Source organism: Falco punctatus (genome assembly GCF_963210335.1).
Source record: "Falco punctatus genome assembly, chromosome: Z".
In the NCBI taxonomy this organism is placed as follows: domain Eukaryota; kingdom Metazoa; phylum Chordata; class Aves; order Falconiformes; family Falconidae; genus Falco; species Falco punctatus.
In genome coordinates, this window is record NC_137586.1 from 6511858 (window position 1) to 6656036 (window position 144179).

The following is a 144179-nucleotide window of genomic DNA, read 5'->3' on the forward strand; positions in this document are numbered from 1 at the left end:
TTGAAGGTCCAGTACAAAAAGAAAGTGCCATCATAGCCTCTACAGAGCTTTTTTGTTTTTTAAAACAAACCATTGTTCAGAGAAATAAACAACTCCTCCCCCTGCCTTTTGTATTATTATTTTTTTTAACCACCTTGTTTGAGGAAGATAGAGACCCATACAAGAGCTGGCACATAGAGGTCTGAAACACATCAGTAGCTTTTTCTAGGGCATTACACAATAGTTATTACTTGATTACTTTAGGGCTTACTCTCCACCTTTAAGACATGACTAGGATTCAACATGTGTTTTTATCAGTTTGCCTGAAAAAAGCTAAACACCGGAGAGGTGGCTTGACAAACTATCAGTCTTTATCTCACAGCCTACAGTTTTGAAAGTCAGTAATACTGACAGATGGTGGCAAAACAAGCCAAATTCCATGGGAAACTCAGAACTGACACCAATTTCTCATCATTGTTATGTTACATCAATAAGAAAAAGCAGTAAAATAGTTTAATATGCACAAAGCGAACATCCAGCCTGAAAACAGCTGAAAATGACAGTGGGTAACCCTGTGGACTGCAAACTAATTTTCCAGGCAGATGTTACAACATCCTACAGCACTGGTAACCTGATGCAGAAAAACTTTCTGGTTGCCAAACTTACCTGCTAAGAAACAGATATTGCCCCTTGGTCAGGATGTGTCTCACCTTCAGCTGGCAGGTCTAACGCTGCGACGCCTTACCTATGCTAGGGGTTTGGTTTCCCTTTGCAATCGAGGGGAAGAGAGCCGCAGGCTGCCACTCCACATGCCCTCAGGCTGGAGGTGGGAAGAGCCCAGCCCTTGGTGTGCCCAGCTCTCCACATCCTTCATGGACAACAGGTCTGTCCTCCAGCAGCACCTCAGAGCAGCCCTCAAGCCGGCTGGTACATGGAGAAGAGTAACCTCCAAACGGGGCGTGAGGAATGCTTTAGAAACATGCCTCCATCAGGAAGGCAGGACTGTTACTGCTGTCTTCTCAAGAATAATTCCAGCTGGAGGTGATGGGGACTGTAGGGCCTCCCCAGCCCTTCCCTCCCCTCCCAGACTGCATGCCCAGGCTCTTCTGGAAGGAAGTCACTTGCAAACACGGCCACTGAGCACCTGCCAGAGCACCACCAAAATCGGGAATCAAACCCCTTAACCCCACTGTAGCACTAAGAAGCAGGCACTGCTGTGTTGCAGCCCTGGGTGCCCGGTGGCATCGCCACAAGTCAAGCACACCTATGCAGATTTCATCGTTACATTTATACACAAAAATTACAAGGTCGTACACTCACAGTTACAATGACTGGTAATTTGTAATTTGTGTCTAATTATAATATCTGCTCTGTCATCCTCTTCTGTTACTACGGTTGCGCAGGGGGAAAGGTCTTCACCTGGACAAGGGTCTTCTTGACCTGTGGGTGTGTTTTTTAGTATTATAATGAAGGTAGTTCACTTTGGGACACCTTAAAAGTAAGTTTTGTTGACAAGTTGGGTGGCTGGATATTGGCCTTACCTTGCCAAGCTGTCCAATAACCCATCCTATACACAGAACATAGGTGCTCTGGTTATGGTCTAGAGAGTAAGGACTAGGGTTATTATGGTCTATAGGATAGTGACTTCAAGTTACACGGTCTTGGATAGCAAGCAGCACAGCAACCCATACATCGTTGGTTAATAAGTGCTAACATAATGCTAACATGGAGGTTAACTCCTTAAAATCAAGGTGTTTCTATAGCTGTTTCACAAACACAAAATACAGAAAGGTTCAGTAAAACTTTAATACAATCTGCAACAAGAGCAGCACCAACGGCATCGGGGAGCCTCAGTGAGTTGCCGCCCTTCCTGCATATCCTGGTGGGGTGTCCATCACCTCCTGCTGACAGCCCCGAAGCGCTGCACTGAGCCACGTGCTGTGCATTTTGTTCAGTGCTATTCCCCCTCCATGCTGCACCAAACTCCTTAATTTAATTATTCCTTTCTTTCATTTTTCTTCCTCCCCAGGCCTCCTGCCTCCCCTGTCAAAGCCTCATCTCGCCTTCACTCCCTGATCTAATTAGCTCCCACAGAACACCTGGGTTCTGCGTGCCGGACTGACATATTCTGCGATGCACCAATCTTTTGCTCGATTGCCTCAATTATTTTCCATTGTACACCTGGGTACGGCATTAATGTGACATCTGTACAGTTCGGGAAATGTCTGCTCCATTATGGAGCTTTTCCATCACTTCTCAGAGAGAAAGAGATTATTGTGCCCTTAACTGTACCTGCCTCAGCCGGAGGGATCATTCTCTGCCTCCTCGTCTTGCCTACAATGCCTCAACCTCTCTGCAGATGACAGAACCATAGAATCTTTTAGGTTAGAAAAGACTTTTACGATCATCACGTCCAACTGTTAACCCAGCGCTGCCAAGCCCATCACTGAACCATGTCCCTAAGCACCACATCCACATGCCTTTTAAATCCCTTCAGAGATGGTGAAGCTTGGAAAAAATGGGTCCTCTGTGAGAGAAGTGAAATCACAAACCATCAAGGCTTTGGAAACAGTAATTTATCACAGAAGCAGGAAATCATTTCAATTGGAAAAGACCTTTGAGATCATCAGATCCAATCGTTAACCCAGCACTGCCAAGCCCACCACTAAGCCGTGTCCCTAAGTCCAACATCTACATGTATTTTAAATACCTCCAGGGATGGTGACTCAACCACCATTATGGGCAGCCTGTTCCAGTGCTTGACCACCCTTTCGTTGAAGAATCTTTTCCTAATTTCCAATCTAAATTACCTGTGGTGCAACTTGAAGCCGTTTTGTCTTGTCCTATCCCTTGTCACTTGGGAGAAGAGACCGACCCCACCTGCCTACAAGCTCCTTTCAGGGAGCTGTAGAGAGCAATAAGGTTCCCCCGTGACCTTCTCCTCTCCAGACTAAACATCCCAGGTTCCCTCAGCTGCTCCTCATAAGACTTGTTCTCTAGACCCTTCACCAGCTTCATTGCCCTGTTTATTGGAACAATTGGAGCCAGAATTGCAAAGCTGGGTGGAGGTTTTCTAACTGTTGCACCTTGATTGAACTCTGTGTAAACCCAGCAATGCGTAGCTCTTTGCCCTGTTTGGACTGGTTATACGTTTGACGGGCTCCTTCAAGCTGCATAGCAGGATTTTTAAATCTTCATTACTCTCGACTGCTCAAGTTGTTTGCAATAAATTGCAGATAAGGATGTTCAGGGGATAGGTCAAGACTGTATCACAGATATTTTAAATTTGTATCCATGGAACCACTGCACAAATTTGCCCCATGGTCTTCAAAAGGACAGTGGAAAGGGCATCCTCAGAAGATGAAACTGCAGAAATTGTTGAGTGTTTTAAATTTAACATTAGCCGTAAGAAAAGGTATAACAAAATAATTTGTTCAGTGCAGGTGAGAAGAAGTGAGGCTTAATGTTTCCTAGCAAAGATGAAGGCTGCCTCTCTGGATTCAAAATGATAATTTTATTTTTCAGTATTTTTCAGCAACTCAACATGTTGGGTTCATAAATTTATTTTTTATAAAGTCCAACCTCCTAATAATCCTTATTTTGGGTATTGGTAGGGAAAAAAATTAGTTGCTGTAATTCTGTTTGACAGACATGAAATCTAAGAACAACATTTTTAGTGATGTTATGGTGAAGCTGGAAAGTTTATGTTATCACTTTTCATCCATCTGTCCTTCCCTAGCAGTGTAACTGCTGAAGCTGTTCACCAGTTTCAGCTAAATCTGGTAGATCAGGGAGGTCTTAAAGACCTGTTTGGTGATTCCAAGTCTCTTCTTCCACAAAACAGAAACTGAGCTGTAGCATAGCTGCCTACAAACAACAGGCCTCCTGAGGCCAGAAGTTAACCCAAGACCTCTTTGGGCTCTTTCGGTTGCTCTTATCTTTTGCCTCCTTTTGTAACTGATTCTGGTGTATTTTGCTTAGCTCTCTTCACACGTGCATGTCTCCTGGAAAACACCCTTAGTTCAACCCATTGAAACTCTAGAGCAGTCTCCCATAATTTTGCTGGCATGCCTGAGGCAAATAAGGAAGCCTAATGGCTTCTAACCGCTGTTAAACCCCTTGTTTTCAAGAAGTTTAACCCATCTCATTAAAGGACGCTATGCCTTTGAGTCATCCCACTGGATTATTTGATTGTTAAAATTAAATGCATCAAGATGAATGGGCGCAAATCTCTTAAACCACCTTCATTCAGTCCATGATGAAATTTTTGCAAAGTATTTCAGCCACTGCCAGAAAGCCCTTAGAAGGTGGCAGGATGATGAAGAAAGGACTGGACTTGTTTGGAAAGGGACATCTCGGGCACTTCTGGAGGAGGGAAGCACGACATCGTTGCATTCAGTTTCACTTGCCCTAGCAGGGAGAACTCTAGCAGTGGTGTTCTTCGAGGACTGGGTGAGATGGACAGCAGATGCATGCAGGCTTCTGGATGGCAAGGTCAGGCATCCTTATTATCGCTGAGAAGTAATGTGTGATCAGGAACAGCTACACGTTTCCGAAGTGGAGAGACGTTCTCCAAGGGCTGGGGAAGGAGAAGCTCTGGGGTGGCCCTGTCCTCCCATAGCGCTGCTCCGTGGCTACCTGCGTTCCTTGTCACACAGGGAGCCATCTCCACTCGTATCACAGCTTTTCTGGGGAGCCCTAAGCAGTGCACAGAAACTTGTTTATGTCCATTTAAGTGCTAACAATGCATATCTTCCTTTTGACCACTGGCTCTTTAACTCCATTCCACACGTCTCAGAGTTAAATTCTCTCAGAAGACTCCTGGATTTTTTACTGCATTTTGTGTTAATTCAGGTGATTTAATCACACACAAGCATACAATATCACACAGAGGCAAGCATGAGCCCTTGGGACAGTGGAAAGAAAAGGCGATCCTAAACTGCTTTGCTGCTAGAGAAAATCTCACATGGAAAGTCTTTCTGAGTAAGATCTGAAATAGTATTCTAAGCCACAGCACAGGTGTCCTCTTCTCATCCTTTAGGAAGAAACAGAATTAAATAAGTCCTTTTTCTTTGGCCCCTGTGCTGAACCAGTAAATCATTGCCCCTGGAAGCAGCGCACCATTTTTCAGGTCTCTCAGACCATGTGATCCACAGGCAGCAACTTCCTTGTGATAGGGGTCTCTTTTACATGCTGAGAGACCACATCACATGGTTATACTGTGGAATACTAGAATGAGCTCTACTGCCTTTGGGGGAAATCCGTCCCTCCCATAGCAGCCTCTCATGTACCACTGGGTCACTATGGGTATTTTTCCTGTAGCAAATATTATTCCCATACACTATAGTTAAGCTGCTGAACAGAACGGTTCCATCAGTCAAAAACATTGCACCAAAACCAAACTTGAACTAAATATACATGAAACAAATATAGCTACAGCTTTGACTCCTTTCAGGAAAAGGAGAAACCCCCAGCACCCTCCGTTCCATTTGTCAGCATGGCGAGGGTTTGCTTTCATAGCAAGTCCCTCCATGGAAGAATGATTAAAGAGAACAAAATCACTTTATGCTGAGTTTTAGAAAAGACTGTCCAAACTGTATGAGTGGCAATTGACTCACTGGAGTGTAGGCTTGACTTGACTGTTCGAGACTAAAAGTGTTTTTTCAAAGCTCTTTGTGTTCATAAATGCTATCTATAACATCTTTTATGGTGCCTTTTCTGCAACGCACGATAATGTGAGCTCACACACAGTGAATAATTAGCAGCCAATGGGCTAAGAATAATGGATATGGAAACAATTTCCAAGAGGGAATTTTTCCTCTTTTTCTTGCTTGACTTTTCAGGCGAGTATTTGAATAGTCAGAGACAGGAGGGATTATATCCTAAAGGTAATTAATATCAATCGGTCATCAAAACTCACTGCTTTTGTGAGTTCTAATTACCGAGGAGTCCAACAGCTTGGCGGATCATACCGCAGGGAGGGGCTCTGGCCACGTCCTTGCTGTAGCCCCGGGGCTAATGGTGGGTTTGCACTTAGTCATCCAGTAGAGGGGCGTCCGAGGGAAATCGCAGGACAGCCTACAGAAACAAGCAGTGCTCACAAAGGGACATCAGCTCCTGGTGTGCAGCCTGGAGCCCAGAAAGGGAACACGTTTTGACCTTCCTTCTTCTGGAGAAGTTTTATCAGTAGCAGAGGACGGGTGTGATGGGGCTGGTGTGACTCTGTATGATGTCCAGTTTTCCTGAAGGGCATTTCTTTGTACTTCCTTGGAGCAAACCCATCCGATTAAGCCTGTCACAAACCGGGAGGGTCACCAGCTCTGAGAGTCCTGCTTTAAGTTTTAGTGTTGTTTAAACCTAGCAATACAGGCATAATATTGTGCTCATCCTGAGGCACAAACTTCAAGGTCAAAGAGAGCAACTGAGAGATCTGTCAGAGTCCTGCCTGACTCAGTGGGTGGTGTCAGCACCACAGACACTCAAATTCTGCCTAAAAGCCATTTTAAGCACACATGTTCCTCCTCTTCCTTTCCCTAAGTTCTCAATATTTAAATAAAAACAAATTTTATCCTGCTTCTAGCACTGCTTCATGTTTCCTTTGTGTCTGATGCTTTAAATGTTCTTTAATTGTCATTACACATGATGCAAGAATATTATCAAAGCAATCAAACTACAGACAAAGGGACTTAGAATATTTACAGCTGCGTTCTGCTCTCCAGATTAAGCTCATGACAGCTTGAAGGCACAGTGTGTATCAGGCTCCGTTGCTGGCCACAGCAGGTCAGTACCCACACAGGGCAGGTGGGGGTGGGGGCGGAAAGAGGGGAAAAAAAAAAAAAAAAAGCACTGAACTATCCTAAATGAACTTAGAGAAAGAAATAGATGTGACATTCCATGGGGCTCTTCCTACTCAAACAAAACTAACAGCCTTTCCAGGTTAGTAACCTGGTGTTCCTCCCTTTTACCAGCTCATTCCAAGGGCTGGCAATGCAGGCAACAGCAGGAAAAAAGCAATCTTAAACCAATACTGACATATAATTGATCTGGATTCCTAATCACTGCTCCACAGGGACCGGCAGCACTTTAAAAACAAGATGTATTTAATCACAGGGTCCCACTGACATCAGTTCAAAGGCAGCTTCAGCTGCTCTCATCTTCAAGGGAGAACTTTCTTGCCCAGACTTCAATTAATCCCCATGCTGTCTAATTTTTCAACATTTTCAATCTCATAGAGATTCTTTGCACAAAATCCTGTCACTTCCGCTTGTTCTCTCTTCTCAGTTCGCACATACAGGTCTTCAGCCAAAAAGAAAATTAAAAAAACTTTCTTTTCCAGACTTTTCCTTCCCTGTGCTGTTAATGAAGACTGTAGCTGCTTTTTGATTCACTTTATTTGTCATAATCAAAACAAAAAATAACCCCCATGGCTCAGTCTCCTCAATTTTAGCCTGTTACAGAGACTGCTAGTTTTCTGGCTTGTGCAAATCAAGTTCTTCACTATTTTGCCTAAGAATTAATTACGATGAAACATTTCTTCAGCATATGCTCCAGATTTCCCGAAAACTGTAAGATTTGCCTTCTAAAACAGGAAACTCTTCAGTTTCCTAATGTACAGCTATACTCCTGTGTTTTGCAAAAGGAACAGATTTCCTAATTCCCATTTTATTCCAAGTCATTTAAGTAATTTTATTTATACTTATAATCTTCAGAATTACAGCGAGCTTCTGAAAAAGCATATTAAATTTTCACTTGTGCTTGAATAGTTTTCAGTATGGAATTTCCTGTATTATATATTAAATCTTAATTTTTAAAAAGGTCTTAAAATATAGGATTCATCAAGAGCAGGCACGAGAGTGGACCTTTCTTGCTCAACAAATCTGCCCTCTGCAAATAATTTCTTTCTGTGTTCAAGGAGTATTTTCTTCTTCTAAGATAAGACACCCATTTCTCTCTTATGCTTTTGTATGTGCAATGAAATGGATCACAAAGCAAACACGCATTATCCAGCTAAACATACCACCAGCTATGCAAGGTCAGCTGTATCATGTCATGTCTTCAACTGTGACCACTAACAACAGTCAAAAGAAGAGTGACGAGAAGGGTAAGAATATATTAATATTTCTCTGTTTTAGTATCTCAGCTTTCAATGACTTGTAGGTTCAGGAAATTCAGGAACTGTGGGTAATGTCAAGTTTAACTAACCTTGATGAATGTTTCTTCCATGCATTTATCTAATTGCTATTTAGCATCCATAAAACAGGATGATAAAGAGCTTCATAGTTTAATTACGCACAGTGTAAAAAAACACCTCCTTTTATTTGTCCAACCTTTCTCTTGCTAATTTCCTTTTGACACCATCTGTTCATTAAGAAAGAGAGAAAACAATCATTCTTGTTCACTTTTTCCCCATATTACTCAGGATTTTCACAGAACAGCTTAGGATAGAAGGAGGTTCTTGAGACCACCTAGCCCAACCATACTGCTCAAGCATGGTCACCTGGAGCAGGTTGTTGTCCAGTTGGGTTTTGTGCATCTCCCGTAACAGAGACTTCAAAGCTTCTCTGGGCAACCAAACCCAAATTTAACTACCTTACAGTAAAAAAAAAAAAAAAACAAACAAAAAAACACCAGCCCAACGACAAAACCAAAACCAAACAACCATGTTTTCTTGTGTTCACATTGATTTACCTGTTGTTTGAATTTGTAACCTTTGCCTCTTGTTCCGTTACCAGGTGCTACTGAGAAGACCCTGACACCCTCCTCTTCATTCCCTCCCACCAGGTATTTATATGCAAGATAAGATCCCCCAGAGCCTTCTCTTCTGCAGGCTGAACAGCCCCAGCTCTCTCAGCCTGTCCTTACTGGAAAGAGGGGACCGCATCATTGTGGCCCTTTGGTGGACTTGCTTCAGTAAGTCTGTATCTTTCCTGGACCAGGGAGCCCAGAACTGGACACAGGACACAGATTTCAAAGACCTCTGTCATATTGTTCCTCAGCCATCTCTTTTCCAGACTGAAGCTTCCTGGTTCACCTATTGCATCTGTGTTGGGAGTAATTTTCTTCCCTTGCTTAACATTTTTACTCATCCTTATGTTGTCTAGATCCAATATACCCACTCTGGGATGGGACCGTAGCTTTGCCTGCGTTGTGTGTGGATGCACATGCACACACACAATGGCATGAGGGTGTTGTCTGTACCTTCTCAATTTCTTTTCTAACAAATCTAATATTCACTTTTCTTTGACTGCTACTGAGCATAAAAAGATGTTTTCCTAAAACTGTGTCAGAACTCTGTGATCTCTTTCCTGAATAAGCCTTTTAACAGATGGGGTTGTATAATGCAAGTTTTTCCTTATGGTATTATTATTATTATTAGAATCACTTTCAGATGCTCCCTCCTACTCCTCCTTCAGGTTTTGCTTTGCTTTTTTAAACAAAAACCGAAAAAGGAATTGATTTTGCATTAGCATTTTTGCCCCCTTTCGATTATTTTCCTATGGCAAAACAGAAAAGTGAATGTGGGGTGGGAAGAGAAGGAAAAAAATGGTAGAAACTATGGGTAAAGATGGAATATTGAAGTAAAGCGTTGATCCTACAAGTGATTTTCTTTTTAAGATAGTTACAGCATAGCTTATGGGAATGCTTGCTACAATCACACGCTAGTCTATACAATGACAGAAGAATTCAGAGACATTATCAACATTGTGGGCACAAATTTTAGATATAAATAAAGCAAGTAGTCCAAGGGCTGACAACTTTTGGCTTGTAAAACAGAGAAGGGAGCTGAACAGCCCTGTCTTCCCTACCTGCTCTACCTAGTTCTACTATGTAACTTGCTTTTCAAAGCCAAGTTGGCTACTATGACCTCTGAACAGATGCCTGGAGGGGTCTGAAGTATGTTGGATCTCCTAGTACAAGACAGACATGCATAGAGACTGCTTTATTGTAACTCCCTGCAGTTTTCCTTCTTTTCACATTTCTACACAAGCCTTGTTTAAATCCTGACATGAAGATCAGTGGATACAAAACCCCTTGGGATTTGATCAGAAGTGGCTGTTTGTTAAGAGGCAGAGGAGGCGCGTCACGCTACGAATGAGGTAGGACTTGGAGTAGTTGAGGATTTCATTCCAAAAGGGCAAGAAGCACTCAAAATGCACTCAAGGCCAAGGGCACAACTGTTTTGTGATCAGAGGCTGGAGCATCTCACCTATGAAGACAGGATGAGAGAGATGGGGTGGTTCAGCCTGGAGAAGAGAAGGCTCCAGGGAGACCTTACAGCAGCCTCCCAGTACCTAAAGGGGGCTCATAAGAAAGATGGGGACAAACTTTTTAATAAAGCCCGTAGCGACAGGACAAGGGGTGATGGTTTTAAACCAGAAGAGCGTAGATTTAGACTAGATATAAGGAAGACATTTTTATGATGAAGGTGGTAGGGAACACTGGCACAGGTTGCCCAGATGGGTGGTCAACGGCCCATCCTGGTGATTCAAGGTCAGGCTGGACGGGGCTCTAAGCAACCTGATCCAGTTGAAGATGTCCCTGCTCATGGCAGGGGGGGTGGGCTAGGTGACTTTTGAAGGTCCCTTCCAACCCAAACCGTTCTGTGACTCTACGATTTTGTTACCGACAAAACTTGGCTATCCGTGAGTCAGAAGCTGACAGGGATGCGTTACTGCCACCTTAACACTAACGTTTTTCTGACTGAAGTTTTAAACAGGACATTTCTGTCCAGCTCTACCCTACACAATGATAATGAATGCATTAACTGCTTTGCTCTCCACCAGAAGTTATCTGGCACAGCCTAGCAGGCTGACTTGAAGGATTTCACTGGGTGCTTATAGAGTTTAACAACAATAGTTGACAGTTGTTACCACTTGGATTTAGAAAACAAACCTCTCATTTCTTTTCTGATATTTTCAGGTTGACCAAAGTGAAAATGTATGAGTTGAATTATTTCTAGTAGAAGATATAGGTTTTCTTCAGAAGGCTTCTCCTGCCTTCTCTGCAGCTGTCCAGTGTCCCTTCTCATTTTACAGGTAATTTAACTATAAAGATCCAGCTGTATTATTTACATGTGTCTTCTAATTTGGGCTTGGATTGCTGGTTTCTTCCAGAAGTATTTGCATTATAGGAATGCTCAGAGATTCTAGACCTATGCTGAAAATTACAAATATAATGGTATGATGCTTGCTCAGAAAAGCTTACAAGCTTAAAAGGTCAAGAGAAGCAAACACAGATGGATTCAACAGATGAAATAAGAACGATGTGAATCTCTGATGCTAGATATACAGGATTTAAAGGAGACTGGATAAACTTCATGCACACCAAATGGCAAACAGCTGGCATGATATCTGTGTAGCACTGGGATCAAGTCTGTCCTTTATTGTGCCAGCAGAAATTCACTGTAATGATTTCAAATTCACGTAAAGCCCAATTCTTAAATTATTTAGATTGAAAATAATAAATAAATAAATGCTTAAATGAATTAATGAAAGCCTCCTTTCTCACCCTCAATCATGCTGGATTTTATGGAATTAAACAAAATAGAAGGGGAATAATCAATAAAATCCTCAAGAGGCACTCAAAAACTGCAGTATCAGTACAAAATCCAGTTTAACTTCAGATAATTCATGCAAATCTATACAATCTATTACCTAACAAAAATTAACATATTTATGCCTCACTTGGCATCTTTCCACTACCAGGACCTGAATATGTTTGTTATTTTAAGCTTCTCAAACCACCTGAAAGCAGGTGAAGTAGAGACCAGAGCAAGCACAACTGAAGCCTAGCTACCATGGCAATTGGATGCTGCACGAAGATTTAGAGCCCGAAGCCGGCCATAACAGAGCAGCTAGTTGATTTCCTAGGGCAATGTAATTACCTACTCTGTGATTTAAGCTTGGTTGATGTGCCTAGTTTTGTAAAATGCATTTGACTCTTCTCCAGCTTCTGAGAAGATGGCATTTCTAAAAGGTGGTACCCCCTGCTGCAACATCATCCACTTGTCAATTTAGGTACAAGCAGTCTGTCTTCTCGGGACAGTCCCGTCTCCTGCGGTGGTGGGGGGAGACCTCCCAGGCTAATTAAGTTCATAGGCATTTGAATGTGGGCAAAGGACCTCAGCGTTCAGTGACGGAGCTGTGCTCCTAACACTTCCCTATACGTGAAGCTCTGAACTTCTGCAGAGGTTGGACTTAGGGAAACCATGATCTTTTCAAGGGAACCAGCTGGATGAAAATGTGACAGGTTAACCCTTCCTCTGAACATTCCTGTACCTATATGACTCCTCTCAAAAAAACAACTCTGTGATCATGCAGTCAAATTAAAGCCTAAATGTGATTTGGAGACACACTTAACACACATCTCACTGTGAATTCCACTGCTCAGGGAGTAACATAACATCTGCATGCCAATGACCGCGACCTCCTCTTAGAGAAGGAAGCAGCCTAGTACCTTGAACTTCTCCCCCGAAGACTAGTAAGGCCTCAGACTCCCTTAAAATTATCCAAACTTCCCACAACTGGGAGATCCAGTCAGGGATGCTCTCTGTTTGGTCCTTGCAAAGGAACATGGCAGTGCTGGAAAACAAAACTGCCATGTGTATATTTCAGCTTCATATAAATACCTGCGTCTGCAAGGTCCGTGGAAATCTACTCAGTACAGTCTGCTCATCCTAAACCTCATAAACCTTGATTCAGTTCAGCTAAAACTGAGCTCACAGTGCCATTTGAAACAGCCTGGGGTAGCTAGGACCTCTGCGGCAGACTGGCACATATAACATGGAAAATATGGGTAACCTATGCTCTTCTAGAGCAATCGCTAGAGTCCCGGAGGGATACTGGTTAGATCTGGGAACCACCTTAAATTTACTTTAGAAATCCTAATCTGTGATTCAAATATCACACTATAAAGCTAAGGGCTGGTGATCCTTACCTGCTTGCTTGGCAAGACAAATGGGAAGGAATAGATTCATCAGTAGTTACCCAAGGGCAGCGAAGAACTGAGCAGGATCCTGCAGATACTGCGATCTACAGGATCAGAACCTGTGTATACCTGGCAGCTTTAATCTAGTAGGATTAATTGCTCCAAAACATGTCACCGGTGCTTGCTTGCCTTTGCCCTAGTACCAACGCCATGGCTGAAAAATGGCAAGCTACAATAGTAATGAACTAGAACTCAACATACAGAAAATTGAGGAACAAAAAGAACAATCTTTATGACTGAACAAAAGGCTCAACACTAAAATTGCTATTGAGAACCATTAGTAGGTACATGACCAGGAATATTAACATAGGCAACAAAATAATGAACTAGTGAAAAAAACATATGCTAAGTAACCTTTTGTATACATACATAATGGAGATGTAAGACTGAACAGTGGGTGTCCCGATTTATGCTGCTTTACAAGGCTTAAATGAGTTGGTTTTCTTGTTTATTATACAGCTCAAACTGTAAATGAGAAAACAATCCTTAGGACTCATAATTCTCGGTTGTTCCTGTACACACCCATTTACAATCCGTACATTGTTAAACTAGAAAAAAATGTACAGCTTTTAGCTATCCTCCTGGCTATCTCTCTTCATTGAATACCAGAATTTATGTGTTGCAGTGTGTTAAATCAGGATCAGGTACCCATTATGCTGGATGATGCAGATGCAGAAAACATGGACCCTGATAAAACGGGCCTGACAACGTGTCTTGTGGCTATGGCTTGCTTCGGTTGAAAAACTGATCAACTTATTTTGCTGTACTTTCTTTTTGCATGTACCAAACTTCCGGATTAGTTAATGAAAGCAAAGAAACATTTTCCTTCTCCCTATTTTTATCCAGGCTTTCTACGACAGAAGGATGGAAAGAACTGCCAGAACAGTGCTTGACAGGAACAGGAGTTCCAGCAAGTACATTTCTTCAGGCATCTTTCAGCTCTAAGGTATGGAACAAATACAAGGCAACAAACCAAGGCTGAATGCAAAATGCAATCAAAACACATTGCTCTTTGGCAGAATATAATGGCACTTTCCAGATCTATCTGAAATTAAAGCCCCAAGCTATGGTATTTCTTGTGTGAGACAAGTTACAAATGGGTCCTGCACCACTGAGTTTAGACAGGTGTGAGGGAAATAGAAGTTCAAAAAGAGAAACATTTTCAAGGCCAGTGGACAACAGCCCCAGCCAGGGCTGTAACACAGTCTCAGCTCTCGTTTCAACAGGAGCATCTGTCAAGTTAGCAGAATGGGAGCTAAGACTTGTCATCTCTTCATTTGCAGGGTAAGATGCCACTCAGCACCTCGTTACTGGCACGTTGTTTGCAACTTGGGGAAGATAAATGCAATACGGCCCAATATCCTTGAAAAGATCCCACCTACAGGTTGTAGTAAATGGTGGGGACTAACCACACAAAACACCTCTGAACTATATAACCGCATTTCTTCCCCCATGTAGGATTTAGTACAGTTCTTATGGCAGCCAGCTCTCTGCCACGTACCTCAATTTTAAGAGGAACTCATCATTATCTCAAGGTCTTTTGCTGTGCTTTCCCTTGGAAAAGGAATTGAATTAGCTTCCAGTATAATGCCTCCTTGGCAGCGTCTGGTCAGAGACCTCAGCTGAATCACTTCTTCAAAGCAAGAGCTTCCTGCCTGCATGCTGCCGTCCTCGCTCCTGAGGCTGGTGAATGAATCAGGCAATCATTACAGCACCAGCCCTCTCCCCTTCACCTCTGCTGCATCCCAGAACTTAGTATCCAAGTTAGTCACTGCACGATCAGACCTGAGCGTCAGAAGCCAGTTATCTTAATTATTATAATATTTTAATTATTATAATAACCATTGCTCCCAGCTGGGACGACTTAAGGGAAAAAAAATAATAATCCCAAGTTTAAGCTAAAAGGGAAGCTGCCTGCTTCAGGGAACAGACACTGCTACTAGACCAGTTGTGCTTTTGTCAGAAATTCTCCCTTGTATGCCAGCTGATGATGACCATAGAATAGAATCACAGAATCCTTTAGGTTGGAAAGACTTTTAAGATCATCAAGTCCAACAATCAACTCAGGACTGGCAAAGCATTAGAAAGGTGACAGATGACTGGCTGGAGTGTACGAGTACAGTTGACATCACCAGATATGGGGAAAAAGAACAATTCAGTGTTTACTGGAAGAGAAAAAAAAAGCTCTGTCCCTGTCCTGTTGCTACAGTGGCCCTGTCACAGGGTGCTGTGCCACCAGCCAGGCAAGTTGAATAGGCAGCTCTCCATACCTCTCCCAAGCAGCCATGCAGCTTGTTACTGCACCTGAAGGTCAAAGGGACGCAGTTTGTGAATGGTTTGTTAAAAGCAGAGATTTTCTCTCATTACATCCCATCTTCTCAGCTAGAAAACTGTTGATATACGACTCTGCCAGAAAAGAAAACTATTAACAACAACAAAAAGCCCTCTTTATTTTGCAATATGGGTGATTCAGCCTCTAATCAGCGAGAGATGTTGCATTAAAGAGACATGGGAGAGAAAAGCCTTTGGTTACAATTAACTTCACAATCTGATTCCCAGTGAAAAAAACCCACACTAAAAAAAGGACTGTGCAAAAAGTCTTCCCATTTTATAGATCAAGGACAGACGAACCAGTTTGTTTGATACTGTGGCATGTGTATCTGTATGATTTACCCAGTACATATTCCAATTAACGCCCGAGCACCTAGCAAGGTGAGGCAAGTGCCATTATTTGTCACTATGAGGACTACAAGCTGGAGCAAACCGAACGGCTCACCTGTGGAAGAACCGATCCCAGAGCCCCCCAGTGTCCCCACATTGGCTCAGCCCTCCCTTCACATCGCTTTGTGGTTGCAGTCGATGAATTGAACACCTTCCCTTGAGTGAGCCTATGAAGCCACCTTCTGATCCCTCACCATTGATGAAGAGGGTGGGGTGGGGAAAAATTATCAACACAAACATGTTTCTGTTAAGGGAAGGAATTTTTCTATCAAGGGAAGGAATTCAAAGCGGCTCTGTTAAATTTTGCACAGCTTCTAATTGTGTAGAGGTTTTATTTGGAATTTAAGTACCTCCCTGCAGTACAGCTTAATCCACTTTGGAAAGGACCGTGCCACACACAGCTTAACTGATTAATGCCGGGGTGTAGGTGAGCTACGAATTCCTTTCCAAGCAGTGCTCTTGCTGTCTCGGGTTTGAACCCATGCAGGCAACCCTTCACTGCTCAATACCCTATAAGCGACTGGGGTTACGTATTTTACCCTCCAAAGAGAATTTTTTTCCCCCCGGCAGAGCCTGATCTAAATCACGGATGCTTGGAGGGACAGGAGGACACTAGTATTGCACTTCAAGTAGCTTCAGTATTACAAGGCACCATCACATCAGCTGAAGAGGTTACAAAAATGTATTTTAACACAACCCACCTGCAATCTGTTTTCAATGACTCCCTTAAGACTCCTTAAATGTACGCCTTCAGATACTTCCTAACAACCACGGTACTTTACCATCCATTGATGATACTGGCTCTTGTGAGTAAAACCTCTGCTGACTACAAAAGGCAGGAGGCCATTTAGCCATACGACCTCTCTGCTGCTACCCCCACTCTGTGAGGTGGCGTTAAGATTCCCATGCTTTGTTCCTCCTTCCCTTTTCCAAAGCCATTAATCCTCCAAAGCTTTGCAAAAGTGCTTGTTATTTTAGATTGCACACAAGAACAACAAAGCCAGGAAACTGTTTATCAGAATGGGGACATTTCTTCCTGAAAGAGTATATGACTTTTGCTTGAAAGCAAAGTGCTCATCCCCTCTCTTCCACCCCAAAATACATTGGCAATTACTGCTTCTTCCCTCTAAAAAAGAAAAAAAGACAACTATGCCACTTTCTGCTCCTGATGCACTGGCAGTTGAAAACAAGCAGTGACAGTGTATAGACAGACGAGGGGGAAACAAATAAAAAAAACCAATAAAAAAGGAACAACTTACTTTGCTTCCCTCACCCTCAGTCCCAACAGAAAGACCACCAGATTCCAGAAGAAAATAAAATCAGGATGAAACCAAGATGGATGCTGAAAGGCAAATAAAGCACCCACAAGCTAGCATTACCTCTAAAAGCTTTTTATGTTTTAATTTTTATCTCTAGTTATAAAAAAAATACAACTGCTGGGTAAAACAAGCCTACGGCAAATTTATTTTTTGACTGTTCCATTTCATTTTCGCTGTAATGTTTCCTGGAGAGACTTAACAGGAGGAATTTTGACAAGTTATTCTGTGACACAACTGGTAAAGCCTGGTTTCCTACCAGCTACTGCATCATGCTCTGATGCACATGATGGAGCTCACAGCTTCAGACTCTGTATGGAATTTTGTGTGCGCGCGCACATCCCCTGCATATGCATATAAACAGATATATGTGCAGGGTGAAACTGTTGTCTGACATTGCCCTGGGGATCTGCGCCTGACTGGGGTTCTACCTTTGTGAAACATAGAAGGATTTCACCTTTAAGACTTGTAGTCCTCAAGACAAAACTGGTACTAGTTATTCAAGTGATTCAGCAGTTATTAGAGACAGGCACATAATACACTCACAGTACTAGATCACACAGAGACATCAAGCCACAATAACCTATCACTCATTCGTACTCCAGTAAGTCAAAGCTTAGGCTAACATACCAAAAACCCCTTCATTTAAAACGAAATAGCTTATTCTCCCAGTTTTCGCTTTTTGCTGTTTTTTTTCTTTGTTTTGTTCTATTTTAAATAGATGCTGTTGCATGAAGTGCTAAGAGCCATCAGATTTTACAAAATAAAGTCAGAACTTACTTTTTATATGAGGATTAAAGAAAATATCTATAGATGTATTGCTTTCTGGCAATTTTCAACAATATTTGGTATTTAGAAGCCTTAAAGTAATAAATTTACTTACATCTAGTATGTTGTAGCAGTCCCAGTTCTTCATGCTATGTAAGGGTTCATAAGAGCAGGGAACAGAATACGCAGATCAGCCCCCCAAAAGTCACCAGTTGGTTCAGAGACGTCCAGTTTAGCAGTGCTCAGCTGGTACGTGTTCTACAACATTCTTTGGAAAACACACTGAAAATATATGCTGGGTCACTCAACAAGCAGAAACAACGATGAACACAGTGGCTGGACTATGTTCCACTGACTCAGGCAAGCTTCTCCATTTTTGTGTCTGATGTTCTCCATTTATAAAGTGCTCAGTGATTCACAGTGAAGTCAGGGTCTTCCTAAGCCTGACCTATCACACTGTGATTCCATTTGGATTCACATGTTAACATTTATAAATGACTTAGTGTAGAGTTTTAATAGGCTGTTGAATAGTCCAGCATATGAACAGGTTATTATACTAATTTTAAATCACAAGACATAGTGAACAACCATGTATTAATTCATAGCATGCTTACAAAACTTTTAACACTTTACAAGCTCTCTGCAAGGTGGAATGTGCTGTAGGATCAGGCTGACGACACCTTTTGGGTTTTAACTAGGAGTCATCCTTGGCCTGTCTGGTCAACTGGTACAGAGTGGCTCATGCCCATATGCTTCCTAGTTAAGTCTTGGGCAAGGGGAAGTTTTCTTCAAAGTAAGTAAGAGGAAAAATCCTAGACTACATAGTAGAAATGGCTGGGGATCAGGAGTCAAGAACTCCATCCAATAAAGGGGGGCTACACCGTACAAAACAAAGTTGTGTGAGCACATAGGATGCTCCTTCAAAAGAAATTAGAAGAAGAAAAAAATACCTTTTTTTTTTTTGCAGAATTGTCTCTGAATGTCTGCAAAGTCCATGCTTTCAGAAATATCCTTGGAAGACACCACACAGTACTGTATGTAGAATGAGTTCATGAGAAATGCAGGCAATAGAAATATATATTTCTGCCAGATAAAGCAAGGCCCCAAAATACCCACAAGAAAATGATAACTGCCACTTCTCCAAAGAAGAGTCATCTAAACGTAAGAGGTACTACTGTGGCTCCTCCGTGGCATCACCTTTTGCCAGCTAAAACAAGGACTAAGTAACTAGGGTAATACAGTTCCTGTAAGCCACGCATACAGGGGAAAAGAGGGGCTGAACCAGTCTTGTGCTTAACTGGCAAATCTGGGTAATACGCTGAAATAATGAAGGGCCCATCACAGCCCTACTGGATTTTCCTCCATCACAGCCCTTCCAGTGTTTGCTAGCAGAAGCAGCACAAAGCAAGGCCAACTCAAATACCAGGCAGATTCAGATTCAAACCAGTCCTTTTTATCTTTGTAATTGGGAGGGATTTCTTCCTGACTTAAATTGTTACTAAAAAAACATACAGGAGTATAAGAGCACTCTTTGAAGAGACACACACATTTATGACGAGCTAATTACATTGTTGATCATTCAAAACAGACTCGTTATGAACTCAACATGTGGCATAAAAGTCATTTTATGAGTGGTCTTATTCCTCCAGCAAGCAAACCGAGAAATGAAAATCCTTGCGAAAAGCCAAGAGTTACGAACATAATCCTCTCATATGCCATGTCTCAGCAGGTAAGATTAAAAACACAAAACAGAACACCTCAAGACTGCAATAACAAACAGTTTATTAGAGCCAAGAATATATAATCACTGTACATAAAACATTAAGAGTTAAAGTGTGAAATACTGAACCTCTCACTTTGTATTCTTGTTGCTGAGCCTGTTAGTGATGATTTAATTGGCTGCCTACAGCTGGCTAACTTATCAGCACTTAAGAACATTTTTGTAAGCAGGGAAGAAATGATTGTCCTTTCTAAAGAGAACATTGCCCAAGGTAGGAAATAAAGGATCATATGAATTACATTTAAAACTCACTCAAGGAACAAAGTTGATGGGAAGAGGAGAGGGGAGATTGCCATAGTTTTGTGTGTGTTTTGCACTGAGGAACTGTAGCCTCACTGCTGCAATTTTGTACGTACTCATGCTCAGCACAGCAATGATTTCTATTTTTAAATAAGAAAATATATTAACAGGTTCAAGAATTTACCATCAAATCCAGCCTCTTCCAGTTATCTTTGGCTTGAGAAGAAGTTGCTTACTTCAACTTTTGAGGCTCAAACATTTTCAGTGGAAAGAAATGCAACAGCAAATGATATAAACATCCATTTTCCATTACAAAATGGTTGGTTTTAAACCTTCAGTGAACAGAGACTCAAAAAGCTTCACCACCTCCTGAGCTCTCAATTCTCCATGCTACCCAACCTGCAGGTTTTGCCTTCCAAAACTGTTGAAGTCCAACAAAGGCTTGAGAAATAGTCTCTTTCTGTAGCATTTGCTTGTTTCCACCACAGGCAGGCAAAAGGCTTATTTTCTCCAATACTAAAAAAAAAAAAAAAAAAAAAAAAAAAAAATCACATAGCACAGCGTTTATTCAACTTGGTTTACTCCTGAACAACAAGTGCTATGCATAAATTGAACCGTGTGTTAGAAACATGGTGAAATGCCTGAAGGCAGGCAGTTTTCACAATCCTTCAGGAGAACAAACAGCATGGAAACCAACTCTATCTGCCCCTCGACAGCTTCATCCAAGCTACACAATCCTGCTGGTAGATATTCTGTGTTTTATTTTGGCATCCAGTAGAAGGAAAACAGAAGCCCTGTCATGAGGGTAAGGAACCACAGCTGCATTCAGGGATGCAGCAGCACTGGGAGCACAGCTTAAAGACATTCTAAAGCCATGTAACATTTACAACATAGACAGAGTTTGCTCCTAAGCAGACAGCAGCCAGGCATTAGCAGAACCCCAAATTATATAGCTACATTTTGGGTGGGACACCCCTCATTCCCCAAGCTTTCACTTTTTAAATCATTAACATGAGCCCTGAATGCAACTGACTTGAGTTGTAAATTTACAAGGGAAATAAAATGTGAAATTAGACACTTCAATTGGAGATTGTTTCCTTCCTCTGCAGAAATAAATAATTCTGCTAAAATGAAAATGACTCTCCAGGGAGAAATGGCTATCCAGCCTTCATCAGTATCACCAAAATTAGTATGCAGTTTTTCTCCTCTTGAGCACTATTGTACAACACCATTAACTTATTCCAAATGTTAGATTTATTTACTTTTGAGACAACAGTTTTTTTGATAACCATTACAGAGACAAGTACTACATAAAAAGGTCTGTAAAATACCTGATAAGGTAATAGATTAGAGATGCATTAGAAACTAAACCAAAGGCTTCATAACACAGCTTTGAACTGAACTCAATTTACAATACTGCTACAAAAGAACAATACACCAACCTGATGGCTAGATTGCTTTATCCAAGAGCTTTACTTACTAAAGACTGACATACAGAATACTGATACACAATGGTTGCTATAATAACCAACCTTATTAAAAAGCTCTTAACTGCTGCAGTAGACAGCCCAGATTCCTTGTAGGCCTATTTTGGAGGCAGTAAAGAGAATAAGTATCTATTGATAAAACAAAAAAGCACATTGAAGGGCATTTCAAATGAAAAATTGTGTGACATTAGGCCCAAATCTGCTGTTTAAGCATGTGTCATAATACCTGTGTAGTGGTGTGGGTTTTTTTTAGACAACTTATATTATTAAGGGCAAAGCCACTGGCAACTGAATGCAGCATTATACATGAACAAATTGAAAGCTTCAATTGGCCATTGTGTAAGATGACCCCTTTACAGCAAATTCAATGATGCATTAATTGTTCATTTGTTCAACGATTCACAGACTCTGTGAAGGCTCCAGCAGCAAATTCTTAAAGACTGCCTCAGACAAAAAGGAAAGATAATGATTTTGACTAATGAATTACTAAATATCACTAAAAAGTATCCTTGTAGTATAAAGAAAATAGACATTAATTACGTTTTATTTTGATGGGTTTTTTGTAAGTTTTGTTAAAAAATATAGAAAGCGCATATTGTTCAGACTTGTCAACTGCTGATTAATTTGTAACTATTCTTTTTGTATCCGCCTCACATTTCTAAGCAATTCTTTCAGAGGGAAGCCTAGAAGTGTAACTGTTTGTAGAACAGGAACGAAGGCAATAATCTGAATTCTACACTAGCAGAAGAATCCTACATCACATGGAGCAAAGTGGTGCCTTCAGCACTTACAAAGCAACACAGTATTGTTTCCATTTTAGGCACCGATCCCAAAAGTAGACAGGAAAGCTAAAAGCACATAGGTAGCAAACTCTGCAGCAGCACATGGGGAGAGTTCAGGGCCTCAGGAAAAACAGCCCCAAACGCTCCATGCTGGAACTCAGCAGCAGCAGCCAGCTGGAGAGGTAAAAACACAAAAATGAGACAAAGGGATCAGGCTTGCACTAGTGCCTGTCACATCTGCCTATGTGGTACCCAAAGTGCAAGACACACTGCGGGCTTGCTTTTTAACTCCCCAGAACAGGAATGGAAGGTGCAGTTGGTGCCTGCTGCTGTATATATCAGCCTGTTGCGTAGAACAGCGTGCCTGGAAGCTAGAAGCCTGAGGTTCCAATTCCTGGGTACTTTTAAATACTCTGAACAAATCTGTCCTGTGATTTTAAATGCAGTTGTAAGTGCTGAAGAAAGGTCAAGCAAGAACAAGTCTGAACGGAAAAAAGAAAAGGTCACCTAAATCAAACCTGTAAACTCTGACTTACTAATACAGTTTCACAAATGCAGTAACAACTACCTGGGAGAGTCTGGCAGTCACCTAAAAAGACATATCTTAAAAAAAGTGACTGTCAGCATGTGTTTAAAAAAAAGGTCTATACACATATTGAAGGCACTTAAAATTTTCATCTTGAATCTTTGTAATTGCTTTTTTTATTATTTTTTTTAACCCCAAGGTAGATGCTAGGCATTCTTCACTGCCTTATGAAATTACCACCCTGCAGCCTGTGACCAAAGAAATCCGTAATGAATGACAACAGATTTTGCAACATTTTCATATAATTACACTCCTTTTTTTCATATCACGTAAAAGATCGTGTTTATTAAATATATATGCAGATGGAATGACATTTTTGCTTCTTACCCTGCATTACAGTACATTTCTTCAAAATAAAAATTAAGTTTGCAGGAAACAACAGATTAGTTGGAAGACCTTTAGCAAAGCAAATAGCCCTAAAAACAGTTCTCCTGAGTTTGTATCAAAATCTGGTTAGTCTTCTGAAGAAAGAATGAATAAAAACCCTGGGATAATGACTGGCTTTTCAGATTGGTTTCATTTTACCTCTCAACTCATTTCATTGTTGTGAGTCTAATAATTAAGGTAAACAGTCTAAAACCTTAAATCCCCGACAAACATAAACTAAATGTCAGATGGTTTTAGGGGAAAAAACCATCATACATTCAAAGAAGAAATGCTTCTGTGAACAGTTTTACTCAACATGAGAATTAAACATTTTATTGTCATACTGTGGGTTGTGGTAAGACAGTACACCTACATGTGGTTAAACGTTTCATTCTCCATTTTCCATGAATACTAAAAATAGGGGAGACAATAATTTACTGACACTGCAGACCACTGCCAAGAATCAGGTAAGGCATGAGGGTGCATGGGACCTCTGCAGATCATTTGGCACAAGCCTCCTGCTCAAGCAGGATGAAACACAGCAGGTGGCTCAGGACATTGTGCTGTTGGGTTTTAAGTATCTCCACAGCTGGAGACTGCCACCTCTCCGAGACACCTGTCCTAGTGTCCGATTACCCTCACAGTATATTTAGATGAATTTTCCTATCTTTCAGTTTGCACCCACTGTCTCTCGTCCCATCACCACGCACTACTGAAAAGAGGCCAACTTCATCTTTTTTTCTCCCTTCCACCAGGTATTTATACGTATTGGTAATATCCCCCTGAGCCTTCTCTTCTCCAGGCCAAACGATCTCAGCTCTCTCAGCTTCTCCTTGTATGACAGACACTCCAACCGCTTGATCACTTCCATGGCCTTTTGCTGGACTTGCTCCAGCATGTTCACCTCTCTCCTGTACTGGGCAGCCTAAAAGGGGCACAGGACTCCAGATGCGTCTCACATAGCACTGGATACATGGGAAGAATCACCTCCCTCCACCGGCTAGAAACAGTCCAGCCACTGTGGTCAAGGAAGCTGGTGGCTCTTCTTCACCATGAGATCATATTGCTGCAGAGAATCATAAAATAGTTAGGGCTGGAAGGGAGCTTTTAAAGGCCACCTAGCCCAACCCCCTGACATGAGCAGGGACATCTTCAACTACATCAGGTTGCTCAGAGCCCCGTCCAGCCTGACCTTGAATGTTTCCAAGGTTGGGGCATTGACCACCCATCTGGGCAACCTGTGCCAGTGTTTCACACCCTCATCATAAAAAAAGTCTTTCTTATATCTAGTCTACATCTACGCTCTTTTAGTTTTAAACATTCCCCCTTGTCCTATTGCTACAGGCCCTACTAAGTGTGTCCTGAATGTTTTTTTTCTGGGGACAGCCCGGGTGGATTTACCAAAGGTAAGCTGTTGCTGAACAAGGTGATGAGATGGCTGGCTCTGTGGACGAGGACAGAACAGTGGATGGTGTTTACCTTGCCTTAAATAAGGCTTTTGGTATGATTTTTTCACATAATATCCTTATGACCAAGCTAGTGAGATACAGACTGGGTAAGAAGGTGACAAAGTTGATGCTGAACTGACTGGACAGCCACGCACCATGGTCTGAACAGCCATGCAGAGGTCCAGTGGCTCGTGCATGTCAGTGGTGGCCCTTGGATATTACTACTGAGGCTGATACTGAGCTGATCAGCTTCACCAGAAAGAATGTCAAGCATTGGGACAGGCTGCCCAGGGAAGTGGATGAGTCCTGAAGGTATTTAAAAGACATGCAGATGTGGCACTTAGAAACATGGTTTAGTGGTGGACTTAGCAGCGCTGGGTTAATGGCTGGACTTCATGGTCTTAAAGGCCTTTTCCAACCTAAACGATTCTATGATTCTTATAAGCCACCCTTTAGTACTTACAGGCTGCTATAAGGTCTCCCCAGAGCATTCTGTTCTCCAGGCCGAACGACTCCACCTCTCTCAGCCTGTCTTTATAAGAGAGGTGTTCCATCCCACTGATCATTTTTGTGGCCCTCCTCTGAACCCACTCCAACAGGTCCATGTCTTTCCTGAACTGAGGTCTCTAGAACCAGACACAGTACTGCAGCTAGGGTCTCACCAAAGCAGAGGGACAGAATCACCTCCTTCCCTCAACCTGCTGGCCATGCTTTTTATGTGGCCCAGGATATAGCTGGCTTTCTGGGCTGTGAGCACACATTGCTGGCTCATGCCCAGCTCTTCACCCACCAGTACTCCCAAGTCCTTCTCCGCAGGGCTGCTCTCCATCCCTTCATCCCCCAGCCTCTATTGATACCAGGGGTTGCCCTAACCCATGTGCTGGATCTTGCACTTGGCCTTGTTGAACCTCATGAGGTTCACATGGGCCCACTTCTGGAGCTTGTCCAAGTCCCTCTGGATGGCACCCTGTCCCTCAGGCGTGTCAACTACACCACTCAGCTTGGTGATGTCTGCACATTTGCTAAGCATGCACTCAATCCCACTGTCTATGTTACTGATGAAGATATTAAACAGTACTGGTCCCAGTACAGACCACTGAGGGAAACCACTTGTCACTGACCTCCTTCCAGATATTGAGCCGTTGATCACTGCTACTGGTCAGCATCATGTGCAACTTGTCAACCAGAACGTTCAGGGCTTCCTCTGAAAAGCTGCTTCCCACATCATCACCTGTCCCACCTTGCCCATGCTTCTGCATGGGCTTGTTCTACAGTAGGTGCAGCACCTGGCACTTCCCTTTGGTGAACATAATAAGGTTCCTGTGTGGTCATTTCTCGAGCCTGTCAGTGCCCCTCTGAATGTCAGCAAAATTCTCTGGTGTGCCAGCTACTATTCACAGTTTTGCATTTTCTGCAAACCTGCTGAGGGTGCAGTTTGTCCCACTGCCCAGGTCATTAATGAAGACACTAAACAGTTTGACCTCAGTATGAAACCTTGGGAGTACACCCCTAGTGACTGGCCTTCAGATGGAGTTTGTGCCACTGATCACAACCTTCCAACCCCAGTACAACAGCCAGTTCCCAATCTACATCAGTATCCATTTCTCTAGTCCATATCGCACCAGTCTGTTTATGAGGATATTATGGATGACAGCATCAGAAGCTTGTGAAAGCCAAGACAGAGAATATCTACAGCTGTAACCCAGTCCACTGAGCTAACCATTTTATCACAGAAGGCTGTCAGGTTGGTCAGCCATGATTTCCATTTTTTAAATCCATGCTGACTACTCCCAGCCACCTTGAACCTATTCAGTAGATCTGCAGGTAAGAGCAGAAGCCATCCCTCCTAACACTAGAAGTCTCAAGGTTCCAGTTGTCACCATCCTGGGAGTCTTCATATCCTAACCTGATGAGCACAATGTATTCTTGCTCTTCCTTCAGTGCAGCTGAAGGTTCAAGCTCTTCTATCCCCAAGGTCTTGGAGAAGATCTGGTCAATCTCCTTCTTGTCAGCCCTGATATTGTGCCATTTGCTGACCTCCTCCCACAGCTCTTTTACTTTGGGATGCAGACATTCCACCACTGCACACCTCCTGCAAGCGAGGAGCCCAATGCTCACTGCCCCAGCAAGAGGTCTCAGCCATGCCTGCAGCCCCATATCTGAAAAACTGCATTATTCCTTACGATCTCCACCAGTGTTGAAGGCTCTGACATAGGGGATAGCTGCTCCCATAGCCACTGGGGCCATGTTCTGAGGTACAGTGTCAACACTGCAGAAGATGTGGATGCTGTTATGAGCAGAGTTCCTGGCCCCTTCTGTGCAAGCTGCTATGTCTGTTAATGATCAAGATAACTAGCTGGAGTGCACAATTAAGAAGTCTAGCAAAGGTACAAAAAGAAAGGAAGTTTATCTTCACTCGTTTACTTTGGGAATGAAAGCTAAGGAAGTTCTGGATCCTACTCTCAGAACTCCAGCTCACTGATTCGCAGTTCTTACCTTCAGTAATACAACCAGTTACATCCCACTTAGCATGTTCGCTAAGGTGCTTTAAAAAAATCTTCTATCATCACTAAGAGCTTGCTCTCCAGTCCTGGCAGCAAGGAGGCTCTTTCAACTTGTTGAAAAATGAACTAAAACATCATAAACAATGACGTCTTGAACTTACCACTCACAATCTCTCACTTTATTCAGCTTTCACAGAGACCACCAACTAAGAACGTATCTCACCTGTGCAAACTTGTGTATCTGTTCCACCACAGCTGCAAAGAGGGCATGGACACTTTCATCAATTAGACTCTGCATATAATGGACAGCTTCCTCATCAGACAGGTCCAAACGGAACTTGTCCTGCACCTGCAACGGAGGCAGAGATGCCAAAAATAAATTAAACAGTTAAAACTAACATTAATCTATCTGAAGTATATAGCAGCAGACATAATTACTTCAGTTATGAAAGTGTAGTAGAGAATGTCTCTTTTACTTCTAAGTTACAGCAGATTATAGGAAATTTGCAATGTTACATAAAACACCTATTTTCAAAAAAATGAGTATTTAAATAAGCTAGAAACAGCCCCCCTACGCCTCATCCCCCCAAGTCAGTAATTTCAAAGTTCGAGGCCAGAAAGTCAAAAGAAGTATTTGGACACAAGAGTTTAAACAGAACTAAAATTCTATGAGAAAAAGAGAAAATACTCAACATTCACTAAACAAGAATTAAATGTCACTGGAGAAAAAACACACAACTTTGCATATTACATACAAAGTTGGAAGGGTCTGGATGATTCTAACCATTTTTGAAAGTTGAATTTGAAGTTGAGAATTTCATTAACTTTGATTATATCCACCATCCATAAACAGTTGGTTGGAGACACTGCTACCCCTTACGTTGCTTTTTCTTTTGACAGCAACATATTTTAACTATTGTAACAATAATGTATTTTGCCTAGTATTTGAAAATTCTATATAAATTAAAAAGCTGAATGCACTATAATCAAGAATACAGCAACATCTATGCTCTCCTATATCAGCCTCAGCAAAGCCTTGATCTATGAATATTTACGAAGGTTCAGTGGATACCTTCCTGTGAATTCCAACTAATTCCATGGCAATTGTTTAGAACTGCTCCAGATGGCAACATTACACAAGCACCATTACCACAGACGTTCCTTCGCTCATACTCAAAAACCTCTGTACACAGAACTGGCAAAAGCTTAGAAAGATCTTTAGGGGGAAAAATACCTGAAACCAAAAAAAGAAAACTTACTTGGCTCCTGTAAAGCAAAGTTTTGCAGACATGCCTTATCCCTCACCACATTTGTAAGAAGGCAGATGCATAAATAAGCACTTTGGGTAAGTACAATCTGATGCATGGATCTGAGGAAGTGCTACAGATATCAAAACATTTTTTTCTAAGATTTCTAAGTGCCGGCTGTGCAGCAAGTGTGCATATAGGAATGGCAAGTGCTCAGATTCTTTCTGGACAAAAAGAAAATAAACCACCACAATGGTTCAAAACTGCACCAGGGGAGGTTATGACTGGTATTAGGAAGCATTTCTTTACCAACAGGGTGGCCAAACACTAGAAAATGCTTCTAAAGAGGTGGTCAATACCCCAAGCCTGTCAAGTGTTTAAGAGACATCTGGACAATGTTCTTAACAACATACTTTAACTTGGTCATCCCTGAATTCATCAGGCAGTTGGACTAGATGATCACTGTAGGTCCCTTCCAACTGAAACAGTCTGCTCTGCTCTATTCTGTTTTTTGGACAACAATGCTAACTTTAGGCGCTCAATTTCCAAAACCCATTTGTGCTGTTAAAGACCTCCTAGTGAGTCCGTAACTCTCAGAATGAAATAGTCTAAGACAGAATCATAGAATAAAGTCCAACTGTAAACCTAACACTGGCAAGTCCATCACTAAACCATGTCCCTAAAATTTGTGTAAATGTGGCCCTTAAACACCTCCAGGGATGGTGACTCAATCACTTCCCTGAGAAGACTGTTCCAATGTTTGGCCACCCTTTCAGTGAACAAATTTTCCCTAATATCCAATTAAAACCTCCCCGAGAGCAACTTCATGCCATTCCCTTTTGTCCTATCGCTTGTGCTTGGGAGAACAGACTGACCTCCACCATACTACAACCTCCTTTCAGGTAGTTGTGAAGAGTGATGAGGTCTCCCCTGAGCCTCCTCCTCTCCAGACTAAACACCCCCAGTTCCCTCAGCCGCTCCTCATAAGACACGTGCTCCAGACCCTGCACCAGCCTCATTGCCCGTCTCTGGACACGCTCCAGCACCTCAAGGTCTGTCTTGGAGTGAGGGACCCAAAACTGAACACAGGATTTGAGGTGCAGCACTCCAGTGGCGCAAATCATCTCACCATGTTTCCATGATGGCAACACAGTTTTCCTGCTGCACAACGGCTTCCAGCTCCTCCTGGGTAGATGCACTTCAGTTGGCTTATTGATCCCACCACTTTTTGGTGGGGAGAAGCCCTAATTCCCATGTGACCATTCTCAGACACTTCTGTGGTTTCTAACACATCAATAACCCTTTACATCTTTGGTGCCGCATGGATCTCCATCCCCTGCCTCCACTGAGACGGCAGACTGAACAATGGACCCTGCTAACACACTGTCCCTGAGACACTGGTGTGCTGCCCCCAGCAGCACATCTCTGCGAGCCTGGGTTTATCCCTTTCTTCCTTTAAATCTAAAGCTCTTTCAATGAGCCTAGATCCTAGTGTTCTCTAATCAATCCTATCCCCAAAGTTTAAAACTACTAGTCACCTTCTAAAGTAGTGCTGATCACAATATGAAAATTGCCCAGCAAATTCACATTACTTGCAGAAAATTAATTGCTGCCATTTTATCATGCGCTTTATTATCATAAAGATAAATTTCAAATTATGTGAGCTCTTGTGGAGCCCATCATATTAACCTACTTCAGTCTCCTGCATAATGAACTAGGTAAAATGGTATCCAACAATTTTTGCATCAAGTATGTAACTTGAGGTTTATCTGTGAGAATCTCTTTTACGGAGTCTTTACACCTAGACAGAGTGTTTCACATCCTAGGTAAATCGTTGCAATGATTAATTGTCCTATTTAACAATCATGACTTATTACCTGTCTGAATTTGTACAATTTCCACCTCAAACAGTTGAGCTCATTAAAACTTTTTATATTAAAAGAACTGTCCATCAGAAATCTCTCTTATGTAGGTAAATATGAAATGATTTAAGTTGCTTCTTAACTTCCTCCTGGATATGATTAAACAGACTAACTGTTACGACTGAATAAAGTCCTTCCTGAACATTTTCCATGCATTCACTTTTTAAGCATTGAGAAAAATGTTAGCCAAAGTATTTCAACAATGTTGCTAATAAGGTCGTTATTTGTGAGAAGATTCTACCGTTTCTTCACATTTTGTATTATTTCTATGCACCAAGGATACCACATATTCTTTCTGATAGCAAAATTTTCTGAGATTTCAGTTTAGTATTGCTCTGCATTCTTTTCAAAGGCAATGTATTCCAGAGTAGTGCCCTTCAGCACTGCAATAAAAAGCATAAGCTAGCTTGCCAAGTATGGGAAGATAACACTGTTTCACTGAAAACACTGTTTGTAACTCTGTTGCTGGAATGTTTGAAGTACGCATAAATTGAGTATTTCCTTAACTTCCCTGCAAAAGGGTGCCTGACCAATATGAAAGCATAGATTAAGCTGAAAAAGTTCAAACTCTCAAGGAAGCAAGTACCAAAGAGAGATTTAGAAGATATTTTAGGCTAATATTATAGAACTTTTATCTGCATAACACAAATGATGAGAAGGAAGTTTATTATCTCTCCACAGACATATTAGAAGTTTGACAGCCAATGAAGCACACAGTCGAATCCAACTGAATTTAATGGACTATCCACATGCTTACAATTATGCACAAGCTTAAATACGTCCCCAAATTAGAGCACAGACTTCTATCAGATCTATTCTCTTGTTCGTAGAGAAGGTGACGTAATGAGAATTCAGGAAAACTGCTAACTGCAGGTTTTTTGGGGGAGTGGGCAGTAAAGTGCTGTAACACTCGTACAACTCTAGTAATCAAGCATTTCAGCTATCTTCTAATTTTTTTATAAAAGAACTTCTCAGAAAGTGTTGCAGTTAATGATGTTCAGATGCAGTGTCATTCTACTGAAATAAAGACTACTTAAATCCACTTCCCACCTTCCCCAGGAACAAACTGGCACACTGATACACAGGGAAAGAAATCTACCCACAGTTAGATCTTAAAATCATTTTGCAATTAACAGGAAAATCAAATACTGCCGAGTACTAGATCTTTGCATGGAAGTTTTCCAGCAGTACAATTAAAACAGACTGCTGCAGGCTAGCTGAGAAGAAACACAGTGAGACGACAAATCACCTCTTGAGCTGCAACAGCAGCAACAAGATTAATATGCACTGACTTACAGTTCTTGTAACAAAACCAGTAGTAATTCTTAATTGAAATCTCTGAGTTTCAAAGTAAGCCATGTATTCTAAAACCCAACAGTTTCTCACAGAGGAGGTGCAACTAGAAGGAGATTTTTGCATGGTGTGAAAAAAAAAACAAAACATGAATCTGGGGAGTCGAATTCTGATGAGTTACAGGATTATCTCATTCCACACACTTAAAAAGAATGGCTACCCTGAAGGCATCAAAAATGTCCCACTTGAATTATTTACTTAGAATGCTCGCTTTGGCGTTCAAATTAAGTGAATTGTTTTAGTTCAGCCATCAGCATTTGTCAAAGAGGAAAGAAACATACTTGATGAATCCGCTTAAACCTCTGTTTTTTTTCCAGAAAGGAAAGTTTTAAACAGCACAATGTATACATACATTGATTTTAAACATCAGGTCTCAACAGCAGAATTTGAATGTTTAAGGATGAAAAAGCTGGATAAAGATCTAGAGAGTCCATGAAGGTATTGACATCAACTTTAAGCTTTCAAGTTGTCCACCTCCTATCCCCCTGTACAATGCAGTTTCATAATAAAGCGTAAGAGAACAGGATTGCACAGTTATATGAATCTGCATGATTGCATTTTTTTTATACTTCAGTAAAATTTGAAGCATCCTGTAAGAAAGCCACTGTCAATTATCATGACAGAGCTCTTTTTTTCTTTCAAAATACAAAGAAAATAAAAAATTAAAAGGGGAAGAGAGTACAAACCATGAGGGACATTTCAGAAGAAAATACCGGGAGGTAAGGGGAGAAGCATTTAAGTATAAATTACTTGGAGCCAAACTGATGATGAGGAAAGAAAGCAAAGTGGTCATCACTTGCTGCAGAATCACAAAGAGAATAGGAACTTAGCAAAGTAACGAGTGAAAAAAGGAAAAAAATGTTTTACAGTAAACCTACAAGAAACACTACTTTGCATCATGACTATCCCACCTAAAATTACTGGTTTATCAACTATAGTTGAAACAAGCTCAAAGCAAAAAGAACTACAAGAAAAGGAACTGGATACTAGGTAGCTCCCTCACCTTCCAGCACAGTGTACAAAACCAATACAATAACAGATACAGTGGGGTTTTGGTGGTGGGTTTTTTTGTTGGATTTTTTTTTTTCATTGTTGGTTCCCCCCGCCCGCGCCCCCCTAACTGATACATATCAAAGCTCTTCACACATTCCACTACATACATTACTCCACACATTCCATGCAATTAATTTCTCAGTGCCTGCAGATTGCAGATCAAAGCATTAACTAAAGAGTCTCCTTCTTTTAATGCAAAAATGAACTTATACAGTACTTATTTTTAATATGGTCTAAAGTTTCATTTACACTTCTTATTTATAATCAGGTCACAGTTTGCAGATACATTATTATGCTTTCCAGAACAGTTTAAACTAAGGATTAAGGTGCTAAGATACATGAGAGTGTGTGTGTGTGTGTGTGTGTGTTTGAAATAACAAAATAACAAAACCAGACAGTTTTGACTACACTTTTGCTGAAAAAAACCAAGCAAGCAAAACCCACCCAACCAACAACAACAAAAAACCCCAAAGTCAAACCACAAAAACCTGGGGTGAGATCCCAGCCAGCATTAGAACTAACTTCCTCTCTTCCTCTACCTACCAAAATCAAACAAAACACCTCAACACAAAATTATTGGGCTACTTCATCTATTGTAAGAAAAACCCAGGATCCTCTGATGACACAGCCTGCTCACAGCAAACACTAGCCAGAACCCCACATGTTGAATTCTGGGGTAGGTAAAGGAAGTTCCACAGTACAAATACTGTGGTGGTGAAGCAGAACATCATGAGAGATAAGACTGCAGCAGTGTCACAGGGGAAGGTGGGAGGCGGGGGGGGGAGGGCAGTGGGGAAATGCTCCCAACCCCAGGTGTTTGATCTGTCAGCCCCCCAGGAAAGCTGAGACCCTTGTGCCCGACCAGTCTGGTAGCGCCCTGTTACAGGGACCCTTCACTGAACAGTCAAGCTGGATCAGAGGGTGATTCGACTGCCTTGTTCTCAGCGGGTCTGCCCACTTCACCTGAATGTGTTACCTGCTGCCGGCAAATGCTAGTGCCCACAAACGACTCACACTAGCCATTTACGGAATAACACTCTTCGTAATAAAATGGTAACAAGATCTGTGATTGCCGATGATAGGGACTGTCTGCAAAAACAAGCTTGAAATGATACACAACCAAATTATATACAACCAAATCCTTAATTACTAGTAACAGCTAGCGTGAGTTACTTATTTAGCAAACATAAAACAAATTTCTTACTCAACAGGCGCCTCTATGGGGAAGAAGACAGGTTCAGCCCATCGACTCATCCCAGAAGTATGATGAAGTCTTCCCTAACTCCTCCCCTGATTCATTCACTTTTTACACTTTCTTTGCTCTCAGGTGGAGCCTGAGTGACTCTAGCCATACATTCTTTCATTATTGATCGGTGTAAACTTCTCTTGTTTTTATTTAAAGACATAGTTGATAAGAAATAGAAAGCGCATGCTTGGTGAGGGGTGGTCGTGCACTGGAGGTGGGTAACTTTGGGATGGAGGTGTGTGTTAGTATTAATACTAACGAGTTCATAATGAGCAAGGTTCATTCTAAGGAGAACAGTTTCACCACAGCTGTTGGCCCAGCAACGGACATCTCATATATTTTCCATTTGACAGCCGCTATGCAGCTTATCGGCTGTACGGTACCGTCAAGTTCCCAATCCTGCAGGGAGCAGAGCAGAGCAGAGCCTGGCCTTGGGGTCTCCACTCCGCTCCACCCTCCACTGCTCCTCTAGGACAGCAGGTAGTGTTGCTTAGGGAACCACGGTGGAGTAGATCCCATGCACACTAACCATCCTGAAAGTGGCAACTCTATTTTTCCCTAAAAAGGGTTGTTATAATACTGCAATTTCTATTAGGTCTCTTATTTTTCTATAATTTCACCTCTCCAAGTGACTTTCCCACATGCAGAAATTAAACTATTTCATGCAAAACACTGATATTTCCCACAAAAAAAACCCAAAACCAAAAAACCAAACAACAAAAACCACATAAAACAAAACAAACAGCAATGCACCAAAAATATCTGTTTTAAAAATATGAAATTTCAAAACCTGTAAACTTTACATCTATTTACAATTGGGATATTTCATTATAAAAATGGAAGTTGTGAAGTTAACTGAAAGGGAAAGAGAATCTACCAGAATAACAGGCCATGTTAACTGCTGGTAAACTTCCACCTTCTTTTTCCTTAAAGCATCTTCAAGGAGAACTAAAGACTACTGTTTTGAAAATTGTATCAAACATGTTGTATGAGGCTGATTTCACAGAAAACTCCCAGTCAGGTCCAAGAGCTGTGTACCATACAAAAATCAAGACAGCAATAAAGAGGAGGTGAAATACTCAAGAAAACCCTAATCATCATTATCAAAAACTGCAGTTAAAGGTCTGAGACAATGGCAGGCTTGCATCTTCATTCAGTTGAATGAACCTCCATGTTTACCCTTCTCTTTTTTGGTATTTTGTATTTTTGGAAGCGTGACAAGCTTAGAAGAGATCATACACAAACTCAGCTGGGCCTAGTGCTAGCGCAGCCAAGTGCACTTCGTTCCAAAGCTCCAAGATTTTCACTTATGCTTTTTGCTCCTTAACCACAAGACTGCCCTTTTCCCTATCACCAAGATTTTTTATTTTTGGGGTTTTTTTTGTCCTAAAGTTTGGCCTACTGAACAGTATAGGGTGTAGTTATCCTTGTATGAAACTCAGGAATTTTTCTTTTTTACCAGCAAGCATCTTCTCACTGCTAAAATATTAGCTAATGTGGATTACGTACTTCAGGCTCAAGGTTAAGACAAGCTTTTTAGAAAACCTTAGGAAGCTTTTATGAACTGCAGGACAGTATCTAAATCCAAAGTTCATGAATGTTTGTAGCTATGTTTTTCGCAATTACTGAAGAAATCAGTAACGAATTTTGAGGTAACACTTCACGGTACATATGAGAAACATTTCTCAATCCTGTTTAGTTTTCAGGCAAATTGTAAGTCAGCCAATCTAAAGACTTGTGACTGCTCTAGTATTTATTCTTGCAGCAACATTAAGCAGTGCTGCTTGTGTTTTCTATGACTACTAGCTACATAATTTTATCACTGTAATATGGGATTGGTCATTGCAGTCAGCTGCTGGAATTTAAGAGAAATTTCAGTGTCCTTTTTCATTAGGTCATAATATGCATTGGATACAAGCACCCTGATAACGACTAAAATCTCAGGCAAAAATCAATTGATAGCCAAAAAAGAAAACAACAATATTTAGTGGGGTTTTCATGATTGTTTTTCCTGGTTTGTCTTATAACTTGCCAAGAGTCAGCATCCAAAATTCATGTAACAGAAATGTGTATTAAATGCTTAGCTTAACCCCTATCACATTTCAGCTTTTTCAGCAAAAGACTTTCTTGCTTTCCCTGCTGCTTGCAGTCCAAACAACTCACAGTACAAACTATTCAGATGCTCTATTTGCATGAATAATTTAATCTGAAAGACTGTTCCAACAATAGCTTTTGTTTTCAAGGTTTTGATTTGAATAAACTGCAGTTTCTAAATAAGGCTATATAGGCTTCTCTAATTTTGTTTTTTGGGTTTTTTTGTTTAGTTTTGTTGGGGGGGTGGTTTTTTTGTTGGTTTTGGGGTTTTTTTTGGTAAACAGAAGCCAGTAAAGATGTTAGTGAACATCTCTAAACTGAATTTCCATGAAAATCAGGGTTTCAGTTGCTGCAGTACGCAAAGATGATACTGTCCCAGCTCAGAATTTCATCATATTGGCCAAAACTTTATAATCAAATAGCATGAGATAAAGCAACAGGAATACAGGAGTGTTCTCACAGTCAATTCATGGTGTGATGTTTATTCCATCTTTTCTTATTATTTTATTTTAAAATTAATTAATTTAGTTGCAAGATCAACAGTCTAGAAACAGAAAAGCTGGGTGTGCAGCTGCATCATCATTACCCAAATGGACAGAAACATGAACATCTGCATAGACAAAATAAGCTCCATATCAATGTGACAGTTTTTAAAAGAATAAACCTCCCCAGAGCAACAAGCAAATATAAATACTGAAACAAACACTCTAACCAGGCAGAACTGAGTTTCCTTCTCCTATAACAGTAAACTTTGTCTTAGCATTAATGTATCTCAGAAGCGTTTCCCAGCTACGCCTTTTAACAAATACTTGTATTTTCAGGCAGGCGAAAAGGGACAGATACCCACTGTCTAAAAAGGCACATGAAGCACCAAATGAAAGTCCTTTACATTTCACTAATTTACGAACTCAACTCTCAACTAGCCAATGGCTAACTCCTGGGGAGGATAGAGAAGGGGGAAGGAGTGCAGGGTGTTTTACTACAACAGGGATGAAGAAACTGGCAAAATTAGCTCAGGCTTAGAAAAAAATGTAGCTCAGAAACTCTTTCTGTACCTCCAGTCACATCACCCCTGCTCTACCTTTTACACCTGTAGAACAAAAATAAATTTACTTCAATATGTTTAATGTAAAAGGAACAAAATATGTCTGCTCTCTCTTCTTCCTAGTTTCCAAACACTTACATTACCGATTTTTTTATTGAGGGGCATGAAATCTGGTCAATGTTTGCATAGACTTAGAAACACGGAGGGTGCTCTCAGTGTTAAACTCCATAGGAAGAAAATTCTCTACTCTTCTGAATGGTTTGTGTTAAATACCCAAAGACACTATCAAAAGTGAATGGGGCTACTTTCACAAACAGCAGATACCAAATGCTTGCTGGAAGCCCGGTATTTGTGCCATCTATGCTCACAATAACCTCCCCTGTAAATGAAACAGTTGCAGCATCTTTGCAGCACCTTCTTTGATCAATGAGCATCTGAAACACAGTTCAGTCAATTAGGACACTGTCCTTTAATGCCTGCCGAGTCCTTTTGTGCACCAATGAATCACTGGTCCCTAATGTTTTCTAATTTAAAGGTCAAATTTGCTATGAAGGACAGATAGAAATCATCTGGCTTTCCCGTAGAAAAATCAAAAGCTTTTTTTTGTTAGAAGGTGACAATGCTGAATACATTAGCTACATCTAAAAAGTGACAGTCTACCTCTTCCTCACACAGAACTGGCTCTATAATTGACTCCAGATTTTAGTCATTACTACTTAATTTTATAGCACTGGCTAACTTAAAAAAGGCCAACAATTAGCAATTAGTGCTGCAGCTGTACTAGAAATTAAAAAGCAAGTAGAAAAAAGGTGTGTGTGTGGAAGTCTTCATTGTATTACCAGTTACATTGACAAGTCAACATAAAGAGGTTTCAGCCCAGCCTTTTTCCTGAAAACCGAGAAGTGGAAAAGCATAAGCAAAGAGTAGAAAATCTAAAGGCAATTACCTCAGAGGCCACAGAAAGGGAGAGGCAAACTGGGGAGAATCTTCCACTACTTGTCAATTTAATTCCATTTTGTGACATCTTTGAACCAAAGCAAGTTTTCAAACAGCCTAAATCAGAGAGTGCCAGTAGGAGACGGTACCGTGAACCACGAGGTGAAACACACTAGACTGACACTTTTCTTTGTAAATAGTACGGAGAGGACAAAAAGAGATGAAAGGATCAAAAAGACAACTAATTTTAAGCTCTGCAGCTACCTTCTCTTGGTCAAAAATTGACAAATGCTTTACTATTAAACAAAACACCAAGAATTTGAAGAGTGTTCCCATGGTTTTGAGGATGGACAATTTTGTGCAGTTGGTAATCACTGTCTTCTGGGGTTTTCGGTGGGGAAGAGTAGTGATCAACACTGCATTGAGGGAAGTGAGTCACTAAAGTGTTGGTTTTTTTTTTACAGTTGAAAGGTACTAGCCAATTTATGTAGTGGGTATACAAACTGAAGGTGGATAGCTGACTGGAAAACATTTTTCCATACATGCTCAAAAAATAGTTGTGAAACTCCAAACAGAGCTTTTTAGTTTTCAGGCCAATGCTGACTAACTCATTTTGAGTCCAGTTTTAGATGTGAGAATACGTCATTAAGGTCAGCACTCACTGATACAACTTCTGAAAATAAATGTAAGTAAAAATGTATTGTGAAATTTTGGTATGCTCTAAAGCCACATCTCCAGTTGAGGTCATTAGGAATTTCTGGCTGTTTTCACACTACCAGGAAGAAAGTATCCACATTGCCATCTTTCTCTGGTAAGTAAAATCAGTTTGTGTAGAGCTTGCTCTCTTTTGAACAAAAAGAATGTGAAAGTACCTTTAGATGACAGGAACAGAGCACCCAGCTCTGCTTAACACCATCCTGTGCCATAAACCATGTCAAACAGGTATAAGCTATACTTATTTCCCAGAAAGCTGTACATGACACAAGCTGCTGTTCCAATTCTGCCTTCAAACGTATTCGATACGTATTTCTCCCAAGATATTTCACAATGACTGGACAGAAATAACAAGTGCACAATATGCTTCCAGTCAGATTTTCAACTTGATTATACAACCAGATTCTGCCAGTTAGCTCCTTGAGATGTAACATTGTTACTGGAAGGTAGATGACTGTTTTGGCAAAACCAGTCTCCAATTGAAAGATCCTACCTGCCCTTTCGTTCCATAGGTTAGTAATACTACTCAAGAATGCTTTCAGCACTCAAATTTTTCTAGAAAAAGTCTCATTTAACACTGAAATTCTTAAAAAAAATAATTAAAAAATCACAATTCAAATCACTCAATGCCTCACTGAAGAGAACATGCTCCACATAATTTTCCTTCATGATCTTATTGTTTCCTTTTTCGCCTGAACATAAGAAAGCCCAAGGATTGCTGATTTTCAGCCTTCTTTTCTATTCTAACTAGCAAGCATCCTGTTATAATATATATATGTCACAGGAAGTAACAAGACAGTACAAGAAATCAAGCCATACAAAGTGCCGCTACTATTCATTATTCAAATTTGTTTTATTCTAGCCATCATTATCATGTGGTATATGCAATTTTTTTTAAAATTTATAATATGTATACGATTACAAAAATTAAACCCTTATTCTGGCTCTAAAACTCAGAATATTATTTTCTGAAAGTTCACACATGGGGAACACCAAAAATATTCCCAAAGGCAGCTTTATGTGGTAGCAACTTCTCACATCTTGGTGTATTTTTCGCAGGCAGGTATTTCCTGCAACATAAAGTATTGTCCCGCCTATCAGAAACGAAGATGATGTTATGACACCTGTGAAGCCAAGGATTAGACTGGAACTTGAGCTACCATCTAACATTGCAATGCTTCCACTCAGAGGAACGAAAACTCTGACCACTGAAGAAATATATTTCCTTAGAAATAATCTTTAAAATAATTAATGCCCACTTAGTAACAGCAGTATAGCTGCACCTACTTAAAAAAATCCAGTATCAAAGATCTCTATGACAAATTAATTGTTTGCCACAATAACTTAAGTATAATTAACTCCCTTCAGTAAGCACTCCTTTGTTTAAAAACAAGAATATTTTTTTCTACTATATAATTTTCCTTGTAGTTTAATCATACACTAGTATTCTGATTTATCACCAAATTTAGGTATAAAGGTAACTTATCTAGTTACCTCAGTAACTTGACTTTAGCTGCCTGTGAGACCAGAGCCTCACTGGCTCATCCGTCCACTAAACCAAAAATGAGGGTTTCACAAAACAAGTATTACTAAGGCACCAATAAGGAAAATGCTGCCTATGAACTTCCCTCTGTGTAATGAAGCAGGATACCTTCCTAGATACAGAAACATTCGTAAATCTCCACTTTTGTTTCCCATGAAAGTGTATCATGGTTGAAATGGCTATTGACTCAACTCACACATCAAAGGTAATTTAATTTTGCAGATCAGTCCAAAATGGATCTTCAGCTAATTTGAGTCTGTTGAAATATATATGGATTTTTTGTTTAAAGCTTTAAGAAAGAAAAAAAATAAAATCAATTGAGATGCTGAAAGCATTTATTTAATTTTCCTACAAGGTACAGTATTATCTTGTCAAATGACTGAAGAAACTTACTGCTCAGCCCAAGAGATGCAAGGCACCTTGTTCCTTTTTATTAGTACTAACAAAGCTCGTAACTGATTTGAGACAAGCAAATGGGTCTTTAATATCCAAAACAAGTTTTCTAACACATTATTAACAACAACAAAAGAATTACATACATCATTGTATATTGGATTAAAATGACTCCGATCCTAGCCCATTTACAGGAGATTTGCCATCAGGCTCTTTTTAAAGCAAAAAAGTAAAACTAAAAATTGAGAACTAAAGAAAACAATTACTGTCCTAGAGGCTTTGCACATAGTTGTATGCATTCAGTAGATCACAATATCCAGAACTGCCTCAAAGGGTCCTCTGTTCACCTACTCTTTACAGATCCCATTATGATGCATTATTTTTGCACAATTTCTAGGAGTATATTCAAAGGATACTTTTGGAACCAAAAGGACCAAACCTGCACTGTTAACAGGAGTTATAAACAGCTGAGCTGTCAGAGAAAAAAAAAAAAAAAAGAAAAAAAAAAAAGAAAGAGAGTTTATATAAAATAACTATACTTGGGGAGGGCTGAAAACTCTATGAATTACAAATAAAACATTTATGAACAATCTAAACAATTTGGTTATCTTTCTGGTAATATCTTACTGTGTGGGTTTGGTTTTGTTTTTTAAGGGAACAAGCAACTGTAAATGAACTTACAGAACTTGTAAAACCTTTTCCTCTCAAACCATTTGAAAATGTGAAAGTGATTTACATACCTTATCAGAAAGAACTCGCCTTACTGGTTCAGTTCTAGGTCTTTTCAAATTTTAAAGCCTCTGTGAATAGACAGGCTTGAACCTACCATGAGGGTAAAAGTCACAGCTCACCAAACTGCAGCACTGTGGGCGCTCAGCATCCCAATAACTAACCACAGCATTCGATCTAATAGTGATTTCCCATGTAGCAACTAAGCTTGTTTTTTTCATGTGAAGGTGGCACTATTATTTAGATTTTTTAAGGGAATTTACAAGTAATCACATTGATTTAATTCATAGCTCCTAGAACTTCCTCTTAAACTTTGCCAACATCCATGATCTCCAGTGGGGTATAATACAAACATGCTTTACACAATCTTGATTTTTAACTACTGTAAAGTGAACTGTAACATACCAGCTGTAGAAAAGACTTGGCTTTAAATTCTGTTTCTTGATTTGTTATTTCAAGAAAATTATACCGGGAATTTATATAAAGACTTCTAGAAGCATCTGAAATACTCAAATGTTGCTACACTGAAACAATCCTTTATAAATATTTTACAGAATCTGACATCCTATTATTAATTACAGAAAACAAAATACCCATGGACAGCACTTCTACAGAGTCTACCACTAAAGAATAAAATGCCAATATACTACTAAGAAACAAGGACATTGCATATTAATTGGGAGTGAACACTGGGAGACTCCAACTGATAAAAGAAAAATGTCACGAGCTCATGAAGACAGAGCATTCCAGGCAAGAATGAACACTATCACGTCAAGCAACAGTGAACTCTGGACAAAGATGAGTAAGGTTAAAATGCGTACCGAGTCTCAAACTTATTGCTGCAAACATGAAAGAACCAGCACTCCTGGAATTCAATGAAACAGTCAGTTTGATCTCTTTATGACTACTTCAGTCAACAACAAACTTCCCAAAATTAGCCCCTGCCCTATGTATAGATACATACATCAATTTCTCCTAGGATTTATTGTGCACCTATTTGTAAACTTCGCAACGTAAAAGGTTTTCCCCTCCTTACTGTACCATGGAAGTAAACCAAAAAAATCCCATGTACTTTCCATTTTTCCCATAGGTTGCTAGTACTACACATCTCTCCTCTATAAAAATTTATAGATGTGTTGCAAGCATACCATTAGGAATGTCCCTTCAAAAACAGGTGTGTCTACAAAAATGTAGTTACCCCCAGAGCTTAGGAGGTATTGAAACATTTTGGTCTTCTACTGTAAGCCTTTATCTCCCACATTCTATTTAAGTAACCTACTCAACCTTTGTAGGCATTTAGGGACAAAGTTGTGGCTCAAATATTGATATGGAAAAAGAACTAGCTGTTGGTTTCCCAGGAAAATAACCAGGTTCAGGGAGGGCTGTCATCTTTACCGCAAAATACTTGTGGCTAGCTCAGCCTTCCTGAAAACAGAATTGAATAGCTACATGAACTCTCTGAATCAATTTGAAACCAAGAAACTCTGAAATCCTCAACTTCTTGCAGGCTAAAGGAAAAATAAGGTTGAGTCATAGTTTAGTTTTCTTTAAGGAAATCATATTGGAACATGAAATATTAAAGATCCTGAATATCTGTTTTCATAGCTTATTGAAAACACGCAAGAAAAGCCTATTTTAGAGAAAACCCACTGCTTGAATAAAAATTACACTGAACTGATTTCCATTGGATATACAGGCTCCACAAAGTCTTTTGTAGAATTAAAACCGATAGTCCTTCACTGTAAATCAGGTTATAAAAAAAGCCAACATTTGCCTAAATGTTAGCGTAATGCAATCTAGATGAACATTTATACAGTATCTTTGATGTCAATTGTTGTTGAAACGTCAAATGGAGGAAAATGATACAGGCTGGTGCAAAGGGACAAAGCAAGAATTATGGGACATGAGTCTGTTTTCACAATAAACAAAAATGTCTTTGTGATGAAGATATACAAGTCTACTGGCTTTAAATCTTCAGCAGACCAGTTTTATATCTACGAGTAGACTAGTCTTACATAACCATCCATGACTTACAGGATTCTAGACTAGATGGAACAATCTTTCATGATATAGTCCATGTTGATTGCTTCACTGATCAAAAGTTTCATACGGTGGAATCACTGTTCTTAGCAGAATGCTAAAATACCACTTGGAACGGAGTGCTACAGCAGACTCTTCACTACAGCACAGACGATAAAAAGCACTTCCGTATTGATGGGCACATGTGCTAAGTGATCTCACAAGTATATTCTCCTACCTTTAACTTTAATGTTCTAGAAATCGCTGAGAATTTCTAAGACAGGAGCAAGTACTTTCAGGTCAGTTACAAGTAAGTTACCACAAGTAACTGAAAACCTCATGCCATGATGACTTTGGTTACTGAAAGACAAGGAAAGGTTTCCAGTTACCTTTTTTACAGTCTTGTCAGGTTCAAGAGCAATATCTGGAATGTTGGCATCCACCATGAGGGAAAATAAGTTCAAGATCAAGTTGGAATACCTAAGCATAAGAAGAGCAAATTAGGTACAACACTTTGTAACCTATACAAAAGACATTTTGTAAACAACTTCATTTAAGAAACCCATCGTCATCTTAGTATGAATTGGTAATGCTTCAGGGGAGATGCATTAGTAACACTTTAGTTCAATGTATTTATATTAAAAACATAGGATATCTGCTATTAGCAGTATAAGTTTAAACCTCAAACTGTCTCAAACTGCCAAAACTGACGACTGCTTGGTTTTGTTACAATTTTCTAAAAATTGCCAGAACATTTATTCAGACACACATCGAATAAAAAAATGTGATTTCGTATATTGTAAGATTTAATACCATTTTCTACCTCTAGTAGTATAAACATATGCTGGCATATTGATGTAAAGGTTATTTTCTATATATTAAAAAAAAGATATCAGAGATACAGTGGTGTTATACAAATCAGAATTCAAAAAGTTGAAGTCTTCACAATTACAAGAAACAATTTTTCAAGTTGTTGCAAGGGCTTTTGCCATAACAAATTGAATATAAGTGATTTAACCAGATCCAAGTCTGTAGTTGCTCAGTTAAGCTGCAATAACAATGGCGTGCTACACTTATGAAGTACAAATACACCATTTATAACCATTAAATAAGACAAGACAGTGCACAGTTTAAAGTTTTAGTATGGTGTTGAAGTCCTCACGAATCTTTTAAAGAACACCATTTTGCCCTCACAGGAGATTAACTGTAGAGATGTTTTTTGAAAGGATAATTTTCAAGCTGTTCAACATACACTGAACTTCCTCTGTAAGGAGATCTAGTCCCCTTTCACAGACAAAGTACATAACTGACTTCAAAATCTGAAATACTGCTTTGCTAAGAGCACTGGAAGCTTCACAGATAATATAAAATGAATTCTTAGCAGCAAAACTTCTTTATTAGCAAGCTGCTGAATATATGTAACCTGACAATTTCAAGTAGCACGAAGTATTTTAACTACACAAAACGACTGCTGCATAGCCATATTTTACAAAGTAAATACTACTCCAAAAAAATTAAATGTCTCTCTAGAAAAGCTTCATTCTATCAAAAATTCTTGACACTTCATTATTATCTGGAACTAGCATTACCTAACACACTCTAATAAAGTTTTAACTCTTTGTAACACAAATATTTAACATAAACTGTTTGGGCAGAGATCTTCATTGTCTTAAGTTACTTCAGCTACTCTTCTTCACTTTCCCAGGGGCAAGGGGCTGGAATCAGGAAAATAACTTTTATGAAAGACAGACAGACAGAAAGAGAAAAGTTACACTACCATTTTGTTTCAGATCTGGCTAAGGAATCTGGCAGTCAAGTTGCTTTGGTGCCAGGAACAGACACCACAGGTTTTAAAGAATTTTTTTTCTATTTGCCTGAAAAAAAGTGTATCTCACTTTAAACATGTTTAAATCTTACAGCTACATTTTCTCAAGTCTCTTCTTAGGTTGTTGGTAGCTTCCACTGGTAGTTCTCCCTTTGAACTGAGCTAGGAGTCCAGAGTCTCAGAGTCTCTTTTTGCTCTTGAACCACACAAAGGATAAAAGCTTATGAGCACTAGAGGTTACTGAGGTTATTTAAGTGATGGAGGTTTGTAACAGAGATTTCACAGGTCTAGGTAACATTGCTAGACGCCAGTTAAGAGCTGGTTCTGTTTCACAGAATTAAGTCTTTTTGTTCTTGGTGCTTAAAAGTAAAAGCACTAGAAGCATAAGATCATCTGAAGACCCTAATTTAAAAAAAGAAACAAAATCAAGGACAGGTAATTTTTTTTTTTTTTGGGGGGAGTATGGAACGAAAAGATACAGAAATTAGGAAAGAGCTGCTCACTGTATCTTCAGGTCTCTCCTCTGCCCCTCACCCTGACATTTAACTCAGTTATCAACTAGATGGCAGTCCTAAGGATGAAAAAGAGCTTATTAAGTAAACTTGTTAGCTGCCTCTAGGATCCTTGTCACATTCCACACATTTTTAGAAACCGTATTTAAAAACTGGAACTTGACAAGAGGTAAGAGATTCCTGCTTCAGACAGTTGGCTGTCATTCTTCCCATGGGCAATATCCTTGACAAATACGCCAAGAGGTTCACAACTGGTCAACTGACAGCCAAAATTCATCCTAAGATTAGACATTTTGCTGAAACACCTGCATTAGGAATCTGACCTGTGAAAAACAAAATGCCTTCATCACGCCAGTCATATCACTCTGACATCTATGTTACAAAGACCTCTGGAACGGCTGACCCCCATCCACAGCCAGAAAGAACCAGAAGCTGTTTTTCTAGGTTTAAGGAGCTTCAATTAAGTACCTAAATCTGACACTAAATCCTTTTCACGTAAATACATTCTTTGTTTTCCTCAAAGCTCAGTACCAATTAATTTGCAAACTAAATGAGAACTCAACTACACTGGAGGTTGATTAAACTTCTAGTTTCCACATGAAGTGCTAAAAAAAACAAGGTTTTGTAAAAATTTAAGAAATCAAACAAAATAACTCCTACACAGAAGAGGCCTCATACATACCAAGAAAGAAATGCACATTAGTTCCAATTCTCACTGCAATCTTTTTCTGAGAAAAGCAACTTTTTTCTTTTTAAGTGCTTAATAAATCATCAAATATATATATGCTTGACCCTAAGCACTCCTTTATGTATTTTTTTTTCAGCATTTACTGGCTTCTTTGCATACAGATGTCCTAAACCAACTGAGTATTTAGGCTGTTGACATTGCAATACTTCTATCAAATTCAAAGCCACAAACTTCCACTACAAAGACAGGACAGGACAGGACAGCATATGGTTTTCTGCAGTACCAAACTAAAGCCCTGTTTACCTCGTCTAACACAGAAATTCCTAGTTTAAAATGTCATAACCTTTTCTGCAGTATAACTTGGGAACCCCCAGGACCCATCTCTTGTCAAGACTACATATAGTCCCCCAATCAGTATCATGACCCAGTTAGCTACAATAAACCATGGCATTTATTCTTCCAATAGTATTTCCTTGCAGCCCAGACTTGAGCAAAACTGACCTGATCCTTTCCAGTTTCACTTTTGGTTTTCCCTCTTCACAATGTCGCTCCAGCTTCTAGAAGACTATCCAGACCCTGCACTGCCTAGCTACAACCTTATCAAAGAATCAGCACTTCCCAAGGGCCATCACAGCTTTCCACTTGTTACCTACAGCACTTTTCATTTAGATCTATATGGCCACCTCTGTCCACTATACCACTGAGAACAGATTGGGGAAAAGTCTGAGCCAGCAGGATATCCCCAACCATACAGAGCCAATCTCATCCCAAAGTACAGCTTCTCTCCCTAATTACTTCCTACTCCTTTGTCCTTATCTGTGCCCACTAACTCAAACTGAACATCAAAATTCCCACATGACTAACACAGGGGAACCCTTATTTGGGAGGGGACAGTACAGTCTTTAACCTCACTCTGGAAACAACTCTGAAGTGTGGCTGGATTCTTCTTGGCTGGATCCTGCTGAGAATGTGTAAACTGGGGATTCTCAAAGGATGGGAAGTGCTAACACATATCAGGACTTAATATTTTTAAATATGTTCAACATGTATAACAAAGGTGTAAAAGGCTGCTACAGCCCAAGTGACAATGCAAGCTCTGTTGCCAGCCACAATTTGCTCTGTGACACATTGAAAAAGCAGAGGCTGTGCCTTTGATACAGCACTGCTGACAAACACACAAGACTGATGTTCAAAAAAGTGGACAGCACCGCCCACACCCTCCAGGAAAAAATACAAACAAACAAAACCAATAAAAACCTGCACATCAATGATCATATGCCAAACTACTTCAACCTAAACCAATGAACTATTTTTCCACTTGCAAGTTTTAAAATGTTTTAATTGGTTTCACTATGCAACACCCATTCCACCAGGAATCCTGAAACACTTGAGAAACAGCACTTAGAAGACATACAGAACTGTCTGTACCCCAGGGAAATAAAGAAGAAAGAAGATGACAGAGATGTCAGAGTTTGCATTTTGTCTTAACAATCAGAGGTTATGATTTCACACTACTTAGCCAGAAGAATTATCTGTGAATGGGTTTGCGTCAACATGCAGAACTGTTAGAACTAAGCCATTCCACCTCCAATACTTTTTCAACAAGTAATCTTAATAATTTTTAGCTCTAGTTGCTTAAAGTAATAGTTACAGTAATACTAACATTATCCTATGCTACCTTTGTTGAAAACCTTTTAAGATATTTATCCAGCCCCATCTAAAAATACTTTCCTATTTAACTGAATAAATATTGGAGAAACTACAATTGCAACTACAATCCCAGACATTAAAAATGAAACCACCTTAACCTACAGTTTAGTTTGATACCCAAACTACTGCTAGACTCCACAGTTAATTATGATCTTTGTAGCAAATCACTGCATAAATTCATGCAATGGATCATCTTTCACTGACACAACAGACCTTTCCATTGAAACATCTAAGTTTAAACAACAACAATTCCAGTACTTCACAATAAAAAAATACAGTATTACAAAAGTTTTGAGCAACATTTAGAACATGGACTATACATAACCTTTCTGATTCTTCTCTGAAGTCATGAATGTTGTTTGCTAATAACATGCCATTGTTTTTTCATGCTGTTGAACTGCTTTTAATCCATTAACAAAGTCAGTTCATAAACCAACTACTTACTCTCTTTAAGAAAACTACAGCAAGATTAACAAAACCACATTTTTAATTGGTATCCCTGACTGCCTACTTCTTATACTGTATGTACTTGTCACATAGGCTATTCACATGACTAATTTTTTTCCACATATTTGGAGGTTTATGTTATGCAATCTTGGTAAGTGAAATTCTTTCATCTCCATTGAACACATACTAAATCAAATCACTGGACAAACCAAGACTGCTTACCTGTGTTCCGTTCAAACAGAACACAGCTGAGCTATCTGGCTCAGAAAGTTGATGGTAAGTAACATAGTCACTGTGAAAGAATGAAGCTGAATCCAAGTTAAAGTAAAGATCTGTTGGCCTGTAAGTAGATACAGTCTAAAGAGGTTTTTGCTGTCACAGTTTGTGGTATCTACAGAAACTGCTAACATACCTGTCACTACAAGTAGCTAATCTTTGTCCCGCAGGCCCTGAACCCAGCTAAGCTTATATACGCGTCATCTTCAAGCCAAAAAATTTGGTCATCACTGATGTAAACTGGAGAAAGATAAAGCAGGAAATGAATAGTGACTTAAAAGGACGGTTCCTTGATTATCAATAATGAGATAAAAAGTTGCTTAAGGGCAAAAACGTATCAAAAAAGCAAGATATAATTTACACCCTACAGGAGTTCTTAAAACCCCCACTACTGGGGGCCTTAACATGAAGGACATTTACACTCAAGCTCTGTGTTACACCAATGCCATCATGCTTTCATTCCATTGCTTCATACAAATTCTTGTGTCTACATTCAGACTTCAAACAAGTTTTGAATTTTCGACAAAAGTATTTTCTCTGATTTATTTACTCCTCTCCTGTATTAACGTGGCTCTAATAAATGTTAGTATAAACCTAGTATTGTTACCTGCGGAGATGGAGAAAGGCTGTGTAGCACTGCTTACGGAACTCCTGGTACTGTTCACTCTGTGTGCCTCCCATACCTTCCACCATCTCCTTATTGAGCTTCATTGGGGGAGGCAGAGGCTTAGGGTCCCGACCCAAAATATAACCAAAGTCAATGTGAAATAGTTTACCTGTAGAAGGAAAGGCAAACACTTCATATTGTATCAAATCTTGGTGCAAACATTTATCACCTTTATATGCAATCTCCAGAAGATGCTAAGCAGCTCAAAAAAAACCCAAAAATTACAGTTCACTGTTTTCTGTAAGGCTTATAAGTATGTATTTTATATCTTCAGCTACCAACTTGAAGTTATGGGTTTAAAACAAGTAAAGCTGATTTGAAATTAATTAAAAGTACTAAATTTTTTTTTTTTTTAATTTAAAAAAAAACTAACAAGTTGAGATTTTCTGCCTTTTTTTTTTACATGGAATACCTACACAAAGACGGAATACTGAAACTGGTCAGCAGATACTAAATGCACAGTTATATAATAGATACTACTAGTTCTTTGTGCCTTCTTTAGAATTTTTTGGCAAATTACAATATTAACACACAAACTGCATTAATTTTAGTATCCCATTTTGTTTCTGTGGCATGAAGTATCTTATTTTAGTTGTTTTACATTTACTAAAAGGAAAACAAGACTCATGATCCTATGAGTGACCTTTTGAAGCTGCTAAATAACAAAGAAGATTTCAAAGCCATTTCAAAATTCTTCCTAGTTATTTGAGTAAGATTAACATTTATCAACAGTTTTCATACATATTGAAGAAACATCACTATGATTCTAAATCTGAAATTTTATTTCCAATGTGCCAAAGTCTGTCTTTTGTTTTTTCAGTACTAAAATGCAAGAGTTCTATGAGTTGATCATCACCTTTCCCTTCTCAGATCAACGACTACATATAAAATGTATCTGCTGCATTAACTTGACAAAAACATATATGTCTTGCTTCAAATGCACAAAGCACTTCCCTTCTTATGAAGAGCTTGTGTGCTGCCATGCTGTTCACAATATTGCTCAGATATTTGTTGGTGAGTATTCACTGCATTGTCTTTCAATAGTACTAAACCATGTGAGAAGCAATAGGTGGTAAAAAGAATAACTGAAACACTAGCAAGTTTCCAAAAACCTTCCAGATAATCTGAAGATTAAATATTATATAAATACACAAACTAAAATGTTGTCAACAGAAAACAGAAAAATTCTGTTGTCAACAGAAAATGAAAATTCGTAACTCTTAGGAAGCGGTTTCTAGGAACATTCTTGACTCAAGTGGAAAATACTGATCCCACAAAGCAAAAAGAAGTTTCTGAAAGTGTTCTGCAAACAAATTTTCAGTTTGAAATGCATAATTTAAACAATGAATTTGGCCATACCAGAGCTGCATTACAAAAAGATGGTAAGAATGCAGATATGCAAGAAGTATTTATATTAAATACATTTTTTACAACATGCATATAAATGAAATCTGTTAAGCGATTTCCTTAGGACAGAGAGAAACCATCTTCCTGAGCTTTGCAGTAATGAGTAGTCAGGACGTAAATTAAGAGGCACAAAAAGCTGATGTATATTTGAACCAAAAGGTTTTGCATCCAAAGCGAAGCTACCCAGAGACATTCATGAATTTAAATCTTACATGACTAATTTATAGAGGAGGATGAAATGTAGATACAAGATGGAAGATCTTTTAAACAAGGAAGTAGAAGATTATTAGCATGATTGTTATCTGACAGTCACAGCACAGAACATACACAGTCTTGCTTCAGAATTACGGAACCGAACAGTATTATGGACAGAGCACTGTTTGCCAAGCGGTATCTTAACCTGAAGCATCTGTATTCACTTCAACCATAAGCTTAGGTATTCAGCACTCTTGGGGGGGGGGGGGGGGGGCAGAAAGAACAGTCAGTATTTTTCAATTAGTCACCCCTCTTTGACCATTTCATTGAATAATAATGTTCTATCAGAGAAGGCTGCTTGAGATCTCTCATAAGCACTCTTCTTCAACCCAAGAAACAAATTCCATCACAGTCAATTTTCTAAGGGAGATCACAAGGATGCTTAATAAGCAGGCAAAGTATATGCTAGTTGATAAATGCCACAACCATTACACTTTGCATACCTAATTGTGCTACAAAAAAAAAAACAAACCTCCGTTCCTTCAATAGTTTTTCAAGCTGTTACAGGAGTTACTTTTAGAGCACTAACTTCTTGAAGTAGGCGCTCTGATATATACAACCCCTCTCACCCTTAAGTTACAAGAAATGTTTAATTAAAAAGTTTGGGGGGTCTGTTTTCTGTTCAATTATTCAAACCTGTCACCTTGAAGAGTCAAGAGACAACATTTTGAATAAAACAGAAACTCTTGTGGTAGTAATTAAATCCTTTTTTTAGTTTGCTCTAGAGATAGGCAATAAGAGGCAATGATTAATAATTTAAATTGGTAAAAAATGATGCACCTAAAACACTCAAAAGCGTTTTAAGAGCTGACTGATATAGGTTCATATAAATTAGATATCAAATACTGTGCTTACGCATTTTTAGGAATCAAGTGTAAAAGAAAGTATAAGATGAGGCCACCCTGCATTAGCACTATAGCTTCCCTAGCTGTACTTCAAAATTTGGTAGACTTTTAGCTGACTCAAAATATATGTCAAAAGCTTTCATTTAAATACATTAAATCATTTTTCAAATTTACGTATTAAATAGACAACTCATTTTCATTTGTGCAGCTTCTCCAGGTTCAATCAAACCAGTATACCGTATTACAGAAGGTTCCCCTAGGTGCTGGCCTGAGGATGCTACACAGTACAGACTACCAGGCAGCATGAGGGAGTACTGCAGTTCTAGAGCTTTCTATGGAAAAACCTGACTTACATTCTCCTCAAGGACCTTATTACAGTGTGAACAACTGAACAGCAAGCCTGCTTTGGACAAATGAAATTGGTTGTATACGTAATACTGAAAATTCAGTGAAGTTTATATTATTATTATTTATATTATTATATATATAGGATGTATATATTCTTTATACATATTTTATATTATTTACATTGTTATTTATAAATAATCAATTTAATAAACTTGATTATTGGAAAACGTATAATCTAAGATAAAAAGTTGCAAGTAGCTCAAGTGACAATCCCAAGTGAAATTTGTATCAAGGCATAACATTGAGCATCCCACTTTCACGATATTAATGAATGCAATGATTAGACTACCACTCAGTATAAGCTCTCTTACAAGAACAAGGCTGGAGAAAGTTTCTGGTACCTATTTGATAAGGTGTAGTGCCAGAAAATACTAGTAGTAGCAGAAAAAGCAGGATAAAAATAGGAATATCAACACTCGGACCACTGTTGCAGATTATATGAACATCAAACAAACAAACAAAAAAAATCACCCTGATCTAGAAATTACTGAAGTTGTAATTTAAGAGGACAAAAATACATTTAGTAAGAATTTTTAGTCTGTAAGAGTTGACTTTCATTGTGAATAGCATATTGTCTCCGATGTTAGCAATCACTCCTGATACACATCTGTACAGAGGCAAAAACTGCCAGCAACAAATTTAAACATGTATTTTTCTTCAAGAGCACAGTTCCTCAAAACTGTACACATTTGAAATCTGTCAGCCTTAAGTATATGACAATACTTAAAAAATGACCTTGTCTAGTAATCACAGCTGAGAAACAGTCTACAGGAGAATCAGCATCTCATTTGGGCAGGTATTGAGTGAGGTTTTTTAGTTCTGGAGTGTCGCACGATTTCTGTGGTTTGTATTTGAAAATTCCTGAAAGTTACGTAATTTGGCTGAGAAAAAGCATACCTTCTCAACTGAATTTAGAAGACAACTCCTTAAACCTTTATAAACAATGGTTGAACTTGGAAGGGACCTCTGAAGGACATCTGGTCCAACCTCCTGGTCGAACAGGGCCTGCTGGGCTGCCTTGCCCAGGACTATGTCTGGATGGTTTCTGAGTATCTCCGAGGATGAAGACTCTACAACCTCTTTGGGCAACCTGTTCCAGTGCCTCGTCACCTTCACCGTGAGTAAGAATTCATACTCAGTGTGGTATTTATATACACTTATCATCTATCCTCCTGGCAAATTAAGACTGCTTGTGAACTTTGTGTAACGCTATTTTTCTAAAGGCTTTGAACTTCTATGTTTTATAAAACTATTACATTTCCTTCCTTCAATATACACATAGTGCCAGTGCCATAACACATACCGTTCAGTCTCTCAGACCATCATGTGAGTCTCTCAGACCTCAGCTTCTAATCCATTTTCTTCAGATCTATTACATCTCAATTTAAAGGGCTCCTAATCACTCATGCTGAAAGGCAAAACTGGACTTCTAGTTTTGGTTTATTAGTGTTCCTGAATGACAGCTAAACCATATGGGTGATGGGTGTTTTTTTTCAAGTCCACTTTTAAACTAAAAGAGCAGTTACTTTAGACAACAGGTGAAACAGATTTCATCCTCTGAGATTCTTACATTCTTGCAGAGCTAGATACAAAGGCCTTGGGTTTCTAACATTTAGACACTGAAACCTTTAGGCACCTATTTAAAAAACTGCATTCCCTATAAAAATGGGGATTTTAGGCATTTGAGAAAACAAAACATAACAATTCAGGAAATACCTTGAGACCACAGACAAATATGCAAGAACTTCCTGCCCTGTCTCAAGGCTAGGAGCTGGACTTCTATGTAGGCATCTATACATGTAGGAGACCAACTGGAAAAACAATCTAACACCTAGGAAAGCTGGTAAGAGTGCAGTCAGCAGGTGATGAAACTCGTTAAGGGAACAGGGGGTAGAGATGCCCTGAGCCTGGCAAGGAAGGAATCAGATACTGCAGGAATGTCTCAAACACTGGGAAGATCAACAAAAGGTTACTTTGTATGAACTAAGTCTGCTAAGAGGGAACAGCCTGCTAAACCCTGAATAACGGCTCCAGAAGCAGCAAAGTCAGCGGATTTGTGCAGTAGCTGGGGGAAAGGTAAATGCGGCAGGGGGAGAATGTGAACACTGACTGAATTCAAGACCAAAAAGACTTGCCCCTCCCCCCTCCCATGCCTGTAAGGAGCATGTGTGCTAATTTACAAGGCAAGTGAGGCTGATTTTAGTAAGGTAGTCCACATTGAACGATAGGAATAAAAGAGGAAGGCAAGTGATATTTTAGGAGGGGTAACACGTAAAGGGACTTCTGGTTGAGTGCTCCTACAAAAAACACCCCTCAGACAGGCCTGGCACTGGATCCAGAACTGGTGATCTCCCCCTCTCTTCTCCCCACACCCACTCCTCTTTTTCTCCTTATCTTCTACCTTTTTCTAGTAATGCAAGGCATGAAACTTTATATGCATGGCAAGCGATAAGAATTTCTGCTACCCAATTATCTACCAATGAGCCTAACTATGAAATAACAGTCTTTGTTCACCTATGGACCTCTGGTATTGCGTATACCCTATTCCGACCAACAGAACCAGCAAATCTGAGTCACTCCTCCCTCCTTGGTGGGACAGCACAAGAACATATAGTTCAAGATACACAGCTTCGGACAAACATTTCTGATGCTGAAAGTGGCTCACTCCTCAAAGTCCGCAAGATTACACTGGCACACTTTCAGGAAGCAGGAACAAAATCTCTGCTGGAAAGACTTTTAATGGAGTGTCTCTTCTTCAAAAACAGTGCCCTAATAATCACGCTCCACTCCTCATTTAAGCTACTTTACTGTGGAAAAAGCAAGAATCGAGGCATTTACTGACTGGAAGAGGACAAGATGTTTCCAGGCACATGCAATAACACAGCATACACAGAGAAAGTAATTTGTTCAAAACCTAAAAGCTAATACTGTTTTATATGTTTAAGTGCCCCCCTCCCCAATGTTGGCTACATTTTTCTACTGAACACCTGGTTTTCTAACATATGGAATATAGAGGACAGGCCCTTGGAGAGTTCGAGGAAATGGCATCAAACATGAAAACTTTCCCTGAGTAGCAGTCAGGGCATGAGGGATTTGAAAGTCCATCTGAGTTCCTTTCAGCCTTAAGAGTGATCTTTGATTAAATGAAGCACATACCTGAGGAGACTAAAAATTGGTATCTGGTGCTTGCAATAGCCAGTAACATCTAACTCTAGCCCGACAGGCTGACTTGTCCATCACTTTTACTGCTAATGCCTAGATTTTAATAGAAGAGAACGTTCCCATATAGCAGCACAGAAGTTGTTTTATTTCACCAGAGAACTGTTAGGGAAAACTACTGAAAACCTGCACAGAACTCTGAAATCCTTAAACAAAATGCAGAACATAAGGCAAATCAGATGCAAGTAGTAAACCAATTTTAAGTCTGGTGGCAACTGTCTTTTAACAGGTAAGAAACTTTTACAAATTATTTCAAACGGACCTTTTCCCACGTTTGGGAAGAGGGGAAGAAAACCCCCAACCCAAACAGGAAAACCTGCAGCTCTGAATTATAATGTACTTTCTGTAAACTACAACTGCCACTAATTTTAACCTGGCCTGTAGAGAAGTAGAATTTAGTGACCATTTTAACTGGATTCTTATTTTCAAATTGAAGCAATAGGATAAAAATTTCTCTGATGAAAATGAGTGGATGGATGGGGTGGTTTCCTAGCTTCACAACAAATTGTAATGTTACCAAAATTCCTCCTTTGCTAACAGAGCACTGCCATGTTAAAAAAATCAGAACGCCTCATTTATTGACACCACTTGTCATCAGCTACACATTGTAAATTTTCTAAGATTGCACAAAAATGGAAGAAAGTAGCATGAAACATCAGGGACTTATTCAAGATACAGGTTTTAAACTCAGTATGCAGCAAGAGCTGGAAGTTTATCATCATCATCCATATAACAGATAAGCGCCCAGCTTGTACTAAGAATCGTAATTTTTCCCCCTCACACCTCAAGCTGTTCATTCTCAAAATACACTCCATGAAGGCATATAAGAAAAAAAAAAAGGTGATGTCAGATAAGTATTGTTAAATGAGAAATACTGTTCAAGATACCTATATAAGAAAATGTTTTAGCTGACCAACAGCTAGAAGTTTATATTATTTTTGGCAGGCATCACACAAATTAAGAGTTGCAGAGAGAAATCTAAAGGGTAACAGTATGTGCTAGGGGTTTTTTTATTTATTTTTTTTTAAAAAAAAGATGTTCCTTTATCAAGACCAGTAACGTTTAAAAACATATTTAAAAATTCCACTGCATTTTACATACTAAAGTAGTTTGCAACATTAATAAATAATATTTATAAATACACTCATCTAAGCACAGATATAGCAGAAGGGTTTGTATCCTATACTTTTTCACTTTTGTCATCTTTCAACCTGCTTTGGGAGAGATGGTTTTAACTGCAAAGCACTGCAAGTACAAATACATGGTGTCATCTCACATATGGAACTATTCAGATCTTTGCTGTCTTACCTGGCAACCCTTTCTGAGACTGAAGAATAAATCAGATGTCAACTGCTGCACTTCACACTGAAGACAGACCATAGCTCTACCTCTAAGCATTACATGAGAAGACAGCCCACTTCTTTCACCAATCTACACATGATGCTAAAAGCAAATGTGGTTTTCAAGCCCTCAGTCTTTGACCTGCCCTCAGATATTAATAACCTCATTTTATCCAAGTAGCATTTTTTTCTACTGCTACAGCAGTTTCAGGTGTAGAGTTCAGATCAAAGTGCCTGTATTTAGGGAACCTATAATGAGGACTTCAATTTACATGTAGGTCCCCAAAGGTTACTGAAAGACTCATCTGGCCAGTCACTAAGATGAGCATTAGTTGGTCAGACACACACATGCAGTGCTACTCAAGAATGCCTTTTCAACATCTAGGATATCCTAAAATATCTACACACAGCCTGCAAATATGACAGGACCTTTATGAAACCTCTGTCTGCTGATAAAGCAAGTTATTAAGATATCTCAAAATGGGACAGGAGACTTCACTTGTCTATCATAACTCAAACACTACCTAAGCTTGACTGTACTGATTGTCCTAAGACTTTAAAAGGCTCAGCAATCATGAAGACATCCATGCCAGGTGTAAGATAAGTAGCTAAATCACAACTCTACAGTCAAAACCAGTGGAACAAATGAGAGTAGTTTCAAAGGAAGACATGACGTTACTAACATAACACATATTACACGGAAGTTAACTGGACATGTAAGTGGACATGCTGCAACTTGTGTATCACAATCCAGCTTCACAATGACCCAGCTCTTCCTTCCAAGGCAACAAAGGGCACATTAGCTGATAAGTCAGATGCTGGCATTTATATACATATCGGTCTGTAATTCTACAACAAGGCACTGATGTTACTTAAAGCTGAGTATTCAGCTGCCAGTGTCTTGTTATTTACAAGTCACAGTAATACCTGCTCTTAATAATTTGGAAACTAGAAATTAAAACTTCACAATTGATAACATTTTTCATCTCCAAGAGAAGTAGGAAGTTGAAAGTTCTCAGAGAAAATAAATATTCCTGTCATGCAACAGCAACTATATAATGTGACCTTCAGGGTACAAGCTAATGCACATTTGTGAAACAGATGCAAGCGTACTTTTAAGTTTTAACAGCACTCACAGATTAGGATGTTTTGACAGAAGGTTCCCTATATTCCTTTCCAAGCAAACTTCTGCAGCTGTCCTTTAAGTATAATGGGACAGCATTTAAAAATCTGAAAGCCTAGGTATCTTGTTTAAGACTACTTAAAGGCAGTCACCCTACTTCCAGAACTACAGGCATAAAACAGTCACGAAAGACAACAGAAATTACTTGACCCGACATGCTCATCCTGTAGGGCAAAAAAATACATTTCTAACACTGAATGGGAAACAATCTGGTTTTAAGAACTTCAATATCTATTAATAGTTAAATTATACCATATCTATTATAAACATAGACATCTGTATATTAGAAGATAATGCAATAATTCTATAGGAAGAAGTCCAACATACATGTGGCTACATCCACCAAGCTAAAAAGTAGAGCCAAAAAAGGTAACCATACGTTATTGCCATATACATCCAAGAAAAGTATGTGAATCCACTGCTGGTACTCAGCATTCTTTACCCTGTTGGAAAGCTTCAATTCATTAAATAATTATCATCAAGAAAGGATGCATATATGGCCATGCAATTTTGAAGAAAGGTACATATAGCTTCCATTCTTCAACAGAAGAATTAAATTAGCTTTTTCCAACTTAAGTCTAAGGGATTCTTAGTAGCATTTTTAGTAAGCCTTTGTTGTACATGGAACCTAAGAATTTCTCTTGGTAGCTCAAAAAGATCTCACTCTGTATGTGACAGAGCATAGGTAGCAGATGAAAACAGTTTCAGAAAGTACCGTAGATCTGCACTGCCCTCTGCTGTACTGTTTAAATTCTTCCACCAAGCCAAACCACCACTGTGCTGTTACTTTTTAACAGAAAGGTAAGATGTATTTTATCCCACAACAAAACACTAAAATACTACTACTCTAACCATGCAAGCAGTGCCTGCTAGCGAAAAATGTATACCTCTCGCCTTAGACAAATGACAGACAAGGCAGATGAAAAATCAAGACAGATTTTTAAATGCCCATTTATATACTTCCAACCAGGTAAGGAAAAGTACGCTGGCTTTAGTTGCTCTGCCACGCACTTAGAGCGAGACCTTTTACTCTAACCAAGGCCCAATAGTTAAATTTTCTAGCCTTTCATACAGAGCATGCTGATTCAAACTTATAAATGCTTCAGCCTTACCTGTAAACTTCCACATGGAAGCCTTGCACATGGATATTAAAAATTACTTTTTCATTTACATGTATTCTGTTTACATGTTTCTATTTCATAAACATTTCACTATTATAAACACTTAGCCACAACTCCTAACTCTTCATCATTATGTAATGAAGGTATTCAAGGAATCAAACTCCTGTGGGAAGCTGTAGCTCAAAAGCAACCAAGCAAATGAACCAAAACAACAACAAAACCACCAAAAATTTTCTCCTCCACAAGGTATGTTTTTCTTTGTTGAAACTGTGAAGTTCATGCAGCTACATACAAATTAATTTTCAAGTAAAACACTTCAACTTCCCTCCACCCCAAGCCATTGATTTTAATAGTTGAAGTAGCTTAATTTTCAAATCCTTCACTTCCTCTGGTAGAGAAATCTTCTATTAATTTACCATTAGAGTTATTCACTCTACTTGGTCTATTACTGAATCTGTAAAGAGGGCAACAAAAAAATATTAAAAAAGTTAGAACAAGTTAAGGAGCGTCAGAATGCATATTGCTATTTTGAACTTTCAAGATACATGGGTTCTGCTGCAAACTAAAGGATGTACTTGATTAAACAGTAACTTCTACTTTCTCCCCTGCAGTTCTGAATTTGTATTGAGCAGGACACTAAAGAGCCTGTTTCCTTCTTTGTGTTTAAAAAGGCTTAAATATCTATCTATCTATATGTATGTGTATATATATATATATATATATAAAATCTCAATTGGAGCTAAACAGTCCAGCCAGCTCAGTTAGACTGATGATGAAACACTTAGATTTTTGTGTAAAGTGGATCGTTTTCATCAAGAACACGAGATTCTTAGGGAATAGAAAATGCTCAAGTGAATCCTACTGACAGGCCTCGCTTGACATTCCCACTTCTGGGACATAACATGTAAATTTCTTAGAAAAACATACAGACCTGGACAACTCACAGAACGATTTTGATTAAAAGAAAGCCAAATTTCAGACAAGAATTCACACGGACAACTCAGTGAAGTCATCAAGATAATACCTAATTCCATACGACTACTGATAATACTTGTCTAACCACCTACTGTATTTGGAACAGCATACATTAAAAAAGCAGAATTATTTGGCAACTATTAAAATATAACTGGCATCTAATTATTAGACCTTGAATTTGCTTTCTGATAGCATGTTAAAAAAAGGTACTGAACAGGAATGTAACAATTTAATGAAAATTAAATGGTCTGGTAAGAACAAATAGGATACCTGGGGTTGAGGTCATTTTACAAATACTTCTTAATGCATCCTTTTTTTAAAGCTTTGGACCAAGATTTCTGAAAAAAATGTAACTATTATTTTATCCAAGTTTAAGATAACAATGAAATCTCTCTTGGTCTTAGGTAAAGGCAGTCAAATTCTACCATATACTGGGCCCATACTACTTTCAAAAGAGGTAGCATCACTCAAGAAAATTTTTACGTTTAACAAAGAAAAAACTTACACATCCAGTTTTCAAATGGAAAAAAATGTGACAGTAGAACATAGGCCTTTCAAATAAGCCAGCTGAAAACTATACAAAACCCCCAGTATTTACAAACATGTCTGTGTTGAGGTTAAGTTGAATTTATGCTACCTGCAGAAACATAAATGTCTCTTAAACTGACACCAAAACCACATCAGATACACATTATATCTTGTATACTAATGTGTTTAGAGAGCAATTAGTCTACTTGTTCTTATTCTTTGACTGCAACTTCACACTAATTTAAAACAGTTTAACAGCTTAAACCTAAACTTTGATTTACCGCATCAAATATTACCTTAGATGAAACAATGTAACTTTACATTTAAAAATATATTCTAATCTACAATACTCAAGTGGGTTATAGTCAAAAGGAAATGGAGCAAAACAGTACCGACACATTAGAAATTAATCAACTGCTGTTATAAAATTACACTACTAAAAAGAATTACCTGTTTTTGTTAGCAAAAGATTATCCAGATGTCTATCTCCAACTCCAAGGATGTAAGTAATTACACAATAACCAGCTGTAACAAGTAAATTATAAACATGAATATAAGCACCTTTCCTGGAGAGCAACAAGTTCCACACAATTAACAGCCGCCTTATCTTAGTTCTTGTTCACTAGTAATAAATATACCACGCAAACTGGGAGCAGAGGTGGTACTGATGAGGAATAATCCACATTATCAGCACTATGAAGAACATTTGAACGAATAAATTAAAACTCTGAAATTTATTCAGTACTACATAGATTTTAATTTCTTACCACACAATTACATGCCTAACACTAAAAGCCTAAATTCGTTCAATATTAGGATTAAGATACTTCAAAGGAAGATGAAGTGTTCTGAGCAAAATGAGCATCACCATTTTGCACTGAAGTATTTTAGACACCTGTAAAACAAGCATTAGACATTGATACAAATCTGAATGCATATTATCAGCAGTATTCACAAACTCAGCAGTAAGCCAGGCAGTGATCAATACTGAACTTTTTAAATTGTCACTTTCACCCTCTAACCAGATAACCAGAACAGTGTGAATCAGTTCTAAAGTATGTGGCATCAGAAAGAGAAGGGGAAAAGAAAAGATACTGTGAAGCAACAACTGAACACCTTTTTTTATTATTATTATTATTTAGAATGGAAAAGCGGTATTTCAATACTGCTGTCATTTTACTGAACAAGAACTACACTACCACTTTTTCTTGCCATCCAAATGGAACACGGGGCTGCATGTAGCCTCATCCACAGAGAACCCAATGTTTTAAAAAGAAATGGAAATTTTCTACCTTAAATACAGATGATTTATTATTATACAAATGCCTTACATCTCCCTGCATTATAAAGATCCTAACTCATGATGTGGAGGGGACAGAGGTAAGATTATTGCTAGAAAGCAAAAAGTATTTAACTTCCAGTCTCCTTTAAGGAGAACAAAAAGAGCACTGAGGAGATAAACTGTGTATGACATGCCAAGCTTAAAACTATTCACAGGGATTCTGACAGGAAGTACATGCATAGTGCCCTATCTGCAGTCATCTGAACTGAAAATGTCTTAATACCTCATCAGCCCTGTCCTATATACCTTCAGATAATAAGTTACCAGCTGTAAGCCTGTAACTTACCGCAGCTCTTAACGTATGTGTCCATCACCTCTGCACTTATTCCATGAGGGCCAGTCTCACTAGGTGCATGTTTTCTGAAGAAGTTCTGCAGGGGAAGTCATTAACATAGTTATTCCACATGATCTGAAACAGGATCTTTAGAACTGGTAGAAAAGAAGATTTATGTCAAGACCACAAATGGCCATTACTACAATCTGTTAAACTAGCAACTACTCCCAAAAAACCCAGTAAAATATAATTTAATTTTATATTGTTTTTATCTATTTTACCTTAATCATCTCATTCTTATAGGCAAAAGAAACAGATCTGAAGTTCAAACTGAAAAGCAGTTTATTTTATTAACAGTTTCAGAAAATTAATAACGCATTGAAAAGTTATTAATTAATGAGTACAGATACTTCCACAGGAAACTGTTCAGTCCAGATCATGAAAAACTAAAACAGGCCTAACAGTCTAGATTAGTAACTAAACCTGGGACACACATTCTTGTAAGGTTTATCATTGTTACAGGTCTCCCTATTCCACAATATAACCAAGTGCTATTGAGTTTAAAATGAAAATTTAAGTCATCAAATAGAACCTTCACATTTTCTATGTAATGTGGACAGGGCCAAAACGGTCCTTCCCACTACTCAGAAGGAAACTGGTTTTGTCTTGACTGAGACAAAAGATAGCTAAATTGAATCCAAGATAGCACAAGTTTCTTCCAGTAAGCAAACACAAATTTAAGCAAGCACTGTAAGAGGAGCTTTGTAGGCATCTGGATGACATATGACTAAAATCATGACAAAATGAAAGGAGTCTTAATAAAAGAGGAGTGGCACTGAAGGAAAGTATCTGCAGGCTGTTTAAGAAAGTTTTGCTAGAAAAGCAGTCCTGTTGTAATGTGTATCATAGTTTTAAGACCTAGAGGAAGCTTTAATTATCTCTGCTTACACAGAAACAAGCCCTTCTGAGATGTTAGAAAAAGCTGACAGTAGAAAGATTCCGTTAAATGAAATCCCTAAGCAAAACGTGGAAGGGAATTTTTAACTGGTTAACAGGATACTAGAGAGGTGTATTTCAGTGCTCCAAAATTTTACATGGTGTATGTAAAAACAAACAACAAAACTGCACTCAAAACCAAAACCAACAGAAAAACACAGACTTCAGACCATCCAAACGCTAAACTGCAGAGTGTGGAACAGAAACACCTCCAAAACATGAACTGTAATTTCGAGACTGTTGATAGCAGGTAACACATTTTATTCCCTGCACATCTGTATTATCAGCCAGTACCAGATTATTTGCTTTAAATCTTTTCAGAAGTGAAACATTTTTTCATGTTTATATACAGTGTTCATCTTTATTACAACAGCTGCGACACAAAAAGAATAAACCAAACTTTCACAACACCTAAAAACATTCATTCAGTTTTGTCCTTGCTTCAACTAGGATAGCTAATTTTCTTACCAGTAGCAGATACACTACTGTGGTTTTGAATTTAGGATGAGAATAACGTTCATAACACTGATGTTTTAGTATAAATACTATACAGCAACGACTAAATCAAGGACTTTTCAGCTTCTCATGTCCTACCAAGAAAGTAGGCAGGGGGTGCACAAGAAGCTGGGAGGGGACACAGCTGGGACAGCTGACCCCAACTGACCACAGGGATATTCCGTACCATAAGATGTCACACTCAGCATATAAAGCTGGGGGAAGGAGGAGGAAGGGGATAACAGCGACATTCAGAGTTAGGGAGTTTTGTCTTCCCAAGTAACCTACAATGCCTGCCTATTTTATCATGCTTTGGTACAGGAAATCAGAGTTCTATAATGTATTTTGCCATTGATCTGTGAAGTAATGTCAGATCACATTCTTTGGCATCTTGTCTGTCTAGATTAGCAATTTTTCACAGGAAGAATTGTTCCTTACGTCTGCACAGCGAGTAAAACAGCAGGCACCTATTTCAGCTTAGAATATGATGTTATAAATAACTGCAAAATGACAATTTCACAAGCAACACTACATGTATTACTTTATAAAAACATGTAATAGACTAGAATATGAACAGTGCATTTCCAAGTTTACAAAGGACTTCCAAGAAAACACTTTCTAAACTGTGTGATTACTGAATGTGTACATGTACCTTATCACTCCCTTTATGGAATGGGAAGCTCAAAAAAATCTTATGCAGCTTGATGCTGGTCATTGTCTGATAAATGATAAGAAGATAAGCACTTGATATGCTTATTTGTTAAACAAATGATAATGTCAAATACTGAGTATTTTTTAATCTATGTATTTTTAATATATGTAGTTTATAGTAGCTGGGAGCTCTTTGCTTTGGCTCCCTGCTACTGAGCTATGAACAATGCAAGCATCCAGTGTAAACTACAAAAAAAGGGAAAAAAGTACTGTGACAAATTGAATCCAACATAAACATGCTATGTTTTCACTTAAAAACTTATTAGTTATACATCTTGGAATGTTTTTATCTAACTGCATGTATCAACCAGCTGAGCTCTGCTACACAGCTTGTGTGTTGTGCTTGAAACTAGCATGAATTTTATGTGCCACTACTCAATTACATGTCCCTACTCAATTCCATGACAGTTACAGAAAATTTGCTAAAGTAAAAAAACAAAACAAAACAAAACCCTACACAGTATCTATACATCCACCATGGCAGGGAAACAGACTTCAGAAAGTATATGAACAAACTATTAAGCTGTTCCATCAAAAAAATATCAGTAAGACATACTTGGACAAGGTATCTAGGCAAAACTACTGAATGAATGACAGAAACACTTTAAAACAAAACCCTACAGAAAAGTGTCATGCACCCTCCATTCATCGTTACAGCAAAGCCAGACCTTCAATAGCACAACTAAAATTACACTTTAATTATTTAAACAGTATTGTTTTTAGGACATGAAATACTTGTGGTGATTTAAGTGTATTTTTTTAAAGCAAAAAATCTGCTGTGAATGTTACAAGACACAATTTGTCTTCTAACAGATACAAAATTCAGCTGAGAGACTAAAGACTTTTGTACGAGATCTAAGCCTGCAAACTATACTGTTTTTTTATACTAATCACTAGAAGACTTAAAAATCCCCCCTCACATACCTGTATACTTTCTTCTGTAGCAAGAACTTCTGCAACTGGTACTGACTGAATAAACTGCATGAAGCCTGTGACAGAAAACAACCAAAAATAAAGTCTCCAATGCATACAGCTTTCAAGGCACTCTGTAACACGTTTATTAAAGGACAATGCTAATACACACTTTCAATCAATTGCTTCTCAGCAAAGAAACACCAAACATGTTTTGCCCCAATTTTCTGCCTTCAGTAGTTTTAAACCAACTTGTCATTAACACCAAACTAGCTTGCAAAAGGTCTGTTGTTCCAAGTCTTCATGAGAAGAGAAAGAAAATCAGTGGCTTTCTAAATAGTTGTCCAGAATGTACCTAAAAGCAAAGACAAGTCTGATTTTGTTTTGTCTTGTTCTTTTCCCCCCACTTCATACAAAGATCTATAAATAGGAGTGTTGTAAGCTATTTGTCCAAGATTACACCACAAGCTAGCAGCAAAGATAAGACTACTGATTTTCACATAGTCCAAAATGTAGACCAGGATTCTTTTAATTAAGATAGTTGAGTCACCTGTGCAATACTGTAGTCACTCAGGTCACTCCATGACTTGTATTACAACATTTACTTACACATTTGAGCTCCTTTTGAGAACGCTATATGTAAGCAAAAAACCTCTGATGAAAACAGACTGTGTCACAACACAGTCTATGAAGAGAGGGGGAAGATTCCTCCCATTGCTGTAGTTTTAGGAAACAGAAGTATTCATACCATGTTTTGTACTAGTTGCCAGCACTTTATAGGGCGTCAGCTTCAAATCCAGATTCTCTTTTCTTAACAGCTGGGGGGAAAACAACAACACAAAAAGTAAAAATGAATGCAACAAAAAGGCAGCTTCTATTCCAAAAAGCAATTTGTGTTGGATGTTGATCTCCACTGTTCTTCACTGAAATTAGTAATGAGTGAAAGCCTGTTTGTCAATTTATTTACATCTATGCAGGATCATTGCATGTCTATAAAGAAAAGAAGAAAAGCCAATTAAGATCTGAGAATTCTTAAATGTATTAGAAACATAGGATGCAGTAACAGTTTTTAACAGTCTTGCTCTAGACAAGGAAAAAAAATCAAGAACACAGAGGGACAAGGATGTGAATTAACAATTCTCACCTTATCCATGAGTGAAATAATCTGAAGAATAAGTTGATCTTGACGCAAATCATCACCATGCTTAAAAATTACAGGATATTTGCCTCCATCTTCTGTCTTGAAGAATAACTGAGCGGGCATTAAGGCACTCTGGAAAAGGAAACTTACTCTACTAAACTGGTTCACAGTAACATTCCTATTAAGATGTTTCTACAGCGGAGTTCTAAAATACAAATCTTTGTTTACTGCACTGTAGATCAGAAGTGAATTAAGCAAGTATCAGGTCACAGGATACTTGTATCAAATCCAGTTACAAAAAGATTTAGACTAGTCCCATCTGAATACCACCAGTGTCAGTGATCACCAGAACTCTTTCCACATTCTTCAAGTTTGGTAGCAAAGAAGCAATTCTGAAGCTTATAAAAGAAGCTACTCAGTGTCTAGGACTGAACAGTTGGAACATACCACTTCCAGCTACCTAAATGTGATGTAGGCATACTTTTTTAAAAAATACCTTAGAGTCTTCCCTCTTTTTTCTTTTTTAGCAAGGAATGTGAAGAATACTTCCCCCACTCCCCACGCTCCCCCCATCCTCAGCAGCAGAAGAGGAAAGGATATAAATATTCAAGTTTTGTGTGTACGCATGTAATTCCAATCAACATAGAAGCACTGTGCAAAAGGTCACAACAAAACAAATTTAAACTGACCAGATCAAAAAGAGACACAATTATAAAATAAACATCAAAGAAATGCTAGGGGCAAGACATCTTAAACAACTAATTGCTTCCTTAATCTATTTAGTAAAAGCAAAAATGCCTTTTTACATTGTTTGTTAAGAAAGCCAATTTAATTGCCTGCAATTTCTCTGCATAAAATGGGTTGAAGGAAATCAATTACCTGAATGAATGATTTCATCTACTGCAACTGACCAAGTCACTTCCCTCAAAACCAAATTAACAACAACAACAAAAAAAAGCAATGATACAGAGTTTGGTATTTGAGCAGTTACATTAGATTTTCACATGCAGTGAATGTTTCAAGTCAAGGTATTATTCTTGGTAGGTAATATTTAGGTTTTGTTCCAGCAGTCTTTTTGTCAACATTCTTCCCCCAACCCTTAAATTACATTCCTGCTAAAAGCTGACTGACATTTGCAAAACCTTGTTTTCATGATAAGATCTTTCCAACGTTGCCTCCAACCTGAGGTGCAAGACCATGCAACTGAAAAAGTGTACTCTTCTAAGAGACTAACTGGTATATAAAGAAGCAAGCCAAAGCTGAAAAACCAAGAGATGTTATGATAGAATCTCTGATTTTAAGTAAATACAAATTATATCACAGTCAACAAGTAGCCTGTCACAGTTCGACCATACTGGGCATAATAAATTTATGACCTAGTAGAGGTGACGGATTAACACTGGTCATCACAGCAGCTTGCACATTTTTTAACTGGCAGAGGATGCCTACTAGATACAGGCCTGACTTGTAAAGCACACTTTGGCCATCTTAAAATTACATCACAGTCACCTATGAGTTGAAAGTAAATTTATGAAGAGGTCCTACATCACTAGATACTGGCAATAACTTACATTCCAGGCAATAACTTACAGTCCAAGTAGAAAAGGAAGCAAAATAACCCCAGCCTTTTCAACAGTATGTTGACTGTTTATTAGCCTCAACTATGTCAGCCTCTTTAAATCTTTCAGTTGATTACTTTAAGCTTAGCACTCATAAAATGTGTATTTCAGCTGTTCAGAAGACGTCATTTACCTTGAAGAGTGTGGCTTTTTCAGGGATTATCCCTTTAATTTTCACCTGTGGTTCCAGAGGAAGTGGAATAAGTTCCATATCTGCTAAATTCATCTTTTCATTATCTGCTAACAATGCCTGAAGCCTCTCATTCTGAAAGAATAAAAATTTATTTAAAACACCAAACAAACCACCTACTAGGCATATAGCAACAGTTGAAAAGTCTCTTAACAAAGGACGTATTAATAATAAGTATCCAATTTATTCAATTCTTTACTCTTCCAAAGAATCAAGGTTTTGCTCTTAGAATCCAGTGAAATCAAAATTTCTCTTTATGCAGTAACCTGAATAAGGAAGCACATATTCCACCTAGTATGAGTATATTCAAGCAATTTTGTAAGTGCCAGGTGTAAGTCTTATAAAAATTTATTTCTAAATTGCCTGCACAAGTAGCAGAATTACGTTTTCCATACTAGTATCAAATGTTAGCTCTGTTTCAGAAACTTGATTCAAGTCTTTTATCTCTGATCCTTTATAATCCCTGAACTGAAGGAAATCCCCTACCACCAATGAACCAAATTGCCAACAGCTTGCACAGGTCTGATTTCAGGGCTTCCTCTACATTCCTACATCTGTAGTTACCAGAAACACAATACCAGTCAATTTTCTAGTACTTTACACTTGATATCCTACATAATAAATGTTGAACACATAAAAGTCTCTCGTCTTTTCTCCTACTGAATGTAAGAGGCATAAACTCACAGCAAGGTAGCCCACTACTGCTAGTAATAGTTCTAGCAGTCAATTGCTGATAGCTAGATTTTAATCCCAAAATGAAAGCCATGCATTCCTTAGTTTTACAGAAATATCATGGCAGGTATAAAAATATGTATGTCACAACGCTAACAATGTGTTGTGCAAGCAGGAAATATACTCTTCTGAATTGAAAAACCCTCCTCCTCTTTTAGTGATTGTACCTTTTTACTGATATATAGAACATTCACAAAATTTCATAAAAATTATGCAACACTGAAGCTTCATTTTCCTGCGCAAATACACACACGCACCCCCCGATTTAAAGAAAGAAGGTGACAAAAGTCATTACATTGAAAAATCCATGTTTGAAAATACTGATGTGTGTCAGAGGAAAATACATGAACAGAAATCCCCTTTGGCGTTCTTGCTTTCTCCGCATACCCATCTGTCAAGTTCACCTAAAATATCCTAAGGACAAAGCTTTTTAAAATGCACCCATGATGGAAATAATTTTCCTGAACATGCAACAGAAGGCAAAGTTCTGCTAAACACATACCTTATAAAAGAACAGTTTTGTTGTGCTTGCAAAAAATAAGATGTTGCTGCTAGCCAAACTTCATTATCTACCCTGGCTTAATTCTCACACCATAATGACCTCTGCTACCTTTCTATGTCGCCCACAACTTAGTCACTGTTACATCATCAACTATTCTCATATCTTCTTTTTGTTAAAATACTGCAAGATTTTTCTCAATGGTCTCTTCTGTTTACCATCTACAACCTTTCAGAACACCTTGAAACTTTGACCCATCTAAACTTTTCCAAAGTTTGTTTAGACTTGGCTAAAATTATTACAGAACAGATAGACATCTGTTGTAAGTCTCAGTGCTAAGAACTTTTAGTGGAAAACTAACATTCCTATTGTCAAATTCTAGCCAGAGATAAGTTTCCCAATCCTTTAGTTACCTTTTTCTTACGGTTCCCACTTTCACGCTGCACTGCTTTCATTACGTGAACCAGCCGATCTACAAATGTCTGCTGGGCTGCCAACAATGAACGCATAACTCTGACAGACTTATCACCCTAAATGAATTAAAAGAAACAGAATTAGTTCTTTGTTCTGTAATTATTTTACCTAGAAATTATTCCTTTATGCTTAGACCTTTGGGCTTCTAAGAGGTAAGTGAATAATGATCAATTTCCTGTCAATTTGAAAGGTATTTTCTGTAAAATGCTATCAGAATCACTGTAGCTGGCAATCAATTATCTGACCTACCAGTACACTTCAATTTGCATCAACAATTTCAGTGAGGAACAGTCATGCATGACAAACCTATTCACACAGCCAAAATAAGTTAGTAAGGATAAGCACAAGAAATATTCTTATTAAGCATAAGAGTCATATTTGAATAACATACCTAAAATCAGAATTAATACAGTGTGAGATACACGAAAATCAGGAAAGACTGTACATCTGCTATAAGTTAGAGCTTGCAATACACGTTTTCTGGTGTTTTTTTTTTTTACTGCTGCTCTAGCACCCTCTGCTGCCGATAAACAGAACCGCACTTTTTGTGAATCCAGAAGATCGGTCTCGTCTCAATTTTTACCGTAAGGACAAGTACTTCCAATAAAGAAATAGTAAATAAAAAAGACTCCGTACACAAGGCAGATAATTTTAGTTCCAGCATGTTACAACCAGGAACAAGCAATAAAACAAGAGAAAAGTTCTCAATGCTTGTTTTCTTTTTCAGTAATTTCTCTGGTTTACTACAAACTCAAATTCAAGCAGTAGAAGCTTTCAAATTTCAATACATAGGACAGAAAAAGCTGTCATCTTCCTATGCACCTGTGCCTTTTTAAAGAATTACTATCCCAAACCACTATGTATTTCCTTGCATACAGACATTACCTTCAGCAAAGCCTGACTAAATCTTCTCATCACATTTAAGTACATTTCGTGAGTCTTTGGGTCCCTCTGCTGAGTGTCTTGGTCTTCACACTCCACTATTACATACCTGCAGAATAAAAACAACCCAAGTTATGCTGTATCCCGGTGCTACACAGTTTGAGTGAGATACATCAGCCCTGTATTAAAGGCCTGGAACTAAAAGTCCCTCTTTGAATAGATCTGTATCTCAACCAACAGGTGAACTCTCAATGCAGTCACCAATTCCCACCTGGATCAGGAGAGCCTATCAAAGTTTCTGAGGTCTTTCACTTACAGTGAAGTGGCATCCTTCAAACAGGCCAAGTCAGAAGTCCAGATCACAAGAACAAACTCCAACCCAGCAGTACACATGGGAGGAGCAGGCATTCCACTGTGCTACCACCTTCTACATAATGCAGTGGCTGCGAACTTGCTATACAAGAATACTTGTAAAAACAAGAAGAATCTCTTCCCACCTGCTTCCTGTTTTACCATTAGCGATGGTGGAAGAGACAATATTGGTCCTGAAGTAGCTCTGCAAAGTCTACATCCCAAAATAATTTTTCATTTCTAAAATTATGATTTGGGCATGATATTTAAACAGTACAATTTGGGACAGTTATACTGAAAATTTATTTTGATATGATAAGCAGTTGTTTGGAATGCTTTTGTGCTTATTTCTACTCACAGTCAAATAAAAAGCAGCTATCCACAGAGGGCTGTCTTTCTGTTGATCAATATATCTCCTATTACTACCCAGAAAAAAACAAATAAACCCACTATATAAAAAAAAAAAAAGTAAGAAATTAGCAAGTCAAGTTGATTCTCAAACACTGTATTTAGATTCAAAAGTGACTACATATTCAAACACACAGACTTGGACTTTATGCTGACAGCTAGAATTACCCCTTCTCTTCTGTAGAATCTCTTCACAACTAAATGATTATGGGACAAGACTAGAGGTCTATCATTTGCAGCTGATCAAATTTGACTAGTCTTATTTATAAATAAATTTAAGTTATAAATATATATAAATAGTCTTGTTTATAAGTAACATACTATAAATAAGGCACATGTAACATGCCATGACACTTATATCAATGATTCTATAACTAAAGATTACTTCTAGGACTTTGTTAATATATTGTTCTACACTGTTCCCTCACTAAAATGACAAAATTAGATTGCAGTTATGTGTGTATAAAAATAAGTCCATATTTACAAAATTTGCGCACCAAAACTTCAAGGAAAACAGGAAGTAATGAATGGAAACATGCCATTTTCATCTTCATTTGTTAAAAGGTTTCTCTGAGCTATCTTGCAACAAAGGAGTAAGAGTAATGCCTCATACTTGGGATACGTGTCTCATACATCCAAAGAGACAGAAAAAGCAGCAGCACTGACTTCTGTAGCCACTGTTACAGTATAAGGATAGGAGAGCTTTACAGTGACATGGGACTGAGCAGAAGGTTTGATTTTCAAGGGTTATTGGACTTTTTCCATTGATTATTTTAGGTGCATGCTGTGTCCGGATAGTTGAAACAAGCAATCGATCAGCAGTCAAGAGGATTTATGGGTACGTCAGCTCAAACAGTGGCTGCAACATTTGTATTTTGTCACTAAGAAATTGAGATGTCTGTAAAGAAAAAGAATAAATTGACTGGGGGTTTTCATTTGGTGGGGTTTTTGTTTGTTATTTTTGGTTGCTTTGTCTGTGGTGTTTTTTAAGTCATAAGACAAAAACTTCTGGATGTTTGAACTTTCTATAGACTGAATGCCTGAGATGTTGCCGAAATAGAAGTGCACAGTTTCTATCAATGTGATAGAAATAAGCTAACCTACTAACACTTGTCTTAATAGAGAATATTTGATTAGGTCAAGAATTTGGCTTCTACCCATATCGATTCAGCCCACAATTACTTTATTAATTTAAATTTAATAGTACTTTTTCCTGAAGCCAAACATTATCGTTGACTACTGTGACGGAAGTTATGTACACTCATGAGCTGTAGTTCTCATGCACTTTAAACATCTTAAATTCAAGCTACTGAAAAAGCAATGAAATAAACTTTGAGACATTTACAAATAGAATCATTCTCAGGATAGGTTTAAGATTCTTTTAAGAATTTTATAGGAACAGTTTGGCAGATTTACATCACATAGAACGTTCCATTCCAAATTCATGACTTATCAGTGGTTAATATTCATAGCATATTAACATAGGATCATGTTTACTAGTTATTTTAAATGAGATGCATCTACAAAGGATGCAAATAAGAACTGACTTAAGTTTAGCCACATAAAAGGCACCTAATCTCTCCATTTTAGAATATGTGTATACGTAAGTAAACAGCTGTATGTGTTGTGTATATGCATATATATGTACATTAATATATACACATAAACACACTTTCACAAAGTACAGCTCTATTCATCTCAGCTTTCTTCAAATGAAATAATTCCTATATGCAACTGCTTACTCAGAAGGCATGCAGATGACTAATTTAGACATCTAATTTAATTTTTAAACCACTTAACTAAGTAATCTTACCTCTCCACTATCTAGATAAATTAAGAGTTCACACACAACTGAAGTTCCCCCTAATAAAGCACACATCTGCAATGATGTGTGTTTGTGATCATAAGATAACCAGAAACGGAATCAGGAAAAATAATTAGGTTAGCACAAAAAAATTAGTGCTTTATGAACTTTCATAAAGTACACTATTGATTAATAAAGTGCTTAAATATTCTAGCCAACACTGTCAAAAATTATAAACACAAACCAAACAGAAAAGCAGAGCAGAAGATGAACTTTATCTCCTCCCCACCACCATAAACAATTTGAATGGCAACCTATAAATTATAATTGGCCTTTTTTTTTTTTTTTTTTGTAACACTGTACTGAATGCCCTACAAATCTACTTCCTTTCTCTAATGGTAAAACACTAAAAACCAGCACCCTCCTTTTACTAATTATTCTGTTCAAGCACATACTGTTTTAAATCTACTACTCCATTCTGTAAGAAAACTAAATTCTGAAGTTCTAAAGACAGGTCATCTTTTGCTGTGCATCCTTCTGGGCATTATAGCTTTGATTTCAATTACACATTGATACAGTATGAATAAACAGTTTATAACATACCAATACAAGTAGTTTGCCAACATGGAATTTTTGCATGCTCGTGATATCAAGAAAGTGCAAAGATCTTGCTGGAAGGGATTTAAGAAGAACAAAATTAAATTATAAAGGAGTCTATAAACAGTTGAGAGACACACGAATTTAAGGAAACAGCCCACATAAATGCAAGAAATTTTGAGAGATATATTCTCCTCTAAAATGTGACTCAAATCCAACCTAATATTTAATCATAATAGTTTTCATATTTCTCCAAATCCAGCAACAACACTACATATAAAAAAAGGCATGCTATTACAGTATTACATTTACCAACATGTCAAAAGTACATGATGTTTTCCAACAACAGACCTTTAATATAGTTTATATTTACAGTATCTTACACTCTCCTCCTATGCAATTTTCTCCCGCTGCGAGTCAACCCTGAAAGGGATTTGCTACCCTGTTTTGCATCCAGAAGATCTGAACCTCTTTAAATTCTACATTAAAAAAAAAAAAAAAATCTGTAGAAGATACACACCATGTAGCTGCTTTTTCAAGGTTTAGGATTTTCCCTAACAAGAAATCTGTGTACCTTCACCAACATGCTCAAGTTGAGGCTTATTTTCTATGCAGTACTGAGACTCAAAAAGGAAGATTAATAACAGGGAATTGATCTTCAGCACAAAGAACAATTAACTGCACAACAGATTAAAATCCGATTCCCTCAAACTGTCTACACCTTCTATCTTTCCTTGCCTGCAGTCCCATTCTTATTACTACTCTTCTACTTGTGGTATAAATTGAACATAATCCTTGGCAGATGCAAACCAACATAGCATTTCACTTAGGTTCAAAGAAGATGACACCAACACCAAAGAATGGCTACAGGAAGAACAGTCTGCAGAGACTAAAACATTTGGGTAACTGTTTTCCATCAAAAAACCTGCTTTAAAATACCTCAAACACATGCAACTCTCAATATCTAATGACTATGTGGATAGCCTTTGCAGTGGTTTTCTCCTTTAAAGGAGAGTACTGTAATTTTATGAACAATTCAATGCCCAGTCACCCAGTTTTGGAGAGTCTGACCGTCTACATAAATTATCTGCAAAAATCTGTAAAAAATCTGAAAAAAATCTGTAAACAAAAATGCAGATAAGCTATTGTTATTTTCTTAATGTTTAGTTTACATTTATATTCTTCATTCAGCAAGATACAGTACAAAGATTTAAAATAGTCACAAACAAAAACTAAAACCAGTACCAGGTCACTAAAAAAAAAAATGTATGAAAAACAGAAGGTAAAGCCTTTGACTTACATCAAGGTTTTCATTGTCTGCAAGCTCCTTTGTCTTAGAAGTAAGAGGCAGTGAGGAAACAGGTGGAATAGGACTCATGATCTGGGAACTACATAAAGGAAAACATGTAACTGGCATGATTCAAAGCTCTTGCTTGAGGGGAAGGGGGCATGCATGAAAATAGCAATGCATTTCATTTCTACAACATAATAAATTCAGAAAACTAGAAGTATCTTTGAAGATAGTATCTCAATTCTGTTTCAGAACAAACTGCATGAACAGCAATTTTGACAGCTGTAGTTCCTAAAAATGGCAAAAATCTGTGCCTTGATAGCCACATAGTTTATGGGTGTGAAGGACATTCGCTTACACCAAACTCAGCATTTTGTTTCATCTTCCACAAAAAACAAGCAGACATAGATGGGAACTTAGCAAATATGCGTTTTCAGGATAAGCTTTTTTAAGTGTTATTAAGATGAATTTGCTACTACACAACACCTGCAAGCACTCATCTCTGTAATGCAATTACACATAACAGTAGACAAACCCAATGCTTGCAAGAAGAAATTATCAGACAGTAAATTTACCTGAAAGGAAGTAATCAGACAGCTCTACTAATGTCTAAGTGTTGCTGCAGCCTCAAATACACCATACATGCCAGGACACCCACTCTACAGCTTACTAGCAAGATCAATAGAAGCAATACACTTGTAATACTAAAATAAACCCTAATGATACAAGTGATTAAACACTGAAGCTTAAAACTAAAAATCCTGGAAATGTGTATTGAATATTCACAGGAGACTTCAGTTAACCAGGTTTGTTTACACTTTGCTCAATACTGTATTAATTAGATACTTCAGTCTTTCTTTTGGATTCCTGCAAGAATAAAAATTGTGCTCCGTCAGCTCTTTTACATGCACAGAACTCTCTCTACACCTTCTTTTGCAGGAGCAGGAAGAAATCTATTTCCATTTCAGACTGACTGGACTTTTAGATCCATATTATTTGATGAATTTGGAAGTGGAGCCTCATACAATTTCAGTGAAGACATCCTAACTTTTGCAAGGACAGAAAGAAGCAATGCCAGTGTTTTTCCTGTGTTCTCCAAAAGTTGTCTTCCTTTCATGCAGTAAGGTCAAGGCCACAACTTCAAGATTAAGAATGTTTGCTCTAACTATCTGTAGTCAGGAAATAGATTCCATGAAACCTCAAGGGTTAATTTTTTAATTTTATGTCACCACTTGGGATTATAAAATAGGATGCTGCATATGCAATGGTTACTAAAAAGGAGAAAGAATTTGAGAGCTTAAAATGTTACATGTTTCTGCCTTTCTACTGGAAATCTAAGCTTCTTACCTATCTATTTCAGCACCATTAGTTCCAGATGTTGTCATGCTTTCTGACATCGAACCTTGACAGTCCCTCTTGCTAGGTTCCAGTCCATTCTTTATGTCATCAAAGTTTTCATATTTGAGTGCCTGGACTAACTGTAGCAGATACATCAGCAAATCCTCAGGAAGGAAAAAAAAAGCAAACAAAATAAACAAAGCAAAAACCAACACAAAATCAGTTGAGGGGGTCAGTTAAAGCTGGCTAGGACCATATGAAAACCATGTTTTGAAAATTCTAATTGATAGAAAAACTTAGGGTTTAGTGACCTACAATACAGTGACCTAGAGACCAGGAATTGGGGTCTCTCTAGCAAGCAATATACAGTAGAAAAATTCATGTAGGATGGATTTTGACTCCCAAAAAATACTGAATTACTACACTACTACTTTTTTGTTACTCAAAGGTAGTAAGTGCTAATTAAGTAAAAATTCAAATGCGATTATGAAAGTTCTCTTTAGTTAAGCTGCCCTACTTGCTTCCAGTGTCCACAACATAAACCCTTAAGTTTGTCGCTCCAAGAAGAAAATTCAAGCATAAAATCTAGACCATGGTACCAGTAATTCATATTCTCATCTCTCTTATGAAGTTTTGGGGATTTTTTAATACCTTGTGTAGCTGGGGATCCTTGAAACCCACATCTCATCTATTTTAGATCGAAGAATAGAATTTTATTCACTTGCTGTTTGTAATGAAGTTATTCCCTCGACTATTCATTTTGTTCTGTTTAGTTCCCTTCAAATGTTTTATAAAAGGTACATTTTTAAAGTCAAAGTAGTATGACCTTGTCTATTGAGGTAGGCTTGCAAAACTTTGATATATTTTTATGCTCCCTATTTTAAACTCTATTGATTGCCAAGGATTCAAGAGTTACGGAAATGCATTCAAAGTTGGGGTTTTTTTTTACTGTCAAAAGAAAATAAATAATTAAAATTTAACAGATTAGCATCTAATAAGTGGGTTCCACTCATAAATCACAGCTCATCATATTCTCATCAGTATACAATTAGAAACACCTTATTTCCACCGATGCTTTTCTACTCACTTTCTTTAGTATGATGATATACTGCTTCAATTTACCAGGCGGATTTGCTGAAAATCTTTTAGAAGACTATTTAAGTTCAGAGCACTTTTATGGAGGTTACCATTCCAAATTTATCACTGGTTTCTGGGAAGAATATAGGGTTGGTTTACTTTGTCAAAACCAGCTATCACTGGCTGGTCACACTAAAGCAATTATCAATGAGGGCCATTTAATAACATGAAGACTTTGCTCCATAAAGAACTTCTAGTACATAGCATCATAGTGATAATTTTTTATTCCATCAGTGTTACTCACTTAAATGTCTTAAAAAATAGCAAACATTTCAAAAGTACTCAATGAGACTAAAAATTGTGACACCAGCTAACTTCACATGTACCCACAGACCAATGAATACCTCATCATCAGCCTGCTGAAGCCTGGCGACGGCATAGCACCGAACTGTTGGGTTGGTGAAGTGAGACGACAGAAGTTCTAGAGAGTCTTCCACATCCATGGGCTTCCATTTGCCCAATAGCTCCAGTGCTTGCTTTGCCTCTTGTGGTAGGTCCCAGTTGACACATTTTAAGAATTTTGTCAAGGCCTAAACAGAAAGAGATTGGACAATTCATCAGTGAAAATCCAAGCTGAAAGAATTATTTCAGACATTAAGTGTTTCACTTTACTTAGAACTAGATTCAGACTATACATACATAAACACAGACCTGGGAGGCCTTATTGATTTAAGTGGCAATACAATACTGGATTGTTTTAACATGTCCCAGAAAACCTGCAGCGAAGTTGTCTTCTAAGTAAAATGTAAAGCCAGCGGTTACTGCTCTACCACAATTACCACTACATAAAAAATGCCTGTTGCTGGGGAATTATTTACTCAATTTACTTGGGCTTTTGGTGTGGTGCTACTTATCCTGGTAATGCTATCCCTCGTCTAAAACGGGTGAAGAAGCTTCTCTCATTTTTCTTTGCTGAAGACAACATTGGCAATACTGGTATTTTAAGCTGACAGCCAGTATTTGTAGAAAGACTCCTGTAGTAACAGCCAGTTCACATGATTTAAGAGGAAAAAACAGTCACTAATTTTTAGAACAGTAACATAAGTTTAAAATAATCTTGACTAGCTTCTAAGACACTGAAGCTCTGTATCTCTGTACAGACAGGATGTTGTAGAACAAGCGCCCGATGAAGCACCTCTTGCAAAAATAAGTCCACTCAAATCATTCAACTTACCTTCTCCTGATTAGTAAGGTAATATCTGAATTTCCAGACTAGATCTTGTTCCTCGTACGTTAGCTGCTTTGTTGGTGGGTAACTCACTATGATCTATTAGATACATAGTCAGAAAGTGAGTTGAAAAGCATGAACAGGCATAATCAACATGTTAACAGACTACACTGTGACAAAGCACAACACTAACAGCACACAAAATTAGCTAGGGGGAAAAAAAATATCTTTCCAACTGTGCAAAGTTCTCATGCTATCATGGAGATGCATAACAATGGTTATGTGGTTGATTACAACATTTCTTCATTAGTAACTTTCTATAAACTGAAACGAACTGTATTTTCCTTAAATTTTCACCATATATTAAGACAACCTACCTAATAAAATTTAATTTAGCCTTCATATGACTGACTTACATTAAGCTGATCTCGCGTAGCTGCATTAGGCTTCAGATCATGGTCAGAAGGTCCACTCCTTAAACTTCGAGCAAGCTTGTGATGTTTGCTTTCTACTAAGTTCTCCTAAATGCAGAGGGCAAGTTAGCACTTAGAAATGCTCAAACTCCAAAGAAAATTACTACTGAAATGAAACCATCTAGCAAAGACTTATCAGTATCTTGAAAAATGCATGGTAATTAAAATCACGTCTAAAACTACGGTGTCTTCTGGATTGGTTTTTTTGTGGTTATTTTAGAAAAATCTTCAATAATATGAGGAGGGTTGTTCGGAATTTTGAGGTTTTGGTTTGGTTTCTTACTTCACAAAATTTACAAACCCTGCTTTGCCTTTTGGTGAATTGCTGCAAAATGTAAGCGTTTCAGTCAACACATCCATGATTTCTCAGTACTTACGTGCTAGCCACTTTATAAACATTACTTAAGATTATGTTTGCAGTATAAAGCTTTGTATGCAAGAAAAACATCTCAAAAAGTTTTCCCAGTCTTAATATTATGTTAGCAACAGTAGGAGCCACAATAGGAGCCACAGTGTCAACAAGATTTCAGCAGCCAAGGCAGTTTTCAGCAGTCAGACTTGCTCTTGCAGTGTTAGATTACACAGTGCTCAAACAGTGTCGCCAGTAGAAGCCCACTTACATTAAGGTTCCCAAAGCTGCCAATACCAGTCCCACTGAATTGGCATCCACAATAATGGAAATCTTTTCTAGAACTGTACTTAGGCACTGTCTACATGGAAAACAACATACAAGAGAGTGTAGGGAGAAAATATTTTAACAAAGTGACCAAGAGTTACTGCACCATCCTCTAAATCTCTCTTTTTCAACTCCCTCTTACCTTTATTCCCACCCTCTGACCTCTTTTGCCAACAGTTCCCCCTCCTGGCTTCCCTACATCTCAGAAGCAAGCACATTAGATATGGAAAGGAAGAGATGAATGTAAACATGAAATCAATTCTTCTATTTTAATCTAGCAACTTCAGAAAAACAACTTTAAAATTCAAACCCACTGACATTTCTCAAGTGGTCAAATACATCTTTCCACTGGAATTTTAAAATACTGAAGACAGCAATATAGGCAAGCTTTCATCTGCATTTAGGGAAACTTCAACAAAAAACACTATAATACAAATTGCATTACATGGAGCATGCTTACCATAGACATCTGGGGATCTGGAATCTTAACAATTTCAGAACTTGTTAAAATTGGAGAGGACTCATCACCGTCCTGAATGACAAAAAGTTAAAAGTCTATTAAACATCTAAAGTTTTAGGAAAAAAAATAACATGTCATATTAACGCATTGTGAATTATGCAACTACACCTTGCTCACTTTTTAAGTTATAAACGGGAAAACAGAAAATAAGAAATGGGTTCTTTGTCTTGTTAGTTTTTGCCAGATGACAAACAAGGTGGGAAGACAAATGAAAGTTCATCTGAGGAGATGCAGCTTGGCAACTCACTACCATGCTGGCACACAGGTGTGTGGAGAAATTTGCCTTAATTATTACATGCATCCTCTGGCAGCACAAAGAGAAACCAAATTAGTGCCCGTATTTCCACTGGAAATAAACCACTTCCTAGAAATAACAGCCATGATGCAGAAAATATCTCCTAATAGTTTAAGAGAGATTAATTTATGAAGATATACATGTGTCTGTATACAGGTTCCACATGGAATGTGACAGTCTCTTCTAAAAGTTTGTGCTGTCATGCTCCAGAGCAGTATGACAGGAGCCTGCTAATTTTCCTTAGGGGAGTCTAACCCGCTGCTGCATACATAAGGGAAAGGAGAAGCTAAAAGCCTGTTTGAACCAGGCACAAAGAAAAAAATACAAAGCCTGTCACAACAGGCCAAGAACAGCAACACTGTTTCCATCTTCCAGTCATACCCAGCAGTTCAGGTTTTGTCTGGTTGGGTTTTTTACCTTAGAAGTGTAATTAAACATTAATTGACATTATATACAGAAGAACATTTCATTTAAAAGACAGTATAAAACAGTAAAACAGAAAAACCACGACAACAGCAGCATAATATGTGCTATGCCATATTTATACTTAGTTCGTTCTCATTTATTCTGGAGTAAATTACAGCTCAGAAAAAAAGCCTTTTTGACGTATCAACAGATTCCTCAATAACATAAGTTTTGAAATAACTTGTTGGGGTTTTGCTTCTGCCCTCACCCTCTTTTTTTTTCCCCTCCTATTTTTCCAACCAAATATGCCTATTGGGATGGTTTTGCTTTGAAAGTTATCTCCAAAAATCATAAAAGACTGAGGGGCTTGTATCAAAAGGAGTAACAAAATTATTCATCACCAACAAGACACAGGAGTGAACATTGCCATTACCCTTGCAGAAGAAACTTTTTTTTTTTCCTAGCTACATAAATTTAGTGTTGCTGACTACAGTAAAAGGTTTCTTCTTATTAAAATCCACATTCAGGAAGACACTTCCACTGCATTTCTTGGTGTCCTATGCCTTTCTGAAGTAACAATTATACAGTCAAAATAATGACAATAACTACACACACATCACTCCAAGTTAAAGGAAATCTACCTACAATCTGGCTGTGGCTGATGATCCCAGAACGTGAGGAGGATTGCTTTTCCCATTAGTCTTTAAGTATGCATGCAAACACCGATAAGGAGAAAGAGGACATTTGCTTACAGTTTCCCTGTTTTAAAAGCATACTGCCTCAATACTGAACTTAGCTTTAATCCAATAGTACTCCCAAAGTATTTCAATTATAATAAAATACTAATGTATCACTGTAAAAGTAGCCTGAACTAAGTTGAAGCCATAGTTACAGATCAGCATTCATTGTACTAAAACCTTTGCCACCTCAGACAGAACCTTCAGATCACATTATACTAGTTTTACAAAGTTAAACTGCATTAAAAAAATAAATATGTGTGTGTAATCCTTCTGAAAATAAAACACATCTGATGACAAGAGATGCCAGACCAATTTCTATCTACTAATTGGTTATCGTCCTAATGAAAAACATAATAACGCTGCAATTTGATTTAACCTCTATAAAACAACAAATTACCAATACCCCAGTGACAAACAAGTTTCCACTGTTTAGACCCTTCGCATAACAACACTGTAGGAAAAAACTTGACACAGGAGTAGATTCATTAGCAACCAATAAATGTTCCAATGTCTACCAAACTGTTTCTAACATCTATATCCCTATATACAATTTCTCAGTGAAAAGATTCAGATAAAATAGCTGTAAAAGAGGAGTCTGATAAATCTTTTAGGCTGCTAAACATGGGACACCTACCCCACGATCAAAAGCCTATGACATCTATTACCAACTCAGAACTTACAAGGATCAGAATGACAAAAGTACAGCTGCCAAAAATTTGCTTACTTACAAAACTAAAAAAATGCAGTCTTCCAGTGCCTCATGTCAAAATGTTTATAATACCCTCTAAACCAAAGACTGGGGAATTTTTACAAAACTAGTGACAGAAGAATGACTTCTGAACTCATCGCTGCCATCTTCTTTTTAACCTTTCAAATGAAATATTATAATGACTGTTCTTTAAACTCCTCAAACATAGATTATGCTGACAAGCCAAGCTCAAAAGCTCTAGTTACTCAGCTTAAGAACAAGGAAAACTTCCCTCCATTTTATTACATTCTAGAACAAAGCTGCAAGCTTGAAGCAAAACTTGCTATGAAACCAAATTTTGCCAAGCATTGGTGGGACAAGTTACAGTATCAAGGATTAACAACATTTTCAGAACAGTTTAATGAAATCCTCAAGAAAGGACAATGCCATTAGTTTACCTGTGAAAGATGTCAATTGTTTAACTTGCCCTCAGATTAGATTAACACGCAGCTCTAATTCTCCTCATACCTGGAAAGCATCACATGGATCACTGTAACCATGGCCACACACACTTACTACACCACAACTGAGGGTCAATACTAAATTAGCATTAGAATTTGGTCAGGTGGGTGCTTTTGAAGTGTCCTGATCATCTTCATCCAGTGAGCTTTAGTTCACATCTGGGAACTTTTAGCAATACCTAGTAACTTCCCACTGTCAACAGTCATTCAAGCTCATGGGACTTGATTAAATCTAGTCCCAAGCATAAAATACAGTGCAGACACTGGGCCTTCAGCAACCCCTTCACTCTGTAAATCTGCTCCTCTTGGCTGCGCAACTTGCTAGCAGAGCCAGAACCTGAGATAACCAGCTATTTTGCCACTGGGAAACAAAAGCAGCATCAATACTACAAAGTATTAACTTGCTTAATACTACTACCTTACAGAGCTTTAGAGGTATTTTACTACATTAAGGTTAGTATGTATGTAGAGTCCGTTTTAAAAAGTCTATAAAATTTGAAGACTATTCTGAATCAGCAAGGTTGTTCTGACTCTCCTGAAAATCTGTTTCACAACATCAATAAAGAAGGAGGTTCTATTTATCTTATTCTTTACTCAAAACATCATTTCAAGTAATGCCAATGGGATCCAACTTCTCCCACACAAGAAAACCCCACCAAAACCAGACCTCCAATGCTACAGACACTATTTTTTCTTTCTTTTAAGCCATGAAAAAGGCTCTGACAATCAGACTTTCTTAAAAAAAATAAATAAACTAGATGGAGCAGTGCAATCAGTTTATTCATTTTAACAACGGTTCCACTTGAAATCTGCACAAGAAAACATTAATGATAAATGCTGGTGTTATTTTCACTTGGAAAATCACACTGAATTTTTGCCTAAATGTAGAACCAGAAGCAATGCTCTCGTTAATAGCAGACCGCTATCCTTCACATCTTGAATGCTGTATTAAAATTAAGTTCACAGAGAACACGGAAAAAGCCACTGCCACTTCATTGTAATTGAACGCTGAGTGAAAGAATCTCAAATTCTATCTGCCACTGTTTAACAGGCTAGTTCTTCGTAAACACTTGAAAACAAATTTATCAAGAAAACTGTGACAAGTAATCTCCACTTCGACTATCGGTCACAGGCAGGTGACAACAGAACCTGCTTTCATTAGACTCAATGTACTGGATTGGTGATGCCAGATATGTATACTGTACGCTGTAATTGGAAGCATGACAAAACTGAGAAGATAGGCATTAATTTAAGTAGTTTCCTACTGCTGCCAGACAAGGGTCAAGAACTTCTTGAAAAGCTACTTTGTAACAACAAATCCCTCAAACAGCAGTTAAGTATAGCTTTAATATGTACTATTACACATTCAATTACTTCATTTCCACAAGAGCAACCAATTCACAGTTATTTTGTTCCATGCACTTTTAACATGCTTCAGAAACATCTGTTAAAAGAGAGATGCATGCTTGAAGTCTGGACCTTCTTTCCCACACCTTGCCCATCTGAAAAAACATAATGATGACAAAAAAGTATTATGTGTGAATCAGGAATAATTCATCTATAATGGGAGGTTTCTGGAGGTAAGCTAAGGGAAAGAAATCATTTTTAGGAATGTCACATTCAGCTATAAAAATTAAAACAATCATCAGGACACAAAGCCACACAGTAGTCATGTTCATCAGTTTGAACCTGTGAAAACTACAGGTCATTCTAATGTAAAAATGGTTAGTAAAATGTTTCAGTATTTTGATCATATTCCATTATGCTCCCCAGAAAAATATTTCCTTTATTTCCACTAAAGTAAGTAACTTTATTTTGTTTCACGGAGGAATCTGACACATTATAGGTTTCATTCGGTTTTGTAACACAAGGGAGTTTTGTAATCAGAAGGTCCTCTGCAATAGGTGGTTCTAAGAATAAGTGTATACAAGTGCTATGAAACTAGCCCTTCTAAAGGCAAAAAGACTTGGAAGGGTGGGGAGAGTCCCGTTGTCAACTCCAGTCAGCTAAAAGAAATGCTAAAAAACTAACCTACACATCTGCCTAAGGCACAGTTTCGTCAAAATTACCAAAATCCACCACAAACCTAAAAAATAGGAAAAAACCTCCACAAAAGACAAACCACCAACCTCCCCCACAACACCCTCGCCCCCCCAAAAAAGAAAAAGCAAACAAAAACCACAAAAACAAATAAGAAAGTAAAAAAAATCGACAACAAAACTTCATCCCCCTAAACACACCCCACATTTGCCTCAGGCTGTGGGAGGAGACACTAAGTCCCAAGTAGATCTGCTGCTTCCTCCAGAAGCATTACAAAGGCAGCTACCACTACATGAGATACCTGGACAGCGCATGGACATCCCCATGTACTATTTATATACCTTGTCTGCAAGACACAGCTCTTACAAGGGCTTAAAAAAATTCTCAAACAGCCACTCATTTTTGTTATGACCACAGCAATTTGAAAAACAACCGTAACTTCTCATGCAGTGGCATCTCTGTTAAATTCTAAGACTACTGTTTGTAATAGTTCCAGATACTCAGTAACACCTTAATTCAAAAGGGCTAGAATAATAGCATTTAAGCAGTTTTTCTAAAGATTCATAAGCTTTAACTTGCAATAGGATCATACAGTTGAGGTAGATTCTGATCTGTGTCTCCTCAGAGTACTTTTGGTGGAATCCTGCTTTTTGCAATTTATTACTGTATTTTTCACTACCTTCTTCAAGAATCTTAGATTAGATCCCAGATCTTCTGTCCAGATCAACTGGTAATGTTGTCACATACACAGAAATGTTTGTAATCCATTTTATTAACAATCTGCATTCTGAATCACAGATTTTTTTTAATTCTCAGAATAGATGCTGCTTACAGTTAGCGCCTCTGATCTCAACAGGGCTCCAGTCTCTCTACCTTCTTTCTCTTTCCCATAAATCTGCATTATTCAGTAACTTTCTGACTTCCTATGAATCTAAACAGGTTGAAAATTTTAAAAGGCAATCAGTAACAATGCTTTTTAAAAAAAAAAAACCACAACAGATTATACATATACTGCTTTTCCTATTTTAATGGGTCTTTCCACACTACACACTTTCTATATTATCTTATTATCTAAGTACTGATAATGCCTGGCAATGCCACACTGATGTCTTAAGCTCCCTATTAATCCTTCGTTTCATTAAATTTGAACTCATAAAAAACCACTAAAGGCACTGATTTGGAGACCTGTTTTGTAAACAGGAAGAAAAGATGCAAGACATTTAATCCAGAGGTCTTACTTAATTGACTTCCAAAGCATTTGCAGCATGAAAAACTAAACTTTTGTATTTGTTCATTTTAGAGAAAATGTTTACCAGCAGAGCTCCTGGGCAAAGTTTTAATAACTTACCTTTTCTGAAGTTACCAATAAATAATGGTACATTTCTTCCTGATACAAGACGTAATTTTACATACAGCTACTCTGAAAGTACTGCTGGATGACTGAAGAAACCATAAATCAAAAAGTTTTTAATCACTCACACTTACTAAATTCTGTAATCTTGAACTGTATTACATGAATGATTGACTTCTGCAATCCTGTTGCATCTACAGTATTTGATTTTTATGTACATAAACAGTTGCCACTGACAGCTGTCTACCGCTATCCTGCGGCAGAATATTTCACCTCAGCAGAAAAACCCATCCATTTTAGGTGCATAAGCTGATTTTTAAAGAAGACCATAAAGCCTGCTAGGCACATACCTTTTCGTAGTAAACTATTCCATATTCTTTATCATCACACTTGACGCAACGGAATTCAATCATCAGGTACATAAAATTAGAACTTCGTTTTTCCCTCTGAGGAGAGATCCACCACAGATGTGTATCATATATTAAAGTGCATCAATTTTCAGCATTCTCAATACAACAATTACCCTACTTCCTTTATGCTGTAACTGATTAATTATCAGTTGTTGTATCAATTATTCAGTTAATCATTTCATAGTACTACTCGAGACCATATAACCTTCTTCCTGACATTCTTACTTCCTCACATTCCCACTGAATGATAAACATCCACACGTAACAGATAAAATTATTTTTATCAATGGCTTGTGATGGTGGGCTAAAGGTCTGAATAAAGGCAATGAAGAATAACCAGATGACAGCTGGGATTTTTGTTTTTAATCATTACACACAATTATGCATGTCACTGAAAAAACAGAAGACAAAAAAAAAGAACAACTTTTTTTGATAAAACCATGAAAGAGACAAATTACACTTGGACTAAACGATTAAATTTGCAGCTCATTCACTTTCAGATGAAGATTTGCTTATGTATGCGTTTTTTAAATGCTTTACCTTGAAAAAAGTGCTTAGAATTTTAAAGTCTAGGTGGGAAACAAGAAGTTATACATAACCTCCACCAGGAACACACATTTAATAAAAAAAATAAGCATCCCCATTAATAATGAGCAACTCAAGTTTGTTTCATGTGTTAATAATGGATTGACTTCCCAGCACAGGCAGAGTTGCTCTGCATTTAAGGCACAGCTCTGGCAAACAGTAATTTTTAGATTTGCACATTTTTACAAAAACTAAGAGAAGGAGACAAAAAAACCTGGATAGGCTGAACTCTAAAAAAATACTCATAATTCATTTAAGTTCAAAAATAATCAGATTCCCAGAGGTGTAGTTGTAAGTAAGACAACAATATTCTCAGCACACAAAGCAGAAAACTACATAAGAGCTGTAGTGCAAGATACAGTAAGTTAACAGTTGGGGGTGATTTTTCTCAATGAGGGTTAACATTCTCATTCAGGTATTTAACTACCGGATTTTATTTTTTTTAACTATTCATTCAAATCTTGTAAGTGTTTCTCCTCAGCACCCAAAAATCAAAACCAATAAAGCTGAACAGGTCTAAAACCAAGGAACAGACTATATGTCCAAGAAGCTTCACATCAGAATCTAAATCCTAGAGTTAAGCTCATCATACCTAACAGCACTTGTTCCAAGCTATTCCAAGTTGTTAAATTCCGTTTTCTGTGTTCAAGTTCACTTGAAGTTGAAAACATGTAAGATAGCTGTCTGTTCTAGTGGATAAACCACTGGATATGAGCATGCAATGTGTGCTCGAAGCCCAGAAAGCCAACCATATCCTGGGATGCATCAAAAGAAGCGTGACCAGCAGGGCGAGGGAGGGGATTCTCCTCCTCTGCTCTCATGAGACCCCACCTGCAGTACTGCATTCAGCTCTGAGGCCCCCAATGTAAGAAGGACATGGATCTGTTGAAGCAAGTTCAGAGGAGGCCAGGAAAATGATCAGAGGCTGGAGCACCTCTCCTATGAAGTCAGGCTGAGAGAGCTGGGGTTGTTGAGCCTGGAGAAGAGAAGGCTCCAGAGAGACCATGTAGCACCTTCCAGTGCCTTAAAAGGGGGCTTATCGTAAAGATGGGAACAGACTTCTTAGTAGGGCCTGTAGCAATAGGGCAAGGGGGAATGGTTTTAAACTGAAAGATGGTAGATTTAGACTAGATATAACAGTTGTACTCATTTACTCTCATTGAGTGCTGAAAATCTGAAACGGGTTGCCCAGAGAGGTGGTAGAAGACGCACCCTTGGAAATATTCAAGGTCAGGCTGGATGGGGCTCCAAGCAACCCGATCTAGTTGAAGATGGCCATGCTCACTGCAGGGGGATTGGACTAAGTGAGCTTTAAAGATCCCTTCTAACCCAAACCATACTACAATTCTCATTATTGCCAAAGTAAATTCAACTTTGGAAGTTTAAAGAATTATTTTTCCTTTTCCTTTTATCATGTACACTGGTGGTACAAGAAAAATTGGAGAAATACTTAAGAGTTAGTCTCCTAAGAAAGCAAAGGTTCCATATTAGCAAGATTCAGGAAAAAAAAAAAAAGAATAAAAAGTCTGATGTATGATGACTTACCTCATTGATCATTTCTATTTCTCTAAAGGTCAGTCTGTCCAGCCAGTCCACTTTCACCATGTGACCTTGTCGATGAGACTTTGTGAGCTGCATGAAAAAACATGACAACATTCACAGTGCTCAGAACAAGAAAAAGATTATAAAAATTTAACACAGACACTAACATGAAAGGGGGGGGGGGGGGAAGGGGGGGGCAGAGAATAAAAGAACTGGAAAAAATACTTGTACAGTACACGCACAGTAGATCCTTGTAAACAGATAAGCCATGCCATAAAAATATAATCCTACTACTTAAAATACCAGTAACAGCAAAGACCAAAACCACATCCAAAGCACATCACCTTTGCCTTTTCAAGACATTAAAAACAGGAACCTATTTTTTTTAAGCAAAGTCACACAGTGAAGATATTTCCTTTTTTGCGTTACTAAGTTTCATAAAAATTTACCAAGTCAAACAAAAAGATATTTCAAAAACTATCCAAATTGAGTAATTCTGCCCTTGTTCACCTTACCTAAACAAGTTTTCAGACTGGACTTAAACATTGCAAAATGTCAGCTGCATACTTACAACAAGTCACAGAGAGCTTGTTCTCCCTCTCCTCTTAGTCATCTGAAAAGTAGCTCAAGTTTTACTCCTACCTCCACATATTGGTCTAGTAACAGCAAGGAAAGAGTTGTTTAAAGGACTGCCTATCAGTAGAAGAGAGGAAAAGAAGATACGAGCTATACTACTTGTAGTTTCAGATGCACTGACACACAACAGTTTATGAAAAATTCAGCAGAAGACCACACAAATAGGAGTTGGAATAATCTTATTCAGCTCCTAAGAAATCACAAGTGCTCCACACAAAAAGATATCAGTAAGTCCTGCAATACACAAGAGACGCAAAGGGACTAGAAAACATTCTTTCATATTTCAAAGAAATCAGTTACCTGTCTAGAAAATAGGTAGTGAAGACATCCTCAAAATTATTCCTATTAAGAAAAGGGTTACAACTAATACTTCATCAGCTTTGTTCTGTGGGCAACCTGCCCACCCATAAGCATTTAAATCTGAACATGCCATACAGTCACAACAACTGCCATTTCTTGCCCAGTTGACAGCTAGAGGACAGGCAATATACAAAGAGACCTAGGAAAGTGTATGAATGGAAGGTATTGTATGCAGGAGAACACAACAGCCTACTCCTCCCATATAGAACTGGAAAAGAGGTTTATACAAAAAAAAAAAAAAAGAAAAAAAAACCCCACAGAAGACTTAAGGGAGTTGTCTAGGTAGCACAGTTTGTCAGATCACTGTGAAGCAAAAAAGGTCAAGAGTTCGCACCATCACCAGTAGTACTGTTTCATTATCCTCAGTCAAATTCCTAGTAAATGGATATCTTAGCAGTACAAGGCTAAATACAAACCCCATCACGATGTACTCTGAGAAAAGCGTGAACTTCATGTCCAGGTACAGATCCTGACTCATATGGAGAACACACACATGACAAACTCACACGAAGTTGAGCTTCAGAAATTATGCAGAATCAAATAGCTTTTTACATCTTAGAAGCAATACTGACAAAACAAGCAAATAATTGTCTAGTCTCCAAAAGACTGTAAACAGCCATTAAAATCATTAGTGAAATGAAATTTCAGTGTTCTGCAGTCTCCCCCTATCAGTGTTCTTGTATCAGTGGAATTATCTATCAAAGATCAGCTGGTAAACGTTTATCCTTGTATTTTAAAACTGATCAACTGCCCCTTCATATCCAACAACAGATCATCTTGCTTGCTCACTTTCCACAAAAGTTGCTGTTTAAGACAAGTTCATTGCTCTGTGGTTTGGGTGGGTGTTTTTTTCCTCCTTATTCACCTCCCTAGAGGTTAGTTTGGTGTTATGGTCTAACAAGACTTTGGATACTGGTTCTTGCCTCTAAGTAGGAAAAAAAAAAAAAATCCTATTTAGTTTTCTTGGAAACAGTTTGTTAGAAAGAGCGAGAATACACTACAGCCCACGCCATGGCCTCTGCACCCTTCTCAAAACCTGAATTAAAATTTAAGGCAGATTACTTATGAAAGCAAGCATGACATTTAGCTCTGAATGCCAATACTTGCTCACTTCACAAATACATACCCTAAATCAGCTTTTCTGACTGTTGGTTCTGATATGGAGAAATAGTGTGAAATGAGGACAATGGACGTCGATTGTGATTGTATATGTCTGCTCAAGGAATGTGGGTATGGTGACTGGTCATGAGTGTGGTGTCTGGTCACATAGGCACACAGCTTTGAGGAGACACCTGCCCTTCTTCCTCTAACAGAGGGGCTATTTATAAAAAGGATGAAAAAAGGATGAGAGACATTCCAATGTTACCTAGAGGGAGGGAGTGCTAAGTCTTCTTCCTGAAGAAGATCGGATGGTCACAAGGACATGAATCACCTACAAACCTGCAAGACCACCACATTCCAGGCAAAGGACTGATAAGCTAATTAACATACGAAGCGAGAGTAAGCGAGTTTAGGTAACGAATATGTATAGGCGTTAATTGAATATTCATTTGTTTTATTGTATAAATGTGAGATGGATTGTCACTTCCGGTATGCACGTTAGGCGGAAGGATCCCCCGTGCATCCAGCGCTGCCAATAAAGGATACTTAGTCACTAAGAAATTTTGACTTCGTTCTTTAAATCAGTTCCTACTAAGTCTAGCAGAGATGAGGTTTAAAATTTTCCTATATAATAACTATAGTTACTGCCTCTACAAAATAAAGAACTAATCAAAAGCAGTTACAATTTAAAAAGCAGTTAAAAAGCTACTCAGCTGGGAGGAAAATCCTGCCCTTTTTCTTTTAAACTTATTTCCAGATCTGCTAAGAACATTTTAAGAAGCCATGAGTATTGGATGACCTTGTTCTGAACTTGTTCCATGAAACACAAAAAATAATCCCATAACAACTCTGAGACTGTTTGCTTAAAGCAGCTGATTCACCTCACATTACTTTAAGCTCTAGACCACAGTATAGCTTGACAGATGTAATAATATTTTGCTGCAAACCTTGGAAGATCACTGTAACTTCTAGGAATTAACTCCATTCAGTACACAATAGGGGCTTTTTTTCATTTGTGTTGTCTCCAATAAACTCTGGGACTAATAATCTTCAGATTAGCTTCAATAAACTTCAGAAACTTAACAGCAAAAAAGGAAAAGGAAAGGCAGGGAGGGCGACAAAGTATAATACTCAATTATGTTTCAGGATATGGGATGTAACCAAAGCACAGAAACTCAGTGTCTGGGTTCTTTTAACTTATCAGCAAGACTGTAACAGGAGCACAGTTACGGTTCTGTAGCCAGTTAATCACACTCTATCTCAGCAATATTAGAGACAGGATGTGCTAGGATTGTACTAAAAGGATAACACAAGACTCAGCCTTTGCCTTATATGTGACTATGACGTGCGGAACTAGACTCTGTAACTCGAAAGTTATAAAGTAGGTATGTTTATTGCGCACAGATGCACGGGGGATCGCTCCTCCACAAGCGTGCATGCCCGAATTGACTATCCATCTCACATTTATACAATAAAACAAATGAATATTCAATTAACACCTATACATATTCGTTACCTAAACCCGCTTACTCTCGCTTCGTATGTTAATTAGCTTATCAGTCCTTTGCCTGGAATGTGGTGGTCTTGCAGGTTTGTAGGTGATTCATGTTCTTGTGACCATCCAATCTTCTCCAGCAAGGAGACTTAGCACTCCCTCCCTCTAGATAGCATTGGAATCTCTCTCATCCTTTTCTCATTCTTTTTTACAATAGCCCCTTTGTTAGAGGAAGAAGGGCAGGTGTCTCCTCAAAACTGTAGGCGTCTCCTCAAAGCTGTGTGCCTATGTGACCAGACACCGCACCCATGACCAGTCACCATACCCACATACCTTGAGCAGACACATACAATCACAGTCGATGTCCATTGTCCCCATTTCACACTATTTCTCCATATCAACTATATATTTCAAAGGTAGAGAGCAACAGCATGCAGACCAGTTATAACCCAAAATGCTGTTTCAGGCAGGCAGGACATCATCACTTTCACAATGTCCTACCTAGTTCACAGAAAAGGTCTTCTCATTCTCAGCAATGAAGAAATTTCTTACCTTTACATGTCCACCATTTTAGCCACTTCTAAATTACTCCTTATGTTGTTTTTTTTAATCTAATGAAAATATTTTTTCTTACTCAAGGTAGCCCTCATCTTCACTACCTTAAACCAATACATCAAAATTCTCAAAATACCACATATTCACATGCGGCACTGATACACAGATTTAGGATAGCACTTATCAAAGGCTTGGCAAAAATAATGTTAGATACCTTGGTCTAACAAATTCTAAGTTTGTTTTCTTATTCACTACACTAGAGAACAAAGAAAAATCTCATTATGTATGTTTAAGAGGAAAATTATTAACCTCTTAGAGCTGCAAACCTCCCCGGTAGACAAGAAAATCTGTAATACAGCAGCTAGATAGGACTGCATACAAGACCCAGAAGATCTGTAAACATACACACACACACACAGACACAAAGAGCCATTCTCTTCCATTAATACATAAAGCTTAACAGAGAAGTTACTGCATGCCCTTCAGGGAAAGAAGCACTCATCTGCTACTAAATAAGAGGCATCCCTTTAGATACTATCTCACCATTGTTATTACCCATTTTCCTTCAGCCAGTAGAAGGTGTGAAGGAAATAAATTGGTCAAAAAGAACTTAAAAGAGTAATTTTTGTTTAAGTAGAATAAATTAACACACCACTCATGGGAGAAACATCTTTATGTCATTTACATTTGAATGTGCTAAGGTATTCCACAAAAGTGGAATATCCATTAATATTCCCTACGTATGCAGGAGCGGGCTGGAAATTAGGACCATGCGTGGCAATCAGTTAGCTGAGGGGAATGTGCTCGAGCTTGTATAGACACAACAATTAACATGATGAGTCATGCTGAGAGAGCATAGTGGAGTGGGGGACGGATGGCGCCAAGGAGAGGTGACACCTTGCTGTTAATTGATGGTAGTTTACCACCGATCGGGGATCGCCTAGTATGCAATGCTTAGCTTCAAGAACCAATCTGTTTAAAACGCGCAGCTACTGAAAGTATATATAAACTCGTGTTTCTGTACAGTAAATCGACATTTGTTTGCATCAAGCTGCGTCCCGTCTCTCCATCGCAGCATAAGTACAGGAAAAAGACACATTCATGATGACCTCCAGGATGCAAACTCATGCCTTTTTCATCCATAGCAATTTTACAAGCAATAGTCAAATGTTTTGTAAGAGCACAACTATACGGCATCTCAACATGAAATGAAAGGCTTGCTATAGCATCAATTTAAGGTAAAAGGATAGCATTAAGTCATTGATTTTACAAAAATTCTCTATAAATACCACACACATACACACACACACAAACTCAAAAGCCTGTCAAGAATATAGTATATTTATATGTAAGAATATTTTAGATGGTAAAAGGTCCTTCAGCAAGCTCTTAGAAGTTACTCATTATCTGGAGGACATTAACCTGGCCTCTAGTACCAGACATCATTCAATACCATAACACAAATTATATGTCTGCTCAACAAACAGAAAAAACTAAACCAAAACTAACAGAATCCACAGGGATTCATCTTGTATTTAATTAGTCCTACTCCTCTTACCTATATTTCAATATACCTTCACATAGAGTAGCATCAGGCAGCATTCAGCAATTGATGAGTAAGTCATTAAAAAACTGAAGCTGATTGTGCTCGAACAATGGCTATTTAGGAATGATACATCACAAGAGCCTCATCTGCTATGTAAACAGCTGTGCAAGTCAAAGCTCTCACAGACCACTACCCAGAAATCCCATTCACTTCACTGGTATCTGGTGGTAAAATGCTTTTGTAAATGAACACAACAACATACCAGTGAAAATACTCTCTCAGGAATTACTATCTCCCAACACAGCTTTCAGAAGAGAAGAATGGGGGCAGTTATGTTATCAGCTATTAACTATAACGTTTAATCAAGATGTGAAAGGAGAATTCCTGTCCCTTCCTCAGAGGCTTTGAGCCCTCATCTCCCACATACCAGAAGAACAGGCTAGAACAGACCCAGGTACTTTAAGACAGAAATAAATTACATTATTTGTATTTCTTGAGCTACGGAGCAAAAAGAAGGGAAGGGAAGAGTAAAAGACACTATGGTATGGTCACGTTTGCATATCAGAACTAACACGAGAAGGCCTACACTTCAAAACCCTTTCCCAGAGACACGCTGTGTACCTCATGCAACCATTCAATGAACTATAAACAAGCCTTGATATTTAGTGTCTGTCTACAGAGCTTCCTTAGGCTAGAGGGGATTTATTCTACCATCATCAAGAAATGGGGCACCACCACTGGCAGAAAGCTTTAATGACTTTCTATTATAAATTCAAGGTGAACTACAGTAATAAAAGAGAGACCCTAAATGAAAGTTGGTTTACTGCTGTGATAAATCTCTAGATGAGGAAATGGACATATTTATGGCACTGGACTTATCTTCCACTAGGAGCTGCACAAAGTTGAGGATGAAAACTAGGAGACCAAGATTAAGAAGAAAGGACGCTCAGTGGGATGAGCAATTTGCCAAGCTTGGGGTAAGCTTACCTGAAGAATGAGAGATCAGCTAATAAAGCTGATCAAAAAAATCAAATAAAAAAATAATCAAGAACTAACACTACTGTTACATTCCAGAAGTAGCTTTGATAGCAAAAATACACTCTGCCATCACGCTGGGAGAATAAAATACTAATACACACACGTATTCATGAGCTTTAATGATTGAAACTTTGGTTAATTTTTGCAGTTCTATTCAAATTCTTTCTTATGTAGAGGTATTGTCATACACATCTGAACACTACACCGGACAGCCTTAAACCTGAAGGATGGCTACTGAAAAAAGCAGTCTGTCCTCATAAATTAGTTAGAAGCTGCTCTTACTGAACCTGATGGAATTTTGGCTTCAAGTATCAAGGCATGTTGACATTTTCATTCTTTACAAAGAATTAGGATGTTAAGTTGTTACAAGAGAATGCTATGTGTATTAAAAGGTATTTATATGTCCCCTTTTAAAAAAATACTTCAGAAGTAAATGAGTATGACCTAGTTTACTCATTTGAATAAATGCTGTCAAATAGCTAAACAATCAAAAGAAGATAGCTTTCACATGAGAAAACAAGATGACAAGCCTGTCTTCACTCCAATGAAAGTGCAAGCTTTTCACATACATCTTAAAAGGTTACTTGCTATTTCATTACCTTTGCCAAGCGGCTCATTTGATCTTCAGAGACTGTGCTGCTGCTGGTTCTCCCAGGGGTTTTGGTGGGCTCTGAGCCATCAGCTTCTACGTTGGGCCAGACTTTCAAATCATGCATTCCTTGACGAAACATACTGCACGGAAAAATGCAGAACTGCTTCAGTAAATTCAAAATAATACAGCTGTCATGAATCGAAGTACAGCAGCAGCAAGAAAATGAAGTAGTTTCCTTTGCCAAATCTACAAACATGCACTGCCATGCATAATTTAACTGAACTGCAAAAGCGCCTCACACCTTATGCCCTCTGCAGCCTTCATTTTTATTGGCCCAGGATGTTCAAAAGAAAACTAGTAAGTCTGAGATAACTTATTTGGCAAGTGGAAGAAAAATGGGTAATTCCCCAAGTCAGTGGGGTGGTACAACATACAAACTAAGGACAGAGCCTGACCTTCATAGTTTTATTATTTGTAATGAAGCAGAAAGTATTCCTCTTGACTTGCAAATTATAATACTGACTTTAGGTCTGCCAGTCTGAAAAAAATTCAAGTAAAAAACTACCTAAGTTTCATTTGAAGGTCAACTGATACAAAGCAGCCTTCCAAGCTGCCAAAAAAAAAAAAAATCCCACAACCCTCAACACACCATTTTCTCCATCTATGCTTGAAATTGAATTGGTAATTGAAACTGTGCAGTGAACAGAACTTTGCAGGGTAACTGACCACATCTTTCCTCTGTGAAACTGTGCTTCCTTTGCATATTTGTGCTGATCCACCTATAAAAGATGCTCCAAGAAATCAAGTGCATTACTTTTGCCAATAAGAACTGATCACTTCACTCTAACAACTTCAGGTAAATACAACTGGAAGGAACACTAAAGAGTCAACCATTAAAAATGAGAAATGCCAACTAGAAGGACCACTTGACATTGAAATTATGTATCACTTTGTGGAATAGTACTACAAGGGTTTCCATTTACAAGCAAATACAAAATTCCAAAATTATTTGTTGCTTTCTCCCCATTTACTTCCCCCAGGCCCCACATGCTGGAAATAAAAAGTAAATTTCATTTATAAACCGTATCTTTTGCCAGGAACTATGCTCCAATGCCTTAAAAACTACCAGCAGTTCTTGGAGCACAGTCTAATTGATCCAGTTCAATTTCCTGCCCTAAGACAACATCAATCTTTTTGTCTTCAACAAGAGAGATGCAACCTCTCTCTACCGTCATTTTCTGCACTCAGGCATCATTAGAACAGCTTTCCTAATGTAACCTAAACTCTTCCTGTACTTCAGTTCAGCTTACTACTTCTTACCATCTGACAAGATAAAAAAGGCTAATTACACCCATTTTCCAACATAATCTACACACTATAAAAGTGTTCCTAGAGTCTTTTCAGCCTCACTACACTTTACTCTTCCTCCACCACACCTACTTGCTAGATGTTCAAAGATACTGGTTCCCTTAGACTCCCAGAAGTCAGCAACTTGCTTAAAGTCAATTATATAGAACTGAATGTATCCCAGCCAAGTGGATGAGTATGGAGAAGGATACAACATTGTCCCTGACGTGCATACTTGTAACCTGTTCATATATCCAACACTCTTTGCACATTTCACAAGGGCATCGCAATGCTGGATCACGCAAAACTTAAGATTTGCTCTAAAGCACAAATCTTTTCCTCCGTTTTCCTGGGCAGCTGCTCCCCATTCTGTATTTGACTACAATCAACTGCAAAAAGTACCAGTGTCTCATGCTTTTTTTTAAAGTGCATCCTTTTTTTTTCAGTTCCTTTAGTCAAGATCCTTTTGATGCATCGTTCACCTTCCAGCCCACTTGTAATCCTTCCCATATCAGCATTATTATCTACAAATTTACTAAATCCACCCTCTAGTGGATCACAGATGATCAATTTTGAAAATTCCTTATTTACTGAGTTACATTTTATTCCTTATAAATAAGACTGCATTAACAACTCAATTGCAAGCCAATTAAATCAATTATGTTAAGTAATCAGTACTGGCACCCATGCATTACTGAAGTATAAATACAAAGCGGTTTCAGGATTTTCTATTTTAAAATCCAAGCTTACAGATCTTAAAAACCAAAAAGACTAAATTTTGGTGTTATACAAGAGAAGACTTTTTTTACAACACTGCAGCATGTATGAAGCTGCACTCTGGAAGAAACAGAACAGATCATCTATGCATCTGATTTTTCAGTCATAGAACTGTTAAACCCGTTTACAAAAATACAACAAAAACCACCTCTCATAAGTAGTGCTAGCTTCAAATCTGTACCACAGACGAAAAAGCAGTATACCCGTATTTCCCAAAGAGCGAGACTGTTGTTCCTCCCACAGGAACTGCTTTACCAGGTCCATACACATCCCAGATGGTCAGAGCCACTTGTGCATTGCGAGGCAAGTCTGGATACTTCACAGGCAGTTTCAGCCACTCATTCCAGCTGCAGAGAAACACTTCTTGTTAGTCATAAAGCCTTAGAATTCACGTTACTTTATACAACTCAGATTCTTCTTAGAATATAAATTTCTAAGGGCAGCTGGACTACTTTCCTGTAGGCTTTAAACACACAAATACTCATCTTGAGCATGATTAAAAGGCCTGAGACCTAAGGAAAAATACTCTGGTTTGATAACTAAGTATCACAGATTAGCCTGTCCAGTAAACAGTATGAAAATGTGCTAGTCCAGGCCCCAGAAATTAAGTAGTAAGCCATGCCAAACACACAAGTAACAATTTTATCACTTTCCCCATTACACAAAAATGCTGATTTTGTGATGTCAGGGTAATACTTAATAACCACACAGAGACTTCAAGAAACAGAAGTCATTTGTTTCTTGAAATCAAATCTTTCCAACAAATAAAACCCATGCATATTTATTTATATAACTTGATGCCCCAGTGACTAAGAGCAATATGAAATAAAAGGCAGTCACTTACTTCCATCTAGTGCTAAAAGCCTTGTAGGAAGTTCTAACTGGAAGAGCAAGAGGCTTCCCTTCTGCAAACACCTGACAAGTTACATACAAGTCAGAGCAAGTTTCTTGATACAGTCCTGAGAACTTCAGCATTGGATCTTCTAAGAGAGCTTTGTAACTCTTCTGTTCTCTTTTGCCTTCCAGACTTCCTCTGCGGGGAGATAAATAACCCAAAATGTATTTTATCCACAGTAAAAAATCCTATTAGATTTCTATAGCTTATATTTTGATTGCCCAATACTGAGGCTATCCTCACTATGCATTACTAGGTGGTAGTGAAATCCAAACATCAGAGAGAAATTCAGGTCATGAAATGATGAACAAACACAGAATTTATTTCTCTATTGACTTGTGGAAGGGGCATGTGAGTGCGGGGAAAGAGCAGGGGAGGAAAGAACTACTACTACTTCTTGTACAACCTGTATATTCTCAAACAGCATCAAATGAGGTACAATAAGCAGGGCAACAATGAAACTACGTACAGTGCTATTACTAAAAAAACAAACCAAACATCAGATTACATGTGCTCCAAATATTGTTTGGAAAAAAAAACAAACCAAAACCACATTATAAAAGAAGCCTTATTTTTAAGCCGAATGAAATGTGAAGCGTAAGACTGGCTTTAGGTAACAGTCATCTCTCAAATCAACAACAAACCAAAGTTCAACTAAGAAGACTATTCAAATCGAACTTGAATAAAGCCTTGCAACAATTTGCAGAATGCTAAAGTAAAATGATGACGTTTCTCAGGCCTCAGCTATACCACAATGAAAACAATCATGCAGTTTAAATATCTGTCTCTGGATGCACATATGAAAACAAAAAAGGAATTATGGTGGTGATGGGAAAACATGCAAGATCAGTCTTCCAGCAAACAAAAATCAGTAGCACAAAACCACTTCAGTTGATGGAACAAGTTTCCACAGCACATTCCAGGACATCATATACTCCAACGCGCACACACACACACACACAAACAAAACAAACAAACAAAAAAACACCAAACAAAACAAAAACTGGTTATATTTTTGGGTTTTGTTTGGCAGAATGAATTAGCAAAAATGACACATCCAACTGACTTCTGATATTATCTTCCATCCAGAAGTTAAAGAACCCCAAATAAGCTTCCCCAAGTTAGTTTTCCAAAAAAAGTGCAACATACCTTAATGTACCAACATTAGATATACTACATTTTTAAGCCAGCCACGTCACTCCTACACAAGTGTAAACATCTCACTGCTGTGAGGCAGAAAAATTCCAAACTTAAAAATTAAAACATGAACCAGAAAATGTGATAATGCCAGCTCCAACAGGAGTGCTTCCCATATACCCAGTTAGGCACGTACATACGCTGCAACACCTCGATTTGCCTACAACAAAGAACCCGATTAAAAGTAACCAGCTTTCAAAGGAGCACGTAAACAAGTAGGAGAAAGATTATGTCCGTCCCCTAACACTGAGGGGTGAGCTGTGACAGCAGCAGGGGAAAGTTTACCAGAGACAGGTGCGCTGAACTGACAAATCAATTTTTGCCGTAACGCACCGCCCTGCACGCCAGGAGCCAAGGCCGTGCACGTTTACAACTCGCTCTGAGCAGAGCTTACACCCCCGGCCCTGCCGCCGCCATCCCTACCCGGCCCACGGGCCGCTCGGCCGCGGGGGACGCTGACAGGGACGTGGCAGTGCTACCTCCGCCCGGCAGCCCTGAGGGAACAGGCGGCAGCCAGGAGCTCCCGGTGCTGCTGAGGGGAGGCAGAGCCAGCTCCGTAACCGCACTGCTGTGGGAAAGCCAGGCTCCGGGACCCTGCGCTGGCCCGGCGAACAGGCGGGTGGCCCAGCCCCCCCCCCAAGCCGGCAGCGACCGGGCCGCTTCCCACACAGCCCTGGCCGCCCGTTGCGGAGCAGGAGGACGCTGCAAGCCCCGGTCTCCCTCACTTACATCTTTAGCTGCACGTTAATGTCCAGGTCGCAGCTATAAACATAATAAAGCTTCTCGGTCTCGCCCATGGCTGCTGTCGCCAGTCCCCGACCGCCGCCTCAGCGGCGCTGAGGCCTCCACAACCGCCCGCGGGCATCAGCACCCCTTAGCTCTGAGCATGCGCCGCCGCCATCTTGCTTCAGGGAAGCAAGGCCACCGCCTCACGATGTAATGGACCTGTATCAAGATGGCCGCCATTACGTCTACCGAGTGGGCGGCCACAAGATGGCTGCGCCCACATCGTTCTCACTGCCATGGCTGCCGCCGGCTGTACGGCACGCAAGATGGCGGCCACCCTGAGAGGCATGGCAAGATGGCCGCTACCTCAGCTATGTGCGAGATGGCGGCCTGTCCCACCCGAAGGCAGAGAGGGGTGGGCTGCGCGGGAGCAGCCTCCATCGTGATTGATGTGTCTGAAGGTGTCAGGGCTGTGACCCCTGCTCAGTGCCCAACACTTCACCTGCGTTTCACACTATCTCCTCAGACTGCGATTCTCCACGCTGCAGACAAGTCCCCGGTGTCCAAAACCCTTCTGTGCCTCAGAAGGCAGGTGCTACTACTTCTGTGAGGCTAAGGGGCTGTTTAACTTATGTTTTTTTCCAGGGCAAATCAGACCCAGGGTAATTTTAGAGTGAACGATTTTTCCTTTACATTACTGACACTCCTGGAGGAGGCTGAGGAGAAATGGCAATTGCCCCGACGCTGTGCAGATGTGCTGCGCAGGATGAGGACAGTACAGGTTGATCGCTGAATTCATCGTGGCGATTTTATCATGAGTCTTGCCACACTTACTTTGGGAGTATTTTTTGCTCATTTGTTTCATTTTTCCTGAAACCTTAGCTGTCCACAGCAGTAGGTGATCAGTGATTATCACATTGCAGGAAAAAATTAATTGTAAAATATAAATTCAGAGTGGCTCTGCATCTGACACAGGCAACTGAAAATCATGCACAACTTACATATTGTAAATAATTATATTATTTTAAACAAAACTTAGTGTTTCGAGAGTTAATAAGGATTGCAGGCACTTTAAGTGACAAAAACTGTACACGCCGTTACTATCCTATGCTTATTCTATGTAGGCAAAGCAGCCAGGGCTCACGAAAGGTAAGGTTTGTGTTTTATGATTCACCACAACTGCTGAACTTCTCAGCGCTGCTGAAAAAAAGTATAAAAAGTGCTGTTTTGGTGTAGCTCAGTATACATAGAGCAGCGCTAGTCCTGAGGTAGCACCAAGACAGAGGTGCTCTCTCCCAGCATATACAGCTCATATTAAAAAAAAAAAAAAATAATAATTGTTTGGAACCAGCACATTTTCCTCCCTTTTCACAGTAAGAACCATTAGCAGGTGGATCTGGAAAGATATGTCATCACTAATACTCTTCTCTTACAAGTCAGCAGCAATGTGGGAAGAGGCCGAAGCAAAGGAGGAACACTTCTTTAAGGAAAAAAGTACAGTTTTGCCTCAGCACTATTTTTTTTTTCCCTCAGGTGCTGTGACCAGGAATTCTTTTCTTTTTTTTCCCTTTCCTACAAAACAGCTAGGAAATTAGAGGAGGCTGTGACCCACAGCTATGTATACTAAAATGAAGCCTTTGCTTTCCAGCAGTGCCAAGCTGGCATGTGTCATCAGTGCAAAAAACGAACATAAATAAATTACCAAATTCTTTGGCACAGATGATGTTAAAATAACTTTTTAAAAAATTTTAAAATATAATCTTCTATCCAGCTTTTTGTATCTTGTTTTGTTACTTCTTGATCACATTTACAGTTTCTATAGATCTGGCATCTGCCATTCATTTATTGCCTGTGTTGTAATTTTTGATGGCTTCTGTTTGTTAGTTTGGTTCCAGCCCAGTTTTTTACATAAAATCTCTGCTTTCCATAACAAAGATAAACACGTATTGCTCTTCTTGGCTGTGAAGAAGAAATAAAACATAAAACTGTAAAAATTTAAAAGACAAATACATCTCACATTTTTAAAGCTAAGCAATGTATATCTTTGTGTGTACACAAATAGTGAGCATATTCATATGTGTGTACCTGTTTTAGTATATAGCTCAAGAAAAAGTTGGATCATTTTTCAGTTAATGGAATTACCAGTATCAGTTAAATAATCTCATCATCAATTTCACCATTACAGAGACATTTTTAGGTCATCATTCAAGGTGTGTTTGTTTCTCAAGAAAATAACTGAGAGAAAAAATTACAGAGAACCTCTGAAGTTGGAATTAAAAAAAGTTTTTAAAGTGGTATATTTCCCAGCTTTCTCAGATTCCAGTGTGTCCAGCTAAATAAGTAAATTAGTTCTGTGGGAGGCAAAAGAGAAGAAAAGATGTTTAGGAAAGACATTTTTGACAATAAAATTGTAGAAAGATGCAATTTCAATCCAAAATGTCACTTCATACTACTTTCTCATATTAATCACCTTACATATGTAAGTTCTCAAACACTGCCATAGGGGCAGATAGGAAGAGTATTTTTCACCTTGAAGGATGAACATACCATCCGTATCTGGGAATCATTGCCTACACTGCTGACACGTATCTTTCCAGAGGTGACAGATGTCTAAGCGGGTGCAGTGTCTGCAGGACATGCCACACAGCTACAACTGAGGTAGTACACTAAAGCTGAACAGGGACATTTGGTATGGAGCAGATGCAGAGCTAGATAAGGGTATTATCCCATTTACTCTCTGCTGCCACTTCTGTGGATCCTTCAGGGCACTCTGCATTCATGGCAACATCTATACTGTTGAAAAGAATCACCGTAGGCGGTTACCCCTGAAGTAAGCAGTACGTGTGATTCATATCTACCCTGTCTTGATTTGGCCCCTGCAGACTGGTCCATCTGTAGCCCAGCTGCAATAATATTTGATCCGTCTCTTCTCTAAGCTTCAGCGACCACTCTTGTGGCCAAAAGACACAATTATTTATGTGCGCCTTTTCCAGCTCAAAGTGCCTGATGTAATGCAAGGGTTGTTTAGCAGCCTGCAGGAAGGTTTTTGTAGTGTGTCATCTAGGGCATGGCATGAAGGCACATTGTGGTTGTTGAGTGTTTCTGGTCTAGTGAAATAGGGCAGGATTATTCCAAGTCCTGGGTGTCAAACAAGGCACATCTGTTCTCCTATTACTGATCTGCAGCACATCCATAAGCAAACTCTCCTGACAACTCTAACTGGGTTTCTCCTTTAAGGAGACTTAGAAGTATATACCAGAAGGCAGTCCAGGAGTGAATTAGCACATGCACTGCACAGGCAACTGCACATACATGATAGCAGAAACAAGTTCTGGAAGAGAACCAGAATGTCAAGATTGCTGATGCTCCAAGTATGTTGTAAAGCAAACTCAAACCTTCATCGTGCTAACAGAAAAAAAGGATCTGTCCCTTCCAGACAGTGTGAAACTGAGAGGGACCTGCAGGACTAATAGGCCTTAATGGTCACCAATCTCCCCTGCTCATGGCCCAGGACCCCATTTCAGATTGTTCCATGTCCCAGCTACGTCATAGATACCAATGTCATGCTCCACCACAGCCCTGCCTGGCCCAGCCATGGGCTTCACTGAGCCAACTCCTGCTTTTGGGTTAATGTCCCATCCCCACACAGGTGCCTGATGTCCAGGGCTGGAGCTGCTGTGGCTACCACCCAGTCTGCCCTGCTGTCTGGCTGGGGCAGTGGGACAGGTCCCGGCTTTCTGCCACAGCATAGCCCAACCACATGTTCCTATGCCCTAACATTTACCTGAGTGTTTGATCTTGAAACACCAATTTAACTCAAGATATGTGAGTGTTTATGAAGTCTTTGAAGAAATATACACAAAAAGAAATCTATTTTTTTTTCTCATGAAGGTGTAAGTAACTGGCTAGCTACACCTAGATTTAGTTACTTACTGATATTATGCCATTCTTGTCATTGGAAAACCTCTAGCAAGCATGAGATTGACACTCTTCATTGCTTTGCTTATGCATTAAAATCTCCACCATTTCTTTTCTTTTTTCAGTCTGATAGTTTGTCAGGTCCTAGAAGCCCGATGAGGTGCAGCATCAAGAAAACAGTGGGAGCAATAGAGAGCTCTGCTGCTGACACGATTCTCTTTGGAGGGAATGGAGCTATTTTTCTTGTTTTGAAGTGAAAGTATCACTCACAGTTCATGTTCAATTGATAACCACAGAGAAATATGTAACTTCACAATCCTAGTAAGAAATATATATCATCTTCCAGAGGACGGCATTGCCTCCTCTTATACTATCTATTTTCTGCGGGTGAGACTACCACGATAAGCAAGAGGACTGATCAGTTCAGATGTTCAGCTAGGTCCTATGTTCTTGGTAAAGACCTTCAGCAAAGCTGCTGAAAGTAGCTGCATTGTCAGACTTGCTTTGTTTCATATTTACTGGATGTGGTCATCTGTTCACTAGAAACCGGACTGAGACAACTAAGAACTATACATAACCTTAGTACATCTGTTGGATGGTAGTGACTTTCGGTCATCAATGAACTGGAATAAAACCAAGTTGGAAACTGCCTTTTTCCCCTCTAGTAATGTCCCGAGAAAGACTTTACATACTGGATGTATAGCAGAGAGAGTTTCTGCTGTTCAGATACCAGAATAACAGGCGTGTTTTCAGGACCATGATGGAGAGGCGGTTAACGTTATCATATTTCCTTGAAAAATGGATAAGAATGGGGTGTAAGAAGAGAACACACCTTTCCTCAAATGTATGTTTTACATTTATTTATAGGTACATTAAAAGGTCATTGATTCATATACTGTAGATACTGAATTATTTTAAGTACCCATGCAGAACAACAGTTAGCTGTTAAAAAAAAAGAAAACGAACATTACATTAATTTGGAGTTAAGTTCAGATTTAGTAATATCACTTGGGTCCATAAGCTGATCCTTCTCACAATTCTAGCCTTGGAATAAAGCTGCCCCTGTAACGTGCTCAGAAAACATTCAGATCTAGACCATCTGAGGCAGGGAGCAAATGTCCAAAGTCAAACAGTGTTTGGACAGCAGCATATACCCCTGCAGAGAGCTGAGGCTCTCACAAGGGTGGCCCTGTGGATTCTCATCTACATAAAATGAAGCCATGCATAAAGCTCTATTCGAAAACTCGGAGCACAAATAACTGAGGTTTCTGGAATGATGTTTTCACCTAACAAGGTTCACTTTCCAGCTGATTTTAGATTTTTCCATGACTAGCAACTGTTACATTTAGATTAGAGTTCTTGGAGGAAGAAGTCATCTACCCTCCTGCATATCTACTGTGCTTTGATATTGCAGGACTTAGCTCCTAAATACTACAGCGAGAAGTACAGTATTTTCAGTCTTGTGTGTGCCAGGCCTTTTCTCGTTAAGTGATACTACCGCTGAATAAACTTCCCAGGTTCTTGTTTCACCAGACTTCTGTCTAAGAACAACAGAAAGAAACCCAGGACTTGCAGGCATCTCTCCACACATTCAGTCTTGTCTTTTACGATTACCAGCACTAACTGTCTCAATAAGTTCCACTTACAAGTAAAAAGGATTTCAGCTACATGAAAACCATAAGAAGCTTGTCCTAAACCACACTTGGTTAGGAACAACTTTCTTTTTTCTATCTCATCCATAAAAGCCCATTTATTCTGAGTCTGATCCAGATTGGTGCTGCATTTCTGCTATTTTAGTGAGCCAGATCCTCACAGTCTCACTTTGCTCTTGGGGCAGATGTCATACCAGTTGATAAGCCCTTCCCTCAGTTGCCATTGCTAGAGATAGAGTGGAGAAGATGTCCATTCGGGTTGGCCATACAACTCAGAGTGCCCCAGGGAACAGGTGGACATGGACAGGAGCATTATTAAATGCACTCACGATAATATTAAAGGATTTGTTATAATCCACTAAAACAAGGGACGATTTTACCTTTTGTGCTCAGTATCCTCAGGTTTCATCACATCAGCTGAAGACAAAAGCACTGGGCTTCTTGCAACATTTAACTTCCATTGAAATGACAACAAAGCTGTGGACTTCACTTTTATTATAGAATCAGCCTTTGCAATAACCCTCTTTGGAGAAGTCCCTGAACTCATTCATCACTATATAACTTGAACTCAATAAAGTTACACTAGGGAAGAGTCTGGCCCATTAACTTTAGTTTTCTAATGCTGTTTAGTCAATAAGGCATATAATTCCCAAACAAAGAAAGGGAAGTAATAATAATAGGAAACATGAAATGTCAACAGCCTGTTCAGAAGCAGGGGGTGGGGATGGGGGTGTGCAAGGAAGCTAAAGAAAAACAAAAATACTGAGTCAGGTCATCAGCTAGAGAAAAACAGTGTAAGTCCAGTGAAATTAATTAAATGGTAATGGATTACATGAGATGAAGATCTGGTATGTAATTTTCAGGTTTTTCCAATTCTTCCTCCCCCTCTCCCATCATAAAATTTATTTTAAAAAAATCCAGTCCACCAGATTTTGCAAATTCAGTAGTCTGTTAAGTGAGTAAGTAAAGATATAATGAAAGCAGTAAGTGCTGAAACATCACACGTGCAGTACATATCTCCAGCCAGTCCAATTTTATGCCTAAGGAGACTGGCAGAGTTCCTGCTGTGATTCAAATCTTATGTCAAATTTATAAACTTGTTTTCTCCATTCTCCTCTCCTATATCCATGCCCCATCAATCAGAGCTTATACCTGCACAAAAGGCTGATCTGTCATTAAAGAGGCAGGTTGCAGCCAAATGTAAATTTGCACTTTAAAAAAAAAAAAGGAATAATACTTACGCTGCAGGGCAGGGTCACCCTCTGACCCTAGGCAATCTGCCTCTCAATCTGCAGAACACAGGCTAAAATAATATGTCCGCCGAACAAGCAGTAAACTTTTCTGCTTCTGCCTTTTTGAAGATTCTTGGAGTTGCTGTGTCTGCCGGCTGACACTCTGTCTGTCTTTTAAAATATGAAAATCTCCTCCATATGCATTGAGCTCAGTTTTCTACTTAGCATTTCAAGAGCCCTAAGGACCTTCAGGGGAAAAAAAAAAAAAACCCACCATATTCTGAATTTTCAATTTTGATGACAATTTACTTTCCCTACAGGATGTGCAGAAACACCTTGAAAAACTTGTCAGCTGCACTAAAGGTAATGTTCCTTGCCATGGGAATGAGGGCACATCACTTTCAACTAACTTAGGGGAAACAAGTTTGACTCTTTTATAAGAGTGGGTCATATTTTCACCTGCACCCCGTGCTTCCCCAAAGTAGCTGAACATCTCTTTTAAGTTGTTCCAAATAAGAAGCAACAACAATAGCAACTTTCGATTTTTTTAATAAAAGTAACCAACACAAACAGGTTTTGACCATGCATGTAAAGACAAAATTAGAGTCAAGGGAAGAGGACAGTAACATTTATGAGCAATATAATCACACCTTCAATTGTGTGAGGGGGCATGTGCCACTGTTCGCAATCTTGTTTGTCTGAAAAAATTGTGAAGGGAACCTAGATGACCTACTTGTATAAAACACTGCTTTTATAAGCCAATATTAAATGACCTGAATCTCTCACCCTTAAGCTGAGGTTTATGTATTTTCTCTGTAACTACCACATCACTAAAGAGCACACTGCAAGTGTTGGTTCTCTCAGCACCAGGCACCTCCCAGTTGTTCAGGGTGCACTGGATTTTGTTGCTTCCATGTCGCAGATGGGAGGTGCTGAGATACAGGGAATATAAAGTTCAATGCTTTCTTCTGCAGCTGAAGCTGATGACAAAACCGTAATTGACCCTACAGGGCTCAGGAACAAGTTGTACGGGCAGACTGCTCAGAAAACCCAAAGTCACAGAATTCTGGATGAAATCACTGGATTTCAGTATTCTGGATACTCAGTATTCAGCCTTCATTAGCTCCTGACAGATGAACCACGAGCTGAGTTAGGAACAGGGGAGATAAGCCTTGATTTCTGGGCTTGTTTTCCAGCCATTAGACAGCACTTATCTTTAATGTGAAACTCCTGGTTTTAGAGATTGGACTGATGACAACTGTTTGTTTTGGTTTGGGTTTTTCTGATGTTACCAGTATCTCTGTGTTCTACACGGGCTAGACAGGACTGCATGAATTCTAACATCATTTAGTGTTTCTGCTGCTAATCCTGGTTTAGCCTTGACACAGACAAATCTGGTATTAAGCAAAGGAAGATGTTGCATAAACACGGTAAATACTGCCTCTCTTCCTTTCAGTGGAATCAGAAATTCACACCAGAGCAGTCAGTTAGAATATGCAATTTATACTACAGACTATTTAAATGTTTTAAAATGGAAGTGTTCATTACAAATGCCTTCGCTAACCTTTTATCCAGGGTGAGATGCAAATACAGCAGTGACTGATAAAGACAGACATGTAAATGAATATGGATGTTTGCATAAACTGTATTTCTTTGCTGTTGGGGAACAAATTCTGCTCCTAGTTCCATTTAAGCATCTGCTATTGATTTCAGTGTAGTTATGAGTATGCAGCTGAGAACAGGATAAATCCATCCATCCACCTATTGACTGATCAAACCACATTTTTTATTATGGATCACATTTCCATATAGAAGCAAATCAGGGCTTGATCTCAAGGGCAGGCTGTGCAGCATCTTCGCTGCAGCCCCATGGCACAGTATGGGTATATACCTCAACCCAGTGGGTGCTCATGTTGGGTACAAGGGGACCAAATTCCCCTATGCCTCTCAGAAAATACTGAGGGCCAGATAGACACCAGTAATTAGAAGTTTGTTATTTTCTTTAAAAAGTTATTTCATAAATAGTCTAAGTTCAAAAAGCAAGTTGAAAACTCATAATCAATTTTTTCATTCTTGCTTTTCTTTCTTACTTGTAGGAAAAAATTACTCACTCTTCTCCCACCCTCTGATAAGACTAGGCTTTTGCACTCTATTAACCCCAGGGGCTGAAAGATAGACTGTTTTCTAACAGGTGGGTTAGTGCTAGATAGCATTACCACAAATGCCAAGTCATTAAACATATAATTGGATTTTTATTTTTTTTTCCCTATCTTAACTTTTCTACATTATAAAGGATCTTTACAAATTAATGACAGAATATGAAGCTGCCCTGAGAGCTATTTGCCCATAAAAAATAGGCATGAAAAACTCCCATCCCCATCACATGAAGAACTATCCCACCAATTTCCAATTACTTCTGCCACTGACAGTTCACTGGACTGTTAAGTTATATTCTGCACCATGCTGCTTAATGTGGTTAAGTCAGTCAGGTATTTGCTACTCTTCTTTTTTTCTTTCTTCTTATTTCTGATTTTTTTTCCCCTGATTGTGAAGCAATTAAGCTATGTCACTAATGAAAAAGCAGAATTTTAGTACTATAAAGGCACAGCTAATTTAAAGATGAATCCCTAGCAATAACACAATAAATCCTTATAGCACCCTGGTCCAGAAATGTTTCTTGAAGTTTATTCAGGACCTCCAGTAAAAGTCTTTCCTGTGGCACTCACAGATATTCTGAGACAAGAAGTCTTAGTAAAAAGAGCTAAAGATCTTACACTTGTGTTAGGTAATGACAATGATAATATTAGTGATAATAGTAGTAAGAAGGAAAAGGATTCACTGTGGAATTTTGTTTCTTCCATTGGATGAAAACCTTCAATTGAAAATGCAAGAAAAGATTGGCAAATACGATCACTTTTGTCAAGAAGTGAGAACAAAAAAAATCTAAAGCTTTAGAAGAATAAGCAAAATACCACTGATTTAGAGTGCTTTGAAGCTTGGTGAGGGAAAATCTAAGTGGCAGTGTGTACTAGCTTCATTATTAGGTGATGGCGCCTTTAAACAGAGATGTTAATGGTATCACTGGGAATTGAATAAGGCAATGAAGCATCCTAAGTTCATGGATGCCTCTGAGTTAGAGCTACCGGGGCAGTTGTGTTGTGTATGTCTTGTGTGGTTTTACTTCTCACATACAACCTTCTCGAGGTGCTGGTGACATATCTAATAAGGAATCTGCTCTCTGTAGATTGGTGATTAAGTAACACAATTCAGCGATTGTTATATTCAACCTCTGATTCAAGTGGGAATATTTATTAAATAAAAAGTAATCCATCTCAGTATGGACAAAGGTAAGATAACCAAAACATAAATGAAATTGATTAAAACATTGTGTTAGAAGCAGATCTTTCCTTCAGGTTGCTGATAGGATCCTTTTGACCAGTTCTGTGATATCATTCATATGTTTTGGAGGAATTTTAACCTAGCTATTTCTGATTTAAATAGAGAGATCATCAGTTATCACTGAGAAAGGGGAAAGACCTGGGCTTTCTAGAAGTTTTATGATGGCTATGAATCATTAAAGTGACGCAACTGAAAGAAAGGTGAATACAAAAAAATTCTAACAGGAACTTGGAGGCACTAATGGCCACAAGAAGACAAATCCAAACCACAGCGGGTACAGAGAAGGACTATTAAAATTAACAGGGGAATATAAAACTTTGGGGCTTTTAAACCAAAAGGGAAGGGAGCAAAGTAGGGAAGTAATATTATTACAGTATAATTATCTTTCCTCATGGGCACAAATCCCTGGAAAGAGGAAAAGATATTCAAGTTAAAGAAAAACAATGAAAAATGCAGGTAAGTGAAGATAAATTGCATGGCTGGGTGCAGCTGTTCTCTGGAGGGGGACTGCTGGAAGCATCCACATGCCACTTTGAAGCACTGTCTTTGAACATCACTGTATATTCTGGAGTATCTCCTTATCACATACACTCCACATATAGACTTCAGTGCATCCTAATAAGTGTCTTCTTTAGAAGCCCAGACTCCAGTAAGTCTCTCAAGCAGATTAATACTGGGATATTGCTGGAGAAGATGATGCTTGTACTGGAAACAACAGCTCGTTCCACCCTGGACAAAAAGCATTTCGACAGGCCTGATGCTTTCCACTGCAACTGTTAATTCTGCAGCCTGTTTAATTTGCTAGACTTTTCCTTTCTCTATCGTCAACACTCTCACTGAAGTCTAGTTTGATATTTTCAAAATTTACTTGGTCTCTCTGATTCTGAGGATTTAGTTTGGCTTACCCAAGTAAACAGAAAAAAACCCCAACCATGGTAAAATGCATTTTCTCCCCTTCTTGCTTTTCCTTTCTTTACATGTCGTTCTGACACCTTTGGCTTTTAAGATCTGAAGAAAGAAGTTTGCATTCAGATAGTCCTTCATTTTCTAACCTTGTGTTTATTTACACTGGTGTGATTACAAAGTGGAATATATTGCTAAACCAAGGGGACATAATTTAACACCCTTTTCCAGTGTTCAGAATGATTTACCAAGGCTAATCATTTCAGAGATGAAATGAAGAATTACTGTTTTAAATGCCTGTGTTAGGTTCAAGCACCCCATTGCTGCTCTACAGAGCTGTATACAAATAGTAGAATTTAATAATGAGCAGAAAACCTCGTGCTTCAACCTGTAAATTAATAGTTGAAATTTACTCTTGTGCAGAGAGCTGGTGTCTGGGCTAGTTCACACCTGGCATCACATCAGAGCTTGTGTGAAATTCAGGCGGGCCACAGGCTTTGTGCTGGCTTTTTGAGCAAGGCTATTTTCACTCTGCAATGAGCAAGTGCAGTCATATGTTTCAATAAGGCACTTATCTGTTAGCATGTGAAAATGTTACTGCTAATTTTACACCTTGAAAACAAATCAGGGTTTCACAGTTCGAAAGCAGAAACCAACCAGCTATAAACCGTCAGATTGACTGTGATCTCAGAATTGAATAGGTCTATTTGTTCTAACAAACAGTTAGGCCATTAAATTGCAAAGCCTTCCAGTGTTTGTCCAGGTAAATAAGGACACATCCAAATTGATTATCTGTTGTTCGGAGGTAATGATACGTAATAAACTATTCGCTCTGGGTAACATAACAGAAATGTGCTTTAGCGTGCAGATGTGCCATATCTTCCTGTGTTAAGAGCATGATCTCCCCACCAGTTTAGCTTCAGTCCAGGACTCCATCACACTCTCCTGTCCCCGACCTCTGAGGGAAAAATGCATTTGCCTGATAAACATGTACAATTTTCTTGCTCAATAACCTTATGTGCTGTTGCTGCTGATGATGATGATGGGGATTCCTCAAAAATCTGCAGGTGAGTATATCTGCAACTCACAGAAAAAGACTTCAGGGACGTTAAGGTTGATCCTATTCTTTTCAGTGTCATTATACTCATTTGGAAAAAGAGTATCTGTCATCACAGACGTCAGATCCACTAGCTGCCCAGCAATAAATCTTGTGCTCATGTCAAAATGTCTCCCGCCGAATTTCTAAAATGAAACTTCACAGCTCAACATTAGGCTGCAATTTATGATATATGATATAAGAAGCATGAGCAGTATTCTAACAGGAAAAGGAGTAATCTCTAAATTTTGTCAAATGGGAAGTAGTTAAATGATTCTTGCTTTTCTCAGTTAGGAACTTAACTGACTTTTTTTTAAACTGTCATGTAACAATTCCTCCCTTGCACATATCCTTGGTATCTCCAGAGTTAAGACTATGGCTACATGCAGACGTGGCTGGAAATCTCCAGTGTGGGAGGGAGGAAATAAGCAGCTGGGACCAAGAACCAGGGACAGAAACATTTTCCAGCAGCAGCAGGACCTTCTTTATGGGATCCTGCTCCGTCACTTGTGACAAACACCAAATTGAATGTTTGTGGGGACAAACTCTGAGACGGTAATAACCCGTGCTGAGGCAGTGTGAGGATGATAAATGTTTTATTGTCTTTATTTTTCTCACATCACTTGCCAGTTAGACTTACAAGGTGAAATTAGTAACCTTCCGTGATGGAATTTGTCTTGCCAAATTTTAGCTGACTAAAGTATTGAGTGGGATAGTGTGCATAAGTAAGACACTTGAATTTAGACACCTGGGAACGTTTATGCCCATGTCCGTGTTTAAACTGTCCTTACAGCCACAAGGAGCCAGTCAGTGCTGGCAGTGCCTCCTAGGGAGCTATTGGAGCAGTCCTCGTCCCTGCTCGTGGGTGAGCAGCATCGTTCCCTGGTTCCGCGGGCTGCATTGACAGCTCTACCCTGCATGTAAGATGAGCCTAGGTGTGCAAGGACTCAACTCACACTACCTGATTTCAGGTCCTTTGAGCTGCTGTTGGTACCCTGCAGCCCAGAGGGAAGGTCTCCTGAAGGCTCGCTCATGCCTGGGGGAGCTTGCCTGATGCCGGAGGTTGATGGCGAGGAGCTGAATAGTGGTCCAGGGGCCTCATCTGACCTGCTTCAATGAGCTCCCTCTGTAATCAGGGAAGAAGGCAGGTGCCTTAAGCAACATTCTCATTTAATCTATTGTAAATGCCCATTTTAGGATGATACAAAATCTAATTTCTCACGAACGATTATTTATAGGTGACTGGCTATGACTTACATAACTAACATTTGGAGCCTTATGCTAGAAAAGGATCACATGGGTTTGGTGGAAAGGAGAGGTCACCTCTACCTGTTTATGGTGTAACTTTGCTGATAGGAGGGGAGCAGCACCGTGGGTACATTTAACCAATGTCCATTGAAACAGAAAGCAAGATAACAATCACACAAGTGAACCAGGCATTATCTCTCAGTGCTCATATAACAGATGGCAGACAATATGGAAAGGGGAACACACAAAGAGAGATATTAATTTAAGACAGACAGATAGATGGAGCAATACTTTCAAAAAGTAATAAATGGCTCAAATTGAAGGCCAATTCTCAAATGTGTATTCAGAGACATATGGCTTGAGCTCTTAATGAAAAAAAATCTTTTTTTTTTTTAAATATAAGGAAACGAAGGATCACGAATTGACATTTATTTTCTATCTGTAAAAGAAAAAAAGACACAGCTACATTTTTCTTGAACACTTTTTTCTCTGAAGTTGCTAAAAATCACAGTGCTCCCAGTAGAACTGAGACAAGGTGGGTAAAGAGACATGAAGATTATGTTGTTTTTTTTTTTTTTTAAAAAAAAAAAAGGCAAGAAGAATAATAAATGGAAGAGCGTTTCTTTTTATTTCAGAAAACGATGAGACTAGTTCGTCTCCAAAAGATACAAAAATTGGAATCCGAAGATCCTCCAACGGAATTGCAAATATGTTTCTAACCACTAGATGGTACTTAAAGCACAGGGTTGAAATGAACTGCTGGTCCACTGTGAGATGCATAGCCAGGGTACCTGTGTCAGAGGCTTAGTGAAGCCGAGGTTGGTTTTATTTTCCTCATGTCCAGGAGGGAAAGAGAGAGAAGGGGTGGGGGGTGGGGGGTGGGGGGGGGGAGAAACAAGAAAAAAAAAAAAAAAGGAAAAAGGCTAAATCTCTTCTGTGCCTTTTTTGACTTAAAAAGAAAAATGGACATGGCAAAAGTGTTCCTGATTAGATTGGTACGAAAAGATGATACATTCTTTCTGGATGAATCAGGAGATATGAGGTTCTGTCACTCTTTAGATATAGACCTGGAATACTAAGCTTAAATTTATAGCCTCTTGAATGAGCCACAGGACTCTGTTTACTCATAGAGTAGAATTGGGTGCAGTTCCAGCAGTTCTTCTGTGTGATCAGTTACTTTATCACCTTGATCAGTTCAGAAGATACAATAACTCTTTTTTAATACATCCTACTACAGTAGATCCTTTATCAACCTGCTTTGGATTTAATCACACTTCTGGGGCAGGAATCTTCTCCCCATCTCTCTTTTTCACATGCACGCAAACACATGCCTGCACAGCCATAAATGCCTGTGTGTTACTTTTTGACTTTTTTGTAATTTTTATATTTTCTGAGGGAAAGGCTGGAAGAGACAGGGAGCAGGATCTAGAGAAAAGATAGCTCAATTGCAGATGCTTCTTTTTTCCAGCTCTAGTTTTCAGAAAGGACAATCTATTTCCAATAGTGACTAGGGGAGAAATTTCCATCTGTAGGAATGATATAACAGTGGATACCTGGAAATTTGAAAATGTACCTTGGCTGCAGAATTTGGCCTTTCAGTACAACTTCATAGCATGAAGGCTCAAAACTGTTGTTCACTTTGTGCTGGCTAACCTCTCCTGTTCCATCCCAGGCTCAATAGTTTAATTTGGTGCTTTGGTTTGGATTAATTTCCCACATACATTTTTACAGCAGGGAGGAGCACTGGAGAGGCCATGAGATTGTCCAGGAAATTGTGAATTACAAATATCTCCCATCAAACACCCTGCTGTGCAACTGGGAGCATTTCTTCCTGACCTATTCTGCCTATAAACTCTCCCTAGAGGTACGCAGATCAATACTGTTGCTTAATGTACATGAAAAGGTTAGGCTGATTCTTATTCTTTAAACCAAAAATGCTGCTAGATCTTTCCTAAAAGTATCTCAGATGATTTATTGCTGAGGTATTCTGTGCCATTGAGCTCTTAAACCTGCAAATATTTGTTTGGTATGTCTGATTATCCAACAGCATTAACAAAAAAATAAATGAAAAATCAACCACCAACCAATACTGCTATATCTTTATACAAACAACTGTGAACGACGTTAAGATTGGAAAGGTGCATCTAAAAATGTTATCGAGTGTTATATCACCTGGAGTGTTAGTGGGGAATGACTTTGTTGCCAAGGCCTAACTTTTCCTTAGGAAAAGGTGAGTCTCTGTCTGATTATTCGTATTTCTTTGCTTGTCCGTGGCAAGCCTCACCACAGAACAACAGCTGTGGGCCTGATCTAAAGCTTCTTGAGCACAGGACAAATTCTCCCTGTGGACCAGGTCCACCCGTTCGTTTCATGGCAGCCCCTGTGAGCAGGAACTTTTGTCACAAAAACAAAGTTTCCGGAATAGCTCTAGCATTGAGCTAATCACTGAGATTTACTCTCGCTTTGCACCAAAGGACTTGGCTTTGGTAATCAGCCCATCTGCAAAACCTTTGAATGTGAGTTTACCCTGTAGTCCTGAGTCTGACCAGCTGCTGGCTGTGAGTTACTTGTTTTCTGGAATCAGGGTTGTTCAGAAGTTCACTTCTGGGCAGTTTTTGTTTTGTTCTGTCGTGTTTAATAAAGATGCACTACAGCATCTTCAGAAGTCACGCGCTGGCTGTATTTATTGGCCAGGTGTGACCTATAACATCGAGGGGGTTAAGGTGTAGGACCTGATGTAAGCATGCTTGAAAACACTTTGCTTTTTCTTCTAGCTGGTAATTTCTATTTCATTAGTTGCGACTTGCCTTCAAGTCCTTGAAATTCCATCCATTTTTTTTTTTCCAGAACTGCATTGCTCCTAGCCATGAAAGTATTCACCATTTCTTCTCAGAGCAAATCCTATCTGTTCCTATCTATCTGTTGTTCCATCTGTCTGTCCGATCTGCTGCTTCACAGTCTGGAAGGGAATACCTTTTGGGTTCTTTCATATATATCTTGTGACCACTGCAGAACTTCGCTTGAAGGGGCCAAACTCATCCATGATGGTGAAACTTCACTGACTTCAAGGTGGTTGTACAAGTGATGAATTTACTCTTCCCTTAGGACCAGTCTGGATACAAACTGTGTATCCGTGCATATGAACCGTCGGAGGTAGGGAAGGGAATCAAAGGTAAGGTTTTGCAGAGATTGTTCCAGGGCAATAGTAAATCATACACTCATTGCTGCACTGCAAAGAATACACTAAAAGAGAGCAAGAAAAATGAAGGAACATGCAATTCTGCCCACTTCAGCAGTTAGGCTTTTGTTAGAATACTCTTAAGCAATTACAAAGCTGCCAGGACTGTATTTAATTAAATATATAAATATCTGTACAAAAATAAAAGCCAGGCAACACTTACATCATGCCTACAAGGTGTTATTCTGTTTATTTTTTGCAGATGGACAATTTGTCAGGGAGAAACTTGCCAAGTGCTGCGAGAGGGAGAGAGAGAGAGAAGGAGGTAGAGTGATGTAGTAAAAAGAAATGTTGATGCTACAGGAAAAATGGCAGCTCTTATATTTCAGCGAGGCAAACACACTACAGTGCAGATGTGATAAGGGAGTGTGACTTGAGTTCCCTACTTAAGGCTTCACTGAAATTGCCCAGTACTTACGGGAAAACAGATGACAGAGTACTTAGAGATGGTGCATATAATTTATAATCTGTAGTCTTGAACTTCCTGTAGCTGATTTGAATGATCAGATGATTTTTACTAGTAGACTAAATACTTGAGGGGGACTAGTGCAAGGAACCGAGCTGAGTACAAAGAATAACTCTTATTTGCCTAGAATCCTGAATCTTTACCTCTCAAAAGACAAAAAGTATGCCTGCAGATGTTTAGGTGAGGGGAAACACAGCCAGCCTGCACCTATGGCTCTGCTACAATTTCTGAGACAGGTCTTGTGCACCAAGAAGCACTTCAGTGCAAAAGCATACCCAGGGAAGCATGGGGCTGCTTCTGCTCCTCATGGAAGAAGAGTCTGGCAATCTACAATTTTCTGAGCATGCTAAGGCTTTGCCTACAGGCCAGGCACATTCCTGAAGGCTGTGTCCTCATGGTGTCTTCCAGGCTGCTTGAATCCTGCCCAGTGGAAAAGCTGGCACAAAGTTTGATCCTGGGCTTTTTTTGGCATTAATGAGACTAGTTAAAACTTGTGGATAGCCAGTATTTTAAACTGCAACTAGTGTGGAGCAGAATATCTCAAGGCCAAAGTGATACAGTATATAGTGTGCATCCTTTTGGTTAAGTTATCTCAAATATATGAACGTGTTCACACTGAGTGATGTTTTCTGAAATGTTAGTGTGCTACACTGAGGCAGCCAAGGCATGTTTCCTTCTCAGCTACCAGTGATGTAAAATAACATACGTGTCCGCTCAGCAAAACAATTTTTAATGGCCCTCAAATCCATCAGGTACCATCTGGAAATCGCATATACTGCCTCAGCATTTGCTCAACTGTTCCAGTGTTGTGGTGATTTTCTTCTCTCCTAGGAGGGGGACCAAGTCTGTTACTGCAACTCAGTATTCACGGCCTCAAGAGATGCACCTGCAGGGGCCGTGAGTCTGTGATGACTCCCAGGCACAAGACTTTGACCTTAGCTTCAGCAAGACGTGTTTTGGTCTAAATGCTGGAGTCTTGGCCTGGGTGCTGTTACAAAGGGAGACAATCACCTGAAACTGATATGGCCTGTGTGTGAAACTTTCCCATCATTTTATGTGTGCTTCATGTTCCCTCATGACCTACAAGAGTGTGAACCTAAAATGGAAGGGTGTGGGGTTTTTTAGAGCAGGAGGAAACCCCCACATTTTTATCTGGGGATGTGCCTTTCCGAGTCCCCAGAAGTGGGAGGGAAAGAGTCGTTAAGATGAAATAACAACTGGATTTTTCTTTCACTCCCAAAAAGCCGTGGCTATAGTTTTCAGAAAGGCTAAAGGAATTAAGTAACCATTTCTTTTTCAAGTGAAAAGCCCAAATCTCTGACCTAAGCCTCAAAGGTAAATGTTTTGCTTGCTGTATTTTAGCCTCAGAACTGATAATGTGCTGGATTTATCCATGCTCCTTTATTACCTGGACTATCCCATAGTATTCATTATCCTAGTAACAGACTCTTCTGTTAATTTACAAAGAGAAAAACTCAGGGACATCCATAAGCTGCCACACAGAAGCACTGGTGAGGAAACAACTTGGCATTGAGTGCACTTTCTGTATTTTCCTCAGACTATCTCAGGTGGTGCCTGCAAAATGAAAATGCTCCACCGATAAACACTAGTGAATGGTAGGTGAAAGAAGCTCTCATTTCAGGTGCAAATCCGATAGCTTCCTCTGCAGTTTGAGGGAGAGGATTAGTTCCCTTTGCCACGCACTTCTCATACTTCCACCCCCCCCCCCCCTCCCCCATCTTCAGGATCTATATCCGAACCCTCCATCTGAACCAAAAAGCTATATCTGTCCCTTAGTAAAACATCTTTTATTTGCCAACTTGTTTTTCCCACAGACTCCCGCTCCCTTTTGTGTTTGCGCTAATGTTCCGAATGTCTACACCGCGTAGCCGATGATTATTTGTGAGACAGAGTGAGTTAATGCAGATTTGCAAGCTGTTCCCATTTGTTAAATGTCAGAAAAACACATGCAAGTCACTGGCTTTAGCACTTAGCTGCCAGCTGGCTCTTCTGAAAGGAGGGGACAAATGACAGTCTATCAAACAGCATGCTTTCAAAGAAAGAGGAGACCTGTTCCAGAACTGCAGCTTCAGAGGCTCTTTTAACAACATAAGCAAAACCGGGAGCCAACCTCATTTTTTCCCCCTGGCTGTAATGAACGCATAGCTTAGCTACAGCATTCCCCCACCCCCAGTAAAAACGAATTGGAATTGCAAAGCTTATAAAGAAAACAAGTGTCTTCCCTGCCCCCCCCCCCCTTCTCTCTCTTTTTCCCCTTCCTTTTCTTTCTTTTTCTTTTTTTTTAATTTAAAATATTTTGTTATTTATTTATTTTTGGCTCAAAAGTAAGACCAAAAATGTCAAAAGGGAAAGGAGTGGGGTTCTGAGATCAGTCTCAAATCTCAGAAGAAGATTGCAGAAAATAGTGCCAAATGGAAGTGTTTATCCATGGGTAAGTGCCCAGTGTAGATTAACATATTTTAATTATGGTCTCTGGGTTTGCTGCACTCCCCAAAGAATACACGGTTTAGGCCTCACTGGTGAGCCAAAGTCGTCGGGGGGGTTTATTTAACGTTGTGCATGCTGATGGGGAGCTCTGTCCTCACTGTGCCCAGAGAGCTGAGACGTGCCTTTCTCCTTGAGCAGATGCTGCAGGAGTTGCAGTGGTGCCGCTTTCTTATGCCACCCGACATGCTTCGACCCTGACCTGGAGGCCACCGGTCCTCCGCTGCGGCTGCCAGCGTGGAGGCACAAGCGTGACGCTGCTTTCCCAGGTGATGTCCACCAGGACCTCCAACATCACCCGCTCATTAGGATGTCTCTGAACAGCTGTCATGTGGTGCTGACTTTTTGTCACGGTTGACAGTGGTGAGATTAAAGCAGGTAGCCAGAGGCTGGAAAACTCTGTGTTTTGTTACGAAGCCCTGAGTCATCTAGTCCCCTGTTATAAATATTAGGTGTCAGATTTGGATTCACACTGAGTCACTTGTAGCCTTGGGTAGATCCCATTGCACAAATGGTCCAATTTATTGCAGCAGGACTATTTGTATACAAGATTGCCATCATTGTCAAGATGTCAAAATCTGGCCTCGTATGTTTAATACTTCATAATTAACAAGCTGTATTGTACCAGTCAACATCTTCCAATTATACAACAAGATTTCAAAATGAGGGGTCAGTTCCCAAAGTTTACTCTGGTTTAAACTCAGAGCCAGTTAAGACAAGGCTTTGGGAAGAAAGAGCATCGTGTAGAGCAAGATTCATCTTTTCTGCCTTCCCTTTTCTTAATTTAAGCTTAAAATCCATGTTCCTTCTTATAGGGGAAAGAGAGAGAAAAAACTATGAAGAGGGCAATTCATTACTTACAGAAGGAGGAGTCCCTTCTGCTTACCTTTTGTCACTGGGGGGAGCCCAGGTGACTCCAGGTAACTCCAGGTTCAGTGGTACCCAGTGAAATGGGAAAAACTAGGTGAGATGAAACCTTTCCTAACTGCAAACACTGCCTGCAAAGCTCATTGCTCTGTTGCTCACAAATGCATCTCAGGAGCACTCCCAAAGAAGGACTTTGGTGCCAAACGTAGTCTCAAATTGTCATCCAAACCACACCTCATTTCAACTATTTAATCCATGGGAATCATAAACTCTCTGGGTGCTCATACTTTTACCCTGAAAACATACCCTGGGCACACCTAAAATTGAACAGTGGGTTGGCTATCACCTCCCTAAACCCCAGCAAGATCCAGGAATTAGGCAAAGTTAAGCCTCTGAATCTGATCGGTACAACCTGAACCATCCCTGATCAAGTTCAGCACAAGGCCTTACTTCAGTCAAGACCCCTTTCATAGATGAAACACGTCTAGCTATTTAACCAAAAAGTGAGCCATCCCAGGTTCCAGGCTGTCCTCATTCAGATGAATTTGAAATGAGAGATTTCAGTTACTCTGAACTTCTCATTATAGCCTAAAACTCTAGACTTTGAGGCTGTCTGGGGAAAAGGGTTGTAAAAGTTATTGTTCTGCAGCTGGAGGAATCTAAGCCCATTTTGAATTTTGAGTGCTCAGGGTATTCAGAGCTATGTCCACAGAGATATTCAGAGGTATTTAGGCACCCAACTGCTATTTGTCTCAGTGCCTTCATCAAGAGAGATCACAGTCAGCTTGGATGTAAAGAGCATCAGAAAATGAAAGCACCAAGCAATATCAGCCTGTGGGGAGAGAGAGAAGACAGTTGTTATCTGAAAATTTCATCCACATTAGATACTTATTATCTTTCCTTTTGCACCATAGACTGTTCCCTGCAATTGTGCTTGGGATCATTCAACTGAAAAGAAAGGCTCCCCTGTCCATCTGTCTGGCAGACCTGTCCAAAGGTACCTCCTTTTCTTGTTCTGTTCCTCAGACCTGGCTGGTAAAGCTAATCAAACAGAGCATTACGATCTAGTAGCCTCTCCAAACCTCCTAAGTCTCACTCAGACTACTGAGATCACTGAATTTCTTGCAGGTTAGCATATGGCACTCCTGCATTTTTTAGTGGCATGAGAATATTGTTAGGGAGAGAGTGAATTCAGCAGCCAGACAGAACTGAGGCTGCCGCAGATCCACGTCCCAGGTCTGAGCAGTAGAGAGATGTATGTATTCCCAGTAGGCACACAGACACGCATATACAACATACATATTTATATATAGATGCATTTGGATCCATAAAGATCACAGACACACAGAGCACTCACACAAACACAATCAGCACCAACAGCTTCACCATGTCCCCTCTCCAGCTGATCAGGGTGAAAGTCTGTCAGTGCAAAATATATGTATAAAATACGGATCCCCTGGTAGCTAGGCTCAGACACGCAGTCTGCCCGTGTTGCTGGCACACACACACACACACAGACGGTGGATCTTGACAACAGTCCTGTTTATGCACGGCTGGCCATTTTAACCCCTTTACCCTCAGTTTTCCCATGTTGGACTCTCCCAAACCACTTCAAATCCTCCCTTTCCCAGCTTTTTTTTTTTCCTCCCTTAAACATCCCATAATAAGTCCCATTCAATCCCCAAACGCTCTTCCCGTGCTCCACATAATATGTCCCTGTGCAGTGACCCCTGAGATGCTCTGGAGAGCAGCTCCTGTGACTCACCATGGTGGGGTGATGCTCTCCCAGTGCAGCCCTGGGAGGGCCCATGACAGGGGCACATTGCTGCCCTGAAATTATAGGGGTACCCCCCTCCCAGTTGTTATGCTTTGTGCTCCTCTCTGTGTGTGGAGATGAGCCTTTTATCTCACAACCTGACAAATACCTGCTTTCTGTGAGATTTTTTGTTGCCTGGGTAGATCCTTCTCTCTCTCCGAGGCGTATAAGCTCTGTCATACTCGTTACATGAAGAGCATTGGGGTGAGTAAGCCCTTTCCCTTCATTTTCTTGAAGAATGTCAGGCTCAGACTTAAGCAGTAAATGCCGCTAACAGCAAAGATGTGGTTCTTGGGGGAAGGTGGTGAGACGAGACCAGTCTGGTAAATAGAGTAGGGTGTATCTGGAGAGGCTCTGGGAGTCTGGTCATCAGCTCATGGTTTTTTAACCATGTAAAAGTCAGCATGCCCACTTGGCAAAGGGGGTTATTAGCGCTGGCTTTCTCTTGGGGCATCACTGGCTGCAAGGAATGCTAGGAAAATACTTTGCCAGTTAAGGTGTCAGACACGCACAATGGGATCTCATTTTCAAGTGCACACAAGTCTCAGATTTTCAAGGATGCTTAGATTAAAAATCAGCATATGCAAAGGAAGATTTTCAGCAGGTTTTAGGTATTTCATTCCCATTAACTTCAGCAGAAGAGAAACATCTTTTCCTAGCTTCAGTCACCATGTACTAGTATTTTTAATTATCTAGATGTCTTTAAAAACTTCTCTGAGAACTTCTAGATAGAAAGTTCTTAATTTCAAAAATGAGCGCTAAAAAGCAATGCTACCAGGGCGTTTAGGAGTGACATTGTTGGTATCATAAAGCAATGCTTTCCCTTTTTCTAGGGAATGGTTATCAATTACTGGGTAAACTGGATTTTTAGACATGATGAAGGGCACACTAAACAATGCAAAAGACATGAGAAGAGACAAAAGCAAAAGCTGTATCTTCTGGATTTATCCATCCTGAACCCTGTTTTATCACCATGGCAGATGTACTTTAAGACTAAACAGTGGCAAAGCAGAGTTTATGAACAGAAGCATTTTTTTCTCATTTTACTTCTTCCTGGGTGAATTGAGGAAGGTTACCCTGGGCATTTGTGGTCATGTTTGGTTGATACACCCTGGAGCGCTGTACATTGAGCCAGCTCTGAACAAGGAGGCTGCAGGACCTCAGTTTACCAGCACCAAGCTGGGATGGCCAGTCTGCTCTCACAGCTGGAACTAGCATCTCTTCAGGTGGCGATGCTGCAGTGCAGACACTCAGCTATTTTGGAGCCAATTTAAATCTCAATCTCACAGCGATGTCTTATGCAGAGCAGGTTTGCCTGATCCAGAGCCCACAGAAATGGACAGGATGCTTTTGACTGTGCTTCAGCGAGCTCCATCTCAATCATGAAATTCTCCCCACCTCACTTCCCTTTCTTGAAACAGGGATAACAACCTTTTCTTAACACAGTCTTGCTCAACACAATAGATCCCTTATCATGCAGGGAAGAAGCGAGCAGAGGGGAGGGAAGGGCAGATGGTATCATCCTAATGCAAATAATAATCAGATTAATCCCTGAATCATGACAAGAGTTTCATTAGGTGCAGAACTAGGGAAAAACACTGCTGTATTCCGCAGGAGCAAGTCAGACGGGGACATAATATAAAGTGCTCCCAAGGTTTTTTTTTTAGATTCCCCTCCCCCCCCCCCCCCCCCCCCCTCATTTTTATTTGTGTTATACTGAGGGTAGAGCAATGTGGGAGGGCAAAGGCAGAAAATTATAGTGCTGGAAATGAACTTCTGCGTTTCAAAGATTTTTGTCAGCATCTCATGAGCCGGGTGACCAAATGCTCACATTGTAGGGGTCTTGTTTTCGTGATTTCCATCCATATGTCACACACTTAATCAGAGAGACACCATCGTGGTCTAAAGTAGGCAGAGCTGAAATGTCAGTGCTCAGGTAGGAAGAAAGCCCTCTTTCCCCTGACTTCTTTAGCTGAAATGTTGAGCACTTTGCACTGCTATTGCTACTTCTTGGTTGGGCTGTTTCTATTTCCGCAGTGTCCTCATGCCTGTCATTGCCTGGACCTGGTTCAATAAACACATTAGCCACATCTGAGAGTACAAATATTTCTTCAGAGGCTTAAATGTCTGTTTGAACATGTGATTGCAGTAACTACACGTGCAGTCAGAGTCAGCGCTGTATACAGCATCGGTAGTGCCATGTCCAAAGTTAGGAAGATTGCACATAAGAGGAGGAACTTTGCTGGTGTCAAATGATAGGGAATACAGGCTGGCTGCACTGACAGGTCTGCCAGAGTCCTGTAAGTAACATCAGAGGTTGGGTGGCATTGCCAATCCCTTGAAAACCCTCCGTGCAGAGGATGCACGTCACTACCCAGCATGTGGTTGTACTTCTCTGAGCATGGCTGTCCTGCTTGTTTCCAACCACAGGCTGGGGATGCCACCTCTCGCCCCTTTGATGTAGCAGTGGCACCAGGATGCTGTGCAGTGAAAGGCCCATGGTGGTGGCATTTGTTGACTTATTGCAATCTAAAAAGGCAGTGTGGAGAAGATTCCCCATTAGCAAACACAGATATGAATGGAAACTCAGCCGCACTCCTGAAGGAATCTTCCAAACAACACTCCCTTCCTTTGCACTCCTGGAAAAGGGGGTTCCTTCTACTGCAACTACTGCTAGCTGATACACACTTTCACAAACAACATGAACTGAGCAATGTGAGATTTTAATATGTGAGGAATGATTTATAATGTGCTTTACAGAAAAGTTTTCAGCAAGTCTGAATTCTCTATTAAAAGCTGCTTGCTTCATTACAGAGTTAGCAAAATAGGCAAAGAAAATATTCCTTGCTTATCCCAAGACTCCTTAACTCCTGACAATTTTAATAAATCAAGGAACATTTGTAAGTACTAAATGTTAAATGTGTATTCACAGTTAATTTTTAATCAACTAACAACGGTGATGTGTTAATTGAATGCCATTAAGAAACCATAACTTGATGCATTAGCTGTTTTCCTATGCAGAGGAACTTTTCCCAAGGCTTTCAGTTGTTGCCCAGGCTGCTTTTGAAAAAAAAGTATTTAAAATGTGTTTAGACCTGGACCGTTCAAACCCTAAAACTGAGCCAAGTTCACAGGGTTCACTGAGGTTTGTAGTTTTATGAACCTGAGATGAATTTTAAACAAGACTGGGCTAAGTTTCAAGTTACCTTGAAGACTTACAACCTACGAAGTGATCGTGTAGGCTCAACATGTAGACTCCTGGCTTTGATATGAATTGCTTAATTTTTGTGATGTCAACCAAAAGATCAAAGAGAAACTCTGAGGGGTGACATTCACCCTTCTCTGAGACTTGTGAAACTTGCTATTTTTGCATCCACTTTTATCAGCTGGCTTCTCATCAGGGTGAAGTCAATAGAGTTATGCAACTTTTATTCCAAGTGAGGACTTGCACTAAGGCCTTGATCATGCATCTCCGTGGCTGTAAGGCAACTAGCCAAAGAATGTGCTGCTCCCTGTCCTACCCCATCTATTCACTTCTGCTCTTGCTGGCCTGACAGATGGACTATTCGTTTTGTCTGCCTGACTCACTCTTTAGTGAAAATGAACTGGGTTAGCTTGACCAGTCTAATTAGGAATTATTTGCTAACCCAACCGAATCTGAATGATGATAGGCAGTTCACATAAGCAGCTAAAAGAGCAAGTTTCATGGGACAACAACCCCTGGCAGAGCAACCAGGGATGGACAGAGGCTACTCCTTTGGCCAGCTACAGTACAGATGGAAAAGAAGATGGTGAAGCTCCCAGATTCCCCTGCATACACAGTCCTTGCATGGGTGCTTTACATATTTCACCAGGGTCTGAAATAAGTCTGATCAGAAATGCAAGGAGGAAAGGGGGAGGAGAGATGTGAGACAAAAACAGCCAAGTTATAAATATCTCTATTTTTAGATACTCAGATGAAATTTGCTATGGGGGTTTTTAGTGATGGTAATCAGGAGAAGAATGAAGGGCATCAGTAAAGCTGATTGAAACCTATCCAACAAAAATAATCTACTGCAGTTGGCTCATTTTCTTTCTGATGTTGTGCTCAATGAAATGAATTTAAACTGTTTATTTTACAATTAAAATGCAATGTGCATTTCTGAAGTAATTTATGAGAAACAATTTTGTTTTTATGTGGGGCTGCAGCAGACAGAGAGCAAAGCTTCAGTTCACAATGGCAAGGTAAAGTTCCAGGGAGGGGGAAGGTGCTTTCTCATACACAAAATTTGCCACTTTACATCAAAATTTTGTGCCTTTTCATGAGTCGTTGCTGCAATAGCCTCAGGGTGCCAGCAGTGGAAGCTGGAGGAGGAGGAATGTTGGGTTCATGAGCACCTGGGGCTTGCAATGCGGCAGATAGTATCATCTGGTCCATGAAAGTCAGAGGACAATCAAGGCAGACATTTGCTATTACATTAGCAACAGGTTGAAGCAGATTTGTGGGGAACAGTCTGCCTCATGAGAGGCCAGAGTCATACATAGCTGAGTTCCTGAGCAGTTTGTGTCCTGTATAACCAGCTCTCTCCTGTTGTGCCCCAGCTGCCATGTGACTGGAAGAGGCAGATGTAACACTGTTCTTTCTCACAGTCTCACCTGTAAACCCCTTTCTGCATGCTGCATTAATAACCGATATCCATCCCCACTCTCCAAAGTGCTGTCAATGGCATGGATGAGCTGATGATCTGGACATTATCCTGAGAATTCAGAGCGTAAGGTTTGGTTCCTTGCTCTGTTATATATTTCCTTTGTGACCATGTGCAAGTTGCCTCCTAAGGAAAATATGCTGGGCTGTAAAAGGATCTTGAATCTTGAAGATAAAGTCTTAACAAGAATCAGTGGCTGGAAGTCAGGCAAATTCAAATGGGGAAAAAGTGCACTTTTATAGTGGAGAAGGGAATTAACTCTCCGAACAAACTACAGAGATGAGGGGAATTCTCTTGCTTTTGATGTCTTCAGTTCAAGACTGAAAAGTAAATGTAGCCAAATACAGATTATGTTTAAGAAAAAACAAGTGACATACAGTTATAACTGTATGGCAGTAAATAGCTGATTATATTCAAGTGGTTAGACTAGGTGAGCTAATACTTTTTTTCTCAGTCTTTACATTCCCCGAGCATCTAACACGGCAAAATTGTTGAAGGACTGTGGCTAGTTCCCAATTCAACAGTTAAATTAAACAAATATGCCTGTTTTGTTTTATGCCTGTTTTATCGGTACCTGCCGATAGTGGGTACCAGGTAGCTAGACCCTCTGGTTTTGCTGTCTCTCTCCATCAACTAGAAGGGAGCCTAGATGAGTAATTTGGACCTGGTGATGAACTAGCAGATGAAGTTGGATGAGATGAATTCTAGACTGTATGCTCCTAGCTCAGGTGTTTAGCAGCTGTACTGTTACCGACACTCTTCTTGTCTCGGAACACCTCTCCTTATATTTATCACTGTTGCAAGACAGTCCTACATCTCATATGCAATCCAAAATGACTTTCACTTTACCAAAAGCATGACTGAGCTTGCAGATTAATTGCCCTTTGAAGATGTTTACCTCTTTCTATTATCTATGATGGAGCCTAGGCGTCTAGCTCAGACTTAAATAATTTTCTGTCCTGAATAGTAGGTACAGTGGTGTTAGCAGTTGATAAAAACCTCCTGTTTCATCCTAGTGGTGCTTGAATTTTAAGAGATGATTTTGCAAGGAAATCTGAGATTCACCCAGATGAGTGGAAAGATGCTTATAGGAGGAAGGAGAGGAGCACCTCACGTAACTTCAGGTGTCAAAAAGTTGTGACATGAACGTCTGAGGCTAGTCATGTTAGGCTGACACCTCTGAAATTGATGTCACCAGTCTCAGGTTCCTGTACCAAGATGAGGTCAACTACTGTGCAAATCAGGCTAAATTCACTGGCTTCAAACACCTTTCTACTCACCTGCACCAGATAAGGAGAAGCATTGTTTTCTTTGCTGATCAAGGAATTTGGAACTAGGGACCAAATCCATTTTCTAGCCTTTTAGCCAGCATGCTAAATAGGAAGCAATCCTACACTGGCTGCTTAGGCAGGGCATAAAATAGGCACCTCCAGAGGGTGATTCAACCCCAAAAAGATCAGAGTCACCTTCTCAAAGAATATCTTCCTCTTTCTCTCTCTCAATTAAAGAGAAATTCAAGGGTGACCAAATCCTAACTTACAGCTATTTACTAAATATATAAAACTGGATGGATCTGTGCTGACAAATCTTAAAACTGAAATTTTGTTCTGTATCCTAGTTATAATTTTGTTGACATTGCTGGAACCAAGATGTATTTTAATGCTTATTCAAATCTCTCTATGTAAATATAATTATATATTCATCTGTAGATATTTATATGTTTATTTATATGAATATTTATATACTTACATAGATAGTCATATAGATCTCTCTACCACGCAATCCTCTAATTAGGTGCTGTCAAAGGAGAGCAGTATTTCAAAAAGAATAATTTGGGATTTGGGGAAAGTTTGCAGGAGGTAGCAGTTTAGGTCCCAATCCTGCAAACATTTTCTGTATATTAATAGCATTACAGTGCAATTCATGGTAGCAACTACGTAATTAACTTTGTCTATATAACACAAGACCCTATCATGCTAGCTAAGGTACATATATATCATATTCAGCTATAAGTCAACTATAAATCATATTGAGGAAAATCATGAAAAGATACCACCAGATGGACTCCTCTCGTGGTGTGGAAATTTCCAGTAGCATTCTTTTGTGATTGGGCATGATACTTTTGTTGTATTTATTGGCTGGTCATCCTTTTGCTATCTGAGGTAGCAAATGATAATCCAGTATATCTGCTGACAGAGACGTTTAAACATTGTCTGTTTATGAGCCTCCGTGATGTTTTCCATTTCAGAATTTTAATTGATGTTCTCTCCTCCAGGCAATTATCTCTGCAAAACTTCTTGCAGCTTCAGCCTTAAATTCACAAGCTGCCCCTAGGACTGAATGTGTTTCTCCACCTGGGTGACCTCTGCAAGAAATAACAAAGCAGATTCCCAAACCAATTCCCTCATCTCATCTGCCACCTCACTTTGCCTCCTCTATGGCCTACAAAGGAAGGGCAAAACTCCTTCTTCCAGCCCCTGAGATGCAGTTTCTTTTCCTCCAGTATTTTTGTGCTCCTCGGGATCAGATCTTTTCTCATTGTAGAGCATGCTTTCAAGGCAGCCACATATACCTAGAGCTCATGCAGCTCCTTGAACAGTGGTGTGCTTTGAATTCCTCACTCAGCAAGGAGAGACATGTGGTTCTACAATGGGGGGTGGGGTGGGTGGGGTGGGGTGGGTGGGTGGGAAAAGTCAAGCAACTACTTTTTGGAACAAGGAAGGAGGTGATTTCAGCAACTTGCATCTCATTCCCAAACTAGCTATTTTGGCCCGGGGTGTAATCTTCACTGATACTACCGTGCTTCTGTTGGTGTAAACCTAAACCACAATGCATTTGGAAAGGAGGGTGTTTTCCACCCCCAAAACGAACAGCGGAAGTGGGGCTTGCTGGATGGCAAAAGAGAGGTAGGAGCACTTGAGCCCAAGATTCAGGATCAGAGAGTACCTGGCTTTAGGTAGTGGGTAGGATATAATTTGAATTGTGTGATCGATTGACTGCAACATAGCACGGATTGCAATTTTTCCAGCTACAAAAGCGAGATTTGATACTGCTAGGTCTCTGTATGCCTGAGCATTTCAAAACACACGTTCAAGGTCCATAAGAGTTAAGCAGCTGCCCACCTAACAGTACGGGTATTTTCCACAAAGCTCAAGGTCTTTCATTTGTGCAATAGTACAGGTATGCTGATGGCAAACTTTGATTATACCTAATCCTCTTTTGTCTGCAGGGGAATAAATCAAGAGAAGCATGAAGCAAACAGCAAGGAATATCTTCTTTCTTTGTTTTGGTGTTTTTTTTTTTTTTTTTTTTTTTTTTTCCTTCTGAGGAACGTTGTGCTGTATATTCCTTACCTTAGCAAAGTCGGGGATAAGCAGATTTTACCTTGGTTTGCATCTTCACCAGGAAAGCTGTGGATAAACTGCCAGTTCTCACTGCCCCTGATGGGAAGAAGGAAAAATGTCTCTTCCTTGTATTAGATTTTCTAATATTGCTTGTCTGACAAAAGTTATTTTGTCTTGGCTTCATTCCAGTGAGATGAAGCTTGAGTTCATTATAAACGCTTTTCCTGTGTCCCTTATTCTTTGGCAGTGATATTAACAGATACAAAATACTGTGGTTTGGATTTAAAAATAACCTTCTGTTTTCATCCACCTTTCATGCTTGAAAGGAAATTTGTAAATTGTCAAGTTGACTTAATTTTTCCTCTGGACTTGCACCTATTTGCTATAATAAGAATTTCCCCCTTGGGTTTCACTCATCTCTAGTGTGTGGCAGGAAAAAGGGATTAGGATTGTATTTGTCTTCTTTCTGAAGCCAATACCCTTTCAGCAAGTCTGCTATCAGTTCTGGCTGCCAAAACAGCATCTTAATGCCTTACCTGAGGGTCAAGTATTTTATATTAAGTTAACTTTTGCCTCTGCTGACTTTCAGTATTCTATTTACTTTGGAATCCTCACTCCTTATGGAGCTTACTATTGTTTTATGCGCACTCAAACCCGTATTATGCTCTTTGGTTCCTCCCGCTAGCCTGGCAAAGAAATGGGGAAGGAGTCTTGGGGCTGCTTCTTCCTCCAGTAATGGCCCATTTTAATGAGTTTATCCTCTGATTTGGAGAGACTCTTAACCCTTTGGCACCAAGAGATGGGATTTCTTGACACTAAGTGCTCTGCAAATGCATTTTTGTCAGAGCTACGGACCATTGGTACCTGGGGGGATTTACACAGTACTTAGCAGACCCATTTATTTGCAATACAAAATAATGTTTTGTTTACAGCATCCTCCTCACAGGGCATTAATCATAAGGCACCTCATTCCAGCAGCAAATTGTCAATAATCCAGGGGTTTTTTGCTCATTTTTTTTTTTTTGTCACAGTATGGAAGACCTCTTATGTCTTGTGTTAAGAAGAAGGATGTGCCTGTGTGAAGTTCTATGTGGAGTTTTTTCCAAGGTGACTTGGAGTTTTGGGAGGTCTAGCTCACAGACAGCTCAGTGTATATAAACTGGACAGGCGCTGTTGCCCATCTCCAACCATATAGTACTGTCACAGGTTGTCAATGAAATGTCTGTCATAGTAATTCACAACTTGAAAATCAAAAGGGCAAAAATTTCAATCAGCAAACTACTGACAGATATTGTTTCACCTGAAAAATCAACTATAAATTGTTACCTACTATGGCAATTATCTGTTTCGCTAAATGACATGCAACAAAGCTGAGCAGCCCTAATTTCTTCCAGGGGAAGGACGAGTTTTACATTCCTTCCAGCCAGTCAACTGGAATATTTTCTTGCTATATAGCATCACTTTGTCTACTGGTTACATTAGATACATTAGATAATACATTAGATAGATAGGTCAATGTATTTTAATGTTTTGTGTCTATAATTTTGTCAATGGATTAAATAGAATTTTCCAAGTGATGCACAAGAGATGCTAGTTCTCTTTTTTGAAGGTGAATGCACAGACACAAGGAAAATGATGTGATTTTACCTAAGGGGATACAGTCTGAGTAGTATCCAATAGGGCCATTCAGGTACAATGTAGGTATCAATTTATACTGTCTTTGGCACTGAAACGACCACATATGTGACACTACCAGACTCAACCAGGCACCTGGACCACCCACTGGGAGCCCTCACCTATTGTATTTTCACCTCAGCAGTGCCTGTACTGTGGACTTATCTATACTTAGATCCTTACTTGGCTTTTCCTCCCAACACATAATCAAGTTGGCATGTGGGCATGTAGGAAAACAAGCTTTAAAAAACTGCCAACAACCAGCCAAAACTATCCATCTTCCTTTCTTTTAGGACAAGAAAATAAATGAACTTGTTACTGGATATGAGAGTTTTCCAGTAAATCTACTAAAGAAAGAAAATGTTTGCTTCTCATTAAAATTTTTAACTTTCCAAATCAGATTATTTTTTGCTGATTTCAGATTTTTGTTGTGGAAGTTTTATTAAAAGTTTTCATCTGTAATTGCATTTTCTTAATTTTATTTCCCCTATGGAAATATGGGTCAGTGGAATATAGAAAGAAAGGGATATAAAAAAATGGTGAATGGAGGAAATGTCCGCTTTAAAAAGGGAAAATTTTGAGGAGAAACAAATCATTATGGGGTAAAATAGTTTTCTCCAAAGCCATTCCCTAGCTTTGAAAAGGAGGCAGTTTTATTTAAAACATCTTTTGTTTGGGAAGTTGTGTCTTGTTCTGCTTTTCTTTCGCTGTTGATTTCATCTGCATCTCAAAACGTTCCCCTGGCCTTACCTGCTGATGCAGTCCTGCTGCACTGTTGAACCAAGCTGGGCTGGCATAGACACTGACTACTCTTGTTCATCATATCTTGTCTTCCGTGGTTTTATTGAGTTGGTCCTTGCATAGCCCCAAGTCTTGCAGACTGCTCTTTCCTGCAGGAGCATCTGTGAATTGGGCTAATGTAACAAAGTGTCTAAATTGTAGCATGCTGTAATGAAAAATAACAAAAATAGTGATTACCATTGCCCAAACCAGTAGTGCTTTTAAGTGACAGGCTGAGATATCTAACTTTGGAGAACTTTTTTTGCCCGGGTTTAGCAGCTACTCCTTAGGGGTTTGGAAAATCCAATAGCTTCCATTTTGGGGGCTTGCTGCTTTATGCAGTATCCCCAGGCAGGATCAATCCCTGCGTGTCAGCGTTTCTACAACCTGTCAGTAATCAATGTACATTTTAATTGCATCAGATAGTCTTCTTTTTTTTTCAATTTATGAGTGACATTTTCTCTTTCTACCAGATCTGGTTTTACATTCACCTGTTTGAGAAGCATGAGATCTGCTACCTGGCATGTCATACAGCATCAGGATTGTCTACTGTCTTGCATGAGGTTATTATGACAGGTTCCTGTGGTTTTGTGGCCTGGCTCCATGAAGCATGTCACATTTGATGAATGTCTGACAAATGTGAGTTGCTATTTGTAGGCTTGATTTAGATGGGAAGAAAGTTTAGCTGGGAGAACTGTTCCCCCTGGATGTGATCTGATTCCAACCCTTTCAGTTCAGGACAGTCAGTCTGCAACCATGACTGAATGACGGGTCGATATCCAATAAGTCATGATCAAAAGCTGAAGTCATCTTAGTCAGCAGAGCTTGGGTTTCCTTCAGGGGATGAGAACACTGTGCAACCACTCTGACAGAGATGCTATTTCCATTTTCCTTTAATGTAAGGACACTAGAGGCAAAGCTAACTTGGCATGGAACATTTCTTACATTAATTACCACAGCAAGATAAAAAATAATAGAATATATATTTTAGTGCCCAGCCAGTTAAGATCAAACCTGATTTGTTTTAAGGCATAGCTGTGCCGTTAAGGTTGGGTTTTCTTTAGGATGTGTGTTTTCCATTTAATTGAGCTATATTATCTGCAAGTTAACTTTTTTCCCTCCAACTATGTGCAGGAATATTAACAAGACATCACAGAGTTTTTATTTTTTCAGGACTAGATTGCTAGGTGTCACGTTCCTTTAACACAGTGACTCAGGGAGAAATGACAAATGGATCTAATCTATCGCCATTCACCATGGTATCCAGGTACAGAGCATGAAAATTTATGATGGTCAAAAGATTTCGCCATAAAAAACCCTGCTGTCTGCTGCCTAGTTGAGCCAGCGTTGGAAATTTCTCTGTCTTCCCTCTTGGTATGAGTCAGGTGTCAGACCTGACTTCAGCTTTGCTTTAAGGACAGGATCTTTCAAAGGTGTATGACAGACAGGGTATCTTCACATTTGGCTAACATCTTACTGAACTGTTCAGGCCATATTAGTCTTAAATTGCAGATTTGCCTTCTTCTTTCACGCTTTATTTATTTTACAGAAGGCATCTTCTATTGTTTAATGATCAAGTGACTTTTCAGGCATAGCATTTGTAGTATTCATCATTATTTATAGAAATTTGTCATTTCTGTGATACCGCTTTGTTAAACTTGTCTTGGAGAATTAGTTTGTGTGTCCACCCATTGAGGACAGGAGAAAAGAACTTTGCAGAACTTTTGTCCTTCTGAGTCCTGGGCCCTAAAAGGGAAGAAAGCACCATGCAGAACTTGCATGTGGCAACATGGTGATGAAGCAAAGAACCTTGAGGGTCTGAAAGCAAAAGGCAGACAGCAATAGCCAGAGCTAAACACAATGTGGGGAGAATTTTTAATGCTAACTCTGAGGAAAGTGCCAAATCACCTCCTGAGTGCACCAAACATTGAGCCTACAATTTAAATGTCACCATTGACCAAAGCCATTCCCTCTTTTTAACAGATGGAAAGGGACTCCATCAACGGTAAAACTTCTGATCACCAAGTTTCCAGGGTACTTTTGGGATAAAGGTAGTTCTCCCACGAGAAGGAGAGCTCATTCTGTTGTATGTACCTCTAAACAGACCATGGTCTGACATTGCCGAACAGCTAATGTCGAAAGCCATCCAGCTTTGCACCTCATCTTTACATTTTTTCCTGTTTTTAACTGTTACTCATTTTTACTGCACCTCAGGTGTGTAAGGTTTTCCAAGCTATCATAAAAGCCAAGCGGTCCCAGTCCATTAGTGACACGTAAAAGCTGTTTGCAGTTTTATGTCTGCTAGTTTAATCGACTTTTCTGCAGACTACCACATGGTGTTCCTTCCATTATATCACACTGAGGTATAGCAAGAGAGCATTCAGCGTCAATAGTATCAAAGCACAATGAGCAAGAGCCATGTGAAAACTGAAGAGCTGCTATATGAAAAACATTTCCCTTTTAAGCTGGTTTTAAGAAGTTTAAGACCATCTCTTGCCTCTTGTTGTTAAAGGTGGATCTGAGTAGGACACTGCTGTCTTGCATAAAAATCAGAAAATCTCCCAAAGAACAACAGGTATCTTTCGTATTAGAAAGAAACCTGCAGTTTGCTCCATAGCTGTTCTAGCAGCAAAAAAAATGGTACTGGATAACTAAAAGAATGTGTTATGTCTAAAGCCAATGATAGAAAATTGGGCCACTGACGACATCATCTCAAATCACAGAATCTCCCTGGCTGAGCAGAGTGGACTCAACAGACAATTCTTGAATGGGAAGAGGAGTTTGACATGCACTTAGGGACCGCAGCACAGGACTGTAGGTCCTCCAGTTGCCTTTTGCTTAAAGAAAACTGAACTCAAGCCTGCCAATAACAAGCATTAAATCATCAATCTTGGAGACCCTAATGTGTCTGAGAAGTCCCAGGGTTCTTATCTGGCTCTGAGATGGTATATGGTCCCCCTGTAATTAGAGGGGTCCAAGCTACCTACAAATTAAAGAAAAAAATATATTTTTATAGTAGTTATAAAGAACTTTAAGAAAATACTTAACAATCAGGAGGGCAGTCTTCAAATCATTTTAGAGCTCAGATCTAAGATTCAGCAGTGATTGAAATGGTTAATAGCATGTTAGCAATGAATAGGAAAGGAAATGGTAACTGAACGTTACCGTGCTTGCAGGATGTTAATAGATCTCACTGATAAGTTCCGGGCAGGAGGGGAAACTGTAGGCTACAAGTCTAAAATGCTGCATGCTGTTATGCTGTTTTACTTAATGCACTTAGCTGAGAGCACACTACCACTCTAATTCAGCAGCATAGTCTTGGGAGTAAAAATTTGCCTGATCAAACTCAGTTCCCTGACAGCCACAGACATAAAGATTGCCTACAAATATCAGCAAAGTAGTGTAAAAAAAAAAAAAAAAAAAAAATCAAAAGTGAGGAATCATTTGGATCAAGTCTTGCATAACCAAATTAGCAGAACGGGAGACAGCTGTGGAAAATTTAAGATAACTGTCTTTGCATTTCAGCGCTGCTAAAACAGGCAGAGTAGGCATTCAAAAGAGAAATATCAAGAAGTATGTCTTGATACAGAGATGATAAAGATTTTTCCTATCGTGTAGGTAGATGGTAGGAACTCTGAGTCTGGTTCTCAATCTGTTATGACAGTTTGCAACACTGTTGCAGCATTTACTCCAGATTTGCACTTCAGTTAGCCTAGACAAGCATGAGGATTCCCAAGGTCCTAGCTGCCTTACTGAACGTTCTCAGCATTTCTGCACTCACCCATGTGTGTCTGGTGCATATCCTGTGGTTCTGTGGGCTGAGGTGCTTTATCGTTACTTCCCATCAAGCTGTTTCATTATTTATCTGTCACTGGAGGAGGATTTGTAGAAATGCCATTGGAGAACTGTCAGCACTTACATGTTCCTGTTTGCATCCTCTTGGCAAAGTGAGTTCCAGATCAAGCAAAGCTCAGCTCAGACTTGAATTCATATCCCGGGTAAGCATATTTACAAAAAGCAAAGTCTACACACTTCAGGGTTTTACTTGCATTTGGGGGGTGGAAGGGAAAAAGCTGACTGTGTAGGCTGCAGGTTCATTCTTTGTTTAAGAGTACAGTGCAAATCCATGATGTAGCCTTCCCTGGGGAAATGAGCAGGTGATACATATGTTTCCTGTGAACATCTCCACAGTAAGGGTAAAGCAAATGGATTTTCCTTCCTGGTTCCTTCCCCCGCCCCGCTCCCCCCCCCCCCCCCCCCCCTTTTTTTTTTTTTTTAATTCCCTCCATCTCAATCTGACTTCTGAAAGTCCAGAAGAAACCCCAGGAACTGCTGTAACACTGTATAATTAGCCTGGGCAGAGGGTAAAAGAATCTCATCTAGTGATAGGTTTTGAAATAGAAAGGCTAGACGAACAAGTCCTTTTCATATTTCACCTTGTGGCAAGAACACTTAATGCAAGCTGAGAGATTTGTGATCCATGTTTCGTTCTCCCCTTGACCTATCCTATAACTTTGGCCAGGTGCCTCTGTGGACATATCCTTTCTCACCTTTCGTCTCACTTGCCTGCTTAGTGCTTCAGGGATGCTCTGACTCACAGCACGTACAACCCTTACCGCAATAGCTACGCTGGAATTTGGGGAACCAGTCTCTCACATCCTTCAGCACCAAACTCCCTTAATATCCTCACCACATCGTTTATATTTCTTGAGCTGAAAACTGATGATGTTTTGCATATGCCTCAATTTTGACATTTATCCAAAAATTTACTTGGTAAGAAGAGTGAAAAAACACTGACCTTCATAACGGCGAAACTGAAAATTTCCTCCTGAGTACCGTCTGAACCTAAATATAACTTAACTCCAGGTATCTAGAAAATGGCTTATTAGTTTATGTATTTCTAGGGGAATATAGCATATCTGTAATCTCTTAAGGATTTGTAACCATCTACATGTAGTATTAAAAAAAAAAAAAAAAAAAAAAAAAAAAAAAGAAAGCAGAAAAGTTGAGAGATAAGCATGCTGCAATATGCCATGACCTCCCTGAGCCAGTGGCAGTATCCAAATTGAGCTGAGTGATTTTCAAGTGGAGATGACCAGCCTCTGGAGACAGCCAGAGAGACACTTCAGAGAAGACTTTCTCTGGAAAATAAGCTAACTCTGATGAAAAACATGTCTTTCACATGTGGAAGTGATGCCTGGTGATTTGGGGGCAGAAGATGCAGGAGATTTGGATTCTGTTTCTGTGCTGGTGACCCCAGGTAAGCAGCTGAGCCTCTCTAGGCCTGTTTGTCCAGGAAGCTTTGTTAAAAATACTGTTAATAAAGCAAAAGCAGGAGAGAAAATGTCATGCAGACTACAAGGACACAGGGAAAGACTGAGATAGCAAACTTTGGCATCTCAGTATCTGAAAAGATAGATGCCTGACAGCAGCAGTGCAATCCAAGGTGGCATGCAGGTCTAGACTCAGACCCCTGGATATAAATGTTTCCATATATATGGTGTGTATATGTCTGCTGCAGTCAGTACAGCACAGCCAATGGACTCTCAAGAGCCGTTCTTTGCACTGGTTGATACCGTTGGCGGTGAGCCACTGCTAGGCCAATGCCAGTATCCACTTTAGGGTGGGCTGACCAGTGCCACATACCCTACTGACAGAATCACTGATGAAAATAAGGAAAGCTGAGGCTGCTAAGCTCAGTGGTAAGCATTTCCAACCAGGCACCATGCATGAGAGCCTAAACCTGGCCTGACACGTATCCCATGTCATGGTAGCTGTTTGGTGACTAGAGGGAGATAGCTAGCTGTGATCGGTGATCCAGCAGCCGGCAAAGTGGCGATCGCCAAGAGCTAGCCAGAAGGAAAACAGAGGTGCAGTGTGTCTCTGAGGTTTTATCCTGCTGGCCCTGGGTTCGTGGGCTGTTCCTCTTCACTCGGGATGTCCCCCTTGGCAGGGAGTTGAAGGTGCCTTCCCACTTCCAATTTGTGACATGCTTTCCCAAAGGACACATGTACTCCGTTCTGGGCACTGGAAAACCCCAAAATCCATCAGTGAATCCATGGCTTGAGAGAAGCTGGCGATACACGCTTTTGATTTCTGTGGGCCAGCCTCTCCACCCTGTGAATTAACTTAATGTCAATACTAACAGCAGTCAGTCGGTCGGTGTTAGGAGCCTTATCTATCCAGTATTGCTGCCAGCGTGTTATATATCATGTAATCTATCTTGGCGCAGAGCAATCAATACATTGCTCCCGAATTTGCTTAAAACTGTGGGAGCTGAACCAGTCATAGCAAGAGCAGAAAACATTTGCAAAACTTCCCCTTAAGGTATACAAACTTCACATACTTTCCCCCTTCCGCCTCTTCATGGAAAGCAATGAAGATAATGGCTAGATGCCTGTCTCACAGGTGTTTAATGGCGTTAATGGCCTCTTTATAACCAATTTGAGATCTTTGAATGGAAAATGTTACCGCAGACCTAGGCATTGCATTATTATTCTTTCTTTTCCTTTTTGAAAGGGGAACGTACCCTTCAGAGTGTTCTGTTTTGCAACTGCATTGTTATGGTTGTTGGTGTATAAAATTGGTGCTTGGTGTGTATAATTTATAGCCTCTAAAAATGATAAATAGGCTGAGAGAGGGATTTTTGTGTTCAAGTCCTAGGACTTTCAAGAGGAAAGAATTTGTTTGGGAAATTGTCTATAACTACCCACAAACTATTATTTCACCTGCTTCTCAGCAATAATGTTTCTACTTACACCGCTGGCATTTAATTTTGAAAGCATCCTAGCTCTGATCTGGCTGGTGGAGTCTGTCCAGGCCTGCTGCAGTCCTTAGGAATGGAAGATCTTGAACAACTTCTAAAAGAAGTCTAAACCCCTATGGGTTCAGTTGTCATAGGCATTACTGGCATCACCAAGATCATTTTGATAGGGATAAACTAGAAATGAATATATTTAGCCTGGAAAAGGCAATAAGGATTGTTTCTATTAGGGGAATATGGCTCTGGAACTTAAACACTGTTTAAAGCCTTCTTGAGTCTATTTGTCTCCTGTTGAGTCAACTAGACTCAGCAAGGCTTTAAACAGTGTTCAGTACATTTATACGTGGGACTGAATTACAAGCTTTCCTGAGAAAAGAGGGAACTGGACTGGATTCTTTCCAGGTTAGATTTCTGACCTGATTCATCTACACTGGATACTGGCCCTTACATTCCTCTTTAATGGGCTGGCTGTGTTATGTTGTACTTAATAAAAACCTAGAGCTGCCCCAGTAATTATTAGCATATAATATATTTACTGATTGTTGAGGAACAGTGTCAAAAATACATTAAGTCATGAATTCGATTAACTTTACCAGGTTCTCTAAGAGGATTTCCAGACTAAAAAGGAGGAAGGAAGGCAAGGCAAGGCAATGATTTAATGAGAAAATATCATCAGTAACAAGTAAACACGCCATGGGTTTTGCTCCTTCTGTTTTGGAAATGTCCTCAAATTCCTGCACACTTTCATTGTTATTACTGTAACTAAAACATTATCTTAAGATTCTAGATGTCATTGATATTGATCTCATAAAATGCTGAGCATGTCGATAACGTTAATGGAAGCTGAGACTATTCAGCAGCCCAGAAGTTCAGGCCCAAAATGGTTGCATTTGGTTATATAAAATGCATCAACCTCCTAACCTCATTTTACAAAAGTTTCACATTGTTACAGAATCAGCTTAAATGATTCTGTCTTAATGGAGCTCTTGAGTAGTGGTTACCAGAAGCTCTTTCACAGGTCAGCAAAACACGATTATGTTGATGGCTCCTGCTGACAGAGACTAGCAAGAAACAAGTCTTCATGGAAGGTAAAATGCATATTTCATTGGAGGATGTAGAAATGTTATTCTGTGTTTCAGCTTGGTCAGACCTACACTACAACATTTAACCTCATGCTAACTGTTTTTCCCTCAGTAAAAGCATGAAGTATTCACACAAAAAAGCACTTGTTTTGTCATGAAAATGGGATGAATATATGAATCCAAAAGAAGTTTTCTAAACTTGCCAGCGTCGTTATTTGCAGAACTCAGACAATTCTGACTATAAGAAGAAAGTGTAATGGCAGCTGCATCGGCTTCTCAGCTGCAGTTGGTATAAAAACAGCTTCCCACATTATCCTGTTAGACCTAGTATGTCCAAATCATGTATACAACTAACTACTGATGTCAAAGTCTGTTACGATGTTTTTGGTAAAAGGTTCTGCTTCATCTAAAGTAAGACTTTTGCAGGAAACTACCAGGTTTATGTGGCTGGTGGATCAAGAAGGGAGAATGAGCAGATGTCCCTAATCCGTGAGGTCCATGGGTTGAAGGGGACTGTGTGATGTACCTCATCTAGGAGACATACAAGTGCTGATGGACATGGGGGCATGCTACTCCACGAGACTTTACAGGCCCATAAAGTAACTACTTTCCATCTCACAGACACCTCAGAGCATAAAGAGCTTCCAGCACCCTTTCAAAATGTCCACCTGCATCTCAGCATCCAAAGACCACCAAATCCATTTTGTTATCTCAGCATTTGTTAGTGCCCAAAGAAAACTGAGTTTCTGTTAACAGTGGCATAAAGCAATTCAGCCTTGCATGCAGCAGGTTAAATAATCCAAACTCATACAATGCCAAATGAAAGCAAAAGTGGGTAATAGTTTGTCAAGATTTAGTCAGCTGATCAGGAGCAAAGCCATGCCCCCAGCTTGCAGAGCAATGCTGTGAACTCCAGACAGAGGTACCCCAGGGATAAGGATCCTACGGTCAGTTCCATAGAAGCATTTAGGTGCCAAATGTCATTTGAAGCCCACAGAAGTCAATAGTCAATGAGATGCTTGGCCCAGAGGCTGTGTCTGCACGTCTTGGAAGGTTTAGCTTGCCAGGTTCATTTCAGTTTTGTTCTCCTGGGTGCTCTGAACCATCTGAGACAATCTTGGGTGTTTAATTGATCTGCATCACAGTGTCAGAAGTGGCCCAGGATTTATGGGGACCTATATTTTCCGGAGATGGCAGTGAGAGGCCAGGGGCATGTCCTGGGGCATTTCAAATGGACTCAGATTTCTACACGTGAGCAAATGAGTTTAGCTGAGAAAGAGTGACCTTGCTTTGCTCTCTTCTTTAACTAATATAGTACAATGAGTTTGTTTTGTTGCTTTCAAAAGGACTGTATTTCAAGTATCACTCTCCCTCTACTTTTTTCCTTTCTTTTTCCTTTTTCCTTTCTTTTTTTTTCTTTTTCTTTTTCTTTTTCTTTTTCTTCTTTTTCTTCATTTTCTTTTTTCTTTCTCTTTCTCTTTTTCTTCCCATCCCCTCCCCACCCCCTCACCCCCACCCGCCCCCACCCCCAATCTCGTGAGAGGTTTAAAAGGTAAATGGATCTTTCCCATTCAATTGTTTGGGTTCAGTATTTGCCTGCAAATACAGGGCATGGTTCTTTTCTCTCCGGCCACAGGCTCACTACTCTAACTTAGCCGTTCATATTGTTGCCTACATATATATATGCAAAAGGGGGGAAAAAAAAGCTGGCCTCCTGTTTCTGGTCTTGTTTCCATTCATTGCTTGCTTTCTTCTCCCTTAGCAGGAATTGCTAAACAATAGTAACTCCTTTGTTCTTAAACTTAGGTGACCATGAGCACAGCAGTGAAAGGAAACTTTTATAAAATGACTGTATTTGGGAATCTGCAGGGGAGAGGGAATTAACACTCTTATGCCACTGACCCATTTATATTAATGGTTGTATGTAGGTAACATCAAAAAGTCAACAAAGGCTCAGAAAACAAAAAGAGGTAAA

The 144179-nt window shown here is 39.3% G+C and overlaps 1 protein-coding gene across 4 annotated transcripts; it reads right to left on the reverse strand.

Annotated features, from left to right (window-relative positions):
- Window positions 1–19536: 19536 nt before the first annotated feature.
- On the reverse strand, window positions 19537–101770 carry PIK3C3 (phosphatidylinositol 3-kinase catalytic subunit type 3). Of its 4 annotated transcripts, XM_080370917.1 has the most exons (26): window positions 101540–101751; window positions 99563–99751; window positions 98922–99065; window positions 96602–96734; window positions 89275–89361; window positions 87085–87180; window positions 80635–80706; window positions 80119–80208; window positions 79442–79546; window positions 79032–79124; window positions 78202–78387; window positions 76730–76884; window positions 75392–75479; window positions 74098–74165; window positions 70935–71040; window positions 69989–70105; window positions 68288–68419; window positions 66539–66667; window positions 66143–66212; window positions 65407–65471; window positions 62293–62377; window positions 61115–61189; window positions 49324–49492; window positions 43648–43738; window positions 27188–27313; window positions 19537–20307 (listed from the first exon to the last, which is right to left on the reverse strand). In XM_080370917.1, exons 1-26 carry the CDS (start codon window positions 101605–101607, stop codon window positions 20293–20295), a joined length of 2754 nt encoding a protein of 917 aa, XP_080227043.1. In that variant the 5' UTR covers window positions 101608–101751; the 3' UTR covers window positions 19537–20292. The 4 variants fall into 4 exon arrangements, 3 of the variants coding, with proteins under 3 accessions (XP_080227043.1, XP_080227045.1, XP_080227044.1); XM_080370919.1 differs by lacking the exon at window positions 66539–66667 and having other exon boundaries at window positions 101540–101762; XM_080370918.1 differs by lacking the exon at window positions 80119–80208 and having other exon boundaries at window positions 101540–101736.
- Window positions 101771–144179: the final 42409 nt, after the last annotated feature.

What these genes read in the sequence shown, in the direction of transcription:
- PIK3C3 (XM_080370917.1), bottom strand. Translation starts at nt 101,607, where the DNA reads ATGGGCGAGACCGAGAAGCTTTATTATGTTTATAGCTGCGACCTGGAC. An exon ending in TCGCTCTTTGGGAAATACGG is followed by an intron (nt 96,735 to 98,921) that starts GTATACTGCTTT and finishes TTTTCCGTGCAG; the next exon opens with TATGTTTCGTCAAGGAATGC. An exon ending in TTGGCAAACTACTTGTATTG is followed by an intron (nt 71,041 to 74,097) that starts GTATGTTATAAA and finishes TTTATTCTGCAG; the next exon opens with GTATGTAATAGTGGAGTGTG.